This window comes from Papilio machaon, chromosome 12, assembly GCF_912999745.1.
Source record: "Papilio machaon chromosome 12, ilPapMach1.1, whole genome shotgun sequence".
In the NCBI taxonomy this organism is placed as follows: Eukaryota; Metazoa; Arthropoda; class Insecta; order Lepidoptera; family Papilionidae; genus Papilio; species Papilio machaon.
Genome location: NC_059997.1, coordinates 5,213,417 through 5,335,312, shown reverse-complemented (window position 1 = coordinate 5,335,312; position 121,896 = coordinate 5,213,417). Strand labels below are relative to the sequence as shown.

At 34.2% G+C, this 121,896-nt stretch overlaps 9 protein-coding genes across 13 annotated transcripts; 3 read left to right on the top strand and 6 right to left on the bottom strand.

Annotated features, from left to right (window-relative positions):
* Positions 1–763: 763 nt before the first annotated feature.
* On the bottom strand, positions 764–4,190 carry LOC106719129 (ubiquitin-conjugating enzyme E2 variant 2). Its single transcript, XM_014513384.2, has 4 exons — positions 3,949–4,190; positions 3,689–3,831; positions 2,616–2,741; positions 764–1,552 (listed from the first exon to the last, which is right to left on the bottom strand). Exons 1-4 carry the CDS (start codon positions 3,971–3,973, stop codon positions 1,412–1,414), a joined length of 435 nt encoding a protein of 144 aa, XP_014368870.1. The 5' UTR covers positions 3,974–4,190; the 3' UTR covers positions 764–1,411.
* Positions 4,191–4,508: 318 nt separating this feature from the next.
* On the top strand, positions 4,509–11,079 carry LOC106719204 (ubiquitin carboxyl-terminal hydrolase 36). Of its 2 annotated transcripts, none has more exons than XM_014513481.2 (11): positions 4,509–4,980; positions 5,321–5,545; positions 5,843–5,996; positions 6,126–6,300; positions 6,407–6,520; positions 6,663–6,827; positions 6,949–7,946; positions 8,204–8,480; positions 8,611–8,751; positions 9,137–9,252; positions 9,826–11,079. In XM_014513481.2, exons 1-11 carry the CDS (start codon positions 4,713–4,715, stop codon positions 9,860–9,862), a joined length of 2,670 nt encoding a protein of 889 aa, XP_014368967.2. In that variant the 5' UTR covers positions 4,509–4,712; the 3' UTR covers positions 9,863–11,079. The 2 variants fall into 2 exon arrangements, with proteins under 2 accessions (XP_014368967.2, XP_014368968.2); XM_014513482.2 differs by having other exon boundaries at positions 8,219–8,480; positions 9,826–10,118.
* Positions 11,080–15,161: 4,082 nt separating this feature from the next.
* Positions 15,162–26,157, bottom strand: LOC106719090 (helicase sen1). The gene is made up of 16 exons (XM_045680134.1): positions 25,753–26,157; positions 24,401–25,532; positions 23,360–24,263; positions 22,858–23,018; positions 22,608–22,742; positions 22,294–22,532; positions 22,035–22,143; positions 21,499–21,660; positions 20,966–21,102; positions 20,147–20,266; positions 19,520–19,659; positions 18,296–18,440; positions 17,650–17,890; positions 16,760–16,919; positions 16,164–16,347; positions 15,162–15,373 (listed from the first exon to the last, which is right to left on the bottom strand). The coding sequence occupies exons 1-16, from the start codon at positions 25,936–25,938 to the stop codon at positions 15,227–15,229; spliced, it is 4,302 nt and encodes a 1,433-aa protein (XP_045536090.1). The 5' UTR covers positions 25,939–26,157; the 3' UTR covers positions 15,162–15,226.
* Positions 26,158–28,414: 2,257 nt separating this feature from the next.
* LOC106719194 (potassium voltage-gated channel protein Shab) lies at positions 28,415–74,723 on the top strand. Of its 3 annotated transcripts, XM_014513464.2 has the most exons (13): positions 28,415–28,701; positions 62,814–63,059; positions 65,776–66,003; positions 66,200–66,506; positions 68,942–69,788; positions 70,504–70,622; positions 71,241–71,327; positions 71,619–71,696; positions 72,510–72,660; positions 73,151–73,548; positions 73,834–73,906; positions 74,158–74,297; positions 74,446–74,723. In XM_014513464.2, the coding sequence occupies exons 2-13, from the start codon at positions 62,866–62,868 to the stop codon at positions 74,542–74,544; spliced, it is 2,721 nt and encodes a 906-aa protein (XP_014368950.2). In that variant the 5' UTR covers positions 28,415–28,701; positions 62,814–62,865; the 3' UTR covers positions 74,545–74,723. The 3 variants fall into 3 exon arrangements, with proteins under 3 accessions (XP_014368950.2, XP_014368953.2, XP_014368954.2); XM_014513467.2 differs by lacking the exon at positions 28,415–28,701 and having other exon boundaries at positions 63,009–63,059; positions 73,190–73,548; positions 74,446–74,722; XM_014513468.2 differs by lacking the exons at positions 28,415–28,701; positions 71,619–71,696 and having other exon boundaries at positions 63,009–63,059; positions 74,446–74,722.
* A 4,289-nt stretch (positions 74,724–79,012) lies between these two features.
* LOC106719159 (N-alpha-acetyltransferase 60) lies at positions 79,013–81,008 on the bottom strand. 2 transcript variants are annotated; one of them, XM_014513428.2, is made up of 5 exons: positions 80,927–81,008; positions 80,537–80,642; positions 80,180–80,411; positions 79,503–79,674; positions 79,013–79,427 (listed from the first exon to the last, which is right to left on the bottom strand). In XM_014513428.2, the coding sequence occupies exons 1-5, from the start codon at positions 80,929–80,931 to the stop codon at positions 79,211–79,213; spliced, it is 732 nt and encodes a 243-aa protein (XP_014368914.1). In that variant the 5' UTR covers positions 80,932–81,008; the 3' UTR covers positions 79,013–79,210. The 2 variants fall into 2 exon arrangements, with proteins under 2 accessions (XP_014368914.1, XP_014368913.1); XM_014513427.2 differs by having other exon boundaries at positions 79,014–79,427; positions 80,872–81,004.
* Positions 81,009–83,937: 2,929 nt separating this feature from the next.
* Positions 83,938–97,304, bottom strand: LOC106719164 (transcription factor SOX-9). The gene is made up of 3 exons (XM_014513432.2): positions 96,979–97,304; positions 86,693–86,839; positions 83,938–84,738 (listed from the first exon to the last, which is right to left on the bottom strand). The coding sequence occupies exons 1-3, from the start codon at positions 97,089–97,091 to the stop codon at positions 84,339–84,341; spliced, it is 660 nt and encodes a 219-aa protein (XP_014368918.1). The 5' UTR covers positions 97,092–97,304; the 3' UTR covers positions 83,938–84,338.
* Positions 97,305–101,143: 3,839 nt separating this feature from the next.
* Positions 101,144–103,303, top strand: LOC106719130 (lariat debranching enzyme). The gene is made up of 5 exons (XM_014513385.2): positions 101,144–101,489; positions 101,631–101,797; positions 101,910–102,135; positions 102,273–102,599; positions 102,679–103,303. Exons 1-5 carry the CDS (start codon positions 101,293–101,295, stop codon positions 103,253–103,255), a joined length of 1,494 nt encoding a protein of 497 aa, XP_014368871.2. The 5' UTR covers positions 101,144–101,292; the 3' UTR covers positions 103,256–103,303.
* Positions 103,304–104,000: 697 nt separating this feature from the next.
* Positions 104,001–104,873, bottom strand: LOC106719089 (aprataxin). Its single transcript, XM_045680301.1, has 2 exons — positions 104,327–104,873; positions 104,001–104,233 (listed from the first exon to the last, which is right to left on the bottom strand). Exons 1-2 carry the CDS (start codon positions 104,751–104,753, stop codon positions 104,079–104,081), a joined length of 582 nt encoding a protein of 193 aa, XP_045536257.1. The 5' UTR covers positions 104,754–104,873; the 3' UTR covers positions 104,001–104,078.
* Positions 104,874–106,146: 1,273 nt separating this feature from the next.
* On the bottom strand, positions 106,147–117,260 carry LOC106719150. Its single transcript, XM_014513413.2, has 9 exons — positions 116,940–117,260; positions 111,946–111,976; positions 110,863–111,098; positions 108,666–108,802; positions 107,814–107,946; positions 107,442–107,587; positions 106,987–107,195; positions 106,660–106,889; positions 106,147–106,375 (listed from the first exon to the last, which is right to left on the bottom strand). Exons 1-9 carry the CDS (start codon positions 116,979–116,981, stop codon positions 106,223–106,225), a joined length of 1,317 nt encoding a protein of 438 aa, XP_014368899.1. The 5' UTR covers positions 116,982–117,260; the 3' UTR covers positions 106,147–106,222.
* Positions 117,261–121,896: the final 4,636 nt, after the last annotated feature.

Here is a 121,896-nt window from a genome sequence, read left to right as displayed (position 1 = left end):
AGTAGCACTAACCGTAGGTTTCTAATACCAAAATCTCTGTATATGACAAAATAGAAATATTTTGAACGGATATTTTGGTCTCAGAAACGCGAAGTAAAATATTTGTTTAATGACTTGAATTTAATCATATGTTAAGTATTACTTTACAGTTTTGTGTGTAATATTATTTGTGTATTCTATATTAAATTGAAGACTTGTTTTTATAAAGTAATAAATAGTAGCCATCCACCGTATTCGACATTTTTCATTATTAATTAACAATCCTTATTCTAATATTGATTTCATGTATATTTTAATGTGAAATCTATATACATAAAAGAAAATTGTGTTAATTACACTATTTATAACTCAAGATCGGTCGAACTGATTTGACTGAAAATTGGTGGGCAGGTAGCTTAGAACCAGGAAACGGACATAGGATAATTTTTACCCCGTTTTCTATTTTTTATTCCGCGCGGACGGAGTCGCGGGTAAAAGTTAGTTTAAAATAAATGGATAATTTAAAGTAATAATAAAGTGAAATAAGATGGTATAATCAGATTTATTTACCTTTGTTAGTTATACATTGGTAAAAATATTAATGCTATGAAACAATCTGACTTAGCATTTGGTTTGTAACAATAAATTCACGCAGAGGTTGAAAGAAATGAGCACTACTGGAAATAATTGTAAGCTGTGAGCCAGACATGACGGGAGACAAATAGACAAAACTTTCAATTAACACTGAAATAGTAATGCAAAGCTTTTAAAGTATTACTTTATCTTATGTGCCTAAGAAATAAAAATTTCCTAAAATATGCAACTCTTGCTCATGTTTTAGGTAAATCAAATTTTTATGACGTAATTCAGTATAAGATTATTTTCATAGATATTACTATAACCCTTAAAATTTTAGTATCTGGTATCCATAGAGATTAAAGAATACAGTTATAATTACCATAAACAAAGTCAATATTTCCTTAGCCGAGTTCATCATTGGATTATTTATAAATTTGATTTCGTTTAATTTACGGGTTATAATTTGGTTACAACTGAAATTACACCGCTGGTAAAACTAGCCTTAATTAGAAAAAAGCAAGTTTGACTTTTTATAAAGGCCACAATAATTTAGGTAATTTGATAAATAAAAGGGTGTATACCCTCTAAGTGGGAAGGTAGGAGCCATTAAAAGTGATCCTTATATATTAAATATTCACCCAATCTACTTTAAAAGGTAACAGAAGATACATTTCATTTACATAAATGCAGTTAAGATTATGAAAAAAATCATATAATTCAAAATGACACTAAACTTTAACGTAGATAGTTAAGATTATGATCGGTATAATTTACGTTATGGAACGGTATTAATACTATTAAAAATTGGTAGATAGAGTAGATTGGGTTGTTGAGACATTAGAATGATGTGAAGCTAGAAGGTACTGCCCTCTGGAGGCTGCGAGAGCTTCATGTTCTCCTTGAGGGTCATGAGACGCCGCAGCTCCTGCAGCACCGTCTTGATCGTGTAGTCGCGCTGCCACCGCGCCAGTATCGGCACTTGTCTGTTGTCCACCTGACAAATTACACACACATCTTACAATTACAAACTTAAATCTTAATCCACAGACTCAAAATGGCTCTTGGCCTCCAACACAAATGTAAAATAAAAATAAATAAAAAAATACTTATATTAAAATAGAGATCCTATATTAATTAATAGCTATCTGTCTGGGTACTGTAACCTGTCAAAACTGATTATGTCAAAAATACCATAAATTGTATTGAAAAGAACCATACCATATGCTTCAGTCATATTGTTGAAAAAAAAAAAAAACATTCACGACCATATTAATTTATCGTGCCAGTATATATTAAAGAGAGTAAAGATAACTATTTCTACCTTTCCCTAAATACATTAAAAGGTTCATCATTTTGGTTTCACTACAACACATTTTAATTTGCAGTAGTATTGAGTATTGAAACTGTGAAATGGTTGCAAGGTCACAGCCTAATGAATAAATCAATAACAAGCAAAGTGTACACAATCTTTTGTTGGAGGTACAATGTTTTACATTGTATTAAATCAACACAAAGGTTTTACAAAACATATTTGTTTTTTTTTTTTTTCATCCAACAGAGTATCATGTTACTTTTTAATATTATTATACTGTGTATGGTTTGAAAAAGATTCCATATATCAGAGTAACAATATTTACAGTCAAACCTGTATAAGTGAGATTCCAAACAATCGCAATATTTTTCCTATTTCCTCACTATGGAGGTTGTCTATCGTGACAGGATGATAACTCTCTCTTATTCAGGTTTGACTGTAATAGTAATAGGGGTAGGCATATGTGATGGATGCATTGCATAAAAGTGTCAGGATTAAGAAGGGATTGTCAACTGATCTGATGGTACAACCTGTGTGAGTAGGTTAAGAGGGAGATGGTGATAATGAAAGCAAAAACTACTATTTGCATTAATCAAAAAATTCCATCATATTATAATCAAGAGAAACCTTATAAAAATTAAACTGTAATCAAGGTTTCCTAAGTAACATATCAAGGTTGTTTCTACATATTATAGTGAACAAATAATTTTTTTAAGCATAGAAATGTTAAAGAAGCTATACTCACAAGTCCAGTTTGGCTGTTCACACAATTCATATTGATCCTAGACATAAATCTGGCTGTAGGAGGTTCATCGGGATACCGAGTACCGCATTCAATTTTGAGTGAGTACATCCTATTTTCATATGGAGTCTGGAAATTTAAATAATATTTACATAATACATTCCATAGTGTAATGGAACTCTCTAAAGTAGTCACATAATCATATCTACTGTGATTAAATTTAGTCAGTTAATATTAGAATCAAGCAACTTATTTATTTTTACTTTAATATTATTTTAGATGAAACAGACAGAAATATTGATAGCTGTGTTCTAAAAACCATTTCAGACAAAATTTTGGATAAAAGTTTAAATATATTCAACTAGTAGTTGCCTGCAACTTCCTCCAAGCCTAAAAAATAAACTCAATTAATAGCCTATGTGATCTTCCAGACTATGCTTTACATGTATGCCAAATTTTATAGAGATCTGCTGTTTTAGAGATACCTTCAAACAAATATCCATCTCAACATTCACATTTATAATATTAGACAAGTAAGGTTTGATTTTTATTTAGGGGCAGTGACGATTTAGTGATAATTTGAAAGTTGCTTATTACTCATTTTTTTTATTAATGTATTGTATTCTACCCTTTGAATATCACTCAATGTCTTACAACAAAGAATTTTGTACGGTCAAATGTAAGTCATGGACACAAGATATAACATTATTTAAGTACTAACAGCTACAAAAGTAACTGTTGCAAGAATGGAGTAATTTAAATAAATACATATACAATAATACCAGCATGAAATGAACATGTATATAAGTGTTGTTGCATTTTTTATGAAATTTTATTTCATACTATAGCAGTGTTAAAACTTTTGTGATTATTAATTCAATTCCAAAATAAAGGGCATCAACTATTGCTGTACTGACATCTAAATCTGTTTGAAAATTAAAAAGACAATGCATTCAGTTCAATTTAGTTATTGATTTTTTAAATAAGCATTGATACTGTTAAAAAAATGTCTTTAAAAAAATATTTTACACTACTAGTCTAAAAATAGATTATTTCATTTAAGTTAAGCCATTTACCCTAGGTGGGCCAATTATCATGCCAGTCCAGTGAGTCAGGGTCATATCATCATCACTCTCGAGACCCCAAGATATAGTCCCATCGCCCACTCCCTTCTGACCTTGCTCAAGTTCTTCTAGAAGTCGAAAATTACGTGGAACAACTGTGGAAAAAAACACAATTTAATTAGTTACACAATTTTAAGTACGCATCTTGGTCAAATTTGAAACCAACTAACAATTATACATCATTCGTAATATAAAAAAAAATTAAATCTTACCAACGCCTGATGACGGATTCGCCATGATCACAATTTCACCGGCGCTTACTATCTATTAGGAAACTAATTTGCTAAGTGCTTTAATTGTAAGTGGCAAAAAGAAATGTACCATAAAAATTGTAAAACTTAATTAAAGTTAAACGATTAACAATTATTTGTTATGGTGCAATAAAATTTCATTTATTCTACAAAATCTCTTACTCGACCCAAACTGCTCAAAGAGCAGGTTAGTAATTTTTTTTGCTGACTTTGACAAATGTCATTGTTCTTTAGTTTATGGTTTTACAAGCTGGCCGACTGGCCGATAGTGGGCCGATAGCAAAGTAAAACATTGAAAGCGTTTCTGTTTGGAAATTTTATGGAGCTTAAAAAAAAAGCATGTTGCTCAAATCATTTACCGTTTATTCCAATATGAAATTGATTGACCGTTTATTCAGTATATTTTAAAGACGTATTTTTCATTATGGGTTCATAAACTGAAGTCTTAGATTTTGTCAGTAAAAAAAAAAAACAACCAAACGACTATAATCTGTGCTTGAGGATTTGTCTATGGAAAAAAGAGCCCATCGCGTATCGTGGACTATGCATTTTCTTTTCCTCGTATCGAGCTCATCAATTTGTGATACGTACACATGGTTGATAAAAATATTTAAGTTATCGCACTGATCGTTCACAATAACCGTAAAAAAACGTAGAAAGTAATCATGTATGGCTGTGATATTTGATAAGTTGTACTAAAGTGATAGTGCAGTTTTGGAGGTAAAATGCCCGCTTCCATTTGTGACACAGTATCTAGCGCATTGCGTTTATCTCTTGCTGAAGACTCTCAGAGCTCGTCCTTGCTGGATAGCAGATTGTATTCCTCTGCTAAAAGTGTGCTTTTATCAAAGATAGAGTTTGTAGAATCTGGTGATTATCAAAGCAATGTACTAGATGGTTTGAAATCAAAGTATGTCGTTATCCGTTCTAAAAAACCTGTGCTTGAGAATAAATTGCTGAAAAAGGACATCTCGTCGGACAATCAATCAGCAGGTAATGGCAAAATTTGTTACATTAAAGCTTGTGACGTTATCAGTCTACATGTGTGACAATGTTGACAGAGGTTATATTTTCTAAACCATGTCAATATTTACAACACCATAAACAACGTTTTACGATTATTTTATAAGGTTATATTTGTTCACCTCTATCTCAACCCTTTTGCAATTTCAAAGTTTCAATAATATAGTTAAAATAACTTAACCATATTATTGTAACTAAGTAAATAAATTTTATGAAGAAAATTCCTTCCCAGTAAATTAAATTTAATTTAATTAAATTTATTCTCTAAATAGAACATCTGTACTAAAAGTTATATCGTTTTCCATTATAGCCAATAAAAATCGTGAGGATGGCTTACCAAAGCCTAAGCGAGTTTTCTTTCCTGTTGAGAAAGTCCAGTTGGGATGGCAGGGAACATGGAGTGCAGGGTCAGGCATGCAAAATGTAGGCAATACATGCTACCTTAACTCTACTCTGCAAGCTCTGTTCCATGTGCCAGCCTTTGCAAATTGGCTGGTTACAGAATCAACACATGCAGAAAAATGTAATCAACAAGGTAAAAAATAGATTTTATTTAATTTTCATACAATGTGTATAAAATTCTGTACATACTGTTAGTTATACCTATTTATTGAAAAGAGGCAATCACAATTAAAAACTTCAAATAGAAGCCAAATTTACAAAGAATGCAACTTAGAACAAAACAACAAACTTTGAAGAGTGTGCTCTATCTTCACATTGAAGATGTAAGTTAAAAAAGCTCATGAGTTGCAATAAAATTATACTTATCACATGATTTATAAAATCAAAGTTAACATGAATAAAATTCTAATAGAACAGTTTGAATTTTCAGAAGCATGTGTTATTTGTGGTATGAGGGCAACATTGATGGCTACTCAGAAGAGTGGTGGAGCACCAATTAAACCTTGGCAGGTTTACTCAAAGCTACGCCTCATATGCAGGCACTTGACTCCAGGAAGACAAGAGGATGCACATGAGTTTCTTAGGTAAATTAAACATTTATTTTTATATAGTTCACTAGATTTAATTTTAGTTGTAGTTAGTGTTACCTTAACCTAGGCAATTTTTCTTTGAAAAAGGTTTATCAATTTTTTAAATGTTAATTATTTTCACAGGTATTTGGTAGAGGCGATGGAGAAATGTTATTTAACAAGATTTGTAAACTCTGATAAATTAGATCAATATAGTAAAGAAACAACTCCGTTAAATCAGATTTTGGGTGGTTACCTGCGATCTACTGTGAGATGCTTGGCTTGCCATCACTTGTCCACTACATACCAACACTTCCAGGTTTGTGTGAGATTGATATTTTTTTTAATTGTTACGGTGACAAATAGTAAAGTGACCACTTCCCATAGACATCAGAACTAAGTGAAAATGTTTTATTATGTTACAGGATTTACTATTAGATATAAGGAAGCATTCAACTTTAGATGAAGCTTTAGATTCATTTTTTTCTCGAGAAAGATTAGAAGATTTAGGATATAAGTGTGAAGCTTGTAATAAAAAGGTTAGTATCTTTTTTTTATTCCATACAATTTTATCAGTCTTTTAGAATTGAGATAATTGCTTTTCAATTCATGTATGAATCTTACTATTTATGTAGGTAATGCATAAAGATTTTAAAAGCTGAAATTTTATTTATTTTACAGGTATCTGCAACTAAACAATTCTTTGTTGAGCGAGCACCTATGGTACTCTGCATTGCATTGAAAAGGTTCTCGTTGGCGGGCGGAAAGCTATCAAAGCATGTACAATTCCGCAAAAAAATAAATCTTAGCAAATATATATACAATAAAAATAATCCACAACAATTGGTAAGTTGTAATTTAAGTTTTAAATGACATGAACTAAGATTGCTACCAACTCATCTATGAGTTCAGATTGTTGTGGTATTGAGTGTGTTAAAGTAATATTAAGAACATTTTCTATTTTCAGACATACAAATTGGTGAGTTTAGTAACTCATCTTGGACCATCACAGAATTGTGGACACTACACGGCGATAGGACAAGCTCCTAATAGTAATTACTACCAATTTGATGACAGCTGTGTGCGGCCACTTCCTTTATCAGCTGTCTTGGGCACAAATTCATATATCATGTTCTTTGAAAAAGACAACACAACTGATGATATTATCAATCAGCCAACTGCCTCTACCTCCAGTGTTGTCTATGGCCCACAATTACCCGACAACATTGTCAATAGAGAAAAGAGTCCCCTTAAAATAACATTTTACCGCAATGATGACAAGAAACCAATCATTCTGAACAGCACCACAACAGAGTCCACAAAATCTGAACCAAAACCTATAATATTAAACACAACATTAAGTAAATCTTTGGAATCCAGTTCAAATTCTGAACCTTGGGTTGTAAAACAAAATGGAGAAGTGGAAAAAGTCGTACAGTATCCTAAAATACTGAACGGTGTCGATAAGTCCAATCACAAAGTTGATGAAGATAAGAAAATAAACTTTGTTTTTAAGAAGCAAGTTGACGACTGTCCGCTAAAGGCTAAGCTTTCAAAGAGCGATTCAGATATTCGATCACTGACACTAAATAATACTAAAGTACCTGAGAAATCTGCGTCAACGAGTAAACTGGTGAAGCCACCAAAATCTCCTCTTGAAAAACTCGAGGAACAGATGAATAAGAGTGATTCTTCCAACCATATAAGTAGAAATGGAAATTCCAACTCTAAACTGGTGCCTTACGATTCAGAATCGAGTAGCGACGAGCGCGTTGAGAGATCCTCTGATGATAAAGTAAAGGGGGATGTTAAAGCAGCGGTCAGTTTAAGGCCAAAGCCGAGCCGATGTGATTCTCCTCAAGGACTTGTGGTCACTACAAAAGGAACGCAGCACAAATGGACCGTGTCAAAAGAAAAAAGTGGACCTTTATTGAGTCCTAGTTTGAATGGAGTAACAAATAAAAAGTAAGATTCTTGAAATTATTTCATTACTTAGTAAATTGTTATTTAGTTTTTTTTTTTACATTGAAATATGCACATCGAAACTTCTTAAAATTGTTTTTAATTATGTATTAGTCACTCATTTTATACATATGTTAAATGTTCGCATCTTGGTTTTCGTGGCTTAATTATACATGGCCCAAACATCTGTATAAACATGTCACAGTTTATGTTGTGTAAAAACGATACTAAATGAATACTTTTTCTCTGATTATTAAAAGTAATCAACCTTCCAGGGTACAAGAGAAAGAAGAGCCTCGCGGTGAGAACGAACAGAGTCCCAACACGAGCGTCAGTAGCATGTCACCACTGAGTGACAGGAGCGAGGCGGGCACTGCCCCCGCTGGCGCTGCGCCCCCGCCCCCGGCCACTGCTACGCCCCCGGCACCGCAGGGCTCCGGTATCGAGACAGCTCGCCACCTTCATGGCCTGTCGCACAGGGGCTACGGAGCACCTGTCACCACCTGGAACGGAACCCACAGCAACCTCTCGCGACAGGTTTGTTATACGCTGTTTCAAATAAACATAAAAGTAAGGGAAAATAATGGGACATAGAGATAATTTTTAAACATAAACCAAGTATTATTGTTGATAAGTTTTAATTTGACGTGTAACTTTGTATGGGCAGGTGTTTGAGGAGCGCCGCGAGGAACGAAAGCGCGCACTTGAGGCGACGGACGAGATGGACCGCGGCCGCAGCAAGAAGATCAAGAAGTTCCATCACTACAACAACTTCAACAACAACAGGAACGGATACAATCCATTCCAGGTAAAATGATCAACATATATTCTATGTAATCATCATCTCCCTTTCCTTATCCCACTCATGTACGTCTTCTATCGATCGATTTATCTTCCGATAGTTCCAATGATCTCTTCCCGTTTATCTTGATGACGGATCTTAGAAAAGTCTCATATTAGTTTTTCCAAAGACAAAGTTATAAGTTTGCTGTCTTTTAACATTAGAATAATCATCATCATCAGCTCACTACACGTCTCCACTGACGAGTTTGGAGCCTACCCAAAGTTAGGGGTGACAGGGACATAGTCAACCTTGCTGGCCAAGTGCGGGTTGACTTCACACATTGAATTTCTTCTCGGATATGTTTTCCTTCACCGTATTAGAATAATATGACAGTGCTATTTGTTTGTAGGAGAAGCAAAACAAGCCGCATTGGAGTGGAGGTAACTTCAAGTACAGGAGTGACCAGCGGCGGCCGGCGCATCACTTCAACAAGCACTACAATCATAAATACAAGCGATTTAACAGGTAACATAAAAAAGAACCATTTTATATAATTTATTTATTATTTTAGTATACTTTATCATTTTAACAGTGGTAGATGGAACAGTATTTGTTGGTTGCAATATCTGGTGAAATACCACAACCACACAGAAGACAGGCGTCAAGTGGAAGTAATTACAAGTACAGTCTGATGAGTGTGGTGCCAGAGGCCTAATTTTAGTCCTCTTTCCCTTCCCACCCTTTTCTTATTAGGAAAGGATGGGAAAGGAAAATGGATTTGGTGGAAGAGGGGACGTATAGGAAGGAGAAATATCCTCTTTCTGTGTGTCCCCTTCTCTGTTGATTAAAGTTAGGCAACGCATCTGCATTTGTGGATGTCTATGGGCAACGGTTGCCTCGCTATTTCGGCGAATTCAGGTGGCCGTTTGCTCGTTTGATAAAAAAAAATCTCAGAACAACGACAAAGTTTCATCAAAATTTGTTGTAAATGTCACGTAAAGTGAAAAAAAAAACAAATAAGACAGATACTTTTGGGTTTCCAGAACACACTTAAAATTGCGTAATGATTTTTTTTTAATAATTTGATTTTTTTTATAGATACAACAGCAACGGTCATCATTATAATAGACATTGACCCACGGTTAGTGTTTTTTCCGCTCTCAGTGATACAGAAACCAGACACTATCCTTATATATTTAAATATAAAAGTAACCATATTATATACTCTGTGACCGCAGTCCATTAGCCAATATCTCGTTTTAGTCGCGAAAATTATATTTACTGCCAATAACCAGCCTTTGAAGTTTTTGAAATGTTAAATAATATATGTAAGGAATATTGTAGGTAGAAAAACGAACGTCACTTGTGAATATCTCGATTCAAAATGGTTTTGATTATATTTAAACTTGCTACATAATATAAAAATTAAATAAACTTGATAAAGGAAATGATTGGACATGTTTCCATGTATTAAATAGGTTTGACATTAAAAAAAATAATCATTTAACTAATGAGCTGTTACGTACGAATCCGGGGCAAATTGTTAGTTTCTGTGTAAATTGTGATTTGATATATTTTATCTGCAACTTGCATGCATACAATATTTGTGCCACCAATAATTCCAATTGAATATACAGTCGAACCTGGATAAGCGAGAGTCCTATGGACCGTAATATTTCTCTCGCTTATAGAGGTTTCTCGCTTTTTTCGGTTCGATTGTATAAACTAATATGTAACTTCCAATATGCTTTTATTTATATAAATAAACTTTACTATATTTATATACAGAAGACTAGATTGTTTAGTCTAAAAGCTGTGAGATCTTTTTTTTTGTTTTGCAGAACGGTGGTGAAGTTTTTGTTTTAGTTAAAAGCAAGTAGTATTAGTTATGCACTGTTTTATTCGTGCGATGAAATTTAGAATATAATATTGTAAATATTGCAGCCTTATAAGCCTGTAACTGTAAATATTATTGATGTTTCGTTACTGCCAGTTTTCACTATCGAAACATGTTGTTATCTCTCTTGTTCTATTTGAAAAAAAATGGAGATAACAATGTTTTTGTACGGAAAGTGATAAAAAAAAAATGCGGTAACGAGTAAACAAGTAACATTCGATGAAGCAATATTTGATTTAATACAAAAGCGTACAGCTTTTAAGCATGTATGTAAGATTTTAGATGTTTGCGAATATATAACATTTATATATGTTTCGCACATAACTATGTACAGTCGGACCTTGATAAGCGAGAGTCGAGGGACCGCGGTTTTCTCCTGAGTTTTTCGCTTATAGAGGTCGGTGTCTGTATAGGACAATGACTCTCGCTTATAGAGGTTTCTCGCTTATCCAGGTTCGACATTAAATAGTTCAAATATCAAAATAAAAAATGAAATGCGACATAAACATGTCATTTAAAACTGAAAATAATTATATGTTGTTTTGCACTTTTCGATATTAATTTAATTTGCTCTAATATATTCCGTAAATATTTCATATTATATAGGAAATAAAAATCCTAACAATCATAATCTTGATAAAGGACATTTTCAGTATTAAAAATTGTTCTATTTGAAATAACACGTTTCAGGTGTAAGTAATTCTATGGATTTTGACTGCAGAGAAACTTGTATTTACACACATTTTTGTCTCTTTTTTTTCTAAGAAAATGTAAGATGGCAATATTTATTAGTACATCATTCCGTACAGTGAAGTTTCGGACTTTTATTCAATTAAACAACGTGTTGTAATGTGAATTTAAAAAGAATTTTTGAAGTTTAGAGGAAAAATGCTACAAGAATAACTAAATTGAAAATAAGATTGTGACATTTGGCTTTATAATTTGAAAACACCAAAAAAAAACAGTGTAAGATTACTGTGCTCTTACAAAATTGTAACAATTTACGTGTTTTATGTATTTGTTTTGTGTATTTATGTGTTTAATGTGGGTTTCTTTTGCCGGATAACAAAAGAATTATCGAATTCTAAAAAAAAAACTTTCGGCTGTTGAAACCTGCGGTTAGTTTGAGGAAATTTTAAATAGTTACATACAGAATAACTTACATACAAAAATATTAATACAGTCCATCGAACCTGGGATAAGCGAGAGTACAAGGGACATAAGTTTCTCGCTTATGGAGGTATCTGTGAGAACCGGACAATGATCCAGGTTCAAATGTATATGAATTATCTATACTCAATAAACTGTTAATATTAAAGTCAAATTTTAAATCACATTTGGAATAGAAATTCTTTTTTCGGGATTTTACAAGAAAGCTTTGATATGTATTAAGTTTAGTGCCTGTAGGTTATAGCACTATTAGAGAACTCAATCTAGTAGATAAAACCTAACGGAGTAAATAAAAAGTTTTATTGTTTTTTTTCTTTGAATTATGTTATCTTTTCTTTTCTCGGTACCTGATACCTCATTTCTTTTTAATCTTAACAATATTTTGCATTTAATTTATATAAAAATATCCTGTCAATGTAAATTTATTGCAAATTTTACTTTATTTTAAACGAAGCTTTGATGCGTTGTACTGATTTCATAATTATCTTTAGCTAAAAATACTATCTTATACTAATGTTACAGAGGTATAGGGGAAGTTATGTTAATTTTTACCTCAATAGCTCGAGACTCCAGTCTTACATCCATGTAAATGTCATAAAAATGTTCTAGTTTTAAGACATTGATTTCTCTTTACAAAGGAATTAATACGTTTTTGTGATGAATTTGTAAGTCACGAATGTTCATAAGCAAGCAATCTTACTACTTACGTTGTGTTTTATTTCGTCTAGTCCTTCACCCTTTTACAGATTGTCATCATTTTTATTCTCGTCAGGGAAAGAGAGAGAAAAATATGTTCTGTCTCATCTATATATATATAAAAGAAAGTTGTGTTAGTTACACTATTTATAACTCAAGATCGGTCGAACTGATTTAACTGAAAATTGATGGGAAGGTAGCTTAGAACTAGGAGACGGACATAGGAACTTTTTTATCTTGTGTGCATTTATTTTACTCCGCGCGGACGGAGTCGCGGATAAAAGCTTGTGTTTTATAAGTCGAAACTCAATGTTACATGTAACTTCGTCTCGTAGATTCTTCAGGTTTATATTACTAATCTTATACCTACTAATATAAATGCTTAGTTTAGATCAGGGATTCCCAAAGGGGTCGATATCGAGCCCTTTGCTAAAGCATTGCTAATTCTCAAGCTGTCTTCTATTGACCTAAGTCAGAATTAATAATAATAATAAATATATAATCTATAATAATAGGCATATAAGAAAAGGGGGTCACTTGTTCAAAATAGTTTTTAGTATTAGTTTGGGGATCCCTGGTTTAGATGGATGGATGAAGTCAGATCTCTGGAATGGTTCAACAGATCTTGATGAATTTGGCACAGATGTAGAAAATAGTCTGGAAGAACACATAGGCCACTTATTTAGTTTTTAATTCCGCGCGGACGAAACCACAGGCGATAGCTAGTCTTACATAATTCAAAAGACGCCAATTGGACAAACAAAATACATCACTCAAAACGAACCTCAATCTAGATCTCTAATAAAAAATCATGTCAAAATTTCTCAATAACATAAAAAGACGTTGCATTTTATTATTTGTAATGCAACGTGTTATTACAGGACAATTGAAACAATATATTATATTAATAAAAATTTTAATCAACATATTGTACAAAAAACATATGTACTAAGCGCGTATGTTACTAGTACAAAATAGCAATGACAGAAAACATTATCTTTCTTTTATCAGAGGTACATTGTATTGTATTTTATGTTAAAATTTCATATCTCAATATCTTGTACAATATTCTAGGATGAATAAAGGTTAAAAGAGGTTATAACCTATTAGATGAAGTGTTTCATACAGGTTTGACATTTAATCGAGAGTTTTAGAAAAGTCATTTTGTATTGTAAATGACAACACTGAGGTAATTTATCTCAACAAAAAGCCACTGGATTCTTATTTTTTGCCTCACTTATACTCCGAATAGGTATCTATAGGTAATTCTATAACCGTAACCATAGTTGGTTACAGTAACAGAAGGTTATAACTGATAACGAAATGGAAAGACGCCGTTAACCCTCTTGATCGTTGGAAAACATACAAGTATTTTAATTATAAAGAGTTGTACGTAACTCAAATTCATATTAAATAATTAATTTTAACTGGATATTCAGAACCATATACACGGCTAGAAACTACTGCATGTTTTTAAATTGTAAAAATCTAACATTTTGTTCTATATCTAAATTAAAAATAATATAAACATTATAATCATTAATTTTCGTACTGAACATTAAATATGTACAAATACACGAGTAAAAAATTATATAGGCATAGGCAATAGAATTTAACTTTAAACCTAAAAATCTAGAATTAACTGTAAACAGGAAATCCTGGTTAGATATTGATGGATACATCCGTTTACTGCATTTTTATTCTACGTGCACAATAACATTAGATTCGTAAATACTCTTGTGAGCTAGTAAAATTTATATTACATGTCTTTTCTTGTTGTATAGCTCATTTCAAATATCTTGGCTGCTCAAGGTCTCCGGACGCATCCAACTATATCACAACACCTCTAGCGTTGTATTTTGCGCAGCGACTCGTGAAATTAAGAGCAGCTAGGATATTTGAAAACATTATTGCATTACTAAAACAACCTTATGACGTCATTGGACTCAGATCTCATGTTATTTTACAACAGTATAATTAAAAGTAAAATTATCGATAAACAACTTTGGGATTTGTTTTTCATATTCTTATACCTAGAATATTTAGTTTATTCACTTAGTTTCTTAAACGCTAAAATAGTATAGTAATATCCAAGCTTTGTGGCGGCTCTGTTAAGTTTCACTGACACGTGTCTCTGGTTTTCAAAGTGAACGAATGAGAAGAGCATATGTTTTTATACAATGTTTCAATAGCCGAAGTCCATATGCGAAGTTGAGGCTAGGCAAGGGGTTTCTTCCACCCTAGTTATCTATAACTAGACTATAATTTATGACCTGCAGATCAGCTCACGGGTCATGTGAAGCAGATCAGTGAAACAGCTCGCAGCTCAGTTCAATTTGTACCTACATAGATTTATTCAGCTGAGCTGAGCTGCCATTTTAGCTGTTCAAGTTTATATGAGCTGAACTTTTGAAACGGTTCAGAGCTGAATTACACAAGTCTATACTGTCGCATCGGTGGCTCAGGGGTTGAGCACTTGACATGCAATCAGCAGGTTCTGAGTTCGAATCCCATCTTGTACCGATGTGTTTTTTGATTTACATATGTACATTTATCCGACGTTCTTACGGTGAAGGAAAACATCTTGATGCTGCAAATATCTGAGAAGAAATTCAATGATATGTGTGAAGTCAACCCGCACTGGGCTGTGGTTAACTATGTCCTAGTCACCCCTAACTTGGGGTAGGCTCCGAGTTCCTCAATGGGGACGTGTAGTGAGCTGATGATGTAGAGCATTTATTGTTGTTTGAGGTGTGTAATGTGTGAGAGGAGATGTTCGTGTGACACGTGTACAGCTGCTTGTTGACACACGCGACTCGGCAGTGTCGTGTACAGCCTGCGTCGCTGCGCGTCCTCCACCAGAGTGCGCCACTGGTCGTTCCTCTACATACAAATATCGACAATTAACTAAGATATTAATATAGTATATCTATATTTATATAATAAAGAGGAAAGATTTGTTTATTTATATTGATTAAGAAACTAGCGAATTGATATATTTCATTTCATTGTTGATGAACAAGATCAGTGATTCTCAACCACTGTGCCGCGGCACTTTTGTGTGCCGCCAAATTTCAAAAGTGTGCCGCCAAATTTTGCAAATATATAATAATATTAATATTATTAAATTATATCATTTAAAAAGAAAAATATTTTTAACATAAATGTATATTTAAATCCTGTGCTGACTTGCTGCACATGCACACTGTAGTAGAAAAATAGTTGAAAAAAATTAGTCTAGAAATGTCATATAGATACAATAAATTTTATACAGTTGATAAACTATTTATGCATTGTGTTGTAGTAAGTAAATAATTTTTATCTTTTTCTTTGTGTGTCACCAAATTTTAAAATCGTTAAATATGTGCCGCAACAAAAAAAAAAGGTTGAGAATCACTGAACTTGATTATAGACATATTTATTAACAGATTTTTTTTAATGGTGAGCGATGGATCTCGATGAAATTTGGCATAAATGTAGAACATAGTCTGGAAGAACAAATAGGCTACTTAAGTTTTTTTAATTCCGCACGATTGAAGTTGAGGGCAAAAGCTATTGTTTTTATAAGTTCGTAAATTGTGGTAGGATTTGTTACAATATTGGACTTCAAATCTTCACTAGTCATAAGTACAATGTCATTCGTTATTATTGACGGTGTCATGAGATGTGTTACCATGATGGCATGTGTGTTGAGACAGACGAGGAGGGCATGTTTTGCGCGCGTCAGCATCACATTCATGCGGCCGGCGTCAGTGAGGAAGCCGAGGCCGCGGCTGCGCGCCAGAGACACCACCACCACATCGCGCTCCTGACCCTGGAAGCTGTCCACCGTGTTCACCTCCACCTGACTCTCGTTCCTGGACACACAAATTATAAAAATATACTAAATTATATAATAACATTAACTAATACTTTCTTTTTTACTGTTAAAAAATTGTATATCTAAAATTATTTAAAATGGCTACACTCTCTTTTTGATGTGAAACATCTATAGGCTCACTTGTAAACCGAATTGTTGGCGAAGCGACGTTTGACGTGGCGACGGGTCGCCACGCTGTACTAAGGTACACATATAAATTTTAATAATATAATCTTTTATGCATATTACTTGTACGCACACGATGTTTCACATCTGCCAGGCGTCCCATGAAGGCTCACATTTTTTTTCAAGATTTTTAAAACAGTCCAAGAAAAGGGGCAAAAGAATCAACAAAGATAATTAGAAACAGACTTTAATGGGTTTCAGAAGTAGTGAACAACTCTACTTACGGTCCCTGTAGCGCGGTGATGTAGTTCCTGATGACGTCTCTCTGCGCGGAGTACGGTGTGATGATGGCGAGGCTGAGCGCGCGCGGGCGCAGCTCCGCCTGCAGCGCCACGCCCAGCCGCGACACGCCCCACGCCTCCATCTCGTTCACTCCCGACGGACCTGACATACACTCGCATCATCAAGAATCTCCAAGCTGCAATACCATGACCACATGACTCAAGTGGAAGCATGGGAAGTGGAAAAGACACAAAGGAAGGGGAAATATCTCCTATAATTCTTACTATTCTTACTAATATTATAAATGCGAAAGTAACTCTGTCTGTCTGTCTCGCTTTCACGCCAAAATCACTGAACCGATTTATATGAAATTTGGTACACAGATAGTCTACAGCCTGAGGAAGGACATAGGCTACATTTTAACGCGAAAAAGATGTTGTAAAGGGTTGAAAGTGGGGGTGAAAGTTTGTATGGAAGTATCGCCTACTATCGTTTACTGAACCGATTTATTTAGTACACAGATAGTCTAGAGCCTCAGAAAAAACGTAGGCTACTTTTTAACGCGAAAAAAAGGTTGTGATGGGTTGAAAGTGGGGGTGGTAATTTGTATGGAATTATCCTCATTTTAACAGTTAGAAGCTTGAAACTTCTTTCTAAGGCTGCTAATTTGAAAGTAATATAATTAGCCAAAAAAATGATCCCCGAGATAGTATTTCACGCGGACGAAGTCGTGGGCACAGCTAGTATCCCCTATAAGTGCGTCACCTCCTCCATATATTAAAGGTAGGCATCTGAAATTGCGATATCTGAGCAACAATCGTTTCTATTTCGACGAATCCAGGTGTCCGTTTACTCGTTTGCTACCTTATCATATAAATAAAAATTAACTGACCTTGTCCCTTATCCCCACTTGGTATATTAACAATGCAGTATGGTGGTATATTGAGGTCGACACGTGTGTTGGTCATCGTCTTAATTTTGCCACCGTAGAAGGCCCTGTTGGGGTAGTCAGCGATCTCCGGATGCATGCGGTACTGCTCGTTGAGGAGCACCACGGGGTTGTCTGACCAGTCCTCGGTACAGTTGGACAAACGAGAGAACAAACTCTCGCCCAAGCCGTGCTGTCGAGCGCGCTGTTAACAATGGAAAACGATTCTTTCGTAACAAACATTTAAAATGGTAACATTTGATAATTATCTATAGTATTATTTTCTCTGAAATTTGAATGACGTTACAGTTGTATAAAAATATGTTGGATGATCATATGTTTTTTTATATTACGAGTATAAGATGTAAACGTAGCAAGAAGCCAACTTCCGGGAATTGACATTGGTTCTAAGTTGTCAAAGTGTCATTTTTGGCAAACGTTTTGACTTCGTTGTAGTAGTTGAATATTAAGGAAAATTTTGGCGCCCTCAAGACAGGTTTTCTACTTTCCTGGTCAGGCTATTTCTGTGCAGCGAAAGTTTACAGTAGCGAAATTATTATCCATACATATTTACAATGCTTTGATAATTTTTCGGTGAGATATTCGTTACCTGTGAGCAGATGAATCCGGGCAGCTGCTGCGGGTCTCCAATGAGCGTTATACGCGTCACGTCGAGCGTCAGCGGGACCAACGTCTCCGGCTCTATGGCCTGGCCCGCCTCGTCCACTATACACAGCGCTATACGACCCTTTATACTACAAAAACACAACAAAACACTCTTAATACCCCACTCTCTAACGTTTAAAGTATGGTACATAATCATAAATCTGCTCTTATCCCTACGTAATTTTGCATTTCAATTACCCGTTATATCTGAATTTACTCCCTTCTTACGCATATACAATTTTAACAGATAGACGTCAGCAAAAACATCTTTGAATAAATAAGCAGACTCGACCGGTGAAATGTCACGACCACACAGAAGACAAGCATGAAGTGGTGCCGGAGGCCTAATTTTTCTCCTCCTTCCCTTCTCACCTTTTTCTTATAAGTAAAGTATGGGAAGGAGATGGGGATTTGACGAAGGAAGGGTCGCATAGAAAGGGGAAATATTCTCTCCCTGTGGGGTTCCTCCTCCGTTAATTAAAGGTGGGGTAACGCATTAATACTCCTAAAATTCCAAATCCCCATTTAAAACACATTGTTATCTCTCTTTTGTCAAAGATAATGACAGGGATGACAATGTTTTATACATAGATGTTGATCTCAGAAACCAATGGTAAGTTGACCTACATAAGACGTTGATAAAAAAGATTTCTATCAATAGAATCATTTTAAAAACCCGTTTTGTTAGCTCATGAATTTATCAGTCATAATAAATATCTCTAATAATAAAAAATATTCACAATAAAAATAAGATATGTCGTCGAAGCAAAATCTGCGTTAGCATGTTATTTGCAGTAGATGTATTGCTTCATACCTGTTTCGGAACAGTGTATTGTCAGCGGTGACCTTGTTCAATGACTCATTTGGTGTTATGAATACTTAGCGTTATAAATTACAATCGAACCAAATATTATTGTATTTATTGTCAATTACTTTTGGTGCAACATTAATCATGCGTTTTTGAGACCAAAATCCCAGTTTAAAAATTTTGTTATCTCTGACTTGTCAAAAATAAAGACAGTGATGACGAAAGGTTTAAAAGGAGATTTCGATCTTAGAAACCAACGATCATTTACGCAACTTTGTAAGTATAAATTGTATGAATGTTTAGTTTATAAAATATTTTTCGATTTTTGAATCACTGGAAGCTTCTCTCATCATCGGTTACCTTTTCATCTTGTGGCTTTGAGCGCTGGAGAGCGTGGTGAGGATGATGTCGGCGCCCTCAATGATGCGCTTCTCCACGTGCTGCAGATGGTCCGGTCGCCCTCCCCCTCCCCCACCCCCACTGCCCTTGTCACCGCACAACTGACAGTCAAGTAATCTTCAGTAAGCTTCTCAAAATCAGTCTTTAAGTGGTCACTAAGGCAGTTTCAGCAGTAGGTGTTATTGTTTTTATATTTAATTTTATGGAGGGTTGCCATCTAAACACTTATATAAAATTGCTATCTCTTTTTTTCCAAAGAGAAAAGAAGAAGAAAAGAGAGAAATCACAACACAAGTATTCTGCAAATTTTTCAACTGTGGAATTTCAGTTAGAAAATATATCTAAAGGATTGTAATATTGGTTTAAAATTGTTTCTAAATTCTCTTGCATGTGCAAATAAATTGCAAATATTGTTTTTTTTCATATATCTTGGAACTTCATACGAGTTGCTGCGCAGAACACTAAGTGTAACCGCGGAAAGGGAAACAGGGGGCATCGAGCCGCGGAAAATATTGATACGGTCTATACATTAGCTAAATACTGCGATACATTATTATTGTAAAAAAAAGTACATGTATTAATAATTACCAGTGCTTTTCTGCTGTTGAGGTTCGCGATGCGCGTCTCACAGTAGGCGACACGAGATGGATCAGATTGCTCTACTAATTGAGACCGCAACATGTTGATCTTAGCTTCTATGTGCGATATCTAAAAATTATATTTTCCTTCAAAAAAATACATACTATTTGACTTATTTTTATTATGTGTCAATTCAAATACAAAACAAAATATTATTGTAGACATTAAATTATCTTACTAATATTATAAATGCGAATTTTTGGATAGATGGATGGATTTTTGTTTAAGGTATCTTCAGAACAGCTGAATGGATCTTGATGAAATTTGTCACAGATGTAGAACATAGTCTGGAAGAACACATAAGCTACTTAACGAGTTTTTATTTTAATTTTATTTCAATTACTAGGATTTCACACTTGGTCAAAGTTGTTATGTACAGTGCTATCCAAAGTTTATGACGGCTGTGAATTTGCGTAGAACACATTGGGGAGAAAACTGTCACTGTACTCTAATTATGTAGTCATAGGAATGACTTAAGTCAAATTTCACAGAAATAATTCAAAAATAAATAATTTTTTAACGATAAATTATTTGTAAAAAAATGACTTTTTCCTCATCGAAACGCATTTCGTTTTTTACTGTCAATAAAGAATGACGTAAAAACGTACGGATTTCTTTGACAGATGTCAGCCAAATCTAGCGCTAGCTCCATCTACTTAGAGCTTTCAGTCGTTCTTTCCCATCGAAGCATGATTCTAGAGAATGAGGTGGCGGGGCTAATGCGTACGCGCAGATATGATAACAACGAGAGACGTAAAGTTTGAATACCTCTTCAGCGACGCCGGGGTTGTTGGGCTTCTCCCTCATGAGGGCGTCACGCTGCGCCAGCTGCTGCGAGCTGACGTCACGCGCACGAGGGTGCATGGATTCCGCCCTCCCCACGCGCACCATGCGGAACCTCTCCTCTGATAAATACACAGAAATTTGCAGAGTTTGATTAATGTCGCAACAATACAGAGGGCGCCGTCTAAAAATTTATTTATCTGATCAAATTTGTAAATCTTAGATATTACCGATAAATCTCATAATTGACCGAAGTTCGTGCTTTTACAGTAACATAGTTATGACAAACGAATTAATATACACAAAATTTATTTATTTATTATCAAATATTAGTAGTTAGCCTTGAAAAAGCTTGTTATGAATCACTACAATAGTGTAATAATGATTGAACCTACAACCGCTAGGTCGGTAGACCGCACCTTTAAACAATAGGCTATTAATGCTTCGAAAGTATAAAATATTTATTTTATAAGGCAAAAAATAACTATGATTACAATGTAGGTAAATGTGTTACTAACCTTTAGGCATATCTTTTCTAATGTGTAACAATCTAAGGACCAATTCATCAACTGCAGCATTACTTGTGGCACAAATTAAAATCTTTCCTCTGTTCAATTCTTTTCTGCCGGACGCGTTATAGAAATATGTCATTACTATAGCGCAAATAACGCTCGTTTTTCCTAAAAAATGTAAAAAAATATACTTACTCGTAGAAATTATTACAATCGGTATTAAATTTTTGATTACTTCTTTTATTGCGAATAATAATAATTTTTTATTAATTTACTAATATTTTTTATAAGCGATATAACCTTGAAAAAGCTTGTTATAATATGGTTTACGACAGTAATCGAATGGCGGTATTCGAACCCACGCTTAACCATTAGGATGTTGGCGTTTTAAATACAGCAATGTGTTATACTTTACAGATATATTTTTGTAAATCTCTATCAACCATCTTTGGATATGTGAATGAAAATAATTTCTAACATTAATAACATCCATCCATTTATCAATCCATCCATCCGTCTAAATATTAGTAAGATGATTGTACCTGTGCCGGGCGGTCCCTGCACCATTTGTATGCCAGGCCGGTCACCGAGCGCCGCTCTTACAGACGAACAAACTGCTAACTTCTGACTAGCATTAAGGGTAACCATCCACTAAAATACATCAAAAAAATCAAATAAACAGCTTTTTGTAAAAATAAAAGGGATAAAATCTGAAAACTTAGCAAAGAAAATAGTACAAAAAAAATATTTTAATTTTAGTTAAAACATCAATAAAATATAGGTAATAAAAATAAAACATACTTGAGATTCCAATTCTTCAGGTTTCAGTTTATTTAAACTAATAAAATATTGTGGTCTCGGTCTCAGAATTGATTCGCTAAGTGGTGACCCGCCTAAATAATCCATAGCTTCAAAAAGCATTAATTCCTTATTTATATAAGCTAGATTTTTGCCAAACAATGTTTGGCCAACTCGTAATTGGCCCATCTTTTCCGAATACATGCCACACAAAGAAATTGCAAAGAAAGAGTTTACATTATCTAAAAATAAAAAAGAATTAATTAGTTAATAATATTTTCTAATATCCATTTTTTAAATTTCCGTTTTATACATACTTGGGGGTGAAGGTAGGCACCTTACATTATTAACAAAAAGCAATCTATTGCATTTTGCGGTGTCTATTCCAAATGATATCATTAGAATTTCTCCGACTCTTGGGACTAATTTCATTGCTTTAGTTGGTAGTGAAACTGAAAAAAAAAATAGCTTCCTTAATTTAAAACTTACTTAACTCTAAGGTGCATGTTGGGTTCGTCACTTTTAAAAATATTTATTAATAAAATTAGTAATAAAACGGAAGCTTACGATTAACACTCATGTTGTACATTTCATGAAATCTCTCTTGAGGTGGCACTAGAGGTAATGAATCTATTTGCATTTGTAATTCTGTTTTTTCTTTTTGCAATTTCTTATATCCTTGCGTTAGACATTCCCATATCTCCATAAGGAGAAGGTCACCAATTAATCTGAAAAAATACATATATTAGATACAATATATATATATATAGAAAAAATATATATATAGATATAACATAAAAAAAAATTGCCAAGCCCAAACTTGATTCAAAGATCATATTAATTACTTTGAATAGAACAGAGTTCCTTATTGAATCAATCTCCCACCAAAATATAAATTAGATTCTTAGATTGCTTTTACCAAAAAGCTTAATTTGAAGGAAATAGATTGAAAACTTAGATAAGCTAAAATGATGCGATATTTATTATTGGACGTTAACTTTTTAAAGAACTGAACTTATCAAGAATTTTTTTTAAAAAGAATATTAAAAAAAACAACAATCACACTCACTGCTTATACTGGTTATGGTCCGTGAATGAATGGAGTATGACCAAAGGTTGATTATGATCTAATATAGGTGGAGGATCATTATTGAACAGTTGCTCTTCCAGCCAGTTTGCATTCCAACGTAGAATCTTCATTAATTTCTGCTTTTCCAATGAAAATGCTGGCATATGTCGTACATCCAAAAGGGTTGATTTTATCAAACTGGTTCTCTTCATTTTATTGCCTGGTTCAATTTCATATACACGAACTTCTGGCCCTTTGTCACTAAAACTGACTTTTTTCTTAATCCTTTTATCTGATGTTTCAGAAGTCAACTTTGAGGACATAGGTAGTACTTTCGAAAATGGTTTACCACTTTTTGATTCACCACTCCCCTTTAATGGTTCTACATATTTAACAGATATTGGTTTATCAGAACCACAAGATTTATCAGTTAATTGAGGGGATTTTGATTTGTCTTTGATTTTGGAATCATGTTCTTTTTCTTTACTATTATATTTCTTGTTTTCAACCTTACTTTTAATGTGCGAATGTTCATGTTTCTTTGAATGTTTTGCACTTTCTTCTTTTTTAGGTTGATTTTCTTTCTTTGATTCTGTACTTTTACGGGTTGATTTATCGGTGTCTTTAATTTTATTCGTTTTCTTTGAAGTATCCCCAGTTAATTCAACGTTGTCAGTTAAAAATACACCTCTGTTAAATGTTGTTACTTTTGCAACAGCCAGAGGTATAGTTGTGGTATTAATTGAGGAGGCTGTAGTTGTTTTAATTTCTCCTTTTTCTTTTAAAGCAATTTCTTTAAGTTTTTGCTTCCTTTCTTCTTTTTGTGCATCACTTATTTGTTTTTTTACTTGGTGTTTTTTCCTAGAGTCTTGTTTTCGTGATCTGCTATGCTTAATTGTTTTACCTAAAATAAATTATTTTTCAGATATAGATGCTAAGTAGTATTCATAAAAAAAAACTCAAAAGTAAATTTGAGTTTTTGACTAACTTTGTGATTGGTTAAGGGATTTTTTCAAGTTAACAAGAGCATCATGTACTTACTTTTTTGACTAACATTTTCTTTTTTTGATACCACTGCTGCATGTGCAACCCTGTGAGCTGGTTCAATTAATTTAATTTTTTTTATTAATTCCTGATTATTCTGAGGCAATTTGTATGATGTAGACTGATTGGAGTTGCCTGTATATAAAATAGTACCATCTGTTTCATCTTTATTTTCACTAACCCCAGCTGCATTATTTACATTTAAAACATCAATATTTATTTTAGGTTTTAAGTTTATGTTATTGCTGTTGGCTTCAGTATTGTGTACTTTACTTTTTTCTGCAACTTTAGCAGTAAGTGATTCTTCATAGAAATTATCTTTATGAGTTTCAACAGAAGGAACATTTATCTTTTCATCTTCATCACCAATTTCTTCATCTAATTCATAATTATCTTCGTTTGAATCTAAAATCATAAAGTCATCAATTTGACTGTATGAATTATCATTTGGCTTTGTATCTCTATTTTGAACAATTTTTATAAATGGCTTTCCTGGTGAACTTTGGGACAGTCGTAGGAACCATTGCTCTGACTCACTGTCATCATCACTACTTATTTGAATAGGTTCATCATCACAACCTAAATACTCTTGTTTAACTTTGTAAGCTTCAAATTGTATTTCGTCATTTTCTGCACTTATATGGTTATCACTTATTTTAAGATTTTCATTAAGTGGCTCTAATTTTGTTTTTTTATTTGTGCTTACTTCATTTGTGCATATTTCTAAGTCACTATCTGATATACTGATGCAATCACTTTCTAAGTTAACAATATCGATAATTTTTTTAATCCCTGGTTGCTTAGCATTCGCTCCATTTAACTTTCTTTTTAAATCTTGTTTCGAGTTACCACTGGAAGTGGATTTTCCATCAATTTTTGTATTGTGTAACTTCTTTATAGAGCCTTCTACATCATCCTCAAGATCTAGTTCATTTTGGAATTGTATCCTGTTGTATATAGGTGTATGTGACTTTACTTTGACAAGTTTATATACATATTTTTCATTGTCAGGAATTAATGCTAATGGTGCTCCCGGAGTCCAACCTAATCCAATGATATCCAAATCAAATAAATCAAAAGGGGTGTCTGGACTGATTCTCTTCAATCCAACAAATACTCCATTAGAGCTCTAAAAGAAAATAATTCATATTTGAGTTACAAACTTTATCATTACGATGAATTATTTTATCAATCAAGCTTAGGAATAACAATGTATGGAAATATATTATTAACAACACAGTAGACAACATTATGATGGTAAGAAGGGGCATATATTTTTTTAAATGATAGTTAATTTAAAATTTTCATATAGTAAAATATTTTAAAAATGTAAAAATTATTCAACATACTTTTAAATCTGTGATGATGGCCTTATCACTCTGAAAATTAATGACACAGTGATTTCTGGATACCACTATGCTAGATAGAGTAACAGTGTTGGTCAAACCCCTGCCGATTTTAACTTCATCGCCTTCTAAAAACTCTAGTTCGTCTGTAGGTTCACAATTTTGTCTAATTAATTTCCACTTAGCCATATTTATAATTTTAAAGATACATAGCACTAAATATATCTTGTAATAAACGTCCACTGCCTTGACTACATGGTGTATGCCGATCACAAAAATTAAAATTAACAACAGTCTTTTAAAATATTAAATCTGAATCTTCTTTTAATTTTTGGTAAAAAACGAAAATATTGATTCGATTTCGGTTATATTTCAACCTCCGGCCGGTTCAGTAACTGACATTGACATATCGTTGCACCAACAAGAAAGAACTGATATAAAATTTATACACGTGCTGCCATCTGCCATGGTTGTCAACTGTAAACTGAGATATCAAAGAGTAACTATGACACGAAACGATTGTGATCTTCGTCTGTTTGAAATCAAACTAGGTAAATAATCTAAAAGAAAACTGTAAAATCATATTAATATTCTTTACTAAATTATTAATCGCCAACCAATATTCGGGTATCTGTCCCCAGTTGACTAAATGCCTGGCACTACTAAAAATTATGTTAATGAGGTTGAAGGTCGGTATTATAGCTATAGATAGACAACTCAACCTACGAGCGCGTTTTTTGTTTCTTTGTTTGTAGTTGTGTCGCGGAAACGAGTCGTTTTTGCATTACTTTATTAAGAAAAAAAAACACCTACACACCCAAACATAGGTTCATAAAAATAGGTATGGTAGAGTCCCGAAGAGAAACGTTTTATTTTATAATTTTTACTCATAATGACATGGAATATATCAGCTTTTCTTTCACGCATTAAGCGTATATAGCCCACGGGTTTTCAAATAAAGTAACTACTTAAGTTTATAATTTGGTCACGACAATATACCTAGCAATACGTAAGAAGGTTTTTTGTAAAGAAAAAAATATATTTATCAAACACACGTATTTTATAATAATATCGTTACACTACAATGTTCAATTGTGATAGGTCCGTCCAAGAATAAAGTTTGGAACGTATTTATTTTTAGTGTTGCATTGATCTAATTTATTATTAAACAATAGTTATTTTTGTCACACTGTAAGAATACCAAGTGGTTTCCACGCCGAGGAACTCCAGGCTACCCTAAATAAGGGGGGATTAGGCTTTAGTCAATTATGTTAGTGTTGATTGAATGACTTCACACGCATCTTTTAATTTGTTCACTGATATTATTTGCATGTTCACGATTGATGACGTCACCAGTAATTATTTAGATTCAATATTAAATATTTACGTTTAGAGAAATATTTTTAAGTTAAAAATAGTAAAGGACAGACGCACATGTGGCATCCCGCTAGGAGAAAGCGTGGGATGCAGTATTGGTTCGCAACATCTTGCACAACGGACAATGGGGTCCAGTAAAGGGATAGTGAAACCAAGGACGCGTCTGTGCTAAAACTAAGGGAAATGGCCTGCGGATTGCGGATGGCTGGCCGACCGGCGGCCAGGTCAATAGTTTCACAATAGAGACTCCAACGGTACCGTCTTAGGAAAGTTTCGTAGCATGTGAACCGATGACTGGTGTGTCATATTTGTCGTATAAAGTATAGCAAATAAGTAGCTAATAGCACGTTTTGGGACGCGAGTGAAAATTAGCGAAATATAAAGTTGAATGCTCCAAAGCGTGGCATATCGAACGACGGGGTCTACCTATGTACCCAGGAAAAGGGTTGTCACTCTGTAGCCCTAACGGTAACCTCGGGGACTTGTACCTTCGTGGACATAAGGTCCCGCGATTGACTCCACATTAGGGAAAGTGATTGTTCTGTAAAGTGCTCTTTCGTCACTCTACAAGCGCCATCCAAGTAAGATAAAAGGTCTTATTATTGTGAAACCTGCATCTCCAGTTTAAGGGCATTAACAAGAAATTATACAGTCCACAAACAGTGCTCTGATAGTGTACGGCGATACACGTACATGCACATCAAGGTGCTACCCAGGCCGAGTGCTGCGCGTAACAACCAGCGCTCGCTCCCTGAGGTACACAAACATCCAGGCTGAAGACACTAAGTGGTTTGCAATAGAGCACCCGCGTAAGCGGTAGGCGAGTCTGCTTCAACGATGTTTCCCTGTACCGTAAAAACTTCTCGCTTCTAATTTTTTTACCCTCAGTTTTGTTTATTTGTTTACAATTTAGTTCTTACTAAGTACTCAAAGGCAAAAAGATAACTCAATCTTTTGCTGTACCTCTGACACTGGTTTCAATTTTGCCGCTAAATAATTTGAAACGAATTCTCGTTTCTCATCAATGTTTCCAAGAACTGTAAGTCTTTTTATTCTCCCATTGATCTATGTTTCAAAATCTATTAAAATGTATACGCCTTACCATTTCGTATAAGCTAGACGATTAGTCGTTTTTCTGGTCTGTATACAAATGTTATACTTAGTCAATTATTATGTTAACTACGAGAGTCGATTAAAAGAAATAAGTGGTTGTTGTGGTGTTGCGCAGAGAAAGGTCTGGGCGGGCGGCTGGGCGGGGGCGGGCGGCAGCGGGCGCAAATAGCAGCGCAAAGCGTCGGGTGGCGAGCGGCGAGCACTACACAGCCGGCGTTAGTCCCCTTGCGCGCTCCGCACAATAACGCGTGTGTCACCACCAGTTCCTCGCAACAAACCGAGCTTCATCCGCCCGTGTCAGTGTCGCGCGAAATATTTAAATATCGCGAATGTTCTAGTGATTTGTAAAATAAGCTTCCAAGACCACGGCGGTGGTGGGCTGCCTGAAAAAAACACGTGACTTCTCCACGAAGAGCTGTTCGATTCCTCCTCTCATCCTCAGCGACAAGGTCAAACGGGGAGGTAAAATTCATTGACTTTCATTCATAAGTTAGTTCGTCTCGTTCCTTATATAGAATCAACATTGAATAAAGAAAATCATAAAAATTTTTCGTTAGTTCCTTGTTTTGGTAAAAAGTGATTTTTTTATACCTACAAGAAGATTTTGTTGAAATGTGAAAGGAATGGAGACTAGAATTAAGGATACGCCTTTGTATGTTTTTAATTAAAGTAAGTTTCCATCGATTTGTGTAAGTGCATGACATTTGGTGACCCATTTTCACAAGTACTGTACGAAAGCTCGACGTTTGGCAATAGGTGGGCACGTGCGACAAATTGGACCGTGGAAATGTTACTTAAGATATTTAAAGATTGCATGTAAACGCACAGCTTTCAATACAAAAATAATACAAAGCCAGCTGATTCCTGGGCTATCGGAATTTCACGAACATTAATTTGTACGTCGCCGTCTCTCAGCTACAGCCATATACATTGTTGTACTCGTGATAATCTACTTAACAAACAAAAGCTCGCTTGTTATTTTTAATATTTTTCAAAATAAAACGATAGGAAAATTATGTGCCAATTCTTTTCAAAACATGATAACGGACATGAAAACACGAATTCTGAAAACAAGTCTCTACATTATTTAATTACCTTCCTAACACAATATTAAATAGATAATATTATGAAGAGGATAGATTTGACTGTTTGTTTGCATTAATAGACTCCGAAATTACTGAACGGATTTGAAAAATTCCTTCACCGAAGGCTACCTCCGGGTGACATAGGATACGTTATTTAATACAGTGATGTGTATTAGTAGTATTATTTATTATTCATTTATTCTCTTATTATTTATATAATACATTTTATAAAAAAAAATTAACAAAATATATTATATAAAAAAATAGTATACCACCGGCTGCGGAATCCCATTACTCAAACAACCAGTGGTGAGGGCTACAGAGACAGGAACCTCCTAACTATACGCCCTTAATCCAACTGTTTAGCGAGAGCTTCTTAAGATGTTGGTCGAAGCTCTTTGCTATCAGTCCATTAGTAGTATTATTTATAAATCACAAATATAATTAGATATCAGTCTAAATTATCTTAGAGACCTGAAATTATGTTCTTTTTCTAAATTACCATATAGTAATTACATACGTATGTATATGCTCGATGCTTCCACAATCATTCGAATATTCTTTCATTTTTAGGAATTAAAACCAAAGGTCAAGTCATCATTTGGTTGAAGTTTTTTCTTTCTGGACATCTTTTTGTAAAATGGACTTTTTCAACAACATATTTCCCACATCCCTTTTCATTATTCGCACTTATTACGTCTTTAGAACTCTATAAAACTTTAAGCCTTTTACAAACTCTATAAAACTTCCCTGTTACTAATCCTGATATTATATAATTTTAAACATATTTATAGTTACAGGAAGGAATCTCCTATTTGGTATTTCTTATGATTTGGGATTTCTATTTTTTTAATATAATTAAGTATGTGTAAACTATAGGTTTCCTGTCTAAATATCTATCCAAACATATTTATTTTTTCAAAAGCGATGAGTGGGATGGTCTGTAAACCACGATACAAGGTACGATAGCAATTTTGCCTGGGCGTATGTCTTATTTATTTTCTTCAATTATAGGTGCTTGGCATATTGGTAGCATATAGAGTCAGTTGGATCATCAGGCAGTAGCCATGAGCACTGCCCTCTATCGACCAACAAATAGTGCTGAGCAAATAACACGGTTTCCGCTCCATTCATCGGCTGTCACTCCCCTTCTGTTTGCTTGTTTGTTTTGGAATTACGCACAACGACGCTAACTGGTTCTAGTAGTCGAATTGAGTGCAATTAAACAGTTATAGTTTAGATTAGTTACAATATAATAACACTATTTGTTAATTAAAAAACATAAAAGCCGACTGACTTTACATATGGGTAAAAAAGCTAGAACCGAAGTCCAATCTGAAGTTTTAAAACTTTGTAAAGATGCAATCACAGCCATAACTAAACCATAATTTGTTTAAAATTACATTAACTACTGAATAACATTTTACAAGGTTAGTCTTACAAATAACATAGATTATACTTTTATGTATTCGATAATAATTTGATTATATTTTCCATGGAACCAACACGACAGGTTTAGCTGTTCGTGTAGGCGTAAAATTTTTTTTAGTAAATAACTATGAGATTTTTGAGGTTATGTTATTTATTAAACCAAGGGCCCTGGCGTGTTGCCAGACCAATTAATCGACAGCAATTAAATGCTTTCATTAATTAATAATAAAGAATAAATCTATTATATTGTTCAGATTTAACACTAGGAAAATAGTAAATTGATTTTTATAAGTAACTTTCTTAAAAGGTTAGTTAAGCTAGTTAATTAATTCACAATTGGCTGTATAAAACTCTTAATTTAGCCATGCAAAGTATCAAATATTCAAAACACTTGATAGTTAATTAAAATCAAGTAATCTAGAAATTTAACACAGAAGTCGTTAATTCGTCACTTAAAGAACATATCAGTGTAGGTTTAGTATCAGAAATCTCCATTTAGGGACTGCTACTTTTTAGTTACTATTAAATGACTAAGCTACCGTTAATTGTGTGGACGTATCAAGTGTAGAGACGAAATACTTCTTGAAATTAAATGGTATCTGGAAAATATTTCACAATTTTAGGTGCATTGTTATGCTTTCTTTCACAAAGTAAGCAGCCTGATGACCCACTTAAAGTTAAGAGGTCCTCAACGCTTAGAACAAGCGACACAAAGCCGGTTGATTGCCCACTCTTTGGCGCTACAAATCGTATGCCAACTCAAATTGTATACCTTGATTAATGACTTAAAAGTTCATCCACATAGAAAAAAATGACTACTTATTTCGTACAAAATGAGAATAAGCATTAACATAATTTAAATCTTGAAACAACGCAATCTTAAATTAATGTTACTTTTAAAGAAACTAGGCTAAAGTGAATAGATGTATAGACTAACTAAATTTATTAGATTATTAAAAAAAGATTTAGATATTTAAAAGAAAACTTAGTAAATAGCCTATATGTTCTTCTAGACTATGTTCTACATCTGTTCATTCAAACTTTCGTATTTATAATATTAGTATGATAGTATGATTAATTTGAAGCATAAGTTGTTTAGCACGTGAGTAAACCGTTTTTCCTTTCTTTTATATTATAAGGTGGCAAACGAGCTATCGGTCACCTGAATTCACTGAAACAGTGAAGCGAACGCTGCTCATAGACTGCAATTGAAGATGCGTTGCTTACCTTTAATTAACGGAAAAGGGGACGCATAGAAAGAGAATATTCTCCCTTCCTATGCGTCCACGTTTTATTTAGTTAAAACACATACAGTATAATCCGCTTAATACGATCACGCTTAATACGATTTCTCGCATAATACGCCGCTTTACGCCAGTCCCTGCAACTTGAGACATATTTTCATACATTTCTTAACGCTTAATACGATTCGTCATCCCGTTTAATACGCCCTCGCTCTGGCCATACGCCCGCATTCGATGCCAGCCGAGAGCGCTCTAACGGCGAGGGCGAGCCGTCGTGTTGGAAGAAGAAGAACCCGAGATACCGCAGGGTTTTCCTGGATATTCTTCCATTGATGACAATGTAGCACCGTACGAAATTCAATAAATTGAAGATCTTATTGAGAATGTGAATAACACACAAAACGAGGCCCATATCAGTGATAATGATGAAGATGAAGATGAGACGACTCCGGTTTTGTCAAAAGCCCAGGCATTATCAGCTGTTAATGATTTAAGACGCTATGTTGCTTCTTTGGGTCAAAGTGAAGACGCACTGCAAAAGTTGAATTATGTTGAAAATCTTTTAATTTCTAATGCATTAAAGTCTTTCTGTCAAACCAAAATAAGTGATTATTTTATATACAATATGTATTGTAATATGTAATGTATTTAATGTTCATAATTTAAAATAACAAGAACAAAATACGTAATAATATGTAGTACGTAGGTACATGTTATTTTCCCTATCCCGCATAATACGCTTTCTCGCTTAAGACGCGTTTTTGGTGGGGTCCCTGAGAAATCGTCTTAAGCGGGTTTTACTGTATTTATAAAAGTCACTACAGACTGAGTAGTTAAATTTCTTATACTTTAACATACTCGTATGATTGAAAAAATACTTATAAATTGAAAAGTAAATCACGTGAATTTATTTTACATGTCTAGACTTGTAAGGTAATAAAAGCTTTGTACTTACCTTTCCCATATTGATCCAACGTCTCAGTCCGCCATACTGAGTCTATCTATTAAGTATTGATTATATTCATTACGTTACATTCCTTGAACTTTCGTTTTTAAAAGACAAATGCAGTACAGCACGAAATTTATGCATTATTTACACAAACATTTACTTGGACAGATAAATAAATATGCCAGATGGAATAATTCTGCCAAAAATTTTACATTAAAGGAAAAGGAAGCAAACGGGAAAACATTTTCATTTGACGCTAATTGACCGTCAAATTAGCTGTGTTATTTTCGTTTTCAGGAAGAAGGCACGTAAGGAAAACAATGTATAAAATGAGAGGTAGATTGAATTTTTGGATATATCACTCAGAAACACAGAAGGTGGTCTTCATATGTAAACATAAAGCTTTGTGTTTTTAAAACAATAAATAAAGGTAAACGGCGATATTGGGAACGCGTGCTTTTTAAATTAGTCACTTATATTTTGCGCAAAGTGATTATTTTAGTCGCTTTTACCCACACTTGGCCACTTTCCAGTTGTCGCAACCCTTTTGTTCTGACACGGATCTTTGGCACAAAATTTTAATCTATTGCAACGGTGAGTTACAGGGAAAGTATGAGTGTCAACGGCTTAGACTCTTTTATCGATAACACATTAAACTACTGACCTTGATTAATGAGATTAAAAGAGTTAAATAAGCGCAATAACTCAAAAGATTATTCAAGAAGTCTGTAGGATTCTGTACCACCAAAAAATTACACTTTAACGGCGATTTTTCACTTATGTAAGACTTTTATAACAATATCGCTATCCCTCTCAGTCAATTCCAGAAAAACCAAAATACCAATAAGTTTACAGTAATGATAAACCGGCAATTGTTATTGATGAGCTCGTATGTGAATGTGTAGTTTTGGGGCGGCTATTGATCGGTGGGCGCGGGAACAAAGAGCGGGGGTGCACTGTTTGCACTGGTCACTAGGGCGCCTGCTCACAAGTTCGCTGTAAAGGGCTTTCCTTATTTTCCGGGAGGTTCTTTTTTATGGAAATTATTTAAAAATCTATTTTTTTGGCATCTAGAAGCATTTAATGCAATTTCTCGAGATTACCGAAAACATCCATCCATAGCATTTTTAAATTTAATGTAATATATTTTTTTATTGTATTTCAGCTTTATTTGTGTCGGGCAAAGATTAAATAATCTGTTGTACGCTTTTATATATGCTTTTATAACCTAAATAAAAGTTAAATAAGCCGTAGAGCCAACAAACTGTCTACAATATATCACTAAATCACAAGGCATGGAAGGAAATATAAATGATAAATCGACAAATTTAAAACTTTGGCATCTTACTATCTTTGATATTTGTAAAATGTACTGCAATGAAGTTTTCGGTGAAGCTTGCGAGAGCCAAGACTTCTTTCATGATGTCAGCAAGACAAATTCTATAAAATTTTATTTTAATTTTGAGGTTAAATTTCAAATCATTCTTTTTAATTTGTTTTTGAAGAATGAACTCTACACTGTTTTACACTAACTAATGTTGGATTCGTCTCTTCGATTCTGGAAGAACTAACTTAGTACTCTTTCTTGCGCATTAAAAATAAATTACCCAATGTCCAATGGACAAATAATTGTTAATCTCTATGAATTTACTGCATCAATAAGACTTTGAACTAGTGAAGATGTACCGTGTAACTCTTGTCTTTCAACCGTACAACTATAAACATGTAATTAGGAATCTGCAACGTGCATTGCTACCTCTTGAATAGAATTAAGACACTCAATTATACAACGTAGACGTACAATCGGTTTCAAATCAATTGAAAAGCAATACTAATTCGAAGTTTATTAGAGCATTATAAGTTTAACGACTTGTGATTAGCTATATGTAGAGTTCGATGAAAACACATTAAATGAAGCGTTTCGCAAATAAAGTTGTTCGACTATAAAATGGATTGCCAATAATTTCGTGTACCTTACCTTGAATTCTGAGATGAAACAGCAAACAAATGTATTGTTGAGATATGCTTATAAAATATTATATTCGTGTCTATAATATGGGTTTCAACTTTCGAAACACTTGAATGCAAATATATTTCTATTCCTTATTAGTTTTCCTCATTCTTTTTTAAATAACAGAGACAGAAATATGTGCTTCAGCTTAAGAAAAACGTAAGAATTAAAACTGTTTCAATGTCTAAATGTTCTATTAGAAGATAATAGAGATTATCTTATACTTATAGTAGAATAGTCATCAATAAAATTAATAATGGAACTGGTATATACATTTAATTCTAATATTAGTGAATTGTACTAATATTAGTAGTAGAAGTAGTAATAGTGTATGTGTATAAAATTAAAATGACACGTCGAAAAATCTTTCCTATTCTTGAGTACAAGAATACAATATTTTATCTGCTGCGACGTGAAGAAAACTTTGTTGGACATCAAAAATATAATTTAATATTTCGCCCAGTAATATCACGGCAAAGTTTAAGAACTCTAATTAAAATTTAAAATTTACTGGTAATGAATTCTGGAAAAGTAATGGATTTTTAAAACTTTTTATTAGTCAAGTACTTTTTTAGAATAATATTTATTTTTTAAACTATGCAAAACTTGCAAAAGTTGTTTTTCTTTTATTTATAAAAACAAAAGACTGGTAATTTTGACACGTGTTAGAGTACACAACATTGATCTATTAAATGGACAGGCTTTAAGTAGTGTTGTTTTTTGCCTCTGATATTCTCTATTTTGTCGCTAGTGTTGCGGTTCGTGGTTAAGTTCGAACTAATAATATAGACAGAATTAGCTAACTGGAATATTAACGGGTACTTTTATGTCAGAACAAAGCAAAAATTGTCAATTCCAAGTGACCTACCCATCAGTGGTGTACGAGATAAATTTTAATAAGCAATAATCTAGAAGATTTTTATCACTTACTAATTATATGGAACTTGGACAATAGCGAAAAAACATTATAGCACGTTATTCTACCATAGCATTGACTTTACGTTGTTAAAATAGCGAATATGCAAATATTGTGGCATTTACAAAATTGCAAACGTATTTCATTCATACTTTGAGCTAGACTGTATCACGCCACTACTTTGTCATGTATAATGTAAATGATTATAGCTACCTTGGCGGGGGCACTACTGTGCCCTCAGATGTATTCTTATATATCTAATAAAAGTAAATGACACGTCTGGTGAACTATAAAAATATAGCAAGGAATGGTTAACAGTAATAATTGCAGTATTCTTTAGTAATAAAACTAGTTATTAGCTGATATCATGTGTATTTTCCTAGTTTCCGTGTAACAGGGAACGATGTGTTGTTCCTGTTAACATCCATGCATGCCTACCACATAAGCTAATACATAGCTAATACATAGTATAAAACAAAGTCGCTTTCGCTGTATGTCCGTATGTATGCTTAGATCTTTAAAACTACGCAACGGATTTTGACGCGGTTTTTTTTAATAGATAGAGTGATTCTTAAGGAAGGTTTGTATGTATAATAAATGCATAATATAGTAGAGAAACACTGATAAATTTAAAGGTTTCTAATGTGAACGCTGTGAACGTTGTGTATAAGGACATTCTGTAGTAGGTATATTTTGCATTGCACCCGTGCGAAGCCGGGGCGGGTCGCTAGTTTATTTATAAAAACAAAAGACTGATAATTTTGACACGTGTTAGAGTACACAACATTGATCTATTAAATGGCCAGGCTTTAAGTCGTGTTGTTTTTTGCCTCTGATATTCTCTATTTTGTCGCTAGTGTTGCGGTTGGTGGTGATGTTTGAACTAATACTATAGACAGAATTAACTGACTGGAATATCAACGGGTACTTTAATGTCAGAACAAAGCAAAAACTGTCAATTCCAAATAATGACCTATCCATCTTTAGTACACAATTTAATAAGCAATAATCTAGAGGCCTTTTATCATTTTTACTACTTATATCGAACTTAAATAATAGCGAAAAAACATTATAGCACGTTATTCTACCATAGCATTGACTTTACGTTGTTAAAATAGCGAATATGCAAATTTTGTGGCATTTACAAAATTGCAAACATATTTCATTCATACTTTGAGCTAGACTGTATCACGCCACTACTTTGTCATGTATAATGTAAATGATTATAGCTACCTTGGCGGGGGCACAACTGTGCCCTCAGATGTATTCTTATATATCTAACAAAAGTAATGACACACCTGGTGAATTATAAAAAGATAGCAAGGAATGGTTAACAGTAATAATTGCAGTATTCCTTAGTAATAAAACTAGTTATTAGCTGATATCATGTGCATTTTCCTAGTTTCCGTGTAACAGGGAACGATGTGTTGTATATTCCTGTTAACATCCATGCATGCTCACCACATAATCTATGCATGCATGTTAACACTATAATGTTTAAATGGCTTTATGTGTCTCGTGAGACTAGAAGGACGTTCACCCGATCCGCATCAAAGGGTATTTTGACAGCTAGCGACTAATGACAGTGCCTAATGTCAACGCTCTTTCCGCGAATACGTAACACTTATGTGAAAATAAAATAAAAATCTGTAATTATTTTGCGCCATTCGTTAAACATTTGTCATGTTACAGATAAAAATAAACATTGAGTTGAAATAATTTTTTAAAAGAAAAATTTATTTAGTTTATTTGAAAGCGTCATCGCGGGCAATTAATTTAGTTGTGCAATTTGTTAAAAATATATGAGATATTGAAAATATAAGTGTTTGCGTAATATTAATCAGAACATTCGTAATAAAGAGAGCAGACCAATTACATACATTCTCCAACTAGGGATTTTTGGTTTGACCACAAACCAACGCCATGTTCCATTGGAAGATGACTCGTCAAATTGATAAAGGGCGATGCGACTTTCATAATTTGTCAGTGGCATCTGTAGAAGAATAATAGGACCGGCAGATCATATACTTTGTAAACAATAGAAACATTAATCTATATGTATATTTGATCTAAAATATATATGGTTTTGAGTTCTGCGATTACAAAACTTGGATACGGGTGGAGCCAATCTCATTAGCATTCCACATAAGATGGGCTGCCACGCTGCCAACTCGACCTGTTTACACAACGCTTATTACCAAGGCTGAATTTTTAATCGCTCCCGCCTGCTGCGGAAGTATACAACAATCATTTCCCACTTTTTATGTTGCTATTTAGTCAACAAGTCGTTTTCTAGAACACACGCGTTATTAGTCTAAAAAAAGAATACATTTTCTTTCTAAATTCCATTCATTCTGCGTCCAAACAATTATAGTGAAATTCTATTGCTTTACCAAACAGATTAGACATTCTATTATTTCAAAGATATTGTCAGAAAATCGATTAAAGGAACGTTCTCGTTGTAAGAGACAGATAACCGTTATAATTTATTGGCAGACTAAACGCGTCTTTTAACACATTCTGACTTATACAATAAGTAATATGGAATCATATTTAATGATCTGATAAAGCTCTTGTGTCGCTATTTGCCTTCCCCCAACAATTTATCGTTATCAATGCTAACTGCATACTTGGGTTAATTTCAAATACATCGCATCGACGTCATTGCTCGATAACGTGATAAGCGGATCTTAATACCATTCAATGTATTGTGATTAACGAGTTGTTCTACTAATATTATAGCTTTTACATAACGAGTCTGTTTCACAATTTCTAAGTAAAGTTGAAGTGCTATTTATCCAAACTATCAAATAAATTAACTGAAACATTATACAAGCAAAAAGTTTCCAACAATTTAGAAGTAGCTTGTCCACGATTACGTAATCTTACTAATATTATAAACTAGCTTTTACCCGCGACTCCGTCCGCGCGGAATAAAAAAAATGCACACAAGGTAAAAAAGTTCCTATGTCCGTCTCCTAGTTCTAAGCTACCTCCCCATCAATTTTCAGCTAAATCAGTTCGACCGATCTTGAGTTATAAATAGTGTAACTAACACGACTTTCTTTTATATATATAGATAGATGAGAATGTTTAGATCGATGGATCGATTTTTTATGTATAAAATAAAAGAAGAATCAACTTTTAGTTTTTAGGGCGTCAATACTCAATAGATGTAAAAAAAATCTGTTATTTATTTTTGGTATTAAACGTTCATCGAGTACATTTTTATGGGCTTTATGAAAGTAGACTTTATTTCAAAGACGTGAGGTTCAAAGTTATTTTACATTTATCGTCATATTTGCTTATTGATTGAAGGGTCTATTTAAAAGTCTATCTTGTAATTCAATACTTCGTATTGATACCTATAGGTTATACCTACAAGGTTATAATTTACTACAGAAGCTTGTTTTTCCTTTTTTTTTAAATTTGGAACTTGAAAGTTAAGGAGGATATTCTAAAGTTCTTTTAAGCACATATTTTAGTGGAAACGAGCCAGCTGTTGCATTGTTGGACTTTTAAATCAATATATGCAAACTGCGATTTTACGAGCAATTTTATTCATACCAACTTTGATTTTCATATTCTACATAGATATCGTTTCCTATACTTATTTCTGTTCTATTATGTTATTTCTGAAGAATAAACTCCTTGATCCCATTACTTTAAGGAATTGAGAAAAAAATATGAAAATATCAAATAAAAACCACCACAAGTACCAATATTTTGTGGGCCTCAAAATACAATTACGCAAAGGGGCATGTATATATATGTATATTGCGTCATAATTTTTACGCTCTACGAAATTACTTTTACCTGCAATTTACTACCATATTTGCATATAAGAAAACCAATTCAATATTTATTATACAATAAAGGAGTTTCATGTGTTGCGCCTTTTGCATAACATAAAAAACCCATAAAATAAGAGTATGAACGTTTTTAAAGGTCGATGAAAATTGGTTTTTATAAATAAAGTTACTTCTGTACAGTCAAATTCAATGAAAATTTTAAATTCCAACAAACCTATCTAAACAATTATACCTTCATAACTCTGTACTCACAAACTTATTCAAAACAGACGTGTTTGTATCATTAATTTAAACGATAAAACTTTCCAAAATAAATTCACAGACAATAAATGACATTGTCTGCCCGTTCCATGTGTGAAAATAATTTCTCATTATAATTGAATTCGTCTATAGAATGCTACACGTGTCTTTGTAACCGAAGGATTTATTTGTCCCTCCCTGCAGCCACTTCAACGACAGCTCAGCCCTGACCCACATCCCGGGGCCATCATGATGTTTCACATCAGATAAGAATTGGCTTACAATACTTTCCAAGTCGGAAATAGACGAAGTTTGCTACTGTTTTTCTTTTTTAATTGTCTTGTGAATAGAATAGAAACATTTGATGGCAGAAAGAAGATTGGAATATCTTCTTTCTTCTGTTTTACGAATCGCACGTCTGCTTTGTAGTGGCAATACTTAATTTTCAACGGAATGTTTTGAAATTTCTATCATTAAAAAAAATAACAAAGAAAACTAAAAAGCAAGCTTAATTAAAAGCATTGACAAAGCGATTTTTTAGCTTGTATAATTGTACCACCTGAGTGTTTCGTTAATTTGCTGCCATAAATAAAAATGTTTTTAGTGTTAATAGAATTCATAATTATTTATTTATGAAGTAAAATCTCAACCTATAGATCCTTTGCATATGTAATTACTAAACTTAATTATTTCAGTACTAGCAACTACGTAGGTCGTCCTCAAATTGATTATTACATCACTCAATCCTATCCTTTGAGCAGAGATCGTTAAGTCGCGAGTACTTCAATGTATTCAAACAAAAAGCGCCGTCTATGGGCTTATCCCCTTTTTGAAGCAGTTGTGAACTCTTGACATTCTTTACGTGTTAGGTTTTCTTTGAAGGTTTGCAGATTTATTTTCATTTTTTCACTTTTACCTTATGCCTTATAGCAACGAACTTTTACATTTTAATTTAAATTTACATTAAGATATTGTTAAGCTTAACCCAATTGTTATTTCTTCTGTAGATTTGTTTTTTTTAATAAAATTGAATCCAAAAAATGTGATCACTTCTTGACTAAGACAATAAGTCGCAGTGAGCATTGATCGAAGAGCTTTTTATACTTGGAACAATCTTAATAATATTATAAATGCGAATGTTTAGATGGATGGTTGGTTCTTCGTTACAAGGTATCTCCAGAAAGGCTCCATGGATCTCGATGAAATTTGGTATAGATGAAGTAGTTTCTTTTAATACCGCGTAGCCGGAGTCGCGGGCGATAGCTAGTATGTACATAAATTCTGATGCAATTTTTGTAACACATGCTTTATACTGGCAATAACCTAAAAATATTTAGAAATGACCTAAAAATTGAAAACAAACAGCAGGTTCATGTAATTCGTATCGTGTGGGTGCGCGTGTTACCGCATAAAACAACGCAAGTTTTTTCGTAGCAAAATCAACAAAACATCGACTTCGTGCTTCTTATTACTTTCTTATCGTAAAAAATTATTACACATCAAAATTTAATTCAAAAGTTTCTTTGTATTTTGTATGCGATGTAAAAGATAAGGAAAATAAATGTATAAATTTTTACCCCATTATATCCACAAAAAGATTGTGTTTTACGATCTACTTTAATAAGTACTGAAATGTAGTTTATTTCTGGACAAATTTACAACAAATAGTGTCCAAGCCTAGGAACCGGGCCCGGGTTAATTTACGTTTGCTGACGAAAACTTTCTACAATTTTATACGGCAAGTTGGTTTTGATATTTTATTACTCTAGTTATTTTGAAACCATGCTAAGATGAAGCTATATTTAGAATATAAACAGATGTTGTCTTTTTAGTAAAAGCTTAGTAAATGCCAGCATTGAAATTACCTTTACATTATAAGGATCACCATGAAAAAGTTTTAGTTTAAAACTAAACCTATTTAGATTAATTATTTGGTTGTGAAAAACAAAGAGAAAAACTTAAACCACTTCTGACTGTCGCATCTACAGTAACAGATGTTATATAACTTGGGGTGCTTGTCCTCGACGATAAAGTACAGATATATTTAGTGTAATAACACCCACGTTATTCAGTAACCGAAGGTGGGCGAAGGTCAGTAAATCGATAGCGTACTGTTCGGAGCCGGGTAGGCGAGCGTGGCTCACCCAGTTGGCATGGCAGCCGGGTGTCACCTGGCAAGCCCCCAGGTTGAACAATAGCACATACTCGTGGTATTTTGAGCCACGCTTCACCTGGCACTTCTAGTGTGAAATTGCACTGTAGCTGAAAAAAGATGCATGTAAACCTAAACTATTCACAATAATAGGCTAGTGAGCGTCATAGAATTTTTACGATACACGGACTTTTACAAGGCAATTTTTGCATTTTGTAAATTTAATTTTGCTCGTATCTATGTTATTTTATTTGGTGAAGATTGAATTTTAAAAGTTCTATAATTGATTTATTAAACTGTGAATTTTTAGACCTTGTTACAATTTCTGAAATGACCAATTGTCCACTTTTTACTTGCAAGTTTTCTTAGGAATGTGTCATTCATTCAAAAATTTAACTTGAATAAAACAATACTTGAGTAACATACATTTACGTATAGAAGTAATCTCTGTCTAATAAGACAGGTAATGATCCGTAATTGAAAAGCTGATAACATTTTCTTGATCTTATGTAATGAAAGACTAGGAAAGTTTACGTTTTGTGACTTTTATTAGTCACATAAAATAGAAGTTCAAATAAATAAAGAAACATTGTGGATAGAAACGCAGATTACCGGAAACAGGTTATTATTCGAACAGTTAACGTAAATAGGAAGTTTTGGCAGAATTAAATAAAAAAAATGTGTATGTTTATATCTGAAACTCTGTCAGTATGAAAACTTACCGTTGGTTTCCGAGACCAAAATTTCTCTATAAAATATAATCATCATCACTGTCATTATTTTTGAAAAAAAAAAACATAGATAAAAATATGTTTAAACAAGGATTTTGGTTTCAGAAACCTACGATCAGTGTTATATAGATGTTACTCAAAGGTTGGATAATTGCGTTGTTAAAGCTCGCAATTTAAAACGTACAGTGTGTATATTGTGTAGCCGTTCTAGTAACCGTAGGTTTTTACTGCCGAAGCACTTGCAAAAAACATGTTGCCATGATTTTCATTCTCCTTGAAAAAAAAAAAAGGATTTTTTTACACAGGTGTTTCGGCAATGAAAACCATACTGAGTTTTTGAAGTCATTGACCTATTTAAGGGAAGCGACGTACACTTAAATATAATTTCCTAGTACATGTTTGAATTTTTCAAACAAGTGAATAACTCAAGTCGAAAATCTCCGTAGAAGCAAGACATTTTCCCTCTCACGTGTCACAAAGAACGAAGAAGAATGCTTGTTGTCATTAAAATTGTAGTCAAGCGTCCGGAAGAAATTCTTTGTTGTTTTACTTTGGAGTACACGACTTTTGTAACATCTTACGTATACATAGGTACATATACATTATGTTCTTATAATCCGATTTATATATAGTTACTGGATTAGAAACCTTAGATGACTTAGATTATTTTAAGGTGTGAATAAAGAAGTACTTATAATAAAAATTGTTCATTATCCCTGAAAACAACAAATGTTTGTGTACAATATAAATTAAATATTGAACATGCTTGGCAGATGGTCTAAAAAGCGAAGTTTTAATTTAGTGAAATTTTAAGATTTTTCGCTAATTACACTTACTCTGAGAATCTCAATAGCGCCAGTTTTCCTTGTAGGTGACAAATGACGATACACCTTCAGTTGTTATCTTCTTATTTCATAACTTATTTCCTTCAAGGATAAAGCTACGTACATTTTTTTAATTTTATTCCGCTCTGCATTTCGTTTACTTTTTTAGAAAGTAAAAATCCTAACTTAACATAAGGTTACTTTACCGTTTTAGCGCTATCGTTACATTTATGACTTAATCTATGCCCGTTTGATTTATGAAAGCAGTAAAGTTTGCAATCGGACGAATGCAATGAAGCGAAATTTTGTAACAAGAAAAAGTTTGAGTCGAATGACGAACTGGCCGGTTGCCAGACCATGCCCACCTCACTTCCGAACATACTTACAGACACGTATTTCTTTCTTAGTAATCCGAATAAAGCTATATGAAAATAAACTCTACAGTCTATTGATTTTCATAGCACAATATATTATCGAATGGGTGTTCAGACAAGTTTAAACGCTAGGCGTTATGTTAAATATAATGAAACATATCGTAATATTCTCAAAGTAATTGTATTTAATGTATCGAATCGCGGATTTATATTTAAATCATGTATTGATCTTATAGTGACAAATTTTTCGCATAATTATATACGGCCTACGTCATGAGTAGTGGACGAACCCAGTCTGGTTACGATGATGATGATTAACTATATACATATGAAGAATAATTGTCATTTTTGTGGACTATTACTTCTTTTTTTTGAGTCCTTGTTTGATATGTACTCGAACCGAATAAATTGCATCGACACTTATTTTTAAGAGACTCCAAATGGATGTTTGTTTGTATCTCCGCAACGAGTGTACGGATCTTGATGAAATTAGGAACATATGTAAAACATAATCTTGAAGAACACATAGGCCACTTTATAGTTTTTATTTAAAATTCCGCGCGGGCTGAGTCGCAGGCGACAGCTAGTTTACAGGTAATTTCCTTTACATATGTGTTAATATAAGTAAGTGCAGTTTATAGAAAACAACCTATGTTTTCCTTAGCTAGAAATTCAATCTAGAACATTAATAATTCAGTTATAGCCAATATGTGAAACGGTTGATAGACATACATATATTGAAACTATATTAATAAAGAGCATGTGATACAGATATTGGAAGTGGTCTCTTCGATTTATTGGTTACGAATTTAGTGATTCACGCATTCAAGATAAAATTAGATTTAGATTTCTGTACAGCAATATTGTTTATGTGCGGACATCGGATAGCGTGCACGCAGCAACTTATGCATCTTTGTTTCATACCAATGGAAAATGGAAAGATTTCAAATGGTATAGACTAGGTATATCTTTAAATATAGTTAGAAAAGGTAGTATTTAGGCCAGAATACGCTTCCCCAAACTTTCTGAACATTTTACTAAAGATCCTAACTTCTTAAGTATTTGCGAAAAAGTTCATTTACATAACCTCACGACTTTAGTTAAATTACAAATCACTTGACTATTACTGTTGATTTATTAAAGTTTAATTTAAGTCGTGTTTTGGTTCTTCAGATCGAAGTATTATTCCATAATTTATTCTATAATAGGATTGTTTAGTACAGATGCACTATAGTTCCTTATCTTTGAATTTCGCGGTTCGCCTAATAGAGGTTAGAGAAGGTAGGTCGACTCATATTTATTCTCCCGCACAAGCGGGTAGTTTCGAAATCCCTCTCCGATAAAGAAAGGCGCGGTACCCGCGGGGGCTTTTGCTTGAAGGAGAGGGTCGGCAGAGTTTGAAAAGTCTGCATCGGAAGTGGATGGGAGTTAGTAAAAGAGCACACCGGACGTGTCTATTATTTAGCGTACAGGGTCAGGTCGTTAAGTTTACGGTTCCGCGTTCGGTCCGATAACGACGCGTCTATAGGGCGCTTACGAGAAGCGGTGCATCGGGTGCATTAGGAGTGCAGCATTGCTGGCGTCTTTAGACCATATGACAGTAACTTATTTGACTCGACTGACACCGACAGAGTGACCAGGCGGACACCTATAGGCGGTGAACGAAGCATCGAGTTGGTAAGTGCCACTTCATATACTTACAATATTTCGCCAAAACCTGCAAGACGTAGTCTAAGGCAGGTTGTGCCGCGGGACCCGAACCCCTCGTGTACGGCACAGGGACGATTTCCTAATCTGTTAGTAATTAAATATTTAATATTTTAAAAAAATATATTTTGTTTGCTTTTAAAACAATGTAAGTCTTGTGGGCCTAGGACGAACATTTGTGACAATTGCCATCGTATCGTCATCGACAACATTCGTATGAGAATTTGTGCAGCGCACATATCGAGCGTTAAGTACACCAAAAATCTCATACTAATTTTCACATAATTAACGATGGCGATACGAAGGCGATTGTCACAAATATTTGTGCTAGGCCCGCTAAAGAAACAAAACTATGTAAATATTTTGATTGCTAATTTAACTTTCCCCTTGTTAGATTTTATGAACTCTTTAACGGATAATTAATAGAGCAGTATCAACAAAACTGTACATTAGTATTATGATGTGTTAACAATAAATGTTAGTAATTTGAGTTAGTAGACAACGTGTTTTGGTTTAGGCGATAAATTCTAATTAACGACGCATGCCCGACCGACCTTCTCATTCAAACGCTGTTTCTATACATTGTACTATTTTAATACGGTGTATTATTTCGAGTTAGTTATTTATAACTCACTTTAATCGTAATTAATTAAGGTAATAGTTTACTTCTTTAAATAAATCCGTTTAATAAAGTGTCTGTCATTTAATGATTTGTGCGTGCATATTCTTATCCTACTTATTTTGTTTGAAAAACTAGAGAGAACTATATGTTTTAAGGTTTACGAAAATCCCACGGCTTGTTCCATTTGTCGAATCAAAACAAAACAATGGTATTAAATTGTTTATCGCTTTCCAAAATAACACTTTCCAATGTCGTGTCGTAGTAAAACAGAGAATTTTACAGCTTCTTTGCAACGCGAAGAAATATGTTTTATGACAACATTTCTAGTTATAAATAAGCTTGGAAGGAAATGTATTGTTCTGTAAATACCACTGCGATCAAACGAAAATATTTTGTTACCTATCCTTGAAATCGAATCTTGGATTGAATAGAACATCTAGTTACTGTCGCCACGCTAAAGTTTTTTATGTTAAAAACAAGCTATAAAATTGTAAACAAGATGTTAATGTATTTGTAAAACTTAAGTCATTCACACGTAGTGATGTGTAGTATTAGTTACACACGAGAGAAGTTACGTGAGGCAGAGCAGCAGCTTTCAACTTACTGTCATGATCGTACTGATATGCCTCGGCGTGTACTTTTTTGCTATTTTCCCAAGGGCAGAATGCAGAAGGCGCATAACGAGCTAGAACAGTGTTTTAATGGTAACCGTGCGTCCAAACTATAACAGTACGACAACTGTCTACTGCTCTACTTCACTGTACTGCTCTCGTGTGAAACTGGCATAAGCGTGTAAATATTTATGACTGTCAAGGCCGAGTCGGGTTACATTAAACGAGTGGTTAATTTTGTACTCGTGAACGGAAAAAGGAATCGTCCGGTACGAAGTATGCTTTACGGGCTAGCCCCGGCGCCGCGGGATGCCGATGTATACAAAATTCTCGAACATAAATCGTCTCGCTTTGATGTTACGAAAGCTGTTTAGTTTTCCATCGTAACATGTCACGGGAGTTTGTCGAGCGGACTGTATGATATTTTTTATGAACTACAAACAGTCCATAGTTTAATGGTCGCATTTTTCAACATTTATTAGTCGAATGTTAGTTAGTTCTTAACAATCACGTATCGTATTGTTTGCTTAAAATTTAATTACCAGTAATAATGCATTTCTTGGTACACAAAGTAATAATTATGAACGTATTTATTTGCCAAGTAATTTACTGTCACAGATAAGGCAGAGAGAACAAATTCAAACAATTGCTTTTACACATGTTGTGTATAGTGAAAGCTGAGATACTTTTTGTGCTTGTCACAGATTTTAGGCATTTCCTTTTTTAAATCTTATAACAGACTAGCTTTTAACCGCGACTCCGTCCGCGCGGAATAAAAAAAATGCACACAAGATAAAAAAGTTCCCATGTCCGTCTCCTAGTTCTAAGCTACCTGCCCACCAATTTTCAGTCAAATCGATTCAGCCGTCTTGAGTTATAAATAGTGTAACTAACACGACTTTCTTTTATATATATAGATGTTGATATATTTTATCTTCATTACATTATATTACATGTTCATTTAGAATACATAGAAATGTTAGTGCAGTATTTCAGTACAATTTCACTGAGTTACATAAAACGTTTTTTATCTTTTATATGCTTTACCCGGCCCGACCTAATATGCATAATACTAGAACGTGTTTAGACTCGGAATAGTCGAGTTGCCGAAAAATTATCATACACGCCTCGTATAAACTTCATACATTTAAATATGTAATGTTTTTCATAGAACGTTACATAAATATAAAGTAAATACACATCAAATTTTGGGAACACCAAATTTTTTTAAAAATTTTTCGTGTTATATTTACGTAAAAAATACTTGCTTAAATTGGTAACAGTCGGAAAGTATTACAACAGGCTATCTTTATCACAAAAAGCTATGTAGCGAATTTTGAACTTTAGTTGCTTTGGGGTAGTAAATAGTGGCTTTTTACATTGGTCTGTTTGATTAGATCGGCTTTAAATCAAGGTTCACTCTTCTCATTAGATAAGAAAATTTATGAAAAAAAAAAAATAAGTACCTGGCCAGTTAAAAGAATGTTAAAACTATGCTGACAGTTGTATGGATATAGATGACTAACTTTATAAATGGACTGGCTATAAGACGTGATATTTTGTGGCTATTTGATTTTTGCCATTTCGCGGTGGTATGGATTCGATCTAATACTATATAAAGAGAATGGCGCGTTTAAATCGGAACAAAGCAAATTCATTTCCAAGCAATTGCCGTATAGATATCCACCGATCTGTAGAAATGTAGATTATGTATTTCTCTTCATTTTGTGTTGTTGCATTATACATTTGATTGATAGATCCACTGGCTATGGAATATCGTATACCTACGTGGGCAGTTAAGCCTTCACTTGCATTATTTATCGCTTATTATTTGTTACTGCTAAAGTATTGTACAGCAATCTGTTCAGTTAATTTATTAATCTAAGTAATATTATAAATGCGAATGTCTGGATGGATGGATGGATGGATTTTTGTTTGAAGGTATCTCCAGAACGGCTCAAAAAATCTACTTATCATGAGCCGCGGGCGACGGCTAGTCTACTATGTTTTCGATTGTTTTTTTTTAAATTACAAGTGAATTAGATGAAAAACAAATACGTATTTTATTTTATGTTATAATTTATGCATACTGTAATTTGTGATATAATTTATATATAATTTACATGCATGTTAACCTCATTTAGTATAGTTTTATTGCAGAATAGTTACTTTTATATGTTATATTATCGTAAATTATGTTGAAATTTAACATAAGGTCATAAATCTCTATGATTTCACATTGCAACAACGCAATAAATTAAATTAAAATTATGAATGGCGTTAAAAATCAATGTTGGTTTTTTAACAGAATTTTTGATGAGACGTGTTATGATAACAGTCTATGATGCTTCAAAAACTTTCGACTTGTGTTTATCAAAACACAGTTAAACACATTATCGATATATAAATAATCTTAAACACATAAATTACTATTAAAATAAACCAATATGATGTATTTACTTTAGTCCGTGGTGTAATATCTAATTTTATATAACTCTGGTGGCTTGTCGAATCAACTATAAATAAATACACGTTGCTGTGTACATTTTTAAAAATAATTTAAATAAGCTGGGAATCACTTAATTTAAAGCTAAATTAAGTGGCTTATCACGTCCTAATTTTAGTCCTCTTTCCCTTCCTACTCTTTTCTTTTAAGGAAAGGATAAGAAGTGGAAGAGGATTTGACGGAGGAGGGAATTCATAGGAAGGGAAAATATTATCTTTCGGTGAGACCTTTGTCGATCAGAGGTAGGCGCAACGCATCTGAAATTGCGGATGTCTATGGCCAGCGGTCGCTTCGCTATCTCGGTGAATTCAGGTGACCGCCTGCTCGTTAGCCACCTTATGGTATTAAAAAAAACGTCTTGTATGATTAACACTGGCTGGTATGAAACTTAACCTTTTTAATTCTATAAACAGAGTTGAATTCAAAGTAAAATTGTAATTTAGGATACAATGGTCAACTTTATATTTGTCGACGTTTAACCAAAAGTATAATTAATTATTATTTCATTGCATATTGATTATATAACAGTTAATCAATTTATTAGTCGACTAATTGACGTTAAGAAGAATCCATTGTGCTCGGAATTTAGCGACGCGTATGACACCAGATCAGTTGCTTGCCAATGTATCGTAAAAGGCACAATGGCTCGTTAAATCGACCGTTATTGATAGTCATTAAATTGGACACTTTATGAGTTTTGCGTAGTGACAGCAGCCTACGGGAAGAGTACAAGGCGCACAAATTAAAACTTTCAGTAAATAATTTTTGGACACATTTGAAGTTGAAGACTTATAAATAGTCAATCAATGGAAATTTTGCTCACAGAATTATTATATTAATTTGAAATGAGGCGATGGGTTTTTTTTGTATACGTAGGAGAAAATCAAAAAGGCGTTTAACCTTATATAAAATTCAAAGACTTGTCGCTGGAAGACATTTTGTTCCTAAAGAGTAAAACATAAAATACAAATATACACATTTTCTTTTTCGAATTTACACGTTGTTCATTTTCTGTATTACATTATAAGGTTTATACAGAATTAGTTTCAAGTTTAAACCGTAGCAAATGTATATGCGCTCGTAATATCAGACGGAACCATATTGTGATAATTGGGACTTTATTACCGGATAACATAAAATTTAATTTTGTTTTATGAAGTTCTAAAATCAGAAATTTTAAACATAGTAAATTGTGGTAAAATGTGTAGTAAAAACGTAAAATAATCTTTTAGCGAAAGTTATTTAGTAAACAGCTTTAAAACAACAAGTCAGTGTATTTTTGTAAAAGAAAATGTCTATATACAAAAAGTAATTCAAAATAATTGTTTATATTGAATTAAAGCAAAAGAGATAATATTTTCTTTGGATAGGCGAGTCAAAGAGCACAATGTATACCAAATAATGGTATGCCAAATCGTAATATGATTTCCTCTCGCAATAATACCGCATCCGTTTCATCAAAGCGTGCACTCAATGCGCACTAATGAATACCGCATCATGCCGTATTTATAACATGAGTGACTTCAATCAATGTCAAAATTCGTTAAAAAAACACCTTAGAGAATAAATTTTACCTGATAAATAGATAACATTTAGAAATAATTGTAACGTACTGGCTGAAAAAGTTGTTTACTTTTTACCAAAGTAAAATTACGTTAAAAGTGTTAAATGATAAACACTATAATTAAGAACGAAAACAATTTTATTTTTAGTATTCAAACCTTCTCTGAAGTTATCTGTGATATTTTGAACAAATTGACTTTTATTTGTATGGAGGAACATAGGTAAACAATTAAAAATACATGCGTTTTATAACGTAAAACCAACATTACAACTTGATAAGATGTTTTTGAACGTAATACTTTTTTACAAGTTTAATTAACAAGTAGCGTTTGACGATCTAAAACAGCAATTTGCACTAAGAAATTGAACTAGGTCTGCGGCAAACTGCCTCACAAAGTTTCCTAGTGCTCGAAACATTCCACTTTATTTACGAGCAAAGTTAGATTGCGAACTCACGAGTAAAATGCGAAACCGATGTACTAAGACTATGAGAGCATGAGACATCCGCGCGCCCGTTCGACAGCTGCCATTGCTAAAATATCTCCACTTGGCATATATTTGTAACGGTGCGTTGTTCCACGTATAGAGCTGGTGTATTTTAGAAGCGGCACAGTTTGGACAGATAGGTCAATGTCTCTTAGAGCAAATGCAGTTCATTATACGGGTCACTTGTGTCAATGATTAAACAGATGTTTGTTCATGTTCAAGTCTAAAAATAAATATCACGAGCTCTATAATTTTAGACTTGGACACTTTAATGTTAATACTAGCTATTCGTGTATGATATTGCCCAAAGGATTTTAATGTAACCTTACAAAATTAAAAAAAAAATATATGAATTTAAATAAATCTAACACATTCTTGACGATGATAAATCTTTAAATCTTCTCAATAACTTATAATTTTTTGTACTAATTTTCACAGTAATTTATAAGAATAAATATTGGTACTTAGGTTCACATTTACTACGAGTACATTGCTTTTAAAAATTTTTGAAACATTGACTATGAAAATTCATAGCTAAAAATATTCAGAGTGACAGCGGTGATATTATGATGCATCGGTTTACCTTCAAAGCATCCGGACCATTGAAAATAGAGTATTACATAGAGACACACGACACGTAAACATGGCCGATGTCAGGTCGACATGCCGCTAATGCGAGGCCGCTCTGTAAAATGTAAACAACAGATTACAATGGTAATACGAGATGACATTGCTGTCACACATTTCCACCAAGGAATTCGAGTTTACTCTATGTTTGGGTTGGCCAGGCCTCAGTCAACCACGATTGCGCAATTTCCAAGAGCATCGATGATCGCCTGAGTGTTCCCACCGCTGGTTTGCCCCCAGTATCTTATAAAAAAATGCAGATTTATTGACTTCATATATACCTTTGAATAAGATGACATCTTTAGCCAACTAATCTCGGCTCAACAAACTAGCAGTCCTGGATTTAACCTTCTTAGCATCGATTATGACCTAATTGGATACAACAAGATTGTAATCAACTCTAAGTGAAGTATTTTAGTTTTAGAGATTATAGAATATTTAAGAATGTAGAATTTAAATCTGAGTTATGATAGAGTTGGACATTCGTCGCGTCTGACGGAAGAGTTAATATTACGCGGCCGTTGTGATGCGCTGTAGCCCTGTATCAAGGCGAGGCAAAAATACTCCAGTGTTGACCTACGCCGCCGCCACGAAGCGTTGTCATGTTATTTCAAACCGTAGTACCTCCATGCTATCAACATTCACTAGATGGGTCGTCTTTGCCACGTTAATAATAATAAAAGGCCAATAAACAAGTATTTTTAACTGAAGCATTTGATCAATAAAGTATTTTTTTGAAAGTAAGAAAAATAGGTATACTCCCGTTGTATGTATAAAACATACCAAATGTTTTATCATCCGTGTAATAAGATTATATAAAGTATAGCAGTAAGTAGAAGATGGAACTACCTAATTTTTTTTATAGTAGTTTGAATATGATTTTTGGCCATACAGCCAAATATGAAGTTATTTTAATAATAATAATATAATAAACTAGCTTTTACCCGCGACTCCGTCCGCGCGGAATAAAAAAAAAAAAAAAAAAGAAAACGGGGTAAAAATTATCCTATGTCCTATTCCTGGTTCTAAGCTACCTGCCCACCAATTTCCAGTCAAATCGATTCAGCCGTTCTTGAGTTATAAATGGTGTAACTAACACGACTTTCTTTTATATATATAGATAGATGATATTACATAAATAGAATGTTATGTAAATTATCAACGGGAATATTCCATTGAACTATAAATAAATCCATTATGAATAAGTTTTCGTCCTTGACAACAGATTTAAAAGAACTTTAGATGACTAAACGGTAAAATGAAATAGCGCGCAGCGATGCTTCCGAGGTTATTTAAATATTACGAACATTAATTGTTAACAGACGTATGATTTAAAATAGAAATATCATCGTCATTTTTATTTATCTTTTATAAATACCAAATATTTATGTGTAGCGTATTTTCAACGGTTATAACACTTGCTACGTATGCAAAGCTGACTGGGAAAGCAAATTTTATGTAAAATGCTTTAAACAACTTTTACATAAAGTTATATAATGCATAATATAAATAGATAAAAAATTAAAATATTATGACTTTGGATTGGAACAAGAAATTATGGTGAACTAAACAGATTGGTAGTCATATAAACATGGTCGATTCGTAACCTGTTGAGGTCGCGAGGTCACAGTCGGTGGTAAGCGGACAAATGGTTGCGGGTACACACGGAGCATAAAAACGACTCCGCTTCGACAAATTGTGCACGCAAGTCGGTTTATGCAACAGTTTATTCACCCCGATACGTTAACGCCTGTTTGATGATGTTTGAACGAACGTAACGCCGGTCGAAACATTGTTCAATTGATACATGTGATTTAAACATTTAGTTTGGTTAGCAGTATACGTATTTTTGAATTCATTTACGTTTACATTTTATAAAAGTTTATTGAAATTTACTTATTACTTTAGTATTTATTATGTAATTATAAAGCTTTTGTTGTTGTGTAAAGATTATTTTGCGACAGTATGACACTAAAAATAAATCAAAAATGTAACGATAAGAATTTTCTATTTTCCAAGATGTTTTCATAACCCTCTGTTCACTTCTATACTCATTTATTAAAGACAAGTTGTCGCCCGGAGACTCCGTCCGCGCGAAATTAAAAAATAACTTAATAAGTTACCTATGAGTTCTTCCAGACTGTTACCCGTTCGGCATAAAAGTCAGAAAGATGACATAATGTTGTCTGAAACATGTTGACTTTTAGAGCTCAGCAAAATGTTGTCTTTTCGATAACTTTTTGCCGATGTCATTTTAAAGCAATCTCAATGATAACTAAATGATGACTTTTCGAGAACATATTTTTTTGTTAATAAAACTTTTAAAAATTTTCAGATTTCTGCTATTTTCAGATTTATTGAATTTCCTTAATAATCATTTTTAAAAAACAATTCTAATTTGTTACTTTTTCAAAAATAAATTTGGTGTTCAATTCAAAAATAATTCGAAATTGGAATATACGAAAAATTGAATTGTTAGTACTTTTCGCGACAACAGCGGCCATTTTGTTCTATACGGACCTCTCACTCATCCATTAAAGAGTGATTGTTGACAAGCGTGAATTGCATCGTAATTCGTTCGGCATTGCTAAGTGTTTTTATTCAATTATTACAACATAAACGTATTATTTTTGACTTAACATACTGGTTGAAAATATAATTAATAGTATTTGTGATTCTTATTATTCAGTTAGTTATCAAGAATTTAATTGCCGAACAAATAAACTTGTAAGTATGAATATAGGTTATAAACACATTTTTTCATATTTTATAACTAATTAAATTATTTAAAATTGTTGTAAGACGATGCTCGTCGCTATTTTAATTAAATGCAGTTTAAATATTTTACTTTTTAAAATATTTCTAACTTTAAACATTTGTATACAATTTTGTTCATTTAATTCATACATAATAAAAAAAAAATTATCAGCATCGTCTTTGTAAAAGTGTCTGATAAAATTTAGAATGCGCTAAAATTTAATGAATATTTTCAATTTCTGATTTGATATTTTTTTTAGGATTCAACACAAGATGTAAAAGTAAGAAACTAAAAGTAGAAAGAGGATAATATCATCGTCAAGTTCTTCTGAAAATGAGGGTATGTAACAAATAAAGTTCAATTATATATAATTATTTTGTTCCTTATTAATAAAACACTTTATTTTCAGATAGCGGAATAAATAATATACCAATGCCACCTGCCACGTACGTGAGCCAAAAGGATCAGCAACCACCATCAACATTTAAAACTCCTATATCATTACTAGAGCCGTAAAAGTATTTATAATTTTAATAATAAGATTATTTATATTGGTATGTCATATCGTTATTATTCATTGTGTTATCAAATAAACAATAATTAAACCTATTTTCCATGTCAATTTTTATTTTACACTAGCCTCTTAATTTTAACATAAAAACGTTAACTTTATGATCTCTAGAAAATGTTATCTTTCTGATATCTTTTTAATGATCTCTAAAAGATGGCACTAGATGGCTCATAAGAGAGCTTTATGTTAACTTTATGTTAACTTTATGTTGACTTTTTGGTTATCATTTCTGATATCAGATCTTGAATAATGTTAACATTAAGAGAACTTTATGCTATCTTCTTGCCGAACGGGTCTATATATGTGTCAAATTTCATCAAGATCTGTTCAGCCGTTCCGGATATACATTCAAACAAACATCCATCCATCCATCTAAACATTCGCATTTATAATATTAGTAAATATTATTAAAATGGTTACCATAACATCTGTAAAAATTATTTTGTGTAAGATTACTTACTCCCTTAACGTTACTCATTTATATTATAAGAAAGTTATATTTTGTTGATCCAATATTATAAGTATTTGTCATACAAAAACATCTGAGTGTCGTCGATATTTATAACATGCTAATTGGCAAAACATTTTATTGCGCTATGTTTAGAATTGAACATAGTTTATCAGGGTAGTGCAGTGAGGCAATCAACATAATGAGCAATCGCGAGGCCCGCTGCGTGACCCTTGTCTAACATAACTGTAACATACCATCTGCCAACATTACAATTACGTTGTAAAACACATTTTAACGTTTGATTAGTTAGTAAAATATTCAAATATTCAAATATTCAATAATTAGTAAATATTACAATGACAAAAGATATTGTAACTCAAACACAAGCTTAGGAATGAACCTTTAAAAACAAATTTAGTTGGTAGCAAACGAGGTCTTGCAGTAAATAAGTTATTCATAGCGAACCCATCTCGAATTTCAAAATAAGGTAAGACTATCTCATTACAATGAAAACATTTTGATAAAGGTCACAATATTACTCAACTGAAAATCGAACCTGGGACGAATATTAATAAAACATAACCCCAAATCTTCAAATATCATCAAACTCTCATCGATGTATAAAGTGCGGCCCATTTGTATCACACGAACTTTATAACGTAATGATATCGACATTAGCCGTCGCCGTGGAAATGTGTAGCTGCAAAAAACGGGAAGATACCCGGGAGCGATGCCAAGAACACTTGCGTCGCTAAATGTGGACAGACACGTCACCCGTTATACCCGCGAACTGTCACGTTACGCGAATATACATGGAAACACGCATTTCTTGCAACTGTAAATGTAGAGTAGAGTATAACAAGAAAGTTTATAAGAACGGGTAAGAAAGGCGCTGTGAGCTTAGTACGAATATTTATGACAGTCGTTATCGACAAAATTTACATTTGTGCAGTGCCCATATCAGGCGTAAAGTACACCAAAAATCTGATACTAATTTTGACATAGTTGTTGACGATGATACGAAAACGATTGTCACAAATATTCGTACTAGGCTCACTTTTTTTTTAGTTCGTTAATTCGTGTCATTAGTTCTGTCAGTAAATAGTTAAACCTACTCAGTCATAGAAAATGACAAAAGAAAAAACATGATAAGACAGCTATTAGCCAGTATGAGTAACAGTACGACAATGATCTTGTCTTGTGGCACTTTATTGAAATTAATGGTGAGTGATTAGTAAGCTACCATATAATAATTTAATTTGTCTATAAATAAGTTAATTTAACTGTACAAACGGAGTAAGAATCGAATAACACCGCACCTTATTCTTGGTACGCGCTGTCACAATGGAAATCGTAAATGGAAAGAAAAATACAAACATATCACGTTCGTATTTCTTTTCTATTATTGCTTTAAGTCCTCTTGTCAATGTGAAAATATCAAGATCTGTTTATACTTGTATGTATGTAAAAGGCGATCAAACATTTTCACGTCATCTTTGCAATTATGCCGACAGGCCAATCACCCCAATCTGGTATTAGTGAAGTAAAAATACTCGGAAAAATGTTATGACCCTGATCGAAGCCAATATCAGCAAACTTCAATCAATAAGCTCTTTTATAATGAGATTTACAAAGAAAATATAAAATGTGGTGCAATATTTATAAACATTTTATTTTTGCTTAATATTACCTTAATTTTTCACCTCTAAATATATTATCTGTTTTAATTTTATTTAAAAAACAAATAAGTATTTATTTGTCCCGTCAGTAAACGCCTTAAATAATGTGCAACAAAGCCACCTACGTAATCATTTATTCATCATATATTAATGCAAATTCCGGTATAGTCTGCAAAATAAAACAGAAACATAAAAACATTATCCACAATGAAACCTAATCTAAATTGGCTTATTACAGAGATATCCCGAGAGAGACGGTTGATAATTTACAAATTCTAGTCGTTTTATATCCATTATTCATGAAATCTAATTTAATGATGAACAAAAATTATTTACGTTCATGTAATATGTAATGTTAATTTGACTATAATCTCAATTTTATATTTAAAATCAAGGCCAAAGTAAAGAGACAACAAACAAGGCTGTAATTGCTGTCATTAACTCACCAACCATTCAGTTCACTTTAATGGAACGGAAAATTTATTCTATTGCCCTTAGTATTTCGAAGTGGTTCAAAATTGCCCCTGACCTGGGGATGTAAAATATAGATTGTTATTAATGTTTATTTCTGTTTTACATTTAATAATGCAGCCTTGTTTTCGTTTTACGGATGCAATATGTGAGATGTTGATATTGTATGCTATATATTAAATAGTACTCAAAATAAATATTTGTACTGAAATATTTATAGTGACATGTTATTATAATACAAACATATGATTGATTTTAAAACGTTAATTACCGTATTTTGGGCTTGAATTTGCCAACATTCATAACATCTGAAAAGCTGAAAAAACAGGTTTACACTCACAGGTATACACTACACATGTACAATGTGGTAGTACACCTGCATATGAGCTGTTGTATAGATTTATCAAGGCATACATGAATTGATGAATATTAATACGTGTTAAAACGCTTTTAATGGGACAAGTCATTAGCGCAATGTATACTCCGGTCGTTTGCAACATAAGCCCTATAATTGTTCGATCGTCGTTAATTAAAACCAATCATTTTTGTTACATTTTAACAGCTGCTTACTTCTTTGACATTTTTAATAATTTCACGGCTAGTCTTTGCTATACGACATTTTTAAAGTTTTCGGCCTAATAGAAATAGAACGTTTTTGATGAGAGGAACTAATAAATTTTGTACTTAACCTTGGCACCTACTTTACGACGTAAAAAACCAGTGCACTTTTCAATATGTTTAAAAACAAATGAAAAGAACTTTTACAAGTATAAAAAAATGATTATCTCGTTAACAAACTAAAGTTACACAAACGTATATAGATAGGTACAACTATGAAGCCTACATCGAAAACTTCGTCTGTAAATAGATTATTCATGCACGTACGGATTGAATTAAATTGAGGCGAGCAAGCCCGGCCTGTGCAACCTACATTATCCGTTACGTGCTACGAAAGGTCAGAGGTGAACGTAGCAGATAGCTACAGCGTTCGTAGCGCTACGATGTAACATCCCTACGAAGGCCAATATACCTTTGATACATAACTTTATGCAACGTTATTGCCACTCTAGATGTAGAGTGAACACAAATTGAATTTGGCTTGTAAAGTATTTCTTTCTTGTAGAAAAATAATTTTAAGATTGGCTTTGCGTGATTTATTAAATACAAAAGTAAATTACTACTTTCGTGAAAACATCATTGTATTAATGGCACGATTTAAGTTGAATTGTTATGTGGCGTGATGCCAAGGTTCTAATAGGGAGATTTATGTACAAGCGCTATATAAATGCCCGTCAACCTATTTGGGCAATTTATTATATTTCATGATCATGTTTTGTTTGGTTTGTGTAATTATCAGTTATGTATATAGGTGCTCGTAATATAAAGTAGAATAAATACTAGATGACTATAATATAACTAAAAAATTACCTATGCAAAATAACTTAAAATGAAAGTTTACGATATTACGCGATTCCATTAAAAATATAAAACTAATTTCAGTACAACAATGTACTACATTCCGAAGACCTACTGACAATTTACAATTTTTATATCTTCTTTCAATTTGTTTCATAAATCTCCGTGTTACTTACATCGTGCTTTAACTTACGCGGAGTTTTTTCATCCGGAAAGTGACCCTTTGTATGGATTAGTCACAACGTAGGGTAGCGACCTCACTTTCTGTCAGCGAACAAAGACATGTTTTGTCAACCATACAAGATTTATGGAACCGATAGTGTTTTGTATCATATATGTTTTGTATTTTTAATAATCTTTTCAGCAGAGTAAGATATCATTATACTTTATTGAATATCTTTATTTTATTTTGGCTGCATGAAAAATTTATTAATATTGGACGTAATTCTCTCATAATCTTTTTATCAAAAGGTTGGCGATTCATCCATAATTCTATTATTTGTTGCGGATTTTGATGGCAGGGGCCAATTAAAATGAAATGATCCGGTTATCTCTAATTTAGTAAATTCAGTCACTTTACCCGATCAAAGAACTTTCTCGAAGCCACGAAGTAATTTCGTTAGCCTGATAGGCTTGACGTAATCTCAATTCTTCTATTTTAACGGCCGCCCCGTTTGTTTTCGACGTCGAAAAAGGTGAGGTCATTGGGGCCCGCCTTAAACTAGTTTTATCCAATCTCGCTGTCACTCAATCTAATTTGATAATGCAATTCTTTGGTGTTAACTTGGAAAATGCACTTACTTTTACTTTATATACGAATTTAGAAAATATTTATGTGTCTCTTTCGGCTAAATAAAATTATTGTAAAATTCTATCTTAAACTATTTTTTTTTATTTGTTGTAATAATGTAGTAAGATACTGGACGGAACTTATCACTTTTAGTGCATTAGAGTATTAACTCTATTTATAAGTTGTAAAGTTCCCTTCTACCATTAAATATTCAAGAAAATAAAGCACAATGGAGAGATTAAGAAAATGAAATAGACGTCTAATGTTTTTGTTTGTGTTGGATAGTGATAATGGAATCATTATTGAGGCCGTCAGTGAGCCGTGAGACAACAAAAGTTGAGGGAACACCTATCGGCTTATTTACAATCGGCGGCGCCTTTTCGCCTATCCCGTTCACAATTCGAGATCAATACGGAGGCTGGCTGCTGCCTCCCGCACTGCCTATTCACATTGATCGCTCCCTCTCTCTCCCTCCTTTACGTAACCGAACAAAAAATATGACAAGCATCGAAAGAAAATTTATCACTTGTTTTTCTTTACTTTTACTTTTGCCAAAAACAAGTGAAAGCGTCATATTAAGCGACTAAAGTTAGAAAGATGTTTTGACTAACCATGTTGCATGTTCTTTGAATATTTTATTAACACATGAACTAATATAGTAGAAATAGAAAGTTTTCTACGACAAATTATAACCAACGTCATTTGCCCCTTGATTGTTAAATGTGACGGTGAATATTGAAAAGAACATTGTAAAATAAAATGTAAAGTAAACAAGTAAAATAATATAATAGAACTTTTTTATATCTCTAAAGAAAAGACAATTTTACCACTTCTCTTTTAATAACCATTATTCACGCTTGCATGCAACAAATTTTGTTGAAAGAACCAACTCTGTCGCTAAAATTTCAAGCTACGAAAAATTGACGAAATTCCAGAAGAAAATTAAGAGACATTTACGCTGATTATTCTTGTTTTAACCTACATAATTTTCGCTGATTCGAAATTAAGTTAAGTTTTTTTTTTAGGTTAACGCACTCACGCTTACCAGTTATGAATTAGAATGTATGTGTGTTTGTTCTGCACAGTAATCATAAGTATTTTTTACAGATTTACTTGTTAATGAGCATATATTAAAAAATTGGATTTAATTTTTTTTTATGTATGTTTTTATGTATGTGTGTGTTTTTTTACAAATATAATTAATGTTCTTGAATAAGATTGAACCGTAAAATGTTATTTGCCTGTGAACCAAAAACATTTATAACAAACATATTAAAGTACTTCATCTTCCAAGTTGCCAGTAAGTAGGACATTGTCCTTATTCTGGCGGCTTTATGTAGGCCGTTACGATATTATATAGGGCTGCCAAGTAAAAGCAAATAGCTTCGACTATTCTATATTAGCTACGAGCAGACGGATTGGCGCCTAGTAAACACATAGCTACTATTCCGTATACAAAGGCTTATTGTGAAGTACTAATAAATTATATTGATTGTTATTTATGCAAAATTTACTTAATATTTACTATTTACTTTATTTATGTAAAACAAATTGACGCGTAAATTTTTTATTCACATTGTCAACGTTTCCAGTATTTTACAGTTCTTATAGGTATAAACTTCTTTAAGATTTCGTTATTAAATTTCAAACGTACATTAACACATTTGATCCTGTCTTCTAAATATTCTGAGAACTTATTCTGCGTAAGTTGAAGCAAAAAAATGCATTAGTTAAGTAGTTCATCGAATACGTACGTTGTCGATGTTTTAAGTTATTGTAAATTAATAATTTTTCAAGTTACACTTAAGTTAAACTTAATTTAAAATGTAAGTTACGAGATGCAACTTACGAGCTTTGATGTATCAGGTACCAGGGAATCATACAGGTAAGGTTGTTACTATAATTAGATTAGGGTCGATCAGTCGGCTGGACCGGCGCAGGCAGAGGCATTGCACAGCGCACCAGCTGATCGATTGCCGCCGCCGCCGCCCACGCTACACCTCTTGAAACTCTCTTTAAATACAATCTGACTATGAGAAAAATCAAATAATCTTTAATAAATTACTTAAGTATACAAGTTTGGTATAAGTGGATATACATCCGTGGTACGGAAATCCGTAATCACTTACAATCTACATTCAAAAATATTCCTGAGATATATGCACTGACGCAGTTATTTTTTAACTTTTTACTGAACGGATATATTTACTTTTGGTTAAGTCAATTTAAGCTTGATGGAGTAAAAAATAAAGGGAGTAAAAGGTACTCATTTTTATTAGCATCGATTCTGATTATAATCTGCAAGTAGTTCGTGCGTCCCTCGTCGCGTTGGATTGCTATCCCCAGCCCCTTCGGTATAATATAGTTTTGTCACGATGAATGGAAATTTATATACCCACTAAGGGACTGAGACCAACCTAGTGAGTTTTATGTTTACTATGCAAATAAATCAGAGAAATTTTGATGTAATATTATTTGATTTTATAACTGGATTTACTAAGGGACACTCGATGGCGAAAGGATTAAGAGATTATCTTTGATTTTCAGGTGCGGCTACATTAGAGGCGGGTGATGGGCGGCGGCGCGATGAGCTAGCGGAATGGCGGGCGAGGGGGCGGGCCGCGGCGCGCGCTGCCACGTGGGCGACTCGCCCCCGCGCGCGCCCGTGGGCTATGCAACGCCCGGACACGCGCACGATGCCCTGCTCGAGCGCGCCGTGCCGCCGGCAGCCGCGCCCGCGCCACCGCCGCCGCCCGCGCTCGCAGCCGCCGCGCTGCAGCGGGCGCACTCCAGGTATTGTGCCTTTCAAACTTGATGGATAGCGGCTAGCAATTTCTTTGAAGACGCTAAGTTACACACAATTATAAGTTTTTGCTGTACGGATTTCTCTACCCAAAATTCCCCTGTTCCTTCATGAAAGTTAAAAACAACAGTTAGAAATAAATGGAATACTTATTTTAAATTAATTTACATTTACCAATAAGATCTGATAAAGATCTTTGAATGTTCCTACGAAATATGTAATTAACTAAAAGTATTTGGTTTCTTGTAGCGTTAAACATTTGAAGGTAATTTCTATGTAACCGCACATTGAACATATATACAACTACCTATATAATGTAGGGATGTAACCGACATACCGCGGCTTTTACAATTACCTATTTGTGACTAATATTGCTCGAAGCGCCACATGCGGTTTGTTATCGAATCGTTTGAATCCTATTTCAAAATTATTTTGAAGTAGCAAATTTACAACGGCTACGTTATTTGCCCTCGTGTTATTTACCTATAAAGTCATCTTCCACTTCTTTTTAATCTTAATGTTCTGTGGTCTTCAAATCTGGTCATCATATTTAAGTCGGTTTATAAATATTCGATAATTTCCTCGGATATTTGTAGATTATGTGCAGAGCTGGGCGTTAACTCGTTAATCCGTTAATCGTTATTTAACGAAGTTAACATTTTGCTTAACGGATTAACTTTTAAGTTAACTTCAAAAAGTGTTAACGCTTTTGTTAACTTCCGTTAAATTCAACTTCCGTTAAAAAAAGTCCGTTAATCGTTAAATTAGAAACTTGGAGACGTGCTGTCATTTTGTTTAAATTACGTGCCACGCCACGCTCATAAGTTCATCTATGTTGGGCGACTGTCGGCGACTCGAATGGTGAACGAACGATTTGATAATTGGTATATGTGAAGTTCGCGTGCAAGTGTGATGCATCAGAGCGTCCGGGAAAGACGTGACCAACAGGACAAAATCAAAAGAAGGTTCGAAATAGTATATTTCATTACGAGTATATAAAACAAGAGTATGTAATAGCCCATATTCCGAACGCTCTTCGTCCCTGCAATATCCTTCAATCCCTTTTTTGAGCAACTGTATTAAAACAATTTTTTACTCGTGCTTTTTCTTTAGCTTTTCCAAACTCGTGCGTTCTCTTTCCCAACTGTCAAAATAATGTCTATTAAAAAGAAAAAAACCAACCACGAATTATTAAAAAAAAAAATCATTGAAGTTTTTATGATTCATGCAAATATTTCTAAAAAGAAGTTCCTAATTTGTTACAATATCAGATTTAATGGTTTGATTCAATGAATTAGGTTAGTTTTCATTTTATTTCATCTCATTAAATTTAATTTTCATTTCATATCAATAAAAATAATCTACTGAAGACTTGGCCGTTTGGGCATAGTTCCCCTTTGCCAACCCAGAATGGGTGAAGAAAACAAAAAAATCTGTTTGTATTCTTTTACAGTGGGCGCCATTTTTAAACATTTTAGTTTGTCGAGTTTTTTGTGTTTTTATTATTCTAATAAATTGCTTTAGTTTTTCGCAACTGTATTAAAATAGTTGTTTAGTACACGTGCGGAACTGTCATTACAACTTGTTCCAACTGGCAACCCTCACCTTCGGCTGCGCCTCGGCTCGGGTAGACATTTGTCGAAACTCTGCAATGACAGGCTTTCCGCACTCGTAATGAAATATACTATAATGCATTCATACTTTTCTCCAATACTAATTTGTTATAGAATGTATAGTCAAATTACTATTTTAAACAAGTGTCGCCACAATAAGTGTGAAATTAGTATGTATAATTTTGGTATGGTTAACTGTTAACGATTAACTTTAACTTGCGTTAAATTTTCGAGAATTTAACGCTTTAACGATTAACGAAGTTAATTTTTTAATTAACGAATTAACGATTAACGAAGTTAACTTTTCGATTAACTGTGCCCACCTGTGATTATGTGCTATCGTAAGTTTTCAGTTCAAAACTTTAAAATCTGAAGCAAGTTTTGTAGCTTCAAAACAGCTGCTTCAAACGCGAGTTTTATGAACGAACCGCATTTTCAGAGTTAATAAAGGATTTTCTGAATTTTATGCGTTTTCAATTAGGCTATCGGTCTCATGAATTGGAGCACGGTTTCGATGTTGCGAAATACGTTCGGTAAATCAATTTTATGTAACATCTGTTCCATATTGTAATAATTTACAGTTAAAATTTTACTGATAAAAAATTACGATAAGGCTCAATAACTTCATAAGCTTAATCTAACTTATTTTACTTCGACTTTTCTTCATTGTTAACTATTAAATAACTAAATAATATATTGTTCTCCTCCCTCACGTCACCGATTCGTAAGTATAAAAGTTTAATCCTTATATGACTGTAATTTTATATGTAACTAGCTTTTGCCCACGACTTCACCTACGCAGATTTATGGGTTAATGTATTTACAATAAGATGTGTTGAAAATTAAGTTAAGTAAATTTATGAATCAAACTTATCCCACATTTCCGGGATTATATGTAACATATGTGATCTTCCAGACTGTGTTCTACATATAAAACAAATTTCATGAAGATCCATGTAGCTGCTCTGAACCTATTTTTTATCAGACGTCCATCTATCAATCCAAACAATCAAGCCGAGCACTCACTTGCACAAACTTAAAAATTCTCAGATATATAATCTGTGTCAATATTTCAAATATCGAATGTTTCTAGGTCGATGTCGTCATTACCGCCCGAGCCGTTCATGATGCTGCGCGCAAAGGCGCTCAGCAAGCGCGTCATCATCAACGTGGGCGGCGTGCGACACGAGGTTATGTGGAGCACGTTGGAGCGGCTGCCGCACACGCGCCTCGGCCGCCTGCGCGACTGCAACACGCACGAAGCCATCATCGAACTATGCAACGATTACTCATTACAAGATAACGAGTACTTTTTTGATAGGTCGGTACTACGCATCGTCACACTCACAGCTACGCGGTATTATCACTGTTACAGAATAAGCTACAGTTCCCTTAGATATAAATTCTTGAGAAATCGCGTTTTTTTATTAGCATCATCTAAACATAAGTATTATACAACGAAAGAATTTTAGATTCAAGTATTACAAATAACTTACATAAAAATTTATTGATTGCAGGCATCCAAAGAGTTTCAGTTCAATATTGAACTTCTATCGGACTGGGAAATTGCATTTAGTTGATGAAATGTGCGTGTTGGCGTTCAGTGACGACCTGGAGTATTGGGGCGTGGACGAACTGTACTTGGAGTCGTGTTGTCAGCATAAGTACCATCAGAGAAAGGAGCACGTCCACGAGGAGATGAGGAAGGAAGCGGAGAGCTTACGACAACGGGAGGAAGAGGAGTTCGGCCAGGGAACTTGTGCGCAGTACCAAAAATGGTTGTGGGATTTACTTGAAAAGCCAACGACGAGTATCGCCGCCAGGGTAAAGTATAAAATAGCATCGAAGCCTTGTTTTACAATTTATCGACTCTTTTTATTAATCTTGACAACGCTGCCTGGGATTTAATTATTTATCATAAGTTGAAGGTACCGGATTAAGTTCCAAGATGTTAGGTGATAAGTAGTTAGCAGCTTTTGTTTATTGTTAGTTAATTTAAAGGACAATGCACAAGCAAAATTTGTTGTCAAGTTTTGAATAAATTAATCTATTGACTATTGTGAAAATTAGAACACCATAAACTAAATTGACTGTCTCAGTAGGTACACTGTACACATTCACTGTATATTATATAACATATTATTTACAGATTCTTGCAAAATTTCACGTTTAATGTAACACTGGTTTTATGTACCACAATCTGCATACATTATATTTGCACATTTTCTAATCAACTTTGTTTAACACAAAATAAACACGTTTTTGTCACAATTATAATTGAACATGTTCACAAAAACTAACGATTTTTAACTTTCATGTAACATGTTTTTTATAACAATTGTCCTTATTGTATGAACTACAGGGTGTTTCTAAAAGAATTTACTTTTTGTATGTAATATACCTATAGTTTGGTTCGGATTATTTTTTTATTATTACAAATATTTTAGAGTCTAGAGATCTGCCAAATCAAGTAAATTCTATTGGAATCAAACCTTTAGTACGTTTAAATGTCGTGTTTGTGGTGCATGAATAACATCTATCTATCTGTCTGTCTGTCTGTCTGCATTTACGTTCAATGTTGTCGGATCGTGTCGCTCGTTTCGTTAAGGAATGCGATGTTTTGCTCAATGTTGTGATGGTGATATGATCGCTTTTGTCGAAATATCTCATAATTTGTAGACAATTAATTACTTATATTTTTTGTGCGGAAGTATTTTATATTTTTTCGACAACAGCGGTGAAGGGAAAAATGTAAGTACCAAAATAACTTTGTTTTTTTTTTTTTTACTTTCGTTATTCCTACTGATTATTTTAATTCATTATTTTGTATTAATACAAAAATGTATTTTATGCTTCTTTAATTTAATGTTTAGCGATTCAATATATTACATTCTAAATTTTATGCTTTTTATACATTGTTTTGTTTATTAAGTACATCATAATTTAGAAAATCTATCATTTTATAAATAAATAAAGTAAGAACCACTTATCAAATGTTTACAATCAATTTAAAACAAAATAATTATAGGGTAACATATATTTTTTTGTAAATACATAGTCGTTTCTCAATTACAATTACAACCAAATACAAAGGTCTGCAATGACGTAGATGATACACTCGTAGCAAAAAAGATAAAGCTGCGTAGCATCGTAGCGTCGTAGCAAGTCTACTTATCTATACAACAAATATAAAAATTATAAATCTACATTTAGATACGATTCTGTAGTAGATTTTTTAATATGAAGTTTTGAGACAAAATTTTGTCTTTTTGGGCCGACAATTTGAAATATAATTTGATAAAATAATTAATTAATGTAATATTTATATGTTAATTTGCATTTTTTTTCTATATCATAGCTTATAATATTGAAATTTATTTGTTCTTATTAATTTTGTTACAATACTGAAGAGTATGCTGACGCAGATTCTGCGTTAGCACAGCGATCTTTCAAATAACTTTTGATGTTCACAGCCGCGTCGATGTTCACAAAAGGAGCATATTTAAAATGAAACAAAGCTTAATTGTTGTCGCAAAATAGTAAAATAGGGGATGGGCTTACGCGATGTGACCAGCCGCCGCCGGCGTCGCCAGCGGCCCGCGTGCGGCCCGGCACGGGACGGGCGCGCTCTCTGGACGCGGTCCACTGCGCGAGCCCGCGCCCGCGCCGGTTCCCACAACGGCTGAGCGCCGCCCGCCGGCGTCCCTGTCCCCGCTCCGTCCTGTCCCGTCCTGTCTCGTCCTGTCCCGTCTGGTCCATTCCGACAACCCCTATCGAGCTTCGCTTCCTCGTACTCATCCGACTAACCGAGCGACGCGGGAGATGGACGAACACGCGACCGCGTCTCCTGCTCTATCATAACGCGTTTTCGTTCATTTTGATATACTGTACTTTAATATCTTATCTACACTATGACCACACAACACTACTAACAAACACGAATAGATGTTATTTTTACACCCGAAATATTCTTTTATACTTAAGCGTTTTACTACTTAAGATATTGGCTTTACAATAAAGATTGACTTGTAAATACATTGCTACATACATACCTACATATTTACTGTTACTTGTATCAGCTTTATGTTGTACAGTCGCTTAGGTACTCTGTATAGACACTAACACCACTACTGTACACGTTAACCACTTTGTAAGGACGCGAGTGCGTGGTGTGACGCACTGTGTAGTGCGGTGTCGCACGATGTGCCGGGGCCCGCCGTGGACGCGCCGCCCGACGCTCACACGGTGCATGCTTGCAGGTGATTGCGGTGATATCGATCCTCTTCATCGTCCTGTCCACAATAGGGCTAACCCTGAACACGATACCCCAGATGCAAGTGTACGACGAGAAGGGCGCGCCCATGGACAACCCGCAGCTGGCCATGGTTGAGGCCGTGTGCATCACTTGGTTCACACTAGAGTACGTGCTACGGTTCAGTGCCTCTCCGGATAAGTGGAAATTCTTCAAGGGAGGACTTAACGTGATAGATTTACTCGCCATATTACCCTATTTCGTGTCTCTTTTCCTTCTCGAAACGAATAAAAACGCGACGGACCAGTTCCAAGACGTGCGTCGGGTCGTGCAAATCTTCCGCATAATGCGGATCCTTCGCATCCTTAAATTGGCCCGGCACTCCACCGGGCTGCAGTCGCTCGGCTTCACGCTCAGGAACTCTTACAAGGAGCTCGGGCTGCTCATGTTGTTCCTCGCGATGGGAGTGCTTATATTTTCGTCGCTGGCGTACTTCGCCGAGAAGGAGGAACCGGGGACTAAATTCATTTCCATTCCGGAAACGTTCTGGTGGGCCGGCATCACCATGACCACAGTCGGATACGGTGACATTTACCCCACGACCCCGTTGGGCAAGGTCATCGGCTCAGTTTGCTGTATCTGCGGCGTGTTGGTAATTGCGTTACCCATCCCCATTATCGTCAACAATTTCGCCGAGTTTTACAAGAACCAGATGCGACGCGAGAAGGCGCTGAAGCGGCGCGAAGCACTGGAGCGCGCCAAGCGCGAGGGCTCCATCGTCTCCTTCCACCACATTAACTTGCGGGACGCTTTCGCCAAGAGCATGGACCTCATCGACGTCATCGTGGACACAGGTCAGTAGCCCCCTAGGCAGGCTCGCCGCCGCTTGTTCATGTCCTTCGCTAGTGAACGTCTTACGATCTTTTTCACTTTGCACGCATGTCTGTTTCTGTGTTATGCTCATTCCGCGTGTGTGTTATGGAATGCCGTGAATGTCGATGTGTGCACGTCGCATAGTAGAGCTCCCCGGACTCGCAGGCATATTCAGATTCAAAGAGTTCACGTTACATCGCAGCTACAGCTATCTTCGCTCGTTCGATGCAAAGAGGTGCACTCAGAGTGTTTTATTCCTTGTCTTCAGGTGACAAGTGCGTCCTCATTGAGGCGAGAGACGACGCCAGATGAGCCACCTCCTCCTCTCGCACGGTCGTCCACTCGACCCCTTTATATAATTTCCGTAGCTCGGGGTCGGGTTAGCGTCGCGCGTAGCTTGCGATGTGCGACGAAGACACTCGTATAAGGTCGATCACATTGTCAGCGTAAGGCTAACGCTTCTAGAACTAACATTGACTTCCGTGGACCGCCCGTTGTGTGTGCCGGAGGACGCTGGATATCTTAGACTGTTCGTGTTGAATGTGTTATGTGTAGTTCGCGCTGCTGTTTATTCTCATTTATTTCTAATTTTTATTAATTCGTCTGACGCAATTTCACCGTTATTGTTACGTGTGTGAAGTTTATGAGGGATCCGCGAGGGGAGAGGTGGCTACTTACAATGGTGTGTGTGTCCAGGACACAACCTGTCGCAGGCGGACGCCACTAGTCTGGAGGGCGAGGCCCCCGCCACCACGGGCTGTTACCGGCAGTACGAGCACGGCATCGGCAAGCCGCCGCCGACCGACACTCGCCAGGTGAGGACCGCCGCTGCGCCCCGCGCCGACCCGGGTGCGTCCAAGTATTCTACTCGTACCTATGTATCTACATATGTTATCACTATTACTTTATTAGCCAAAGCTTCAATTTTGTTTTGAGCAAAGTTACGTTATATATTAAACTCATGAATTTCCAAGTTTTACCACACGGACCAAGGTACGTTTTTAAAATCGCATATATATTTTTCAATTATCGAATCAATAGATATTAGTACGTAAGTCTATGGTTGAATAATTAATAGTGGATTTTGCTGCTGTTATAGTAATGAAAAACTTTAATGTTTTAGCTACTGCTGCGGTAAGTTATTTCTGCTAAAGCCTTTCTTAATTTAATTAATAAAAAAAATTATAAAGCTTTATAAATTGACACTACCTTCTGTCTTATAAGGAATAGTTACGTATCCGAACATTTTTCTCGAGGGTAGTTAGTATTTCTTAATAATGTCAAGATAGTCTAATTCCATACAAACAAAGACACCAGGCAAGTCAACAATGGCCCGCTTTTCTTAGCATACCAGTATTGCACTCGGTGTAAATATTGGACGCACCCAATTGGCAGTGGATCAGTGAGAGTGTTACTGACACGATAGGACGCAGTTTCAGAGCAGCCCTAATAAGGAGCGCCGGTACTCGACAGAGGGCGCTGGCTCGCCGGAGAAACGATTGCTCATTGAGCCCACACCAGTAAGCCTCGCATCGCTACACTTTTAGCTAATAGTAACGCTTCCTATTCTGTCTATATGTAGCTACGTTGTATGATTGTGTAGTTGACAAATCGCTTTTATAATAATATCATTACCGATTTTCATGTAAAGCAAGTCTACTACTAGTCTAGAAAACAGTTGTATGTGATGACATACCCAATATTTTCATCTAGTGTATTGATTTAAAAATCGGTAATGATTTTGGTCGTTGACTAACAGTCTTAGGAGCTAGATGATTAGTGTAACCCCATAATATTTTCTCTTTTTCTAGGAAAAGAAAATGGCTGACAAACAACTTGACTTGGATCAGCTGCCTTCTGAGTTTGAATGTTGTTTTTGCACGTTCAAGGTACTAAACCCTAACACATGTAGACAATGTCAATCTACAACTTTGCTTGCTATTCATATAACATTTATTATCTACGTGAATAGTCTTCATATAATACGTTACAACATATATTAAAACAATTCATTCGTTCTTAAGCATTTCAACATCACCATCAGCTCACTATACATCCCCACCGGGGGTCTCGAAGACTACCCTAAGATAGGGGTGACCAGGACCATGGAGTTAACCATGCTGGCCCAGTAAGGGTTGGTTGACTTCACATATATCTTTGAATTTCTTGTCAGATATGTGCAAGTTGCACCACGATATACATATGTAAATCGAAAAACACATTGGTACATGTGGAATGCATTGTTTGGTGTGTCTTCATTTGTTTTATATGTATGGTTCATTTATAATTTCAATAATACTATTTTGAAATGCCAGTCTCAATTCACTTATGGTCCCCATTGGTTTAAAAATTATATTTTATTTGTCTTAAGTATGATATTAATTAAAGAAATATATTCAAATAAAGCATTAACTAAATTAATGAATGTAAGCATTAGTAGAGAATTAACTGAAACATTGCACTCATAATTTTAAAGCTTTTACTAACATTTTCTCTTTGTCACAATCAATGGATCACTTAGAAATATTGTCAATTGATAAATCACTTTCAATCAGTCACTTCATCTTCAACAAACAAACTGTATCGAATACTTTTAATTATTACAAGTAAAAAAATATAAATGAGATGTAACAAATAGGAAGGACTACTATTCTTTATAGCTATATTATAACACACAGCGTTTACCTTTATATTGTTTTCAGGGCTACAAAGAGTTCATCGACGCGGAGCAGCTGATGCCGATGTCGACGTCCGACCTGCGCCAGCCGGTGTGCGTAGAGCTGGCCTGCCTGCAGCGTCACCCCGCGCCGCGCGCGCTTCCCGAAGCCACGCCCAACAGCCTCGACAGCCCCGGTACGTGCTCTGCCCGTGCCCGCTACTACCGCTCTTCACCCACCGCCCGCTGCCTGTCTCTCAAATCTCAAACACACGTATCGATAGTGTACATATTCTTATCTCACTTCTGGATGTTTCAAAATGCAAATCTCATGCATAGCACAGAATTGTGGGCTGTTACATGCTGTCATCAGAAGCACAATCTTCATTAATAATCGGAAACGACGTTGCGTTGTGGTTTGAAAGGCAGGCACTCATTCACCAACTAATCGCAAATAGCACGATTAGCACTTTTTATACTTTTCTTCACAGTGCAAAACATATTTTATATTAAAACCTTTTGGTAACCTTTCCACTTGTCATGTTTCTATATTCAACCAACACGTTCACTGTACCGTTCAGTAGTTTAGCACTACATTTATTATTATTGTGTTGTTTGTTGAGCTGCGGAGACCACTGTGTGGAGGGTCTTGCGCGGCTCCATGTGCGTATATGTCTTACATTACAGATACATTTGCATCATGCCTTACGCACCCTTTTCCTTCAGAGGGCGACATCGCCTGCGAGAACGACTCGTCAAACTTGTATGTGAATCCGCTGGACGGCAGCGGCGGCGGCGGCGCGGGGGGGAACCCGGAGGGGGGGTCGGTGGAGTTTAATGGAGTGCGCAAAAGCGCGTCTGGAGACGGAAGCGTGTTGTGTGCGAAAGGTTCGCAGGGCGAGGGGTCGCCGCGTGGGTCTGGCGGCAGCCTGGCGGGCGTGGGGGGCCCGGCCGCCCCCCGGCCCCTGGACGCGTCGCGCATCAGCTTGCCGCAGACGTTAGAGGCGCGCGAGGAGGCACCGCCCGTCGGCCTGCCTGGCCCGGACGACTCCAAGCCCAAACACAGAAAAGCGCGCTTCCAGCAGGTAAATTCTTGGCGAGCTGACAACATCTAATGGAGATGAAGACGACCATTAGTTGGATAATAAATTTCTCAAACGGGTCAAAGTTTGCGGTCTTGATAACTGAATGATTTTGTTTTAAAAGTTGATCGGATGCCAGACTACCATTAAACAGCACGTATCACATACAAAATGTCTATATGTCTCAAAGCATGTTTTCCTGTTTCCGGTCCTGTATATTCAATTGTAATATCTATCTATAATTTAATATTGTGTAACAAAGATGTATTTATTTATGTTTACTTACAGGAGTGGTCGGAGGAGGAGAGGAGACCGCCCAGGGGCATAGCAACGAGGATCATTAATCATCATATCTTGTTTGGTAAAAGTTAACACATTATTTTTCTAGAGAATGACTATCATAGGTTCTGCCAATATTAACGACCAAAAAAAAGAACAGAGGAAGGTTGCAAAAATCTGGGATCAAAAGGATCTAAAGACGAAGGGAGTATGATGCGGATATTACTTACTATATAATTACGTATGATCCAATATTGTATAAAGACAAGGTCCTAAAAAAGCATCATGAAATAAAAATATTTTACTACATATAAAACATAAGATATTATACAGGTAAGAACGGCAACAAGCGCGGCGGTGGCGGGTGGCCGCTGGAGAGCGACTCGCGATCGCGCTCCATACTCAAGAACAAGGAGTCGCGCGGCACGGACAGCGAGCTGCTGCTACAAGAGACTACTTCGCTCGGTGCTAATGTACGCTTAATTCACTAAATAAAAAAAACAAGTATACACGAAACACGTTCATCGCTACTAAGAAATGTGTGAAAGTGAACACACAAAGATATTTTTTTTTAATTGAAGGGATTATTACTAAAGTTTCTATTTCTAATATTCCTTTCAGGGCGATTCGGGTAGCGAATCGTCGCCGATCCGGTTAAAAGACTTCAAGAATCAAAACCACAAGACTGGCGCGACAGAGAGAAGTAACCTGGTGACATAGGCTGGTGCATGAATGACGCGCCCTCTACCGACCCCCACGTCCCACCAACTCGTCTCATCTACCGCCGGAAGAGCCATCCCTTCCAATTGGATACATTAGATTAAACATATTATAAACTAAACACGTATAACAATTAGTGCGCAATAATAAAAACAAAAAGATAAATAATAATTTTACATATCATTGGGCGATTGTGACTGCTTGTTGATATAGTCGATTTTCATTTTGTAGAGTTATATATTATTATATATTGTAAAAAAAAAATATTACTTAATGTAATAATCGTTCATTCCAATCGAAAAGTTAAAAGTACCTATTTGTTAAGTTTTTTTACGTGCAATTATTAATTGCTAATTCTAATTTAAGCGACGTAGTCTGTACAGCATAGTTGATGAAAAGAAAAAGCAATTATTAAAAATTAAAGATTTTCTGAAATTGTTCGCAGTTCTTTATTATTTTTTCCTGAACTAGTTTAATTTATTTTTAAGGAAATAAACTTCGATGGTAACGAAAAACAAAGTAAACACAAACACTAACTGATTAATTAGCTATAAAGAGCGTTTGTGGCGCAGTTGCTAAGCGCTTGACCATACTTATACATCCAGGTTGTGCACCAGTGTTTTTCGATTTTAAAATTTATCTGATGTTCCTACCGTGAAGGAAAACATTGTAATGCCTGCACATATTGGCGAAGATATACAACGATATATGTTTAGTCCAACGATATATGTTAGGACCAGTGTGGTTGTCGGTCACCTGACTAGGGTTATTTGTGTAAGCTCCGAGCATACACAAATTTGTGTAAGCCAATAGGAGGGGACATATATAAGCGGACGACGACAGTAAAATAAAATTTAGATTACTTTGTTCTATTTCTATAATAGATATATAGAGGATAGAAAAATATAATACAAATTTTTTCCAATAGGATGGACAATTAGTGCTTTAAAGTAATGGTTTTATAATTTGTGAGGTTATATTAGGTAAGGCCCTTCGTACAAAAGTCAAGGTAAATCTTCGAAACCTGGCGATGGTAGTCACTAAGCGCCTTACGCAATGCAATGACATAGAGGTTCGTACACAGTGCACGTCGCTGACATTTCGTTATTTCGTCTCCACAACCGGTCGCGACGGAAAGATACAATATAGGTTTCGAAGATTTAAGTTGTCTTCGAAGAGCCTAAATCTTTACAAAATAAAAGACAACACAAAAATTGTCAACAATGATATTTATTTGGAAGCTGATGCTTTTTCGTAATACTAAATGTTTAAATATATCATAAATAAATATAAATACGTTCAAAAAACTTAGGAAGGTGCAGCTATAAAACATTGATGTGATGTTAACGATGGCTACATTTGTCGTCACGTGTGAACACTTCTGAATTTCGACCGAACGATTTAGGTAATTTGTTTCACAAAATATCACAATATTAAATAAAAAAATAAATCATGGTCCATAAAATAATACTAATTGTAATCAAATACGTCTAAATAACAATAATTTAGTTAATACTTTAATAAAAAATCAAAATATGAAAGTATTTAAATGAAAGCTTTGGTTTACAGTAAGTCAAAATTAATTATTAGTTCCTTTTATGTACAAATATTGTTATTTCTGTTAAACAAAAAACAACCTACAATATATAACTGATTATATACAGTTTATATCGACCTATATTATTACGAAATAAGGCCCGTTTTGACAACTACACAAGGAAACTTAAATAAAATTGACAAATTCTCCACACAATGGGGAGAAAAACTAAAAGCTCTAAGTAGGTGACACCAGCGCCAAGAGTCGACTGTCATCTGTCATGTTTTTTACGTCATACATCATAGCTACTTAAATAATACTAGCTTTTACCCATGACTCCATCCGCGTGGAATAAAAAATAGAAAACGGGGTAAAAATTATCCTATCTCCGTTTCCTGGTTTTAAGCTACCTGCCCACCAATTTTTAGTCAAATCGATTCAGCCGTTCTTGAGTTATAAATAGTGTAACTAACACGACTTTCTTTTATATATATAATAGATGTATTTTCCTTAATAATTCTTAATTCCTTATCGACTGTGACGGAATTAAAAAAGAACTCTGAAGCCAGAATGCAATACAGCTGGAAAAGAAATCCATTTTTTCTATAAATAATTTAGTGCTACATTCACTCTTGATGACGCTGACATCTATAGTGAGCAAATAGCAGTTTTTCTCCCTATTGCAACAACATTAACAAAATAGTGGGACTAACAACTTATCTGGCCCGATGAGGCGCCGTTATCGAGGATAGGTCTGTCAAAAAACAACTAAAACCTACCGAGGCATAGTAAATGATACACAAGACATATGACAAGAGAGCTACAGCACGACAAGAATCTTGTGACACGTTTTTGACATAAACAGGGGAACGTTGATAAGCTAAAGAAATTTAGTTTGACCTATGCTCACCTGATCAGATTAGTTTGTCGGTTTATAAAACCAATTATCCGCCTAAATTCACTGGTGTAGTGTAACATGTACATTATTTAGCAATGCTAGCTGTTAAAACGGACCTATTATGACAGCTCTAATGATGCAGTTAAATTCAAAAACTATTGCAAAAAGAAAATTTCACTTATCAATATCAATTATATTACTGATTACTTTTATATTTATCATATATTTATTGAACACACAGGCTCCTTACTTTAAATTTCTTGGCATAAACCCATGGCACACTATAAAGTTTCTGTAATTTCCCTTCTGTATATAAGTGTAAACAGTACATAACTTATAAAAGTACATAATATTAAGTGCCAATTATCATTAATTATTGGATTAATACTATATTTAATAAATATACATAATATGACAGTATTTGGTGTATAACATGCCTGTTAACGGCCGTTTAATATGTAAAGTTTTGTTGAAAGTATGAGATGAAACGATTAAGGCATAGCTCATGACATAAAAGTGCTCAGAATTTACAAATACGAAGTTAAAATAAATGATAGTTCATCTAAAACGACATTAAACTGACAAAGATTCATTTGACATACTGTCTGAAAACAACCGAAAAAAAAATGAAATAAGACAATGTATTTGTATAGATGTTTCAGCAGTGAAAACCTACGGTAAAGAAGCATTTAAACATATTACATAATTTAAGTTACATAAGTATACGAGAAGTAAGAGTAGTGGAGAACAAAACCAGTAATATAACTGCGATGAATTCAAATAGCAACTGGCCCAGTTCGACATCATGTACAGTAGGGTTAGCTGACGGTATACCACTTACCATAAATTGGGACAATCGTTTGAACCTCTTGTACGTCTTAAAAAGATATATGTAAATAACAATAGCATATTCCACACATTATAGTCAGAGGTATGCAGGCATAGTTGTTTATATCAAGACCAACATAGCACCATATTTCGTTTTTTGTAACAAGGCACTTTTTCTGTATGTGGAATAGTGCCAGCGTAGCCCACTGTACTTAATAAGAAAAAGGACTGAAGCTGAGATTTATGTTTCTTATTAATTACACGGGAAGCTCTTATATAAGCTTGTTGTTTGTGTTATGGACGATGCTAATGGCAGTGTATTTTAAAAATATTCCCTTAATATCTCTAAAAACTGTTGATTTATCCAATTTTGATGGTATAAAATATTACAAAATTTATTGAATATTATCTCGCACATCAATTTTGTGTACAATTTATGATTTACACATTTTATAATAACAAAAACAAATTAAAAGAAATCGTTTTCAAATATCATACTAATCTAAAAATACCGATCAAGCATTATTGCATAAATAGCTTGATGCAGCATGATTTTTGGACTAAAAAATTTAAAAAGATAACAACAAAGTATTTCTTTTACAATCACATTTGCTTGCACTATGACATTATTAAAATATTTAGTCTTTTTCCATAAATTTAACTTTGGTAGTGCGAGCAATAATGGAACATTAATACATATAATTTATACATTTATGCATGATAGCGGTTTTTTTTTAAATGGTTGCATTATAATTACTTGGTCTTGGTGACAAAAAAAAAATTCTCAAAATTTTTATATACAGTCAAACTTGGATAAGCGAGAGTCTAAGCGGCTTATGGAGGTTGGCGTCGGGACGGGCCAATGACTCAAGCTTTTAGATGTGTGCTCGCTTACTTTGGTTCGACTTTATATGTATGTATACTAAATGCACTAAAAACATGCGTTATACATTTTTGTATACAAGTGCTATAATTTTAACGGCTTTTCATATTACAATGTGTCTGTAAATTACACATGAATCATTAAAATAAATAACCGTCTTACAATTCTAATGTAAACTGTTGTATATATTTCTTTTATCAGAACATTATGATAAATACTTTCAATATTTTACAATGGTGGTAAATAAATACTAAGCAATACTTTAAAAAAACTTTGATGCAATGGTACTGAAAACTTAATAAATAAAAAAAGGAAATTAAGACCATTTTTCATATGTTTTAGGATTTACCACATTAATCTTAATAATTCTTTTCAAATTTGACAATATAAATTTATCAAACAATATAATTATGGTGCTAGGGAATGACCAAACTCTTTCCAAATATTCTTACTAGTAGACTTAGACTAACGTTAGCATGTTAGTGTATTAGAGTATATAATTAACGGAGTATTATATTGACTATCTGTGCCATGCTATGGTGAGGGCAGTTCGGAGTTTACCCCAAATCCAGGGGTAAAGTCCACCGCCACTCCACGCTGCTCGAGCCACATATTTCACATAGTCGTAAATCCCCCATGGAGCGTGACCTCCATTTACGTAATATACATAGGTAAACCCATCCTTACAACGCCCCTTTATTGAATAGTAGTAAGGAAGAAAAGAATGTAATCGAAATCTGTAAATAAGTGTACAAAATACAATCTTAAATAACTTAACATAAGTTAAAGGAAGAAAAAGGTTAAAAACTTACCTTCTCTTTTCGTAAAAATGTATAGCCTCATTGTTTGTGGTGAGTACATGCAGGAATATAGCCTTTACTCTATGCTCATGAGGAAGTTGAACAACAGGTCCTGCTAAGTGTTTGATCAAGACATCCAAAAGCATTGTTGCTACACCGGACCGTCTGTGTGATCGTACTACACCTGAAATATTAATTCACAGGAAATTAACTTCTGACAATTCTATTATTAGACAAATATTAGATATACATATATAGTATTTTCCAATCATCTCCTTGGCCTTATCACAGTCACATGGGGTTAGGTACAAAGTTTTATAAACCTCAATGTTTTGGCTTAATTTTTATGGCCGGCCACCTGACTGTACTACAAAATTACTTCTAAAAATACATATACAATAAATAAAAATTTCTCAAAAATAACAGTGATTTCTATATCCAAATATATATATATATATATATATATATATATAAGCTATTTATATTAATAGCTTATATAGATATATATAAGCTATTAATATAAATAGCAAGTTCAACCATACAAAACAGATTTTAACTAACATGATCTATGGCAATATGATTTTTACAAGTAAACTTGCCTGGCAACACCAAGACACTGAATGTTTCAATGCTTTATAATTTACAAATTACCAAGAGTTTTTAATACATTTTACAAATTGTAATCTTACCTAATGACAAAATATAAGCAACAAGTGTGTCTTTTGATGCAAACCATCTTGACAATATTCCTCTGTCCTCTGCATTTAATTTTAAATATGGTTTGATTTCAGCTACAATGAGTCCTATAATTTGGGTCTTGTATACCGCAGCAAGTGCAAAGAATCTCTCCGATGATGTTATATCTTCATACCATGACTGTGGGTATTCTATTGGAAACCAATCTCTGCATAATGCTCTTACCTGAAATAAGCAACGATATAAGTCAATAAATAATTAAAGAATATAATTAAAAGTGTAGAAAATTGTAAAAAAATCAGTAAGACCCGTAAATTTAAGGTTTGTGACATTTAGGAATCAGAACTCACTTCTTCTAAATCATCAGGGCAAAGGAAACGTAATTGGACATCATTCAATGAACATTTATCTTCTTTTGACTTCTCAATGATCACTTGGAAGCCTTCAGAGAGGTACCTGTAAAAATTATACATGTTATGTTTTACTTTAACAAATTATGTTTTCTGTTTGTTGAAATCGAAATTTCTTCAATGTTTGTTGCAGTTGTAACTCCACTTGCCAGCTACGACTTACTAATGTTAATTAAACAATTGTGTTCAATTGCTACTTAAAGGAAGACAATAATCACACAAACACTGTCCAAGTACTTGCTCTTAATTGAATCTCAATAACACGCAGTACTCACCAGCTGAAGCCAGCCATTCGGTAAATTTGCCATTAATACTAAAATTTAAACACACCTCATTAATAACTTGTTGAAATCATTTCCAAGAAATATATTTAAAGATTTTAATCACTTGAAATTGAGTGATAACAAATTGTTTAATTTGACAGCTGCTTTTTGCTATTTTTTTTAGCCACTTTAAAAGTTAGTCGTTTTTGCTGTTCAGCCAACAAAGTTACGTGACACAAAGCTTATTTTATTCTTGAATCTTATAAGAATTCATTTTATTATTGAATTAATATTATAACGAGATTATATTTATTCTTTTCCTTATAGTTTCCTTCTATAATTTAAAGATATTTAATTTGAGGATACTCAAGCCAAAAAGTATATGTACATATTTTCAGGATGATGCAATATCATTTATCATCTTGAAAATATTATACCTTCTCACTGTTATAAATATTAGTTGAAAATAACTTGTTATTTATAGGGCGATTTAAAAATTTCCTAAATTCAAGAATAGTTTTGTCTGCGTGCAATAAAAGATTAATCAATATAATCATGTCAAATTCTTCTTCAATATATGTCTTTATTGTTGAAATTAAAAGATCATACGACATTATTCATAGATAGATAAATAAAAATAATTAGATATGTAGGTATATAAGATCATGAATAGATTAATCAAACGTTATAAGTGATTCCATATAAGTCATACGTTATTAATTACTGGACGATACAGATGTATTGTGCACATGTTGGCACTCGGCGGCGCACGATTGTTTGGATTTGATTTCCCCACGATGCTCTCCAGACGCCGTGGTGTCGGCTTACAGGCGCTGCTGGCTCAGCGCAACCCAACGAAGGGATTTCACACGGCGCAAGGCCCACCACTTGAACAACTTTCTTTTTGTCCATACAATACATAGTATCCACTTCTAGGCATCGACGAAATAAATATTCTATTTTGTACGCTATTTTTATTCTTAAGAAAAAGAAAGTAATTTCGAATTTATATAAATCTATTATTATAATATTCTTATTAAAATTCCATCTACTTGTAAGATAACTTACAGAAAAAGATGGCAAGTAAGTACAAAAATGTCTTATAAGAAAACGATGGAATTGGGAAGTACCTGCGGGAGGTAAGGGACGCGGCATGCAGAAATATTCTGTTTATGTACGTCCCCTCCCTGTTTATTAAAGATAGGCAATTCCTCTGCCACTGCGTAGACTTTTTGCAGATATCTATGGCCAGCAGTTACTTCGGTATTTTAGGGAAACCAGGTGACCTCATGCTCTTTATAAAATGACTTAAAATAAGTAGGTCTGTTGTAAGTATTGAAAATTCTGAATATAAAAAATGTACTAAATATCTGACATTTTTCAAGGGTTTTAGAACAAATTGTAGTATACATATTAGGGCGTAAAATTGGCCAAGGCAACCTCCGCCTCGGTAATTAATATCTCATGTGTTTGTCTACAAAAAGTCTGATGGTTAAGCGATATCTTCCGTCTGCTGTCGGCACAAACACCCAGACACGAGCACATGGACACACAGACACACAGCAGGCACATGTAGCTTGTGTGTAACCCGAGCCGCCGCCGCACGCGCCTCGCGCATCATTTCCACTCAATCTTAATATCCCACATCACTATGCACCATTACAAATTCATAACAGCATCTTTTCAATATTGTAGTTTTTGTTATCTCTGATAATTAGTAAAATATCTGGATTCGACGATTTATGGTCAATTTTTTTTTTGTTAGTTGAATTTTTTTGCGGAGAGATCCTAAGGACAAAATTTACTGCTCATTATAATTTTACTGTAGTATTGTTTATTGTAATTAAATAAAAAGTACTTTTCTTCACTAAATATTTTTCTAATAATGTTTTGGTTAATTATTATTTTAGTACCTACAACTTAAAAATCTATGGCCAGCAGTTACTTCGGTATTTTAGGGAAACCAGGTCACCTCATGCTCTTTATAAAATGACTTAAAATAAGTTAATAAGTTTGTTTAGCTATTCAAAGAGGGAACGCTGCCAGTATCTTCGGAACCTTGCCTAAAGGGACTCCTTTTAATGATATATTTTAGCTTTTATATTATGTTTAAGATAGTTGATTACATTAAATATATTTACTGTTAACAATGATCAATACTTAAAAAATAATGAAAACTGACATGTTTTAACTTTAAGGACGATTTAAAACGTGACAACATAAAGTATGTAGGTATAATCATTTAATTACACTAGACTTTCGACCTCTAATAACGTTATCTGGATCCACCGTGAACTTAGAGCAAACTTTATAAATCAGCCTCATTGATCGATATTATCTTAAAAGCGCATAATCATAAGTCGGTATATGGCCTCATTAGTATCGGTCGCGAAAAATGTGAGAGTGATAAGATATATGAACAAGGGTAGGCTTTGTGCTCCGGGGGCCGGAAACCGCGGGCGAGCGCCCTATCATCCCGACCACGACGTGCCTACATGTATTTCGAAGAATCGCACAAATTACAGACAAAGATTAAGTATAACAAACACGATATTATTTATAATATAATAATTTTTATATTAACCCCAACTTCCACAGTTGGCACATACTTTTAAATCTTTCGTCATCTACTCACGAATATAAGAAGGCAACGATAATGCATTTTTATCTGAATATTATCTATTAAATTCTATATAATTTTTTCAACCTTACAATGCACATAAGACAAAAACAAACCAAATCTTCAATTTAATAAATATTCTAATATACTTTTTTGAAAAATTCATCCTTAAATAAAAGGAAAACTAGGTTATGAAGTAAAATACAATTTTATTCGAAATATTTTAATTCAAAAAATAACATTAACATTATATTTATAAGACTAATTAATCACAATAATAACTTAAACGTATTTATATTATGTAACTTTTTAATTTACTTAATTTAACTGATGCGTATTATTTAAGCTTTGGAAATATGAGGACTGTTTTTATAATCTAGTTTTTATCTTAACCTTGTTACCAAACGAGGAGATTTCTTTAAATATTATTTTTATAAATATAAAGTAAGTTTGTACGTATGTAGGTAAGTACGTATACGTACATACTTACCGCTCCTATTTTGCAAGTGTTTACATTACTTTTGAGTAAATGCACGTGCGCGGTAGTCGTTGCGCTGTACTATCATATAAAACATATATAAATATATATTTACAAACTTAACCTAACACAGCAGTCGTAGTTATCAATTATCCATGTTTTCATTTAAATTGATACCTACTACCACACTAAAGTTAACAAGATGGCATAGAACGGCCAAGTTATCTGCAAAGAGAGTGGTGTCGCCATCATCGATAATAATTACAACTGATCGGTAAACTGTTTTGTAATTTAAATTTTCACTAACATTACATCACTGATAATTTAGTCAGACTACATGAAATTTCTTTTATTTGTAACATTTGGATGCTTTTGATGTTTTTAAGGGCGCGCATAATGTTGCCAGTCCGTGCAAGGAGGATGCAAATGTGACGGGACTGGAGTGAAGACAGCGGAGGCGTGATATGGCAATCCATGTGAAGGGTAGTGTGGTTGCATTTCGTGGTAATCTGGTATCGTGGTCGGTTTCAAGTATTGGTCTAGCTCAGCGCCATCTGGCGGTCCGTCGGGCAGCAATGGTCCGTCGACATCTATCCGCGAGAAGTCTATTTGTTCTCTTTCCGGGGAAGGTTCTCGCTTGAGCCTCGCTGCCGAGGAGGCGGTGGGCGGCGGCTTGCGGCGTCTCGGCTGGTATTTATAGTCCGGGTACTCCTTTTTGTGCTGAGTCCGTAGCTTCTCCGCTTCTTTAACGAACGGCAGTTTTTGTTCTTCACTTAAACTTCTGTGGAAGAAGGAATAAAATTTAGATGATCTATAAGCAAAATATGTATATAGATTAAATCTCTGTCTAGCAGTGTTTTTTTTATTTGGCAATATATGTACGCAGGGCCGAGTGCTAGCTAAGTGGCAGTCGAGTGCAACTCACGCAACATTAGCGGCGCGAGGAGACAGCGTCTGGATATAGTCGCGGCCGACACTATCAAATGCTTCTCGATCACTTGGAACTATTCTTTTATTTTACAAAATGTTACCAGTTACAATATAATAGAAGAAGATTAATATGTCATCTGATGGTAAATAAACACGTAGTATTTAACTGACGACTCCACTTCTCAACAAATTTTTCTTTCCTAGACATTACTAGGATTTTTTTGAAAGAACAGGCAAGCAACCAGTAAAAAGTGACAAGTATCAGCAATTATTAATAAAAAACATAAAGCAATTTCCATAATCTAGAGTATTGATAAGAGGAAGAAGATGTCATTTAACTTCTGGTAATTTGTCTTACAATGCGAAACGCAGGTAGAGAAAAATAGAAATGTACGTACATTGCAAAAACAAATAAGAACTCATTTAACCGTTACAATCACGGTTTGACGATCTATTTTCCCGATTGTTCTTCAATAACTCGAAATTATATTGCAGGTCGTATTGAAACTTTTGAGTCACAACAGTGTAACCAACGGCGGACCCGCGTCGGGCCAACGACGGGCCAGTGACGGGCTAATGGCGGGCCTCGCGGGTGGCCGCAGGCTTTACGACGCTCCAGTTACCAATCATTACCAACTCCTAACTATCAATGCATTCGATGAACGCTTATGCCAAATAATCTATTCATTTACGATCTGTAATTTGTAAGATATTTTAACTTAATACATTTGAATAAACGAAGGATGATTTTATAACATTTTGTTGCATTAATTTATCCACTGGAAGCTTTTTAACTAAAGCTTTTATTAATAGTTTAAAACGGTTTTGTTGTACTTGTCCCACTATAAAGTAGTAGTAGAAAACGTTTTAAACGAATTGAATTTTTCTTTAATCCTAGACTAAACTTTTAAACAATACGTGCTTACTAGCTGGACCTTTAAATATTGACTTTAATTTTTTTGTGTGTTGCCCTTGAATTGTTTTCTCTAATTTTTTTCTGTACAATAAGACGAATAGATTTCATTTCAGTAACCGAAGCTAACTGAAACCTGAAAACATTTACACTTTAAGAACCTAGGAATTCAAGCTATGTGATCGCAAACTCAGATAACGTTATTCAACAAATCTCTGTTTTATCTATTGTTTTAACGAGAAATAGGTGTCTAATTTCAAAATCGACAAAATTTGTAATAAAATTTGTGCAGCGCACAAAATCAGGCAAAACGAAAATCTCATACTAATTTTGGTATAATTGACGACGACGCGACGTTACGAAGTCGATTATCACAAATATTCGTGCTTGACTTACTGATTAAGAACACGGTCTACGTTTAGACATTAACAAAATATGCGAATCGGGCGATGATATTGTAGTTCAGATCTCGATTTTAGAGACAGTTAAGAGATGGTATCTACCGGCGAGCATTTTAATGAGTAAACAATCGATGCACGCCGCGCGGCTGGACGCCGCACGCGCGCCCGCCACACCGCACCGACCCGCTACAGCGACTCGCTACTTTCTCAGCCCTTGCCAGCCTCGAACCTAGTCAGTACATGGATACTTAACTGTGTAACTTAGAACTCTTTTTTTATTAAATTGCAATATTTAATTTATGAAACTTTCTGCTGTAATCCTAGTCCTATGGCTACATATGCAGTACAGTGGTGACGGTACTTTCTTATACTAAATCCACAATACAATATCCAACGACTCTTAAATTTACTGTTTCAATAAATTGACTCATTATTGCTTCTTTCTTCCTTACATTTTTTGTACTTTGTAGGCTGAATAAGATTTGACTTACTTCCACATGGAGCCAAGGGACTTGCTGAGCTCTGCGTTGTGTAGCGAAGGCCGCTGCTCTGACAGACGACGTCGCATCGCCTGCGCAAACACCATGAAGGCGTTCATAGGACGCTTCACGTGCCCGCGCCGCATTGAGCCGCCGCCTCTGGTAATACAATAATAACATAAAACTATTATTTTTTATAACATTCCTGAGACATTTAAATATATTGAAATACGTCAGATTAAACGGTTATATATAGGTTAATCATGTAAAATTTTATACGAGTGGAAGAAATATTGAAATATCTCGAAATATTAAATCTAAGAATTTAAGTTGCGCCTTACTCAATATATAAGGGCAATTAAAATGGTAAACAATCAATAAGATGTTGTTTATTTTTGTGTAACCTTTTATCGACTATCAGCTAATGTCGAGTAAGCTTTCATTTAAACCTGACACGTATCGAAAGTTCAAACAAAGAGTAGGTAACTTGAAGTTGAGCGGGTGCTTGGCTGAGTCGGTACATTCAAACGGCTTTAAATTTCGGCGTGCGCCCGATAATTACGGACCGACCGGGCCATCGAGCGATGACTATAAAGAATATAAGTTACGAGTGCGTTTACACATGCAGTAAACAGTTGTATGGCTGTAGATTTGTAAAAAGGCGAAGTGGTGCGGCCTCACGTCATTTCACGCTCGTAAACATCTCTTATTTTATTGCGTTTTTTTATTTTCTAGTGCCGCGTTCGGTTTCCTCGAGATCTCAATGCTGACAATAAATTATGTTTGATTTTTTTCAAATGCTGACACGCCACTAAAAGTCGATCGATTACTAACGGATTGGTAGCCGTCACTCGACTCGAGTTAATCGGCTGACGGCTTCGGCGAACCGCCTTCGGTTTCCTCCTTTATTATTAAGAACGATTTCTCGTAACGAAATATTATTAACTTTAATTTTATTGCTTTACATTCTTTCACCAGCTCACTCATCAGACTCATTGACTTGTTGACTTATTAAGAAATTTCGCTAAAATTACAAACAATTTTCATGATTACTATTAAAACCATGCAAATAGAGTTTTGAACCAAATAATTTATGATTTAGGTATACGAAATCAAAAAAGTAAATAAGTATATGTAACAAATACTATCCTTTGCCTTAAAATAATAACACTCAATCCTTTAAGCTACAGACTAAAGCAAAATTTCACGAATAATCTGGAAAGGTTCTAAGCATCTCCACTGTTTTTTTTTTAATACACCAGGCTGTATTAATTAACTAAATAGAGTACCCTACGAGTAGTTCCGTAGTAATCAATGTTAATAAATATAGAAACATTTCAAATCGGTGATTGAACTGGACGAAGTTTTTGTTGTGCGGCAAGCGGGACCCACCGCGCGTCGACATCTGGTTAGTAACATCTCAGCTCTTGACAATCTCACATATTATTTGTATGTTGTAACTCCTAGTACTTCCTAATTATTGAATGGTATACTTTAATGACCTTTTAATTTTTAAATTATAAAAAAAACTGCAAACATAAAAACTCTATGCCAGAGATTTTACAGACTGAAAAAACGCTTTGAATAAGATACTAACCGAATAATGGAAGCTACCATTTTTTTATTTCAAGTACCAGTTCATGGTGATAATAGATGAACGTAAAAAACTCTAAAAATCTTAATTATGTAAGTTGACTGAGCACATTTTCTCAAATAATATTCGTTCAAATGAGATATAAATATTTAAAATAACTAAAAAACAATAAAAGGGTTGGATTGTAATAGTTACCTCCAGGTAGAATAGCTAGAAAGCTCATACAGCTGTAAGAAGGACGGAGGTGTCTCTAAAATTAAAAGTAGAGTTGTAAATCACCTTGTGCATGACTATAAAACTTTTTTGTCAAAACTCCTTTCCGTTTCGTAATAGGTTTAAATCTTTTGGTAATAACTTTGTCGTAATACTGTCAACTTTTTGACGATACATATTTAACGATTCATTTTAACGTTGACGAAGATGAATTCGCATATGTATGCAGTGCATTGGGGTTTGATGAAATTACTTTTTTAATTTCAAAAATATGAGAGTAAATTACAATAAAGCCAAGTCTCAACTCAGCTTTTAAATCGTGTCATGTTAATGATTGCCAATTAATAAAGATAATCAAAGGATATTCATAAATTCATATTGTACTAAATAATTTGATTTGAAAAAACCACTCCGGGACAACATGTCTTATCATTTGGTTTCGAATCTAAAGATTATTAGTCCTCATTAGTTGGGGTAAGGTCTCGTCCCAGTTCCGAGTTCAAGGCACCACTAACTGATGGAGACCTCCAGTTCGCAAGAAGCTTGCGTGTAAACTCGCAAAGCAAACATTGTGATTCACACGTTTCGAGACCGCCGCGCTGCCCCGATAGGTACAATAAGTACTTCGCAACCTAGCTGTAAGAAATTGTAAACTGTACTGTAAAATGTTTTAAATTTTGTTTAAGTTTTGTTCATACGAAGATGTGACTGTAATTATTATTATATTTAGTATTTTGTCGTCATGTGAAAGGAGACATCATAAAGGATTGAATCCAGACATGACGGCTGATAGAGATGTATGTACAATGTACATATATGGAAAAGAAGGACATACTTTGATGACTCTCCGTAGGGACAAGGACAAGGTGATGATGATGATGATTTTGTCATCAACATTCAACTAATGTTACAGGCCAGCTTCCACAGATTATTCAACACTTGTATCCCTGACCAGATAAAGTATATCATTTAAGTCTACCATTGACGTGTATCTTATCTCTATTCTATAATCATTTAGATTTTATTTATTCTCCATCTATTCTATGAGCGATGTATGCGGTCCTAACGTTTAGGTTAAATATTTACATCAAAAAAAAATTGTTTTCTCACCTCGATTCGACTGAAATGTTTGCACATTCACTGAATCATAACAATACCTATAGGTGACTATTATTCTTTTCAGTAACATGATCGGTTAAAAATAGAATTCACAAAATGTGTAATGAGTAAGAGATTGTTATGGGTCTTTTGATTTATTGAGTCCATTAAAGCTGTACCTGCCGCGCGAGGTCAACTGGCTTCATAAAAACTCTTAACACGTGTCAAATTTTGTGGCGACAGCAATACTGCGTAGCTACCCGAGTACAAGCTGAGAGTTGTTTTGAATCTAAATGTAAATATAACACGACATGTAACTAACTACTGGTTGTAAAAATATGTGGAATATTTATTTACTACCCGTAAAAGCTTCGTTCGGGTAGTAAAGCAACATTCGTTAAAAGTTTTTTTTTTTCATCGTCTTACCAGATTAATTATTACATCTTAAAAACCACCAACCCATTTTACTCTATTTACCTACTACGCAAAATCTTAATCTATTACATAGATATGCCTAAGTAGTTAAATCCTCTTCAGGAGTTGGTGAAAACCATTTAAAAAATATGGTATTTTTAGTTAGGTATTTTTAAAACCTATCGCGTTTTGACAGATTGATGAAGGTAGGGAACTTTCTTTTATAAAAAGTCTCTATTTTCAAAACTATTACTTTAGAAATTTTCATTGATTTAGTGTACTAATCGTTATAAATTCCGATATCTAATAAGAAAACAATCGAGAAGATAATTCTCTAGTGCAAGAGGAGGCCATTGGCTGAGGAAGTCATAAACAGTGCGGATGGCTGTCGTGTATGACGAGCCCGCCCACGCTATTTCTGCGCGGAGCTGCGCCGGCGCAGCGGGCAGCGGCGGCTCTTGCATAAATCTACGAAGCGAACATTACGTCGGACAGCTTCTGTGTTACTAGTTTAGTTTCGCGCCATTTGTTCTTATCTAGTGCGATACTAAACGTTTTATAGGACCTTTCAAGTTTTTTTATGGAAATTTTATGAAAAACGTACTATGTAAAATGTTTTATGATAATTATACTGATCTCTTAGATATTTTTTTAATTATGTCATTATATAGAGAATTGTAATTTAGCTAACCAGGTAGGGTAGAGAAAAATCAAAAGCTCAATAAGCACTACAAAACACGACATATATTTGTAACTGTAATCTGTAAAACCCTTCGTACACAAGGAAACATAAATCTTCGATACTTACACTCACATAGCGACTACACGGCTAACTTGAATGCCTGTGTAGGAACCTCTATAGCTTTGCATTGTGTAAGTCACTAAGCGACTAAAATCACCGGGTTTCAAAGCCTTATACGAAAGGCCTAAATGTAAATCATGGTTGCAAACTAATAATATAAGGCGACTTGAAGGAAAGACGGCAAGCGATGAGAGTCGTATAGATAAGTGTTCGTCTCTAAAATCTATACAATTTACAACAGCATGTATTAAAACATAATGTATTTAAACAAACATATACAAATTGAATAGTTAAATCGTTTTTCTGTCTGTCTGTCGCCAAGTCCTGAAATCTAAACATCCCCCAGACCGAAGTTATCTTTATCGTTGATTTAACAACGGTCATAAAACAATTAATGGCGCAGTAAAAGGCACGGTAGCGATGGACACACAATCATCACTCGACCACTTGAGGGACCTTATCTTGTACAAATTATACCCCTAGTACATCCGTGTATCACCTGGTTACACCATTATCCATGGGAACTTTTTAAAACAACTTTAATTTCACAACTTAAATGTTTAAACAATTTGTTTTTGAATTTTAAGGATAAAAACATTGAAAATAAGTATTTCTTTATATTAAAAAGTTGTTAATTAAGCTGTGATATTGAGATTTTATTTGTTAACTAAATATTTTTGGATTAAAAATTAAAAGAATTTACAACATGAGGTGAATCAAAAAGTATTTTCGGATAAGTCATGATTAAATAAGTATCAGAATGAAAATATCTGGAACATTGTGCAATTTCATCACATTTCGAAAAAGCGTTTTCGCTTTCTAATCTTTGAAAGATTGGTTGATAGTATATTTTAGGAAATATATATAGGTTGTTGAATTTAGATTAGACGGATTATTTTTATTCTTATACTAACTTTTGACCGCGACTCCGTTCGCGCGGAATTAAAAAAAAACTTAATTATTAGCCTATGTGGTCTTCCAGACTATGTACGACATCTGTGCCAAATTTCATCGAGATTCGTTGTAACTTTCTGGAAATAACTTCTACATACATCTAAACTTTCACATTTATACGAAGAAAATACGATTTTCTTGAAACTGATTCGTTAAAACTATTATTCGATATCAGTTAATCATAAAAAAATTATAAAATGCAAGAAGTTAATATTATTAATGCCTTAATATTTGTAACAGAATATTTGATTAAAATAGTACTTATATATTTCGAAGTAATTTTTATCAAGTAAGTCCTTGACATACATTATTGAAGTCCCATGCAATTAGGGTGCTACGGCTGTGAAGGGTTGATGTATGGGAACGCATCTGTGTCCACACCGACATTGATAATGTCCAGCGCGCGTTATCTCTGACTGTAATACCGACACACAGCTACCCATAGAAAAAGTAAATAGTCTTTGAAAAGTCAATTCCACTATACATTTCTATGTATATGTATCTAAAGGTGGGTATAGACTAGAGCATTTAATTGTAACAAAACAACAAGCCGCTCTATGATATGTTCTAGTGTATCACACTTTCACGAACCAGACGTGCTTTGAAAACTATGCTTTTACCCATATTATACCATTCGTAAGAACGTTACATTACATAGAAATGCTTGAGAAAATGCTCTAATGTATATTCACCTTTATAATATGATGACTTTGCGTATATCCTTTCTATTTGGCGGTCAACTGGAGCAACAACGGAATACAGAAAGCATTCGTTTTTGGTTTCATGAAGGAATTAATGCCATATCATTATTTTTTGTTGTTTAAATGATAATTCTATTTAATTTTACGGAAACTCAATATCATTCGTTAAGTTTTTCTCACATAATCTGCATCTTTTTACCTTACAAACATTGTTTTTTGTTTCACCATGTTTTGTCTTTATCTAAAAAGCCTAAACACGCAAGCATCATCAACATATTTCCATAAAAAGAAAAAAATGTAGATGTACGTAAGAGGGCATCGCGAATAACATTTAGCGCATACTAGTACCATACGGTATAAGTAGACTTGCGGTAATGAAGAGCAATGCTGACTGTCGGTGTTAACTGCGAGCATTACCGCGCGCCCGCTAACCGCTCACACGGCGCCGACCAGATTACGTTCTGTCAATATTTGTACCGCGCTCATGCGCTCCTGGTACAACTGCCTCTACGATTGCAACATCAAATGTTTAGAAGCACTGAAAAACACCTAGAACATATTTGATAGATGATTCATTTAGTAAATTTAAAAAGAAGGAGAGGATCGAATGCTAAGTGATTGCCGATATCCATAAATTTATAGAGAAATTGTGAACTTACTGCCGATCTATTGAAGGATCTGAACATGTAACAGTTCGAAAACACTGTAAAAAAATAAGTTAAGTTATACATTATCCAACGGATGATAATGGTAATGCCGAATAAAATCGAATAATCAGTGCCGATTTACAACCTACTATATCAAATTTGTAGAATACAAATATAACAAAAAAACACCGCAAGGGTTCTAACTAGTACGAAGTACAAATGTTAAAAAAGCACCTAACGAACTGGAAGATATTGGTGCAAGCAAACAGGGTGCAGGGCGGGCGGTGTCGGCACCTGTGCCGCATTGTTTGTGCCCCCAATTAAAAGGGAGGTTTGAATGGGTGTGCACACTGCGCCCGCGCTGTTTGCCGCCCGCCGCCGCCGGCGAAGTGAGGCGAGGAAGTCTTAATCTAACAACAGACCTCTAATTTTCAAGGTATTGATGAACTTCGAAAGGAATTTATGTTGGCATTAAGAAATCTGTTTTGTTTGATTTAACAATAACACTACTATTTTTACTGTTAGATAATTTCTATGGACTCAGTACCATAGATAATTTTATGGGTTTCACATTAAAAATTGCTTTCTTATCGAGTTATAAAAATTGCCAAATTACTCACGTAGTTCTATATGGTTACCGTGAAGTCATCATCAAAATTTTAAGCTCAACAATATAGTTAAAGTTAACATATACAGGCAAGACCGGGGACTCCCTTAAGGCGGCTAAGATAAGCACCCCACAAAGAGAATGTTTGCGCAGGCGCACTATCGCAGCTACACGCGGAAATAAATCGGTAGGGAACAGGAAGATGATAAAAATTGTCACACGACGCACCCCAATGTTGAGAAACACTACCACGAAACAACAAAAAAGTAGATTAATTTTTATTAAGACATCAAAAATATGAATTATTATCCTTTCATAGATAAGAGGACAAATGATACAATGGTTTGTCCGTTTTAATAGAATTATCGTTCCATTACAAGTATGTCACGCTTGTGACACGAGGTTATGGTGACTTTTGACAAAAAATTACACTCTACATTTCTATACAACATTACAATAGTTATTTATAGGAATAGACCTAGTCACCTACCCTGTGCCTCTGGTTTGATAACTGAGTGTACTTCTGGACACTACTAGATAAAGCTTTTCTTCAGTATATCTACAAAGAGCTGCCCATATGATAGGCAAGTCTCTCTTTTGTATATAGAGATTGCGTATAGTTGTAGAGTATATGCAAACCTATCGTATTAAATGCTCGAAAATCTACAGATGTTTTCTAACGCGTGTTCTAATTTGTTCTATAAGAAGGGAAAGTATTTCTCACTTAGTCATCATAACGTCTTTCGTAGGCGTTAAATAGCCTTACCTTTAAATACCTTTAATATTTACGGTAAGGAAGTGTTGTTTTTTTTCTACCGTATTATGTGCTTATTGTTACTATAAATATGACTTATTACCATTATCTTTGATAAATATGTAGGTAGGTATAAAAAAATCATCATCAAAACATGTCTAAATTTGATTGAGAATTGTTGTTGGACTTTACACCCTATAGCGCTGTACAAATCTAATAGAAATGTACTCGATGTTTTTACGAATACTTTCTGGCAAATGTTAGGGCCTCTGTGGGCCTAGCACGAATAATTGTGACAAGTGCCATCGCATCGTCATCGACAAATTTGTATCAACCTTTACGCAGCGCCGCTATAGTAAAGTACACCTAATATATCATTATAATTTTGACATAATCGACGACAATACTAAAGCGCTTGTCGCAAATATTCGTGCTAGGCCCATTGTACACTACTACGACAACCTTAAGACAATATGACATAAGCGCTTCAATTTTCTCAGGAACATCTCTAAATATCATTAATGTCTCCATGACAATTAAGAGATGAAAATATTGAAATGACAATCTTAATGGAATTCCTATGAAAAAAGCATTTGAAAAAATGCCGGCAGTTGATAGGAAATTAATAAACAAGGAGAAGATAAGAGATAAGGCGGTATTCAATTAGCGGGCGTATATAAAGTGGCGGCTTCTGTGGAAACGCACCAATGACCCGGGGTCATGTAACGCTGTATCTTAAACAGCCATACAGATATAGAGTAATTACGGAATAGTTCTGAGCGCTGGAGCTAAAGACTATTAAATTTTCAGAGCGGATAAAGGGTGTCGAAGGAAACAAAGCTTTGATTAGTCGATACACTCAAATAAAACATGTTGTTTTTTTTCTTTACAGCTTAAATAACTTTGGTCTCGATGGTAAACTTTAGAAAGTGAGTATTGCAGTAAGCTAAACATAATATCCTCTGTGTTTTGTTTTATTACATGAAAACAACTAGGTCCTTCTTACACAAGGAAACGTAAATCTTCTATACCTAGCGATTTTAGTCGCTAAGCGATTTCCGCGATACTCATAGAATTTCTTATACAGCGCGCGTCGCCGACGTTTCTATCTGTCATCGCTAAACACAGTCTAGCGACTGTTTGTCAAGATCGTCGTGAGCAAAGTCGCTGCAATTTTCAAGATGGCGGAGCAAATCTACAATTACTATTATACAGTTGACATGTAGGGGCTATGCCTGTACTGACCGAATAGATAAGTCGCGTCAACGATTCAACGTTGTGCGAAATTAGGAGTTTTACGGAGCGCACGCAACGCGATTCTCGCGACGCATCCGTACATATTAGTTTTGACGATTTACATTGCCCTGTGTACGAAGGGGCTTAAAATACAAGTCTCTTGCACATTATAACGCATAATTTGGTGTTTTATTTATTACATGCTTCGTTCAATGCAATTGAAATTAAAAATAAAATCTCCGTCCGGTGCAGCCGCGGGGTTTGTTTATTGTTATCAGTCGAGGCACTTTCAAATAATACAAAGATCCGGAGACCACTTGAGCTCTTTTCGAGTGTTTCTCTTATCGGAATATGCACCAACTTAATATGTTAAATCAACTGTAACAATACGCCACATTTCCGATACCTCTTATACAGAAATAAAACCTATAGGCGAAACCTATTGTTATTCAGTTTTATAAACAACTAATTTATCGTTTTTACAGAGATGATGATATGTTTTATACAGAGATTTTGGTCTCAGAAACCAACAGTTAATCGGAAAAATTAATTAATAATAATTGATCTTTTCTTTCAGTTGTACGACTAAATTATGTAAACAGATAAATGTGAAAAATAGCGACCATTACGCTATTATGTTTTTTATTTTCAGTTAAGTCGTATTTGGTGAAATTGTGTGATAAAGTGGATTCTTGTAAAACATGGATACTTTTAATAGTTAAGTGACTAAGAAAAAGTGTTTTAAGGATTTCAGGAAATGTTTCGTAATTTAGTAATTCGAGCGTAATATATATTTAGGTTTTGGATTAAAACAAGGTAATAGTCTCCAATTTTCCGTATTATGCTAAGAAATATAACACACGGTACGATTACATTTTGAATTTCTATTTACATGCTTACTTTTATAAATGCAGTACCATCTGATACAAAGACTGGCAGTAAAATAATAATTGCTTACTGAAAAAGAAACCGTTTCATAATCTGTTGTTCGCCGTATGTACATTGTAATTAATATACTATCTTTATTCAGTTTATAAAAACAAATATATTTAAATTAGAACTATCACTACCTTAGAAAAAAAATGTCAGATGTATCTTGTAGGTTTTTTATTACTGCTTTAATTATGAAAAACAAACTGATAGGAATGAAATAATTCCTAAGAAAACTTTAACAATGAAATCAATCTTAATTAATTAATTTTCTGAAACCACAACTAATAAAAAAAATCGTTTTCTGAAAACATCAATCAACTAAGTCTAGACAATTATAAAACTTACTTTGCGGGCTGAGGCACGATGGTGTCATAATTGAAGGACTGCAGCAGCTTGCCGACGGCCTCATTTATCTCCAGCTTCTCGCAGTTGCGTTCCCGTTTCTGGTCCCAGCTCATTTCGTGGCAGTACGCGATAGTTTCCTGTGACTCGCGAGCGAGCGGCAAGACGAGGCGGGAGCGCGTCCGTCGACTCGCGCGCACAGACTATAAAGACTTCCTTATGCCGCGCGCTATATTATAAAAGCTCGAAGGGGCGCGCGCGCGGGCGACGTCTCTACACGTTGTTTACTTCAATGATCTTGTATCGTTGTTGTTTTTTTTTCAAGTTTATCACAGACACTCAAGTGGAAGCTGTAACCATTTAATTATTATGATTGAATTTATTTGGTGTAGACATAATATAAAAAGCTAACCTTTAATTTTATAATACGTTACGTTATATTACGTTACGACTTACGGTTCACATTCACTTTGATTTTTTTTATTGCTTTTTGTGCATTAGAAATTTGCATTTGATGGTAAGTAGCTATAGAATGCAAAAGATAATAAAAGTGACATTATAAATTTCCTAGTATTGTGAAGTTAATGCGCAGCTCAAATACATTTAGAAGCGCATTTATTTTTCAATGCGAACCATCGTAACAATAATATTTACGTGAAACATCATCGAGCGCTGAAGCGAACAACGTTATTTGTGATGGTTTCGTTAATACACAGCGAGCTCGTAAAGGCTGCAGATTTTCCGAGTTTTCCCGTAGCGGGGTCGTGTGGGCGGAGTGCGGACCCGCCTCGGCGTGCCATTGGCGCTGCCGGACGGCCGCTGTGACGTGCGCCCGCTTCACTGCCCGCTACACTCCGCTCTCCGCGCACTGTGCATGCGCCTGCGCACACAAGCGCACCACGGAAGCTTTATCTTGCGTAAAGAAATTCAAACGCACTATAATAATATTTATGTATACGACGAATTTGTACAGATGTGTTCACTTTTAAAATTTTGCATTTTTATATAGAAGTGTTTTTAATTTAAAAAAAATGAAGAATTTCAAATTGCATACACCGCCTTTACGCTGAAACTCGTAAAATTCAAAATATTTCCGGAAAAACACTTTTGTTATATAAGTTATCTCAACACAGACGTACACACATCACGTCAATACAGTTACCACTCACATTATCTCACAAATTCCACAAAATTAACATATTTTCGATAAAAATAAGAAAAGTGTGATGACCGCTAAGTATGGTGTCATTGTGTATAGAGAAATGCGGTGGTATATCCTATCTAACTAATATTATATTTGCGAAAGGCAGCATGGATCTGGATGACATTTGGTATACTTGTAGAATGCTGTTTGGAAAAACGCACAATGTATGTAAAAACACGTTTGGATGAATGGATGGAATTTGGAACAGAGATTAGATAGCAGCCTGGAGTAGCGCATAGGCTACTATTAAAAAAAAATAATGTAATAATACTATTAAAAAACACGGCTAACGGCTAGTATGTTTATAAGTACTAGACGTTCCTTTGGAATAGGAGATGTATGATTTAATTTGCCTAATTAAATAATTAACGTCGGAGTGTCCCCGATAAAGAAAATATATTACAAGCTTAATAAATCATACTAATAATATAAATGCGAATGTTTAGATGGATGGATGGATGTTTGTTCGTTCCGTTCCGGAGATACCTTCAAGGTATCTCCGGAACGGCTGAAAGGATCTTGACGAAATTTGGCACAGAAGTAAAACATAGTCTGGAAGAACACATAGGCTACTAATTAAGTTTTTTTTTATTTGCGCGCGGACGGAGTCGCAGACGACAGCTAGTATGTAATAAACGCATTAGTCGAACGTATCTGATAAAAAAAGAGTACATTTGGAACGCACTCACAAGTTACCTGCTATTTATTAAAACCCTCAACTCCACCAATTAGAGCGATCTAATTTTCTACCCAATTCACGCAATGTAACCTCTAATTGAGTTGTCAAGGTATCAGTCGGCATGTGTAATAACCATGTCTTCGGTGGTACGATAGCCATCATTTGTAAATATAGAATAAAGATACTTTTACGTCAAATTTTACCAATATTATAAATGCGATGAATGGATGGATCAATGTTTGTTTGAAGATATCTTCATAACACCTCAACTGATCTGGATGAAATTTGGATAAATATTCTGAAAGAACACATAGGCTACTAAATAAGTTGTTTTAATTTCGCGCGAACGGTATCGCGGGCGACAGCTAGTTATAAAAAATGTACGTGAAAATGCAAAGAGAGAACAGATAGGTAGAATAATATATTGTTAGATATTTGATGCTAAAGTATTTTAAAAGAAATAAATTAACAGCGAAATAGTGAATTTAACTCTACTTCTAAATAATCCTCGCAATAGGATAAACTCAAACCGAACGTAAATAAACAAAAATGTCAGACGTTCCGCAATGACGGATGGAAAGAGACTGCCACGAGCAGCAGCGCACGCTTCCTTATAAATCCTTTTTTTTGTGTGGCTACCCTCAACAGTCCTAACATTTGTGTGGCTACCCTCAAGAGTCCTAACATTTGTGTGGCTACCCTCAACAGTCCTAACACCTAACAATATTATTTTATAAGAAAACTGAAGTCTGAACAGTTCTCATTGACCATTCATTTGTAGCGAGGACAAAGTTAAAAAAGTGGAAACTGGAAAATTTTGACTTTCCTAGCGTTGATACCGTAAAGCAGAATTTTTATATAAACACTAGCTGTCGCCCGCGACTCCGTGCGGAATTAAAAAAACTTAATAAGTAGTCTATGTTCTTCCTATATATGTTCTTCTAGATCTAGATCTAGATTATGCTCTACCTTTTTGCCAAATTCCATCGAGATTCATACAGCCGTTCTGGAGATACCTTCAAACAAACATCCATCCATCCATCTAAACATTCTCATTTATAATATTAGTAGGATATAGTTACATATGGCTAATCGTCGTGGAATCGTACGGGGATTAAAATTTTTTGTTCAGTTACCTGAAAGGAGGAAAAATAAACCGAAAGGAAGGCTATTTATGCTTTTTATGTTTATAACTGACTACAGCCTAAACCACTTAACGTGGTTTTGTTCTCAGAAACCCACGGTAAATAGCTTACTTGTAGTGTTTAGAAGTGGTAGTAAGTCGTGATTCTTGTTCATTTCTATGCGCAGCATATTATCTATTATCGTATTAGTATCAGCGGAAATAAATTACAAAATTATTAATTGAGATACGTATATGCAAATACCTACGGGCAACAACATTGTCTGATTCCAATAGAAACCCTTAACCATAGACAAATTGGACTCCACGCTAAAACTTGAAATTTCTAAAATATTTCTTTTAAAATGCTTTTTCTCACATTACTATATAATATAAGCTATCCTTATTTTACAATATCAATTCACTTTATCTCACAATTTACACAAAAAAAACTTAAACACCACAAAAAAATTCAAAAAATCCGACTAACCGTGGCTCTAATAGACGAAATAGCGTCATCTATTGTCTAAGATTCAAGACGAAGATTTTAAAATTTTTATTTAACTATACAGTAATGTTACAAATAACAATAACACTTTATTATTTTACAATATATTTGAGAGTATCGAAAAAAGATTGACCAATGATAATAAAGTTATAGCGAGTGAGGTTTGAACTCGTTCTTCTTATTACTATTTTTAAGAATTTCATCTCTCACGTCCACTATGTGTGTTTTGCGCTGATGTAATATACCCTATGACACTCCGTGGTTCCGGAGAGAAAAGCGAATTGAATGACACCTTACACATTAAAATCGGTTCAGTGGTTTAGGCTCAGGCCGTTACAATGGATTTTTTTTTATTTAAGCTTTATTTTCCACTTAACAATGCTCTAAATATAAAACAGATTATATAAACTCGTTTTCATGTTTTCTTTGTTATGTGGCCCCTTATTGGATAATCCTCCAACTTTCTCTTTCAATGCTACAATGGAATTTACATACATACAAATCCACATACATAAAAACAAGCTTACATACGCGCGAAAAACTATATCCTCAATGTCAGTCGGGTAATACCCGATAAAAGACAATTATCATAATAATTTTTTTACTCTGTGGACAACATATCTACTCTTTGGAATACACAATCTTTTTAATCTGTTTGTGGTTCTTTTTTAATAGGTTGTTGACCTGTCAACAATTCAACAAAATATAATATTTTGACTATCTTAATTGATATTGGATAAATCTTTAAGAGCCATTAATGTTCATTTCGTCTATTTATCTAGTCACTCTTTTATTAAATTACAATGAAGATTGCTATAGAAGGATGCGCCCACGGAGAACTTGAAAAAATATATGAATGTATTGAAACTATCCAAGAAAGGGAGGGAATAAAAATTGATTTACTAATTTGTTGTGGGGACTTTCAATCTGTTCGCAACAATGACGATTTACGAGCTATGGCTGTACCTGAAAAATATCAAAATATTTGCACATTTTACAAGTAAGTTCCATCAAAATAACCTATAAATAGTATCAGAGAATTAGAGGTTGGAGGGAAATTTGATATCGAATTTTATCATGAAGTATATTTCTATTATATATTTTTTTATTTATGTTCCACTCAGAAGTCAATTGTTAACAGGTACTACAGTGGTGAAAAAGAGGCACCTGTCCTTACTATTTTTATAGGAGGGAATCATGAAGCATCAAATTATTTACAAGAATTGCCTTATGGTGGCTGGGTTGCGCCTAATATTTACTACATAGGAAGAGCTGGTGTAATAAAATATGGAAATTTAAGAATTGCAGGTATTTTATAGATTAATTTATAAAAATGTTCCGAGTCTATTTAGTTTATTATAGTAAAAATAATCATACTTTACTTAAATAATTGTTTCAATTGACTATTTTCTAATTTCAGGCCTCTCAGGTATATTTAAGGGACATGATTATCTGCAAGGTCTTTGGGAGAGTCCTCCTTATTCACAAAATTCCTTGCGCTCAGTTTATCACATCAGATCACTAGATGTTTTTCGTCTAAGTCAACTTAAAGAACCAGTAAATGTCATGCTGTCACATGACTGGCCAAGAGGAATTACCGAATATGGTAATAAGCATAACTTGCTAAAAAGGAAACCATTTTTAAGGTATACAACATTTATACTTCTAAAGCTAACAATTGCTTTAGCCCTAACAAAACTTAATAGTACATATAACAATTTAAATACATTGTATCTGTATTATAAATTCATTTTTTAATAATAGTAAATCTTATCTCATTCAGGGAGGATATTGAATCAAACCAATTAGGTAGTCCACCAGCGGAAAGGCTTTTACATTTGCTCAAGCCAGATTATTGGTTTTCCGCTCACTTGCATTGCCAATTTGCAGCCCTTGTACAACATGAAGAAGGTGAAACAAAGTTTCTAGCCCTCGACAAATGTTTGCCAAAGAGAAGACATTTACAAATATTGGATCTACCTTCCACATATGACGGTGATAAAACATTAAAACATGATTTAGAATGGTTGACTATTTTGAAAGACACTAATCACTTGTTGAGTGTCAAAAATATTGATTGTCATATGCCTGGACCAGGTGGTAATGAGAGGTATGTTCACTTTTACTTAGGATTCCATTATTTTCAAAATTTCTTTGGCCATAATAGTTGATTTTTTTTTATTTTTCAGGTATGACTTTAGTCCAACTGAAGAAGATAAGCAAAAAACATTGGAATTAATGGGATCATTAACAATAACAAATGAATCATTTGTTAAAACTGCTCCGATTTATAAACCGGGAGTCCCAAAAAGTTCAATAATTGAGCCAATTGAGAATCCTCAAACTGTTTACATATGTGAAAAACTAGGCATAGATGATCCTTTACAAGTTGTGCTCGCGCGAACAGGACGGACTATGAAACCAATGTGTGTTACGGAATCAATTACTTGTAGTGATGAGACTCCAATAGCTAAGACACCTATGAAATCATTCAAATTATCTTTACCTGCACCAGTTACTCCTGTAAATGAAGATTTGTCACAAACAGATTCAATTTGTACCCCAAACAACACTACTAGATCTGATAATTTAGATGATTCACAAGAAAATCTATCTACTCCACCGTCAATTAAGAAAATATTTAAAAGAAGGAACTTAGCGTTGTACACACCAGAAGTTGATGACGATGTTAGTACTTCAACAAGCTCGGTGGGAGATTCAGACAGTCCACGCTCAAGTAAACTACCTTGTAGAATAAATATGTAGTTAATTTAGTCTAATTTTTAAACTTTACAATTACTCGGTAGTAATTAAGGCTATCAAAAAATATATATAAGTAGTTACATTTGTAAGCAATAACTGTTAATAACAGTTAATGAAATATATTATAAATATTTAAAGAAATATTTTTGCGTAAATTTTGAACAATGCATAATAATATTACTTTTTAACATAGAATAAAATTAAACAGTGGACCTAGCATCAATATTTACGACAAACACCTTTCTATCGTCATCAATTATGTCGAAATTAATATATTTTTGGTGTAATTTACACCCGCTACACAGTTATATGATGGTGGTTGTCACAAATATTTGTGCTCGGCCCACTCTAATGAATTTTATTTTTTTAAAGACCAATGCAATAAATAAAAATTATTTGATTTTATATTTTTTTTTGAAATCATTCATATATTAATTTTATTGTACTTTTATTTTACTATGACAAATAATTGAATTTTTTTAATATTTATTAATGGAACACAAAAATCATGCTCATTATAAGAGTAATAATAGAACCTGATTCTATTTAAAAATAAAGTGAATTTATGAGCAAAAATTCCAGAGAAGATATGATGATATTACTGGAATAAAAAAGAATTTTCCATTGTAGGTTTGTATGATATATGTATGCATAACATAATACCCTTTTATTTGTAACTTACAAATCCAGTATGTTCACTGTACTGAAAATAAAAAAAATAATGACTATCATATTATTTATTTTCCCTTTATACTAATGAGATTAATCAACTTCAGGATAACTGTAACTTCCTGAAGCCAAATTTTATTTAAGAAGTCTTTTCAAATTATAAATGGCTTAATAAATGTTCTTTGAGTTGGGGAATATTTTTAGGTATGTAACTACATTGATTACACTTAAGTGGTGTTGTCTTTAATGTTTTATATATGTTGTGAGCAATTTCTTTGATGGCGCCATATTGTTTTAACTCTGCTAAGACATCTGAAATAAATTTAAACTTATTAAATCATTGCATTACTAGTACAAATAAATTGAAGATTTTAAGGTAAACAAATTACTTGTTTAAATTTTTACCATTATAAGGTTTGAATAAAGCTGTAGTAAAACTATTCCAATGCACTTTAGTTTTTAGGCATGGGGATACCATATCCTTACTGATTATATGCATGTGAAGCCGTTGCATACTTGGCACTGCATGGAAACCAGCATTAAGAAGATGGTTCTTATGTTCTTTTTGTATCAGTTTAAATATTTGACCAAATTCTTCTAAGAGAGCCACATCTTTACTAGTTAATTTATAAATACTATTAATATTATCTTTTGGTAAAACAAGTAAATGAATCTTAGCCTTAGGATATTTGTCTCTAATAACGACAATCCGTTCAGTATCTTTATAAATCAACTCTGCATCTTTCATGGATTCCACTAAGCCCATTGTCCAATGTTTTTTTGGTTTTGAAATCTCATTATGATTTTCTTTAGTCACAGACCTTTTGCTCATTACGCTAAGCTATATTAACTCAAAATATTTCATTCGATTTCAGTTTAACTTCTGCTTGTGGCAGTTTGCTGTTATGTTTTGTCGTGGTAGAAAAATCATGAAAACATGCTTTCATTTCGACTTCAATTCACTGACAAAAAATTGTCACTGTCAATTTGACAGTGTCAATATATTATGTCAAATTCAAATGCTATCATCAAAGAGAAAATACTATAGTGCCTGTAAGTGATCTTCATCAAACCCTATTTTCATTCTTAGTCGCCCCTTGACATTAGGTCGCTGAGTCTAGTCGGGAGCCACGGTTTTTGAGTGTAGAAGATGTTAGCTATCTATTATTATCATCTCCCTGGCCTTAACTCACTCGCGTGAGGTCGGCGCATAAGGTTTTACGAACCTCAAGTGTTTTTGCTCAATTTTTACTTTAAAAAGAAATAAAACACCGTTTAATTTAATAGATAATTATAATTCATCCTTTATTTCACGTTAACGTCAAATTAAGAAAGCTAAATTAGAATATGTAATGGTCATGACTGAAAAAGTAGTTGTTACAACTTGCGATTTTTCAGTCATAAGTTTTTTTATATTAATTTTATTAAATAATAATAAATACTTAATCCTAACGTCTTATTTTAACTTTTTCAAATGTTAAGTACCGTATTTTATTTTATTATAGGTAAATATGTAAACAATTTTGTGAGCTATGTTCAAATTATTACAAAAATATAGTAAAATGTCTTATTTGTCTACCTTATTCCTATTAATTTTTGCTATTTCAAATGTCTCATTCAATATAAAGTACACATATAACTTTTTTGAACGTTATCAGCAAAAGAACATAGCGTTAAAATTCACAGGCGGAATTTAGAATTCTAACTTCATCAATATGTTTATCTTGTTCAGAAACCTCCATTCAAAGAAGAAAAAAATGCTGATCTAGATATATGAAATACTGGTATTACGTGAACTAAAACATAATCTAATACCCCTAGGACATCTTAGAGACAAACTATCCGCAAAGTGTAATTCTAAAAAAGAAACTACGTATACAAGAACTATTTTTTTAAGTAAAGACACCAAATAATACTAAGCTAATATCTAAACTAAATAACATAAACTTTATGTTATTTTGTTCATACTAAGTACGTATACACTCAAACTAGTGTAGGTATTAAAACTAATACGGATAAATCTACACAAGGCCGGAAAAATACTTTGCTGTTGTCTTTAGTAGGACAATGTCAGCTGGTGAAAATCTTAAAAACTAACCGGATTTGGCTAAACTGAGCAACATCTTAACTCAAGTCAGGATGTTAGGTAACCTATAATTATTTGAATATTAATTTAAATCCTTTGAAATGAAACATTTAAGGCTTTTTTTAATACCATACTCGCAAAATAAATTATACCTTTTAGAATAAATATGTGATTATACTAGAACAGATTAAAAATGTATAGCCAATTTGAATATGTCACTGCACGGTGGGGCGGCCGGTGTAACCAGATTCGGGCATCGAATGGTGCGCCAGCTCTCTGAGGATCTGCTCGAACCCTTTGCCCGACGGAGACTGAAGATTACTGTTCTTTAACATTGTCGAATTTAATTTAGTTGCGAGGTAGCACATCTGTAATGATAAGAATTATTTTCATACGTCAGTATGGAAAAAAATAATCGAGACTACCTACGAGTGTCTTTTCAAACTGATTCGTCAATTGATATTGTCGTTTAATGGAAGACTGGAAGATAGCTAAGCCCTATATAGTGAAATATTTTTAATAATTTATAAAAACAAAAACTAAATACCCCTCCCCTCCAATCACCCACCCACTAGATCCCAAACTTGATCTGGCACTCGTAACCGTCCTTATTCCTTAGTTTTAAAGCTACATGTTAGCCTAGTAAACTCACCAGGAGCGCAGACATGAAGAGCAAAGCGCCAAGCGCGACAGCCAACATCATGGAAGTTGCGCAGCTGGCTTCGGGCGGCGTGCGGTGGAACAGCTCTCCCGGCATCACCACCGTGTACTCCAGGTTCTCCTTGAAGCGGGTGTACGGCGTCGAGTTGCTGTCCGCAGATAATGCTTCGCTACTCGCGTTCCGTACACTCTCCGGGAGGGACCGCCTGCGACGCCCGTGTCCTGGAACAAATTTTATAGAGCGTTTAAGCAAATACACCTTGAGTCAATGTAAATTTGCTTTTGATTTATAGTTATCTATAAATATTACGTAGTTTACCTGATGGTTCATACAGGTCTAGGCAGTAGTCGGGCTGGCAGTCGGCGGCGTCCATGCAGGCCTTGATCTGCGAATGTATCCAGAGCGTGGAGCGTTCCTTCATGGCGGCGAGCAAGAACGCCTCGAAGTCAAGGAACACCTCGTTGTGCCGCTCTCGGTAGCGTGCCGGCTGGTGCGGGATTATTGACGCGAAGTCACGATTGCGACAACTGCGATATAGCGATAAAATAAAACTAACGTTATTTAGTTATATATAAGTGTATAGTGTATCGTTATAGTTCTACCAGATATATTTTTCGACCTTGCAAAATAACAGAGAAATATCCCTCACATTCTGCTCTGATTTACTATTTACCTAGATACGAAACGGAAGACGGACAAAACAGTATTAACTGGGTTATGCTAATTACATTGAGACTTGCTATTGGTCTAAAAAAGTAAAAACGGTAGGTTACCCGTCTTTGACGAGGAGCACGGCACCAGCCGCGTGCGGGCGATCGGGGTCCGGGGAGACGGCCACCTCCAGCAGCTTGATGTGCCTCCACGCAGACTCCGGGTTAATGCGCGCGCGCAGCTGCAGCTTCGTGCCGATCGGAACAGCCTGCGTACATAGATAAGATATTGGATTCATACCATTAATATATTCAAAATGGGATTTAGAGGCTAATGTTATAGACAGTATAATATAGTTGGAAGATTGGTCTTTTTTCACACTTAACTAGCTAAAAACAAGGACTACACTAACAGCAAGCAGGTCAGAATGAAAGGAAAAGATGTAATATGTCCAAATGTTACAAAACTTTTTTTTTCTATTTAGTATAAATTACCTGATCTAGCGGCAGGTCTACTGAATGGTTGGTGTGTCTGGAGACAGGCGGCGCTTCCTTGTACAGCGCCACCTCGTACTCTAACCTTCCAGGTGTCTCTTCCACCACACCCGAAACGCGCGCTCCGTGAGGACTGTGGGAAAAGAAACCTTAATTACCACTTTATTACCTGAATTTATTATAAAAAAACTCATAGTCATAACAGTTAATGTACGAAGTCAAGACTCAGTACAATATGAATAAAATTAGCAACGTCTTTCGCTGTGTGGCTATGTAGGTTAATAGACGTTAGAGTTTATCTAGTAAAATTTATAGTAACTAATAAATTGTTTGCAGTGAGAGTATGCTAATAGTCTGCAGGACAAGTTCCGGAGTCAAGGGCACGGATTTACAGCGTCGACATATTTATGCAGCTTTCTATTAGAGGAATACTTAGCAAGTGGAACAGTGGCGTTGTAATACAATAAGTAACATTTATCTTTCCGTCGTAGGCGTGCATTAATAGGGTTAGGTTAGGTATGGAAATAACAATATTATGTTTTAAACGGAGTTTTGGTCTCAGAAACAAACGGTAATAGAAATATCATTAATCAGTTTCAGGCTACTTTTATTCTTTGATTGTGGTTTAAAATATACTCAAATACAGTGCCATCCAAACTTTATTGTGGCTCGCACGAGACAGAATGTGGAACATTAGGTATCGGTGGGACATAAGACGATGCGCACACTTCGATTTTCTACGCCGACAATGGCTCCTCTGTCCAATGGTCCTAAGACTATTATGTCAATTTTGTACTACACTTGTGATCAATTCCTTTATCGTAGCAGTTGTGTTGTTGCTTTGCTACTTACAAGCTACCAGCGAAACCTGCCGCCTTATTCTCAATGATGGTGGGTTCCGGGGGCTTGCACATGATGATCAGCTCCTGGTCGGACTGCATCACCACGCCCGGGAACTGGGGGAACCACACCCGCACGTGCACGAAGCCCTGAAAAACAAACAGAAGTGACGTAGGAAACAACAACAGTTGCGAAATGTAAAACAAACCTGATACAATTCGATGAAGTTGTAAAAAGAGAAAAGCAAATTAACTAATTAATGAAAAAAACAACAAAAATAAGTACTTTGCCGATACGTATGTATTAGGTTTTTGTGTAGAATCTGTGGGCCTAGAACGAATATTTGAGACAATCGCCTTCGAATCGTTGTCAATTATTTTAAAATTAGTATGAGGTTTTTGGTGTACTTTATGCCCGATAGAGACGCTGCATAAATTTTAATACAAATTTTGTCGAAAGCGATACTATGGCGATTGTCACTAATATTCGTGCTATGCCTACTGATACTGTCACAAATCTGTCAAAGCGTTATAAAATGATATAAGTTGTTGTCGCATAAACGTTTATAAACGACAAGTAAAACGGTCGTTTGCAGGTAAACCGTACAAATGGCGGTCGCGAAGCTCCAGTCTATGTATATTATTTGCATTCCTATCTTTTTGTATGAATCTGAGGAACGATACGTTATTATGATGTGGAAACGAGAGCGTCCGGGAAACCGTGCGGCGACGTCGCATCGACAACGATCGCTTAAGATATAAGATGAGAAATATGTTTCAATCGAATTACGGTCTCTAACAACAGTAGGTTAATAAAAGGAAAGAAAGTATATTAATAATTATCTAGAGTTGCGGAATGATTAGCAGAAGAAGTCAATTATTTAGTATTTAACATAAACACGCGTTGGTAGAGATTTTATTATTGATTTATATTTAGTTTAGAATATCGTAGCAAATGTTACGTTTATCTCCATCCATAATTTACGCTAAAATATACCATATCTTCTATTAATAGGAATTCTTGTTGTAAATAATCAAACAGACTAACAAACAAAATATAGCAGTACATGTCATCATTCGCAGTAAAAATGCAACGGGTGCAAGATTGTAGCCAAACGATGATCTAGGCTAGAAATCTCATTGATATTTTTGGAACGAAAGTTATATGCAAGTCTCAGACTCTTTGTAAATGTATACATTATTATGCAGCTGATTGTACAAACACCTTTTGTCTAGAAACTCATAGCATTCACCATGTTAGGTGTATCAAAACGCCTCTATTATATGCATATTATATTATATTTTGCATGATTTAATCGTTGTAACAATATTATTGACATTAAGTTTTCTCTTTACCTCAATACTTAGTTATCTGGGATACCGGTCCGAGGCGGTGCGGGCGAGTGTAGCGGCGGCATGGTAATATGAATGCCAACCTTGTGTCGTACACTGCATACTGTTATATTAACGGAATATCTTATTATCTATCGATGACACAACTAACTGAGAATGAATCACACATCGACACTTACCTTCTTAAACTCAATGAGCAAGCGAATTTTTGATATTGTTCCCTACTATGAAATCTGCAATTGTACGTTTTACCGCCGCGGTTCACTGTCGAATGCTAACCTAATTACTAGAAAACCACCTTAAAAGTAATTAGAAAGCATCTGGCTAGTTTTACTATTAGCGTATACTGCAGCTTACACGTAATTCAATGTTTTGTACGTTCATAGTAGATATTCCAGCAAAGCTAGAGCTAATATATAATTTAAGCTTTGTAAGCGCTTTCCATAGAGCCAGTTTACATTAGTTGCAAGTAGGGCGGCTGATAGCGCTGCCGCTTTCTCATTGCCACAAACAACTAATCTAGACAATTTAAATAGTAACCACTAAACGTCGTTAAAAGTATACTTTGACAATGTATGCCTTAAGTTGAAACTTCCAATACAATTTCTTTAACTCCTAAAGTAGAACGTACATAACTAAATATTTATATGTAGAAACATCGGGAGTTTATTGTACTTTATTTGCTAACTTGAAGTGATAGGAAACGAACGAACTTGTCTTGTCACTAAATTTCCTATTGATTTCGTGACTTAGGAAATATGTTTTCATCCCAATACTTTTGTCCTTACTACAAACACAATATTGTAGATTTTCGAATAAGTAGTTTTTAAAGAATTAAAATGTTATGGCTCACTTACATTTCTTTTTAAGACACCACATTTCGTGAAATCAGTGATTCGAAGTCTGTAAAGCAAGTTGGTGGGGTCGTCCGGCTCTGGTCGTATTTGACAGACGGGATCAGCGATAGGGTCTGTGGCACGGTCGTCGGCGAACAGTGGCGCCCCCCTGAAGCCCTCTGGCTTTCGTAGCAGTGCTGTTACTGAGTCACGGATCCCTGAGCCTCCGTTTGCGAACGTGCACTGGATGTCCGTTACTGGAAATCAAATAACGATTAGAGTACTAAGTTCTATGATATAAAAAGTTTAAATTTATGCCTTATTTTTAAGGAAATAAAGAAGAGCTAGCAAGCATGAAAACCACTTATACTTGATTACAATTAATTTTTGACTGTACGAAGGAATGCAACGTATAATATACAACTCTTCCAAGTGTCAGTTACGTTTCCTCGTTTTCAAAACGGAGAGAGGAAAAAAGATTCAACAAATATGAACTACAAATAACTGATAAAATAATAAATATAAAAAAAAATTGGACAGACATGGAAATATTGAGTTAAATTTTATGTTTATACGTTTCATTAAATTACAGTAAGTGGGTATTACAATGTTAATTAGCAGTAATGTGAAGGTATGTGTGTGTGTGGCAACTGTGTAGATAGGAAAAACTGTAAATGTCATAAAACAAGCAAGTCGGAATGCAAGTTTGTAACATAAATAATAGGAAACAATTTGTTGTAACATTTTGTAACTTAATAACACACAAGTAAATATGTGATGATAGTCAAGTCTAGATACTCTAGCATGTAAGAAGAATTGATGAGAAAAGAGACAAAAAAATGTGTGTTAAGAACTATATAGTTATAAATTTCGCATGTGCCTTCAAACAGATATTAAGTGGCACATGAACCGAAATTTATGTACAAAGGTCCGATTTTAAAGTTACTATAATTACTTCCGAACTGATTCGTTTAAATTTGTTATATAAATATTCCCTTTTCTCATACTAATACTAAATTTACACTAACTAGCTCCTTTAATAATGACTTAATTACTCTGAGTACGCCGGTTAATGGTTACGCATTTAATTAATTAGCCTCTCACCATCGTAGTCCTGTGCCGACCCCGCACCGACCTGTAACAATGCGCATTGAATTTAAATACAACTAAACCAACAGACAATTACCCACATTGTATATGTACTCCAATGAGAGGAACAAGCTCTATTTTAGTTATCTAATAATCTGCAAACTTAACAACCTCCTACATGTAAAAACAATACTGTTTAATATGGGACGTTTTGTTACAGACTATAAATTGGGAAAAGTTGCAAGATAACAGTTCTACTTTTAGTTAATTTTTTGTTATATTGTTATAATATTTCTTTTTACTTTTCAGAATAACGTTAATTAATTTTTTTACTTTTAAAATTTGCAAATATTTTATTTTCTTTTGTATTTAATTAACACATTAAAGTTTTTACTTTCAACTCGTTTTTCTTTTTATAACTCGTGTCTGGTCTACTTATCTATCTTGGTTTGCATTAAAATAATTGACCTGTCTGTATTTTCTGTAATAAATTCAATAATGAATGCTCTTCTTGATTTTTTTGCTCTATTATCGTTCAATTCCTCCTATTGCAATCCTGATCGTCACCAAATCAAAATGTATAGTACGTCTGCAATTACAAGAAAAATAATACACAATAATTACTGAGTTATGCTTATTTTTAGCCGACTTCAAAAAGAAGGAGGTTATCAATTCGACTGAATTTTTTTTTTATGTGTGTTACCGCGAATCTCCGTCCCTGGTGGTCCGATTTTGATAAAAATTATTTTTGTTCAAAACTTATCTTAAAACAATCGGTTACGTGTTGTATGAACATTACTCCTAAGTGATAAAATAAAATTGATTTCAGAAACGTATTTTAATTATTCCTCAACCTTAAATTCAATTTAAGTATTTTCACCTATAAATGTGGAAAGTTTTTTCTTGGTAATAAATTTGATATTCTAAAAATCTAAGTGCTTGGCTTGAAAGCGACCACGTATTAGACCTCATCAGAGAAGGAATGTTTTTTTATAAAAGTATTTAATCCGGAGCATTGTTCCGGATTAAAAGTTATCGCTAACAAGAAAGGTAAAAAGGTTAGCGGATATTAACCGGGCCGCACGTCACTCCCAAACGTGAGGTCGAACTAGGGTTACCATAGGTTGGTTACGATCACCGTGAACTCGAAAGATAAATCCTTCATCATATCGTAATTCTGATCTTATCTTCATGATTTTTATTTCTATTTTTTGTTATGGAAACTTTTTTCATTTCTTTTGTGGGACATTGCTTTCTCACGATTTTTTATCTGTCATCATTCGTTTTGCACTTATCTTTGATACAAATTTGGATGGATTACGTGAAAGGCGACATGATTAAGAAGAAAGTGAAGACAAAAAATATTAATAACAGATAGATTTGGAGGAAAACTTGATGCACCTTTTACAAAAATGTGAATTTACCTTTACCTTTACTTTCTTTATCCGCTTACTGATATTGGTAACCCTAACCATGCTACAGTGATACTTTGTTAAAATGACGATTTGTCTAGAGAATTTCGCACCATTGTATTCCGGCCTACACAATTATCAAACATGCCTCTCATATTGTTAAGTGTGGATTGAAATCTAAGCTATCATTAATCTAAGTTATTTTTTTTTCCATTATTATTATTTTAATAACCAGTTGCTTATACCCGACGTCATCCGGATTAAATTTTACCTATTGAGTACTGCTTGATAGCTAGCTAAAGAATGTTTATAATCGATTTTATAGTTTCTGACTTGTCTAAAGAAAAGATAGATTTATGTGTTAACTGTGAAACTACTTATTGATTATTAGAGTCAATTAGAAGGAAGAGACTGAACTAGCCTGTTTAAATTCAGTATTGCTAGTGAACCTTTTTCGAGTACAACTCTATAGACAACATAGGATATTTATTGCACCATTTACGACTCTTAAATCATAAGACTTAAGAAGCAAATTACATTTTAGTTAATTATTACGTACAGAAGCTATAAGATACCGGCAGGTTGTATCTTGGTGCAGTGAAATGAGACTGTTAAATGTTTGTATGTAAATACACCGACGCATAAACCGTTTTTTTTTTCAACTGAGATGTTCTGTCTGTTTATTGGGCGTGAAGACTTTAGTAAACGGTATTGTTCGAAAAGATACAACCTTGATGATACCTAAATTGCCTTTTTTTATTGAAAAACTTAACGCCACAAATTTCGTGGAAGAAATAATTGTTGTAGTTTAAATGCATTTGATTCCAATATTTTCATGGATATATAAGTATATTACTAATGTTATTACTTTACTAATATTATAAATGCGAATGTTTGGATGGATGGATAGACGTTTGTTTGAAGGTATCTCCGGTATGGCTTAACGGATCTTGGTGAAATTTGGCACAGATGTAGAACAGTCTGCAAGACTTAGACTACTTTTTAAATTTTTTATTTATTTTTTTAATTTCGCGCGGACGTAGTCGGGAGCGAATGCTAGTATAAGTATATTTGTCTTAAAGTAAAATGTCCCACGGTCGCTTATCATATTCACAGGTTATTTGGTATAATTGCAGACGTTTTGCGCAACTAGACGCGGAAATGATGTTGTCTTTTGCTTGTTACCAGATAAATCTTCATAATATGTAAGATATCGTAATTCTGCTTTGAGATAAGATTAAAAATGTTATTATTCCTATCGCTAACAGTTATCTGTCTTTTAAGGTTTCAGATTTTAAACAGTATTTGCTATACATTTTGTATTTTGCATTCCGTAATAGATAATTTGGGTTGGCGCGAAACATTAAATTACTGAATTGCTTTTAAATTTTGTTATATATACTGAGTTTAAATAATTTTATTATATTACTAGTAACACAAATAGAATCTTCATTTCTGAGTACATTAAAAACAAACGATAGATATCTACTGATAGAATCACTATCAATAATAAAAAGTACGTGAAAAAAATACGGAAAAATCTTGAAAAGAAAAATTAAAGACTAAAACATTACCACTACTAATAAGCGAGTTCTAATACGGAGTAAGATAATTAACGTTACACGAAACTTTAACTTAAATTCTATATCTAAGTTAGAGCATCATGGCTCAGTGCACTCGAATACAGTTGCCTCAAGACGTTGCCGATGTAACTTTTTGTTTGATGCATTATTTCGTCTGACATATTCATCCAATCTGTGTTAACAATTAATAGAAATGAATTATTTGTATATAAAGTCTTAAAAATATAAAACTGAAAATAATTCAACCTTTTTAATTTAAATAACTATTTCAGTTCCATCGAAAAAGGTTTAACTGAATGATAGAAAATCGAATAAAAAGAAATCACATTTTAAATCTTACTTATTCAATAAGTTTTTGCCTTTTGCTACTGGTGGTCAATTAATCTGTATGTTTCTTTTTACGTATACTGAATGCCAGTATTCAATATTTGGGTTCAATATCCCAAATAGTTTAATTGATCACTTAATGCGTTAATAAAACGTTACATCAAGATTGCGTTCTAAATTTTCAAACATCGATAACAGTAAAACAAAAAATAATCGATATGTAAAAGGAATATTAAGAAAATTGAAATAGAAAAGTGTGATATAAAAAACAAAAAAGTCTATAATCTTTTACTGTTAAGATTGCTTTTTGTTTCGAACATTAGGAAAAGATAAAAAAAGACGCGTGCGCACGATGTACGCATGCCTCGTTAGTTCTCTGATTCGTCGATTAATCGTAAAAGTATTATCACAGTGTTTATTGCAGACCGGTGAATAAAACCGCAAGTAAAGAGCATGTAGTGAGTCGATTCCCGGTTGAATACTTCCGATCAAGTGTAATGTATGTAACACACCATGCGCTGCGGTTATGTCGTAATATTTTCCTATTTATTACGGCTAATTAGTGATAATTTATAGTACCTTGAATGATTCTTTATGTGACTAACTATAATGAAAAATCTTCATCTAACAGTCAAGCAATGTCGTGTCAAATAATTATTGATTCCTTCACTATATTATTAGCAGTTCGTTTGTAAACTGACTAACAATAATACAGATAGATTATAAACTGTAGACGTTTACAATCGGACGCTGACCTAAATGTATATTGAGAAGAGAAAGGAAACGGGAAATGGAATTCAATTTTATGATTCTAAAATGATTTAATTTTTTTATTGCAATTGTGTCGGATTTAACGCAGTTCCGAACTCGCTCGTGCCTAAGCTTTTTACGCGGCTAACACAAATCTTCTAAGCGTGAAATTTAATATTGTAAATGGTTTTTATCACGAATGCACAAATAAATGTTTCATTGTGGAACACATTTTATGTGCTACATCTGTACAATATGTACTTTTACATTAATCTATTATCAATTACAAAAATACTATTTGTTATGCTTCAATAGATTTGCCAAAAATATACGCTAGGGATGGATCGAATGTATCACGTATCGAATGTGGACGAAAAATCGGATTGTTAACCTCTAATGGCAATTACATTCCGTTCTTCAAATGTCTATAAATCATATAAATAAAACTCACTTCGAAACATATTAATCAGATGCTATATAATACTTTTAATTTTTTCCAAATTGGTTTGTTTTTCTCAATCAATATATCTATTTTTTTGTTTTCTTCTATACTAGATTGAAGGTAGGCAACGCATCCGCACTTCCGGATATCTATAAGCAGTGATTACTTCACTATTCTGGCGAATCAGGTGGCCGCTTGCTCGTTTGCCACATTATAATATAAAAAACACAAGATTCTAATTTTCTTTATTCATAATTACATTAGTTCTTATCTGTACAGAATAGGATTAAAAGTTAACGCCTAAGTTAAAATACTCTCCAATTATTAGTTGTTTCTTATATTAGTTGATTTTGTGTGACTTGTTGATTTTTTATGGCAGCCTATTTATTATAGTCTTAAAATTGCATGTCATTTAAAATTTAATGCAGTAACAATTTATCTCCCATGAAATTACGATTTTTTTCCAGTGTCAAATAATGAAAAAAATAAACATACCAAAATGATGAGCACGAGAGCGCAGTTGAGGGCGCTCGTCATGCTTGCGGTCTGCCACACTCGAGCGCGGAGCCGACCGTTAAAGCTATCTGCCCCGATTACCTTACTGATGCTACCACAAAAAAAAAACTAAATTTTCCTAATAAACTAGTGTAAACATTCGTCACAATATAAGACCGAAGAGCACTAGCACATAGAAAGCTCGCGCGTATAAGCCTCGCCTGTCTGAAAGCAACTGAAGCTTTCCCGCGCTAAAGTAGTGCGAAGTATCTAAGTGAGTCGCGTCGGGCTAAGCTGTGGTCCGCGTGGTGCAGCTGTGGTGTCTCGGGACGGGACTGCGCGGTGCCGCCGCCGGCGCACTCGCCTTGCTGAGGAACAGTTAGCCCGCGCCGGGGAGGGCACCTGCTCGGTACTCGACCGTACCCTACCGTTTCTCACGGCTCGCAATTCGGCTATCTCGCGATCTACATTTTTGATTAGACTCGGATTAGGGGAATTAGGTTCAAGCGTTCAGCGGAGGCGTTCAGCGCCGTGACATTCGCATAGTGAAATTTCCTGTGGTCGACGCCGAGAAGCCTCTAAGCTCACGGGTCGCCGGCGCTACGTCCGGACTCTAATCTGTTCATCGCGATTGATTCCAAGCAAACGATCGCTTTATAAGATACCCGGTACATATAAATGGACTGGTTGTTATTGTCCGAGCTAATTCAGGCTATCAATTTGATTCGTAATTAAAAATACTGTAGAAAGTTAGTCATAGCTCGACGTTGATTGATTTTTACTCTCATTACGTTTAACAAACTAACGTTTTGTTCTCTCACGTCTTTTTAAACGAATCAAGATAGTCGAAGATACTGTTCTCTTTTCACTGACCTCAATTTAAATAAATGTAAAAAGCAAAGTTGTTTTGATAAACAAACCTTGACGTCGCTAGACAATTGAATCGAGCAACTCTTAAGTTTCGAACTCTACGACTGTTATAAGCATAAACCGCAATGAAATATTATTTGTGTAAACAATTTTTTCCAAGCAGCAAGAACATAAATTTACACTACTCTAGAATGCTTTTTGTTAGCGTTGCACTACGCAAGTGACTCTTGCGGTCCGTAACCGAAACGATCATGACCGCTTCCTTCACGCCCTTTATCAATTTCATGCCCTTACCTATCTATGGACATAGTCTTTTAACTTATAAAAAATGTAAACAATGTTTTATTGACCTTCCGACGCTGTGTATATATTTATTAAACGTTAAAGCTGAGATAATGTTCGTAGAGCATTCTATGGTAGTTTTAAGGCGATATAAGCTCTCTAGCGGTCAATGGGACATTTCAACATCTAGGCTTTCGAGACACGTAAAAGCGAAACCTACAAGTGAGCCAGGAGCCTAGAAAACGCCGACCGTTCACTAGAAAGTTGCTTCAATTTACTACCTATTAATTTTAATAGCAGTAAAATATAATGTTGGATACCTCGAAATTGTTATTATAAACACTCACGACTGTCTCCTAAGTTTGTAAACATAATTTACTGAACTCTATTTACCTATATATATCTACAACTATTTAAGCCTAAAGCTATTGTTCAGCTTATATGATTCTTCAACTTCACTCCCTCCTATTATTTTGCAATGAATTTTATTTTTCCATCAATACGGCTTTCTTAAACGAGTTATAAAATGTAAAATGGTGGCCATGGCCAACAATGTAGTTTTGAGGAATCTTACTTCTTATTAATATTATAAATGCGAAAGTTTTGATGGATGGAAGTTTGTTATCAGATAACTTTAAACAGTTGATCGGATCTTAATTTTTTGGTACAGATATAGATTACATTCTGGTATAAAGTATGGACTTACTTTTTTCCATTTCACGAGAACGAAAGCTAGTAAATAAACATTTTTGATTTCATTTGATATATATTTACAATTATTGTCCCTCAGTCGTTGTTTAAGCGTGAAAGTTGTAAAGTTTTCATTTTATGTTTATGGCTAGATAAACAATATGCCTGACCTGGTTTATAATATTATAGTAAAAACATTGTGCAAAACATCGTTCTGTAACTTATCTACTGTGTGTCTAAAATATCTACGTATTTTATGAATAAATTTCCTAATACATTTTCTGAATTAGTACATTTAAAAGAATGTAGATTCATCGAAAAATTCTTTTTGGATCAAAGTAAATTTGCTCCACAAAAACTTTTAATAAATACAACTTTTAAGTATTGTTTTTATATTCGTTACGGTGAGAAACTATTAGTTGACACGATAGAAAGTTACAACACAAAAACATTGGTTTCAGTAAAATAAGAGACCGAAGCTGCTTTTTGTCAATAACAAAAGACTTACAAATAGAAGATAATATTCTCAAAGGTAATAGCAAATCTTTTGAATCGAACATTATTTTCATGTAAGTTGAATTGAATATTGTTTTCAAGCAGAATTCGCTGACAACTGCTTGTAATTTATCGACGTAAGTTTATTTCGTAAAGTGTTTTCTAATGTGAATTTAATGTAACATTACAGTTATTGTTGTGTCTGGTACGAAGTCATTTTTGATTATCCTGTCCCTGTCTTAACGATCTTACATTAAATTAAATAAAGTATGTGTAACGTGGTATGAGCATTTCCAATGGTTTGAACCCGTTAAGAATGTATTTAAGTCGATGTTTTTAAGATCTAGCAATCAGCAAATAAATATAAGTGGATATCAAATCAACATATAATTGCCAAATTAATCAATGTATGTATGCTTTAGTAACTAATTGTTATTTTTTGTTTTCTGCTACCGATAAACTAGGACGCGTGAATAATTTTATCGTTTTATCATTAAATTTATATTTTTAAAACTAATTTACTGATCGTGATTTCTTAATTTTTTGTTGATGATCTCAGTTGATTCCATGGTAGTTTCGAAATTTACTTCTCTAAGATTTCCTTTTCGTATAATTGTCAGCTGTAGGAAAACAGAAGCGAAATTAAAAATAATTAAGCATTTAATAATAACATAAATTCATTTAATTAGTTCGTGATAATAATATTAATCTTGCCTTAATTTAAAAAAAAAATTGAAAAATAAAGTAAGCGTTACGTCTTTAGATTAACGGTTTATTTACATAAGGCCGGATAAGATTGTACAATGTATTTTAATTTAGGGTAAAATCAATCATCAAACAGTAATTAGCGGAAGAGGCAATTGAGATGTTATATCAGTACCGCATTCATTGTGTCAAGGAAACGGAATCGTGTTAGGCGCAAGGAATTGTACAGCTCATTCCACGATATTGAATGTGTCAAGGGGAGCGCGTGCCAGTGTCGACTTTTTGCTGTCATTATCTTTATAGCAAGCGCTTCTAATCGTGTGATGTGATCGATGGTACCATCTTCCGTAAGAAGGGCTGTCACTACTTCGGGTTCGGCTAGAATTTTTTGGGTTTGAGTGGTGCATATACGGGCTTTTGGCATCGGATACGAGTTTGACATCGATGTCTTTGAGTCATAGTAAGTGATGAAATAAGCTAAAAATCAATAGTTCTTTTGGACTTCACTGTTTATGTTCTTTTTATTCCAAGCGTTACTAAGTAACTGATTGCATGATTTGTGCAGTTAATGTTCCGGCTTACATTTATTAGATGAATACAGCCCTATATGAAAACTGTGGTGATATCCACGGCGTATTGTCGCGCTCCCAAATCGATATAAACAGTAAACTGAGTGCCCGTTACGCAATCACTCGATGTTATGTCCATGCGAGGCAAAACCGCACGCTTACCACGCACAATAAATATAACGCACCGTCATTTGGCTTTTTCAACATGTGCTGCCGTTGCATGTTTGTGTAATCGTTATGTTATGACCTAACTGCAATTTAAACTGTTTTATTACAATGTATTTGTATTCATAGCCTAATCATGTAACTAAAATTGTATTCTTATTAACAGGGAATTAAAACTCCCCTCAACTAAAATTATCCTTTTTAAAATCAATGACAGAATATATTATTCCCTAAACTTTTTAATGCGTTCACGATATGTAATGTTGTAATTTTCTTGGCTCTAATAACTTTATAATTAACTCAGTATTAACTTTTATTCGATTCAAAAATTTAAAGAGAATCGATTTCATTTGTTTGGAAGCATGAAATTGTTACAAATCTTATTAAAACCGTACAAGCATAACAGTAGATGAACTCTTAAGGTTAATCAGAGTGCTAATAATTGGATCTTTAAGATTGCCTTGAATATTGTCTGGCAGTGTAAACTGTTTACTAACGGGGCGTTCACACGGCCATCCACCACGGATGACCGCTTCTCATTTCGACCGGACTAATCGTAATTTCAGACTGCAAGGAAATAGAACAAAAATCAGCGGCCGGAACAAACGAACATCTAGTACGGCGAAAATTTGAATAATGACGATCTAGCGGAATTGTTTGTTCTTTTTAACGCTACGCTGACTGCGCCCGCGCATGCGTCGCCCGCGGTTATGACAGGTTGTTACCACTGCGCACTATATCTCGCATAAACCACTACTTTGACATAACTATGATTGCACATACTTATGTGTTAAATTATGTTACTCATTAACTCTATAATAAAGTACATGGCCTGCAAAATGAATTTACTTAACAAATTTAATAAAATAAATAATAAATCATAGTGATAAACTGAAATATATGTACAGGTTTTACATTTAAAAAACTCTCCACGATTCATTTAAATGTCATAAAAAATATGTTGGACAGAATGAAATATTCCTAAAAATATTCCATTTTAGAATAAACAGTATAAGCATTTTGTTTAACTAAAAAGGAATTTCTTTTCTTTTTAAATTACCTCAAGTGGGTTATTTATTCCGGGGCCGTGAACCGATGCAATGTTCCAAAAAGTTCGACCTAAATGTTTACATTTGCGGTCAGACCGAGTCAATCATACAGCGCTGCAAATTACTTATCGG

Excerpts from the sequence above, each read along its gene's own strand:
- LOC106719090 (XM_045680134.1), bottom strand. The coding sequence starts at position 25,938 with ATGGCTAAGTGGAAATTAATTAGACAAAATTGTGAACCTACAGACGAA. Across the intron at positions 21,103-21,498 it reads TAGAAAAGATATGCCTAAAG|AGGAGAGGTTCCGCATGGTG; the intron begins GTTAGTAACACA and ends TGTATTTATCAG. Across the intron at positions 20,267-20,965 it reads ACCCCGGCGTCGCTGAAGAG|ATATCGCACATAGAAGCTAA; the intron begins GTATTCAAACTT and ends TATAATTTTTAG.
- LOC106719204 (XM_014513481.2), top strand. The coding sequence starts at position 4,713 with ATGCCCGCTTCCATTTGTGACACAGTATCTAGCGCATTGCGTTTATCT. Across the intron at positions 8,752-9,136 it reads ACGGATACAATCCATTCCAG|GAGAAGCAAAACAAGCCGCA; the intron begins GTAAAATGATCA and ends ATTTGTTTGTAG. Across the intron at positions 9,253-9,825 it reads AAATACAAGCGATTTAACAG|ATACAACAGCAACGGTCATC; the intron begins GTAACATAAAAA and ends TTTTTTTTATAG.
- LOC106719129 (XM_014513384.2), bottom strand. The coding sequence starts at position 3,973 with ATGGCGAATCCGTCATCAGGCGTTG. Across the intron at positions 3,832-3,948 it reads GAATCCGTCATCAGGCGTTG|TTGTTCCACGTAATTTTCGA; the intron begins GTAAGATTTAAT and ends TTTTTTCCACAG. Across the intron at positions 2,742-3,688 it reads TGATAATTGGCCCACCTAGG|ACTCCATATGAAAATAGGAT; the intron begins GTAAATGGCTTA and ends TTAAATTTCCAG.
- LOC106719130 (XM_014513385.2), top strand. The coding sequence starts at position 101,293 with ATGAAGATTGCTATAGAAGGATGCGCCCACGGAGAACTTGAAAAAATA. Across the intron at positions 101,798-101,909 it reads TGGAAATTTAAGAATTGCAG|GCCTCTCAGGTATATTTAAG; the intron begins GTATTTTATAGA and ends TTCTAATTTCAG. Across the intron at positions 102,136-102,272 it reads AAAAGGAAACCATTTTTAAG|GGAGGATATTGAATCAAACC; the intron begins GTATACAACATT and ends TATCTCATTCAG.
- LOC106719164 (XM_014513432.2), bottom strand. The coding sequence starts at position 97,091 with ATGAGCTGGGACCAGAAACGGGAACGCAACTGCGAGAAGCTGGAGATA. Across the intron at positions 86,840-96,978 it reads ATCGTGCCTCAGCCCGCAAA|AGGCGGCGGCTCAATGCGGC; the intron begins GTAAGTTTTATA and ends TTGTATTACCAG. Across the intron at positions 84,739-86,692 it reads TCCCTTGGCTCCATGTGGAA|AAGTTTAAGTGAAGAACAAA; the intron begins GTAAGTCAAATC and ends CTTCTTCCACAG.
- LOC106719194 (XM_014513464.2), top strand. The coding sequence starts at position 62,866 with ATGGCGGGCGAGGGGGCGGGCCGCGGCGCGCGCTGCCACGTGGGCGAC. Across the intron at positions 72,661-73,150 it reads CAACAGCCTCGACAGCCCCG|ATACATTTGCATCATGCCTT; the intron begins GTACGTGCTCTG and ends CTTACATTACAG. Across the intron at positions 73,549-73,833 it reads GAAAAGCGCGCTTCCAGCAG|GAGTGGTCGGAGGAGGAGAG; the intron begins GTAAATTCTTGG and ends GTTTACTTACAG.
- LOC106719159 (XM_014513427.2), bottom strand. Across the intron at positions 80,412-80,536 it reads GCCCTGATGATTTAGAAGAA|GTAAGAGCATTATGCAGAGA; the intron begins GTGAGTTCTGAT and ends TGCTTATTTCAG. Across the intron at positions 79,428-79,502 it reads CATTTTTACGAAAAGAGAAG|ATTTCGATTACATTCTTTTC; the intron begins GTAAGTTTTTAA and ends ACTTATTTACAG.
- LOC106719150 (XM_014513413.2), bottom strand. The coding sequence starts at position 116,981 with ATGACGAGCGCCCTCAACTGCGCTCTCGTGCTCATCATTTTG. Across the intron at positions 111,099-111,945 it reads GTCGGCACAGGACTACGATG|TAACGGACATCCAGTGCACG; the intron begins GTGAGAGGCTAA and ends TTTGATTTCCAG. Across the intron at positions 106,376-106,659 it reads TCTTCATGTCTGCGCTCCTG|ATGTGCTACCTCGCAACTAA; the intron begins GTGAGTTTACTA and ends TTATCATTACAG.
- LOC106719089 (XM_045680301.1), bottom strand. The coding sequence starts at position 104,753 with ATGAGCAAAAGGTCTGTGACTAAAGAAAATCATAATGAGATTTCAAAA. Across the intron at positions 104,234-104,326 it reads TTTATTCAAACCTTATAATG|ATGTCTTAGCAGAGTTAAAA; the intron begins GTAAAAATTTAA and ends AATTTATTTCAG.